General features: G+C 33.6%; 4 protein-coding genes, 2 long non-coding RNA genes and 1 other non-coding gene across 7 annotated transcripts; 2 read left to right on the forward strand and 5 right to left on the reverse strand.

Annotated features, from left to right (window-relative positions):
* The first annotated feature begins 25,238 nt into the window (after positions 1-25,238).
* Positions 25,239-45,378, forward strand: LOC107893152 (caffeic acid 3-O-methyltransferase). The gene is made up of 4 exons (XM_016818077.2): positions 25,239-25,830; positions 42,388-42,698; positions 43,296-43,360; positions 44,764-45,378. Exons 1-4 carry the CDS (start codon positions 25,427-25,429, stop codon positions 45,079-45,081), a joined length of 1,098 nt encoding a protein of 365 aa, XP_016673566.1. The 5' UTR covers positions 25,239-25,426; the 3' UTR covers positions 45,082-45,378.
* A 9,089-nt stretch (positions 45,379-54,467) lies between these two features.
* LOC121212826 (small nucleolar RNA R71) lies at positions 54,468-54,574 on the reverse strand. Its single transcript, XR_005908200.1, has one exon. It is a non-coding gene; the product is annotated as a small nucleolar RNA R71 (small nucleolar RNA).
* An 8,363-nt stretch (positions 54,575-62,937) lies between these two features.
* On the forward strand, positions 62,938-64,051 carry LOC107893154 (uncharacterized). Its single transcript, XR_001682745.2, has 2 exons — positions 62,938-63,270; positions 63,721-64,051. It is a non-coding gene; the product is annotated as an uncharacterized lncRNA (long non-coding RNA).
* A 7,857-nt stretch (positions 64,052-71,908) lies between these two features.
* LOC107894772 (16.6 kDa heat shock protein) lies at positions 71,909-73,356 on the reverse strand. Its single transcript, XM_016819993.1, has 2 exons — positions 73,175-73,356; positions 71,909-72,345 (listed from the first exon to the last, which is right to left on the reverse strand). The coding sequence occupies exons 1-2, from the start codon at positions 73,257-73,259 to the stop codon at positions 71,996-71,998; spliced, it is 435 nt and encodes a 144-aa protein (XP_016675482.1). The 5' UTR covers positions 73,260-73,356; the 3' UTR covers positions 71,909-71,995.
* Positions 73,357-78,032: 4,676 nt separating this feature from the next.
* Positions 78,033-78,603, reverse strand: LOC121212537 (uncharacterized). The gene is made up of 2 exons (XR_005907808.1): positions 78,456-78,603; positions 78,033-78,382 (listed from the first exon to the last, which is right to left on the reverse strand). It is a non-coding gene; the product is annotated as an uncharacterized lncRNA (long non-coding RNA).
* A 379-nt stretch (positions 78,604-78,982) lies between these two features.
* Positions 78,983-80,510, reverse strand: LOC107894420 (pentatricopeptide repeat-containing protein At1g09900). Its single transcript, XM_041084811.1, has 4 exons — positions 80,125-80,510; positions 79,392-79,857; positions 79,187-79,231; positions 78,983-79,135 (listed from the first exon to the last, which is right to left on the reverse strand). Exons 1-4 carry the CDS (start codon positions 80,508-80,510, stop codon positions 78,983-78,985), a joined length of 1,050 nt encoding a protein of 349 aa, XP_040940745.1.
* A 50,619-nt stretch (positions 80,511-131,129) lies between these two features.
* Positions 131,130-132,644, reverse strand: LOC107950995 (annexin D8). The gene is made up of 4 exons (XM_016885860.2): positions 132,043-132,644; positions 131,744-131,962; positions 131,564-131,653; positions 131,130-131,493 (listed from the first exon to the last, which is right to left on the reverse strand). The coding sequence occupies exons 1-4, from the start codon at positions 132,496-132,498 to the stop codon at positions 131,287-131,289; spliced, it is 972 nt and encodes a 323-aa protein (XP_016741349.1). The 5' UTR covers positions 132,499-132,644; the 3' UTR covers positions 131,130-131,286.
* Between the last annotated feature and the right edge of the window lie 11,535 nt (positions 132,645-144,179).

The raw sequence follows: 144,179 nt of genomic DNA on the forward strand, positions 1-144,179 counted from the left end.
ATAGTAAAATAAGGAAATAAAGTGACAAAAAGGGAAATTTTGAGTTATGTCAATATTGAGAAGTATATTATGATATATTAATTCAAGAAATGACCTAATTGTAAAAGTGAGAAAAGTTTTGTTGCACAAGAGTAAATATTCATAATTTGAGGGGTTAAAGTGTAAATATAAAAAAGTTGAAGGACCAATAGTTTAAATAATTTAAGAGTGGAATGATCTAGAAACTAAGGAAAATGGATGAATTAGGACCAAATTGAATAGATGAAGAACTATGAGGGACTAAATTGCAATTTTACCAAATTAAATGATGACTCAAGGATGGAATTTTAAAAGATAATGAAGGGCAAAATGGTCAATTGGAAGAGAGAGAAATCTAGAAAATAATAATGATGCTAGAGATATTTTGATATTTTATAATTATTTAATTAGATAAATATTATTTTATTAATACTTTAATAAGATATTTTATTATTACTTTATTAGTATATAAAGAAAGAAAGATGAGAAATTCTCATCTATATTTTCCCATGCACTAACGTGAGAGAAAGAGAGGAAGAAAGAAAGTTTTGCTTTCTTTACAATTTGGTCCTTTTACCAAAAATTCACCATTTTCACCCAAAAATCAAATGAATTTCCATAGCTACCAAGAGACAAAAATGTTAAGGAGAGCATGGGGAGTTATAATATCAAGTTGGATTCAAGAAATAGAAGCTAGAGGAGAGAGAAAATCAAGTTAAAGATTAGTATCAATAGGACAAGGTAAGTATATCAAGATTTCAATATGTTTTTAAGTTTGTTATTATTGACAAAGCATGGAAATAATGTTATAGTAGAGTTTTCTTACATAAGGTCCTATGTTTTTGATATGTTAGTGAAGAGAAAATAAGAGAAAGTGATGAGAAATGGTGTAGAAAAAGAAAATAAGGGTGGTATAACATGGTAATTAATTGCTTACACAAAAAAAGTTTGGACAGCAGCAGTAGACTAAATTTGAAAAATCACCATATATTGTAGAAATCGAATTAGAAGATGAAAAAAATATGGAATTAAAGCTTATTGAGTATAGTTTCTCATAGAAAAATAGTGTAAGCAATTGATTTGTAAATGTTGAGATATAATGAATTTTGTGAGACAAGGTCAGAATGAATCCGGGTTCCCCTGTTCTGACTTTGAAAAATCATAAAATATTGAAAAAAATAATTAGGGGCTTAAATTTATATTTCTAAAATCCTGAATGAGTCTATTTTTAAGAGAAACAAACAAGAACATCATTTGAATCCTGTATGAGGAGATAATTAATTTTTGGTGAAGAGGGGTCAGCATTATCAGACAGCAGAACAGGGGTAACTTTAAAGAATAAACTGTACTTATTGGCTAAACTAAAAATTCTTAAATTTTTATGGTAATAATATATATGAGTCTAGATTCAGGAAAAATTATCGGATATTAATTTGGAGTTCTATAGATCCAGATATAAATAATTTAGTGACTATGATGCAAATAGACAACTTGAATATTCATAAAAGTAAATAATAAAAATTATGGATAATGTTACTTACAAGTGTGTTATCTACATTAAGGATGTGGAATGGAGAGGAGGAAGAGGAAAAATATGTATGAATATTCATCTAGCATGGCTAATTTGCATATTTTAGGCTCAGGGACTAAATTGAATAAAAGTAAAACTTTATGGGCAATTTTGTAAACATGTCAAAAATGACCAAATTGCATGAAATGGATTATTTTATTATTTAAATTACAAAATTGAATGAAATTATTAATTCAGTTCAAGATCGGGGGAAAATATGTTTTAGGGATTAAAGTGAAAAGTGTTGAAATTATGAAAAATTCTGATATTTTATAGAATTCATGGATTGTTATCAATATATATGAGAATAATAGCTGGAAATAAGGATTAAATTGCAAGAATTTTATTTTCCTGACCCTAAGGATGAAATCGTCATTAATTAAAAGTTTAGGGGCAAAATGGTAATTTTGCCTGTAGCATTAATTAAATGCATTAGAATATGAAATGAATGAAAATGATGATCAAATTTATTTATAAAGATCCGAACGACTCAAATATGAGACTTGATCGTGGAAAAGAAAAGATATCAAATTAATGAAATTATAAACACAAACAAGCAATGAGGTAAGTTCGTGTAACTTGAATTATATTCTTAAATGCTTGAGATTGCATGTTATTTATGTGAATATGATTTGAATGTTCATTGTATGAAAATTTATGAAACATTGATAAATTTGATAAAAGGAGAAGAAATCCCGGTTGAATGAAAGGAAAATTTGATGGATCTCTGAAAAGGAATTGATGGTAAAAAGGATCTAGCCCGGACGGGTGATCCTATCCTGATATAGCCCTCCCGAAGAATATGTGTAAAACGGATTTAGCCCGGACGGGTAATCCGAATTAAGGTCTGAATTTAGCCTGGACTGGTAATTCAGATCCAGACTCATTAGAGTAATTGTCATTGCAGGGGATTTAGCCTGGACTGGTAATCCCGACAATACTCTATGAGTTTATATTACAGGGGATTTAGCCTAGACTGGTAATCCTACTGTAAGGATGAGGTTCTCGGGAGTGTGCTCTCTGATATGAAATGTGTAAGACCATGGTTGAAAGATACCATGGCAACCTGTGTGTAAGACCATGGTTGAAAGATGGTTGAAAGATACCATGGCAACCTGATATGAAATGTGTAAGACCATGGTTGAAAGATACCATGGCAACCTGTGTGTAAGACCATGGTTGAAAGATACCATGGCAACCTAATATGAAATGTGTATGACCATGGTTGAAAGATACCCTGGCAACCTGATATGAGATGTGTAAGACCATGGTTGAAAGATACCATGGCAACGTGACATGAAAAGAATAAGACCATGGTTGAAAGATACCATGGCAACATGACAGAAAATGAGTAAGACCATAGTTGAAAGACACTATGGCATCATGTCAAAGATAAATAAGACCGTGGATGGGAGACGCTATAACATCTGTTGAACAATTGATATTCAGGTAAAATGTATCAGATGACGAATGGTTATATGAAATGGTTGTGTGAAATGTTTATAAGAACTGGTCATATGGAAATATATGTACAAAAGCGTTGTATGAAATAATTATGAAAATGGATAAATGAAGTAAGTATAAGTACATGGAATATAATTTATGTTAAGTTTGATATAAGCTATTACCAGAATAAATATACATAAAATATATGGAAATGATGAAGCATAAAATATTGATATAATGAAATGAATGATATATGCTTGTGAAGAAACGGTAAGAGCATGATATGTTTCATGACATGTACATATATGATTATCTTTGATATGTTGATACAAGGAAATTATGTAATTGAGACTATTATTAAACTCAAGTGCGACATGTCGAGAAAATAGATATACCAATGTTGAATTTATATGAGATATGTGCAAGTATACTAACAATGTTGTTGTTTGATGCTTATACAAGTGCCAAACTGTTGATTGAATGGTAATATATTTATTTTATATGATGCATTGAATCGGTAAGTATTTTAATTTTTTTAAATGATCTGTAAATGGTAGTAATGCTCCGAAACCCTGTTCTGGCAGCGGATACGGGTTAGGGGTGTTACATTTAGTGGTTTCAGAGCTACGGTTTAGTCGGTTCTCGGACTAAATGTAGTATATGTGAAGTCTAAAAACACATGTCATTATAATATGTGATAGTATGATATCTCCCGACTCTGATGAGATTTGTTTTACTTATAAAATTAGATGCTTTCTAACCCAAGATAATTCTGATAATGCTAAAAATGATACTCAGGTATATGAGTACATAGTTGATTAGAATGAATCGGAATTCATAAAGGTATGAATAAATACATGTCGATGATGAATGTTATGTGTATTATTAAAAGTAAATTATATTGCTACACGTAATATTGTGCTGATGACTAAATTACAAAATATATAAAAGTGGTATATGAAGTACATGATAAGGATTATTAGTAAATTATGGATGAATAGTGAATTTTGAAAAATATTACATGTATTAAAGGTAGAGAAGACATAAATAAACGGATTATTGGTACAAGGATTAAATTGTAAAGCCTGTAAAAGCTTTATGCAAAAGGTGTAAAAGTGATATGCGTGCATGAAATAATTTGCCCAAGTAGACAAGATTAGAACTACTAGGAAATTAAGGGACCTCAGCATGCTCTCTGATTATTAGCACATTCAGCACATTCGTACTCTCTATATAGCACTTCAGTGTTCTCTGTTTAATAGTGCATAATAACACACCTCTGTATAAGTCCCGTTTATCCGAAGTGTTCTATCTAGTCTACTGGGCCTCTGCTAAGTAAAAAGTAAACAATTTTCGTTATGAGGAAAAGGATTATCTCTGAGTAAAAATGTTAATTATGATGAAGCAGAACTCGTAAAAGTACAGATAAATGTTTTATAGTACTTGAGAATGATAAATGTTATATGAGTAAATACATGACAATTAAATTATGAGGCTTTACGATCTATACCCCTTTACTAATACAGTTATATGTAATGAAAGTCATGAGATTTATATTGATTAAGTTCAGAAGCGGAAAGTGAAAAGCTCAATGGTTGAACAATTGATAATGCAGTCGGAACTGAGAATAAGTTAATAAGTAAAGATGGGTTCTGAATAGAGATATCAGATTTTTCTTAAACTAGTTGAGATATACAATATCACTATTAAAGAAAGAAGTTATTTATGGGAAAATCGATTTATTTAAATATGGTATTTACAGAATAGTTAACTGAAAATTTCTTCCGAATTAGTTTTTTTTTAGTGAAGTAAATAATGTGAAATTATTGATGACTATACTAGTCAATAGATTGGTGAATAAATTGCAAAAATATTTGAATATAGCCGTTATAACTAGGTATATTATAGTAATTTTTTTTTTGGATTTTATATGGGTATCTTATATATACTGATATTTTCAGAGGCATATGGAACTGTTCATGTTTGGATGCTATAATCAATATATGGAAAGGTTGGATAATGTTACTTACAAGTGTGTTATCTACATTAAGGATGTGGAATGGAGAGGAGGAGGAGGAAAAATATGTATGAATATTCATCTAGCATGGCTAATTTGCATATTTTAGGCTCAGGGACTAAATTGAATAAAAGTAAAACTTTATAGGCAATTTTGTAAACATGTCAGAAATGACCAAATTGCATGAAATGGATTATTTTATTATTTAAATTAAAAAATTGAATGAAATTATTAATTTAGTTCAAGATCGGGGGAAAACATGTTCTAGGGATTAAATTGAAAAGTGTTGAAATTATGAAAAATTCTGATATTTTATAGAATTCATGGATTGTTATCAATATATATGAGAATAATAGCTGGAAATAAGGATTAAATTGCAAGAATTTTATTTTCCTGACCCTAAGGATGAAATCGTCATTAATTAAAAGTTTAGGGGCAAAATGGTAATTTTGCCTAGAGTATTAATTAAATGCATTAGAATATGAAATGAATGAAAATGATGATCAAATTTATTTATAAAGATCCGAACGACTCAAATATGAGACTTGATCGTGGAAAAGAAAAGATATCAAATTAATGAAATTATAAACACAAACAAGCAATGAGGTAAGTTCGTGTAACTTGAATTATATTCTTAAATGCTTGAGATTGCATGTTATTTATGTGAATATGATTTGAATGTTCATTGTATGAAAATTTATGAAACACTGATAAATTTGATAAAAGGAGAAGAAATCCCGATTGAATGAAAGGAAAATTCGATGGATCTCTGAAAAGGAATTGATGGTAACAAGGATCTAGCCCGGACGAGTGATCCTATCCTGATATAGCCCTCTCGAAGAATATGTGTAAAACGGATTTAGCCCAGACGGGTAATCCGAATTAGGGTCTGAATTTAGCCTGGACTGGTAATTCAGGTCCAGACTCATTAGAGTAATTGTCGTTGCAGGGGATTTAGCCTGGACTGGTAATCCCGACAATACTCTATGAGTTTATATTACAGGGGATTTAGCCTGGACTGGTAATCCCACTGTAAGGATGAGGTTTGCGGGAGTGTGCTCTCTGATATGAAATGTGTAAGACCATGGTTGAAAGATACCATGGCAACCTGTGTGTAAGACTATGGTTGAAAGATACCATGGCAACCTGATATGAAATGTGTAAGACCATGGTTGAAAGATACCATGGCAACCTGTGTGTAAGACCATGGTTGAAAGATACCATGGCAACCTAATATGAAATGTATAAGACCATGGTTGAAAGATACCCTGGCAACCTGATATGAGATGTGTAAGACCATGGTTGAAAGATACCATGGCAACGTGACATGAAAAGAATAAGACCATGGTTGAAAGATACCATGGCAACATGACAGAAAATGAGTAAGACCGTAGTTGAAAGACACTATGGCATCACGTCAAAGATAAATAAGACCGTGGATGGGAGACGCTATAACATCTATTGAACAATTTATATTCAGGTAAAATGTATCAGATGACGAATGGTTATATGAAATGGTTGTGTGAAATGTTTACAAGAACTGGTCATATGGAAATATATGTACAAAAGCGTTGTATGAAATAATTATGAAAATGGATAAACGAAATAAGTATAAGTACATGGAATATAATTTATGTTAAGTTTGATATAAGCTATTACCAGAATAAATATACATAAAATATATGGAAATGATGAAGCATAAAATATTGATATAATGAAATGAATGATATATGCTTGTGAAGAAACGGTAAGAGCATGATATGTTTCATGACATGTACATATATGATTATCTTTGATATGTTGATACAAGGAAATTATGTAATTGAGACTATTATTAAACTCAAGTGCGACATGTCGAGAAAATAGATATACCAATGTTGAATTTATATGAGATATGTGCAAGTATACTAACAATGTTGTTGTTTGATACTTATACATGTGCCAAACTGTTGATTGAATGGTAATATATTTATTTTATATGATGCATTGAATCGGTAAGTATTTTAATTTTTTTAAGTGATCTGCAAATGGTAGTAATGCTCCCAAACCCTGTTCTAGCAGCGGATACGGGTTAGGGGTGTTACAATCCCTCTTACGGTACTTCGTATTTTTCCATTCGGTACAGTGGAGGTGAGTTATCCCAAGTTCGGCACTTTTAAGGTAAACAACACCCGTTTAAAACCTTATTTTAAAATTGACAACAGGAATGATGAGTATGAACTCCTCGAACCACCATGATCATTCAACGGAGAGGTAAGTCGAGCTTAGACTATAAATAAGCGCTTCTCAGGAGGCAACCCGAGCACTAACATATTTTGATTTCTTTATTTTTAATTTCTAACACTTCGAATTATTAACTTAGTTTTGGAATTGCAAAGTCTTTCAGCACACACGGCCAGGCACACGGGCGTGCCTAAAGCCGTGGCCAAACAGGGGAACAGACACGGCCGTGCGATACGGCCATGTTGAAGCAGGACATGATTTCCCCAAAACACGGGGTGTGATAAATCCCCATGGCCGTGCGACATGGCCGTGGGTGAACTTGATAGAAACACACGGGCGTAGGATTGAAAACCCATGGGCGTGACAGGGACAAGGCTCGATTCTATTTCTTCGACACGGGCATGCGACACACTCGTGCCCCTAAGCCGTGTACAACAATCCATGGGCGTGCTACCATAACACACGGGCGTGGGATAAGCGAACAAAGCTAGGCACGGGCGTGTGACAGTAGCTGGGCATGACCTAAAATGAAAAAATTCAAAAAACACGGGCTCACCTTCAGAGTACACGGGCGTGGCCATAGGTTGTGTGCACCCTATATAAACAAACCACTGTTCATCTTCTTCCCCCTTTAAAAACCCTAACCAAAATCTACCCTCCCTCAACCCCTAATCCTTATTCCGGCCACCATTCCCAAGATTCTTACTTCCCCCACCCTCAAACCACCCTGAAATTCATTCCCCTTGCATTAATCCCCACTTTCCCCTCTCTATACCCTCTATTTTTCCTCCACATGGCTTCCGCTCCACGTCACACGCCCATGCTCGCCACCAACACGCCTGTACGCCGCCATACAACAGCCTCTGGTTCACTTTCTCAACTTTATTTTTCCAATTAGTATTGCTACATTAGTAATCTACGTGCTTTGCATAGATATTGTTATTACTACAAATATACTTTAGACAAGTTAGGAATTTGCTTTAGAAATTTCTATATTTAAATTGTTTCAGCTACTAAAAACATATACTAATTTTAGGCCTCGTGCTTAACTACTGATATATCCTGGATTCTATCAATGCTCAAATATTTTCAGGTACATTATGTCGTCATCAAGAAGCAAGAAGACCACGGTCCCATCCTCAAAGAAACGTAGGGGACTGGGTTCTTCCTCGGTACGTGCTATAGTCGAAGTTCGGCACCCGTTCCTTGAATTTTTGCAAGCTTCACAGGAGGAGCTATTTCAGATATTACGCATATGACCCATCACCACAGGTCGCTGCATCGACTGGGCTGCCGTAGAGCAAGTCCAGCTTGCTGATGCCATCCATGCCCTCCTGTCCACAGACCTATGGGAAAGGTTCTTCGCTATTACCAAGCCCACTTATTTAGAGCTAACTTTAGAATTATGCTCTACTTTTCATTTATAGGTGGTGATGACGAACAATGACGACCCAAGTACCATTCACTTTCGATTAGGCGGTCTAGTTCGTGCGATGAGTGTCCCAGAGTTTGGAGTTGCTCTGGGACTTTACACCGATGAGTTTATGGAGGAGGAGGACATGAATACATTCCCACGCAATATCCACATCTCCCCCTCCTTGTGTTGGAAGGCTTTGGCACCACTTTCTTCCACCTACGACCCTAGCCGCTCGAAGGCCTCCGCTCTCCCCCCTTCCTTATGATATCTTCACGCCATATTGGTATACACCTTGACCGGGAGGAGAGAGAGCACCGGCGTCATCAACACCCACGACGCCTACTATATATGGTGCATGGCGAATGCCCACGTGCCTGACTTAGCATACTTCATTACTTTCACCATTCGCTATCAGATCGAGCTGCATAGGAAGGGAGTGATCTCCATCGGCCCTACGTGACGCGCCTTGCCAGACACTTCGGCCTCCTCAACACCGTGGCCCAGTCCTCAACGCTTACCCTGATAGGTCAGATGTCCCTACAGGGCATCACAACATGTTACACATGAGGATGATCGAGCGCCAACGTGGGACTGATCCTCCTCAGTACCGTCTCTCGCATGTCATTGGCGAGGAGGATCTTGAGGACATTCCTGATGATGTTCCCCCACAGCATGAGGAGCCTTCCACCGCGCCACCTAGGGAACGACCAGTTCTTGCGGCTGCTTCATTGTCACACTTTTCTGACCGACTCGCTCACTTCGAGCAGTATTGCACTACACAGTTCGAGATGATCCACGAGTGAGATCTACGACATGATAGACAGATGGACGACATGCAGGCCATGATGCAGCAGCTGTGCCAGCACTTCCACATCGCCACTCCAGCACCACCACCTGAGGGCCCCACCGACGAGGATCATTGAATCCTCCTATCTTTATTTTATTTTATTTATTTTATTTTTCTTTTGATTTTTATTTTCATTTCAATTTTATTATTTTATTTTGAAAGAATATCTATATTAGTAAATTTTATTTTTCGTTTTCTAGTATTTTTAACAAATAATTCCACTACGCTCTCTTCCACACCAACTCTTAATAAGCTCTTCATGAGTCTACAGACTTCTAAGCAAAGCTGCTAGGAATATTTTATGGAATGAGAAAACAAAAGGGAAATAATAGCTCACGAGTGTCATGTTCAACGACCCAATTTTTTCATCTAGCCAAGAACAATGGCAGCCACTACTTTCCCCAACCACTCCAGCCTTGGAATAAAGCTCCGCATCCATATAACAGGGATTTTCACCTCCTTTCCTCTAATGATTTTATTTATTCTGAATAATCTAACTTTTTGCATTATTCTCAAATCCCTGAATTTGGTCTAGTGCTTAAGTGATTTTATCATAATCTTGATTGAATAAATTCTGATTGATCTATAATTTTGTTGGTATGTCATGAATTAGACCATGGGAATTATGCATGATTATTTGATTATAGGACATTAGAGAATCGAACATGATAAGTTGATATTTTGAGAACTAAAGTTTTTAGACTATTTTCCTAAATTGAGGTATTACCTTGAAATCTTAAGTATACAGGAATGACATCAAAAACACAAATTTTTGGTGAGATTTTTTAGCCTTTTGAGCATATAGCTTTCTTTCCTGCTCACTTCTTTTGTGGTTTGAGTGTGTCAACATTGAACCGTTATTCTAGAACTTGCTTCGGTTATACATATTGAGATCACACGTATCATTTGATATATTGAGATGATAAAGGCACATAGGATTTAACCCTTTTACTCCATAAAAAGCCTTCCCTACATAATTAAACCCTTAGTGAAACCCCTTGAGCCTACTAACCCTTTTTCATTGATTAACCCTCATCATTAACCCATTAACCCATTATTGTTGAAATCCTCTTATTTAACCCTTTTTATCGAGATTGAATTTAATATTGTTACTGAATCATGAAGTTTGATTTCTATACTGTATTGATTTAACTTGTTCTTAAAAAAAACTCAGTATTATATTGTAATTCTCAGCAAGCTAAAGTTGTCATGAACTCATGTAAAATAGTTCCAGATATTTGTTTTTGGTTCAGTAATTAAGTTTTTGATAGTGAGGTAATATATTGAACTTACCTCGATTCTAACCCTTGTCTCTTCAGCTTGTCTCCATACCTGTAACCTAAACCCTGTTATAACCATGCAAAGACCTTTTGATTAGTATATCATGTCATTTACAAGTTGTGGAGATTTGATTTTCATGCAAGCCTATGGTAATAACTTTTCATGTTAGACAATTGAGTGCTTATTCTTAAACCTTAAACACTTTGAATGATTTGAGTGAATCTTTAGTGAGGATGTCATCTCTTGTATATTTAGGACTAAAGTTAATTACTTAGAGGAAGGAGATTACCTATGATTTTATTATCAAAATATTCGATTTAGATTGTTTGAGGCTTTTAATGCCCCTATAGTTGAATTCTCACTGTATGATTTTCCATGGAATAGTTTGTAACATTATCAGTAATTATTATGTGATTGAGAGGAATGAATTCTAGAAGTAAATGAGAATTTTGCTTGAGGACAAGCAAATGCTTAAGTGTGGGGGTATTTGATAAACGCAAAATTATACATATTTTTACCCAAAATATTTAGCATATTTATGGATGTTTATTACTAAGTTTGTGGATTTTGGTGCTCTTAATCTGGTTATTTCATGTTTTGAACTTAGGAGAGTACTAAGAGTCAAAAGGAGCCAAAAACGAGCAAAAAGAGACAAAACAGACCAAATCGAGAAGATGACACGGCCTAAGCCTTGCCACACGGGCATCTCACACGCCCATGGCCTTCGGGGGTGTCGACCAAGGTTTTCACGATTCACACGGCCTGGCCATTGAGCCCACATGGTCGTGTACAATTCAACGGGTCGAACACGGCTTGGTAATCACGTCACACGGCCGTGGCACATGGGCGTGTCCCTTTTTCAAAGAGTTGTATTTTACACAGAAAAGGGTACTTAGGGAGAAAGAAAGCCAATCCAAAGCCTGTATAAACTCCCTAAGTAAGACCTAGAAAGAGGCTGCTTTTTCCAGAACTTTTCTGGAATACAGAACCATATACCGAGAATTACTTGAAGAAAGTCAGACGATCCATCTCAAAAGCGGAGCTACTCCAAGACTGAAGATCTCTCTCAGAATTCTTCAAGGGTTTTAGAGTTTTCTTCATGTTTTGTTATTTTTATACTTTTGAGATGTACTCTTATTTTATTATGAACTAAAACCCTTAGATATCTAAGGGGGATAGAACCTATGATGGATCTTGTTATTATTATCTGAACTGTATGATAAATACTTGATTTGTTCTTAATTATGTGTTCTTAATGCTTGAGTTAATATTTCGGGTATTAATTCATGATTTGATGTGCTTATGCAGAGGAGGAATAGACCCTGCCTAAGAGTAGATTTGGCATAATTAAGCGGAGTTGATCGAACGCTTAGAAATAGGGTTACGAAATTTTGCCAGATTAGGGTGAAACCTAATATGGGAGTCCATAGAGTGATTTACTGCTTCCCTAGGGGTTTTAATTAAGAAAGAAATTTTGATTAATTCAACTAAGAGTTAGACGTTATTAGTCTCGAAAGGGATAATAACATAGGTTAGGGAGTCTCACGGATCAAGTCAAGTGAATAAATTGTCCGGTTCAGAGTCAGATAACAAGTGAAATCTAGGTGGATTCCTGCTTGGATGTCATCTTTATTAATTGCTTTTCTTCAAGTCTTTTTCCAAATTTCCTCTTCGCTTTAATTAAATTAGTTGATTAGTTTAGATAATTAGTTTAATAGACAAACCCTTTTGTTTCTAGGTTAAATAATAAAAAGATAGTAATTACGATATCTCGGTCTTGCCATTACTATACTATTGTTCGATAGGTGCGCTTGCTTTTTCGTCGTGATAATAGTTAGTCTAGGTTTGATCTTCATTATAAATATGTATTAATTGTTACGAATCACACGATCAATGGTACATTGGTTGGTGTGGGTTCTCTATTCGGCTCATCTATTGGCTCAATTGTTGGTTGGATTACCTTCTTTGGTTCAAGTTTAGCATCATTATTTCGAAGGGCTTCATCATGAAGATCATCAGCTTCCTCCTCGTCCTCCTCTTAAGTTGGGTACTCTAGACTACTTAGTACTTTACCCGAGTGGAGCATGATTGCCTTCAAATGTTCCTTCCCTTCTCTCCGATAATTATTCTTGGTATTAGTTAGGATCTCAGTGCCAATTTTCCTTTTAACATCTCCTATCATGTTCACCAATTGGCTCATTTGGTCTTCAAGTTTAATCAATGTCTTAGTTGTTTGGGTGAACTCAAACTATACCTATTTTACTTTGATCCTTATTGACTTCATCTCTCCCTCGATTTGATCTATTCGTTGACCACATACAGTATGGTCGTTTGGGTTTGTCCTTTCTTGATATTTCTGTAAGTATAGAGGTTGGTAAGTAGTATTTTTAATAGGGTTAGAACTATTACCTCGTCTTTGATTTCTGCCCCATCTCAGGTTTGGGTGATCTCTCCAGCCGAGATTATATGTATTTGAATAGAGATTTCTACCCCTATTCCCTATGTAATTCACGTTCTTAGTTGGGTTATTTAAATATTAGTTAAAAGGTTTATCTCTGCCAAATATTGAAGATGTACTAGATGTGGACTCTATTCGGTTAAGTCTATCAAAAATATGCTGATACTTGTCATACTCCTAGATAGATTTGAGCACAAATGGAATTTTTCCTTAAGTAAACCTTTCGTTCGACCACTAGCAGGAATTCATCGCCATGTTCAGTATAAGATTACACACAACCTCGTATGTTTGGTTCATTGAGGCTCCTCCTGTGGCTCCATCTAGTCCTGATCGCGTATGTGCATTTAACCCATTATAAAACATCTGCAAACATCTTTGGATCAACATCTTAAATCACTTTCAGGCTTCCTGAAAGCTTTCTCCTTCTAGTTGTTTAAATGTGGCAATCTTTCTCTTGAGTTGGACTATCTTACTAATAGGAAAGAACTTGTGTAGAAACTTCTCCACAAGTTCATTCCATGTTCTGATAAATCCTGGTGCCTGTAAGTCTAACCAAGAAAAAGCATTATTGATTAAGGAGAAGGGGAACAACCGAAGATGAATAACATCATTAGTGACCCCATTAAATTTAAATGTATCACAAAGTTGGAGAAATCATTTTAAGTGTTGGTTTGGGTCATCCGTCATGGTTCCTCTAAACTGAAGATTATTCTGGATCATTTGGATCATGGCCAACTTGATCTCGAAATTATTTGTAGTAATAGTTGGCCTTGTAATGCTACCTTGTACCATATCTAGATTTGGTATTGCATATTTTTTTAAAGTTTATTCTTCTCGTTCCATCAGTTTAATGGTAGTTATGGTGGTGGTGGTAGATCTTGTATGTTAGCTTTGTCAAGGTCATCAAACAGTGGGTTTTCTCGTGGTGGGTTGCCTGCAGCAAGTGGGTTATTTTGCATCTGTTGCTGTCGACGATTTCTATGAGTTATTTTTTCTGGATCAATGGGCGATTTTATAGGTGTGCCCCTACTTCAAGTCATACACTGAAAACCATAAAGAAAAATAAAAATGTTAGTAAATGAAAGAAAATAAAAATCGTATCTATACTTTAAATTTTCCTAATTATTCTATTAGACGCAAAAATTAAAATTAATTCAGTAGCATTGCCTCCTAGACAACGGCGCCAACAACTTGACCGTCTCCCGACATACTAACATCAAGAGTATGAATATTGCTACAAAATATATGGAATTGAGGTGATGTCCGCAAGTATACAGGTTAGGTTGGAATATAGATTTTACAACAAAATAGGTTATAGTACAATAAAACATAAAAGGAAAAGAATTGGTTTTTATAAGAAAATAAATAAAATCACATAAAAGAATAAAATTCGAGAGCTAATATGTTGACTCAATCAAATCTAAGAATGGGAGAGTAACTCGTTTCGGTGGTTATAACTAATTCCTATTTCGGGTTCTATTCACCAATTAGTCACTAACCTAGCAAGATCTCTGGATCTTCCACTAAACTAACAAGTCTACAATAACTTATCTCTCGACCTTATCCAGACCGGATTGGAGTTAATCTGTAACGCCCCAATTTTTGGGACTTCTGTTAATTTTGGTGAATTTTGGAATTTTTGTGTTTTGACTATTTGGCGTAGGTTTAATTATGTTAGTGGGCTCTAGAAGGCCCAAGCTTAAGCTAAAACCCGGTAATTTGAGGTGATTTTAATCCATAAGAGGAAAAAGGGGTTCTGGTTAACAGGGGTCTTAAATATTATTTGGGTAAAATAAGACATTAGGAAGCAAGTGGCAAAGTGGCATGTGACGCCACTGGCAAGACTATAAAAGTGGTGTGTGGATGCTAGGGAGAGCTGAGGTTCAAGTCACAATGACAACATATTAAGGGAATTATTATTTTTATGTTCAGAAAAGGTAAGCAGTGGAACTGAAGTGAAAGTCTGTCAGGATAGGATTTAGGAGTTGATAAGGGATAGGATTTAGGAGCAGATAAGGGAGGAAATCTAGGAGCTGATCAAGGAACAAGAGGTGGCCGGCCAAGGGACTTTAGCATGGGAATTTCGGCTAGGGTTAGTGCTAGTATAAATTCGGCATTAGTGGTAAGTGGTGTCGTTTCCTGACCATTCTCTTCTTCTTTTCTTTTTAACTTCTCTCCATCCACTTATTCTTTTCTTCTTCTTTTCCCCATAGCCGAATCCTTTAGCCACCCTACTCTATACCACATTCCTTCCATTATTTTTAAGACTATAGCCGATTGCCTCAAATCCCGAAATCCTGAAAACTTGACTCCTTTTGTACCGATTTTTCCCTAGCCAAATCTCTTATTTTTCTCATCATCTTTGGCCGATTCTCTCAACCTCTAAACCCCAGGTTTCTGTCGACAATACCACAAGTAAAAACCCTCATATTTTATCTTTCTCTACACTTTTGCAAAAAGCCGAAACTCCCACACTATCCTAGGGACATAGCCGAATACTGAGATCACTGAGGGCTCGACTTTTGTTATCGTTTGAGGGCTTAGAACTGCATCAGAATCAAGTAGGAACTAAGGGGGAACGTTGACTGGAAGAATCGGTGGTAAGTCTTTCCAACTTAGTCTATCTTGCATATTTTAAGAAAAGCCGAAATCCCTAAAAGGTTAGGGAGGTTGTCGTTTTTTTGGACTTGTAGCCCTAAGGGGTTGTGATAATAGTATTATTTTGGTAATAGTGTGATTAAGAGGCTGTTGATCAAGGTCTTGGACAAGTGGAGCGAATGGATCTGGATCGAGACACTATTTTCGGCAAAGGTAGGAACACTAAGGCCTAAGGTGTTGTTGGCCGACTATGGTAAGAAGTTAATATGTAGTTCGTTTCGATAGTAAGATTAACGTGGTAGTATTATAATTGTAGGCAGTTCGTACGTGGATCTCGTCAGCGAATTGTCATAAAACAGGTGTGTAACTGACACCCTCTCATAGACTAGATCGGCAAAAGCCGAAAAGCTGAAATGCTAGAAAGTTGGTATTTTGGGAATTTGCGAGTGTGCGAATGCTCGTAAGATAGTTGGGTTTGTATGTTTGGTATTCTGAAGGTAATAAACTGCAATACGTGCGATTTCGTGCATTTTGATAACTTGGGCTTAATGGGCCAAAAATCGGGTTCATGGGCCAATGGGCTCAATTTGGTAAGTATGCGCGGTAAGTACTCTGATAGTACGTAAATGGATAGGATGTGCATGAAAACCCTAAAATTAGCTAAATTACTACAATACCCTTATGTATAAAAAATTACCATGATACCCCTAGGTGTAAATGACCAATATACCCCTAGGGTTAATTTTGTCCGAAAAGCATGTTGACTTAAATCTGTATGATGTATGCCATGAATGAATATTTGTTGCATGGGGACATGGGTTATATTATGGAGGAAGCGTCCTGGTGGCTATGCCACAAATTATCTGATCTGGTGGCTCTGCCACATATATCTGTTCTGGTGGTTCTGCCACGATTATTTGTATCTGGTGACTCTGTCACATTATCTGTTTTGGTAGCCATGCTGCATAATTCTGTGGCGTGTAGCGGTTGGATGGGTCGAGTAGTCTCCCCACATGGTGAAAGGTTGGTAAGGGGGTGTATGTGGTTGGTTATGGGTTGGGTTTTGCATATACATGAAATATCTGATCTGATCAGTTATGGGCCTATGGGCTTAATTATGTATTCTGTTCTGGGCTAAGGCCAATTTATTTTGTTTCTGTGGTTTGAGCTGATATGGGCTATGGTTGGGTTAATTTTACACACTGAGTTTCCCCAAACTCATCCCCTATTTTCATCCATGCAGGTAATCCCCAGCCATAGTGGGCTTGGAGCTGCGAAGGATTCGGAGTGGCCACTCGTTCTGCAATATGGATTTCTTCTGGTTATTTCGACTTCAATTTTCTTTACTTTGATGATTTGGGTTTTGTTATGTAATAAGGCCGCTTATGATTATTTTTTTTTTGGGTTTTGATTTATAACTTATCATGATGATCTTAAATTATATTAACTATCAAAATGGGCTAGATCTAGGGTTCGTTTTCAAAAACCATAAATTAATTTCAAAGTAACACGATCTCGAACAAGGCTTCTACTGTGATAACGTTTTCCCAAAATTAAATATGTTTTAGTTTAAAATGAACATAATTACAAAGGTAACTTAAGGAAATACACGATGTTGGAGTGTGGCAATGACGGTGTGCATGTCTAGGATTGGATCCGAAAGTGCTTGGTACTTAAGCAGTCCGATGGACTCACCTCCTCTTTTCTGGTTTCCTACCTAGTGCACAGCTTCCATTCACTTTAACCCTTAATGAATTAAACCTTTGAACATCAAGTACGATTTTCTGAACTTAGAATGGAAAAATGTTTTTAACGTTTTTGATGTGGCACGTCGGATCCGGTCATAACGTCTAGGCCGAGTTTGGGGTGTTACATAATCTATTACAACAAATTGCGGTAGATCAATTGTCAGGCCTATTCCATAAACAGGGCCCTTGCCCAAATGATTCATTTGGAACTTTGAAATAGGTACCAAATGATTCATTTTTACCATAAACAGGGTCCTTGTCTCAAAGAGCATCTTTCTCAAAGAGCATCTTTCCTCGTCACAACATCGACTGATAGTAAGTGACGCCGCGATGTCGAGTGGCCTGACGTTGTGATGTGACATACTATTTTGGTGATGTCATGACATGGTAAATATGACGTCATGACATCAGCCCTGAACTTTAAAACTTTGCAATTTGGTCCTATTTTGAGTTTGCGTTGACAAAAGGGCTTTCGTCAGCTCAATTCAGACATGAAATTGATTGTGTAACATGTTTTTGGATGTGATTGACACTTAGTTTGCTTATGTAAATGAGTATTTATTGCGTATTTGACCGTAGTTGCTTTGAAAACAAATGTGGCATCTTGTAGCTTGAACCCAATGATTGTGTCGGGTGAGGGGTGTTACCTACTAATATTTGGCACATAATTTAATAAATGAAGCCTAATAAGTCTTAGGCATACTAGATCCTTTTTAGTTTGGGCTAACCTTTTATGATAGTAAATAATAACAAGTAAGTTTCTTATTATATATATTGATGTCCATATTATCTAGCAATCTCCTACTTGGACCACATGTATATACACTATTTACCTCATAATCACATATCATCATATAACTTTATGAGCTCAAAATTTTACTATTATATACGAAAGGTATTCCAAATAACATAATCCATTAATTTTGCAACGGCCTTCTTCAAGATCATCATACACATGTGATTTGATCTCTCGCACATTTTCATCTCCTTCTTTTGATTAGAGGTACTCTCCTCTGTAAGTGCTGGCGGAGAATCAACCCTTAATGCAATGTTGAGATCTACGAGTATAAGAACTATCATAAGATTCTCTTACCTTGACTTGAAGTTTGTGCCATTTAACATGAAAATATAATCAATCCATGTAGTGATGTTTGCAGATATAAAAGTAGCTGAATTAAACAAAAAAACCTCATATAAGACTTCTAATATAAACCAAAATAATAAATTCGAATAAAGGAAAGATAATAGACACTCCATTAACATTTCATCTTTGGAAAAATTATTAACTTGTAAGTGATATCTTGTTGTAGTAATTAAACACTGACAATAAAAACACGTCGAACAATAATTCTTCCTTTAGGTCGATTTATTACTCACATGTAAAATCGAATAATCATGATTTGTTTATTATCATAGTTGTACATATAATTTTTTAACTATTAACCTTCCTTTGGACCGATCAATATTAACACGACTTAAGTTAAATGTACGCAATTTTTAATATTTTAAACAAAATAATTTTAACAATAGAGGTCATCTTGGCAACTTATTTTTTCAACTAAATTATTTTAAAGAGTTAGCATTTGATACACCGGTGATGTACTATACCTCTATAGGACAATTATCAACCCTTAAATTTACTTGTAAAATCTAAAAACTTCATCAATAGTATACTAATTATTATTCTTATTTTAAAAAAATATATATACAAATATACCAAAATTCGAATTTAATATTTCCATAATAGTCATAGATGAAAATTAAAAATTTTGATTGCAATATAATTTACAAAATAACTTAAAATAATAAATTCCGCAACCTAATTTCGATTAGTGAAAGAACACACTAATTTCGATCGGCAAAACACTTATTCCTAAGACACTTTCTTCAATAAAAAAAGAAAAACTTCGAAACTGTGAAAAAAAAAATAAAATAAAATAAAGAACACACAGATTTTTACGTGGAAACCCTTTCGGGACAAAAAACCACGGGTAGAGAAGAAGAAAATTTACTATTTCAAATTCGAATAAATACAAGAGGAATAGACTATGTCTATTTATAGGCTTGTAAAGCCATATTCTAGTAAGACTGAAACACCTTATTCTAATTAATATCAAATAGATGGAATTTAATAAGGTTTAAAAAAGCTCATTCTAAAATAAAATAAAAGAAGTGTAATTCTATATGGATTCTTCTTTTATTTTATTTTACCACTGTATTTTATTTAAATAAGGATTCGGGTCTCTTAATTCTAACAATGTCCACCTTGACACGAGTTCTCAATGAACAAGTTCTTCATCGCGAACTCTCAACGAACAAGTTCTCCACCTCTTCCATAAAACCCCTTAAGGGTTTAACTTCAACAATAAACACCAACCAAGTCTAAGCAATGCTCAAACTTAGTTATAGGAAGTGACTTAGTCATCATATCTACAGAATTTTCATGAGTACTAATTTTGCTCACAACAAAATCACCACGAGCAATAATAACACGAATAAAATGGTACTGAACATCAATGTGTTTTGTACTCTCATGAAACATTTGATCTTTTGTAAGGAAGATTGCACTCTGACTGTCACAAAATACTGTACTGATTTGAAGGTCTTCATTGATTTCACTAAAGAGTCCCTTCAACCAGATAGCTTCTTTACAAGCCTCAGTAATTGCCATGTAAAAAGCTTCAGTGGTAGACAAAGCTACTGTAGTTTGCAAATTGGCTTTCCAACTGATTGCATAGCCTCCGATTGTAAAGACATAACCTGTGAGAGATCTTCTTCTATCAAGGTCTCCAGCAAAATCAGCATCAACATACCTGGCTCCATCTCTAGTTCTTCCAAACTGTAAGCAAACATCAGTAGTACCTCATAAGTATCTTAAAATCCACTGAACTGTTTTCCAGTGTTCTTTACCTGGATTCACCATGTATCTGCTAACCGCACTGACTGCATATGATAAATCTGGACGTGAACAAACCATAGCATACATGAGGGATCCTACTGCATTAGAGTATGGAACATGTGACATGTACTCAATCTCATCATCTGATTGTGGAGATAAAGCCGATGAAAGTCTAAAATGGGTTGCTAAAGGAATACTAACAGGCTTAGCACTCTACATATTGAACCTGCAAAGAACTTTCTCAATGTACCCCTTTTGACTTAGGTACAATTTACTTGCTTTTCTATCTCTGAGAATCTCCATACCAAGTATCTTCTTTGCTGGTCCTAAATCTTTCATCTCAAATTCTTCACTTAGTTGGGCTTTGACCTTTCTTATCTCTCCTTTATCTTTTGCTGCTATCAACATGTCATCAACATAAAGAAGTAGATATACAAAAGAACCATCACTGTTTTTCTTAAAGTAAACACAACTATCAAAACTACTTCTTTTGAAATCATGAGAAGTCATAAAGGAATCAAACCTCTTGTACCACTGTCTTGGTGACTGTTTCAAACCGTAAAGAGACTTTTTCAGCAAGAAAACATAGCCCTCTTTTTCTAAAACTGTAAAACCCACTGGTTGTTGCATGTAAATATCCTCCTCAAGTTCTCCATGCAAAAATGTAACTTTTTACATATAACTGCTCAAGCTCCAAATCATGCATGGCCACAATACCAAGCAAAGCTCGAATCGAACTATGCTTAACAACTGGAGAGAACACATCTGTGAAGTCCACTCTTGAAATTTGACTGTAACCCTTTGCAACAAGCCTTGCTTTATATCTGGGTTCTTCAACTCCTAGAGTCCCTTCTTTCTTTTTAAACACCCATTTGCAACGAACAACCTTTTTACCTTTAGGAAGTTTCACAAGATCCCATGTTCTGTTTTTGTGGAGTATTTCATCTCCTCTTGCATAGTGAACATCCACTTTTCTGAGTCTTCACAGCTAACCGCCTCAGAATAATTAGATGGCTCTTGATTTGTATCTATATCTTCAGCCACATTTAAAGCATAAGCAACTAGATCAGCCTCAGCATACTTCTTTGAAGGTTTAATTTCTCTTCTAGTTCTGTTTTTGGCGATAGAGTATTGTGGTGAAAAAGTAACTCTATTATCAATTTTTGTACTGGCTTGAGGAGTCGAATCTATATTAATCTGATGCTCCACCTGCTTTTTATTTTCTTTATTAGAAGAGTCTTTAAGAGATAAGTTAGGTAGCATAGTAGTTTCATCAAAAATAACATCTCTGCTAATCACAACTTTTCTATTTTCAGGACACCATAGCTTATAACCTTTTACACCAGCTTTATAACCAAGAAAAACACATTTAATAGATCTCAGTTCCAATTTTCCATTATCAACATGAGCATATGCAGGACGCCCAAAGATCTTTAAATCAGAATAATTAGCAAGATTACCAGGTCACACCTCTTGTGGAGTCTTTTTCTCAATGGCAACGGATGGAGATCGGTTGATCAAAAAACATGCAGTAGAGGCTGCTTCTACCCAAAACGACTTTGGTAAGTTGGAATTTGACAACATACATCAAACCTTCTCCATGATCGTTCTGTTCATTCGTTCTGCAACGCTATTTTGCTGTGGAGTATGGCGAACTGTCAAGTGTCTCACAATCCCTTCTGACTTGTACAATCTATTAAACTCATCAAAACAGAACTCTAAGCTATTGTCTGTGCGGAGGTATTTTATTTATTTTCCCATCTGTTTTTCAATCATAATTTTCCAAGACTTAAATGCAAAAAACACATCGATTTTCTGCTTCAAGAAGAACTCCCAAACTTTTCTAGAAAAATCATCAATACAGGTTAGCATATAATTAGCTCCACCTCTCGAAGGCACTCTAGATGGCCCCTATAGATCAAAATGAATATACTCCAACGTTCCCTTCGTGTTATGGATTCCTTTGGTGAATCGAATTCTCTTTTCCTTCCCAAAAACACAGTGCTCACAAAAATTCAGTTTGCAAATTCCTTGTCCATCAAGAAGTCCTATTTTGCTCAATTCTGCTATGCCATTCTCACTCATATGCCTTAGGCGCATATTCCAAAGTTTAGTAATATCATCATCTGACAAGGAAGAGGAAGTGATAGCTGCATCACCAGTAACAATAGAACCCTGCAAAACATATAACTTGGCAATCTTTCTCTGCCCTTTCATCACAACAAGGGAACCTTTGGAAATCTTTAAAACCCTACTTTCAGCTGTGTATCTGTACCCTTTTGAATCAAGAGTACTCAACGAAATTAAATTTCTTTTAAATTTTGGAACATGTCGTACGTTACTAAGTGTTCTGACAACTCCATCAAACATCTTAACTTTAGTTGTTCCAACACTTGCAATCTTACATGAAGCATTATTTCCCATCAAAACAACACCTTCAGACATTATTTCGTAAGTTGTAAACAAATCCCGATTGGGAAGCATGTGGAAGGTGCATCCTGAATCAAGTATCCACTCCTCGCTTACTTTAGAATCATTGACAGAAGTGACTAGAAGTTCACCATCGCTGTAGTCTTCTAGAAAATCAGCTTCACCAGAATTTTCTGGTTGTTTTCCCTTTTGATTCGCAGCCTCCCTTTTAATCTTATTCTGTAGCTTATAGCACTCAGATTTAATGTGCTCTTTCTTCTTGCAGAAGTTGCAAGTTTTACCTCTGTTTGAAGATTTTAATCTACCCTTAGATTTAATGCGAGGGTTCCATTCATGTGTCCTTCCATGATCATCATCAGTATTTCGATCTTGTCTCACACGAACAATGAGACCCTCTCCCTGAGAGTCGGGTTTAACCACAAAATGTTTCATCTTATCATACGAGGTCAAAGAATCATAAACCTCATCAACTGTGAGAGACTTGCAGCTATATAAAATCATGTCTCTAAAGGTTGAATAAGACAGGAGAAACAAACAAAGTACAATCAACCCTAAATCTTCCTTATCATGCTGAACCTCTATGGCTTCCAAGTTTGAGAGAATTTCTTTAAACACTGTTGAGTGTTTGTGTACAGACGCACCTTCCTCCAAACGATAAGCATAAAGACGCTGCTTCATATGCAACTTGCTTGTTAGAGTTTTCGACATACATACTTGTTCTAGCCTCTTCCATAATGCAGCGGCGGTCTTCTCTTTCATCACATCCTGAAAAATTTCATTGGATAAATGCAGATGTAATTGTGTTAATGCCTTTCGATCCTTACGTTTTTTCTCTTCACTTGTAAATGTTGAAGGCATCTTATCTATCCCTAGCAGGGCATCCTCCAGATCCATCTGCGCAAGAACTGCTTGCATCTTAATCTGACACAATGCAAATTTGGTGTTGCGATCCAACAGCGGAATTTCATACTTCAAAGACGCCATTACCATGATCAAGATGAACAACCCGGAAGCTCTGATACCAATTTGTGAAAATAAATAAAATAAAGAATACACAGATTTTTACGTGGAAACCCTTTCGGGAAAAACCACTGGCAGAGGAGAAGAAAATTTACTATGTCGAATTCGAATAAATATAAAAGGAATAGACTATGTCTATTTATAGGCTTGTAAAGCCATATTCTAGTAAGACTGAAACACTTTATTCTAATTAATATCAAATAGATGGAATTTAATAAGGTTTAAAAAATCTTATTCTAAAATAAAATAAAAGAAGTGTAATTCTATATAAATTCTTCTTTTATTTTATTTTACCAATGTATTTTATTTAAATAAAAATTTGGATTACTTAATTCTAACAAAAACTTTCAAAGATTTTGGTCAACATTGGGCGATGAATTGGGATTTTTTTAATCACAAAATGAAAACCATACTTAACCAAAAAAATTTCTTTAATGTCACTCTCTTGCCAAAATCACCATAACTTTTTTTTTTCTCTTAAAATCGTTAGACTGACTTCTTCAACAGACTTTTATTCTTAAAAAACATTATTAATACATAAAAAATTCTAAAAACTGAAATCATTAATAATCAAAACCTAAAACTTAACATGTATTAATTGAAATACCATATCGAAATCTTAAACTTAAGATCAAATAATTTCAAAAAGTAAATTATTAAAAAATTAATTTAGTTCTAATGATTCGACATGATGCAACTTTTATACCCCTTGCTAAAATCGTAAAAAAATTATATAAATTTTAATAAATTAGAATATGTCATGTCAAATTATTAAGAATAAAATTAGACGTGAAAGCATACTTAAATTTATCGATATTTAGAAATCTTGTGTCCTTGACTCTCTCTATTCTAAATATGAGATGTAAAAAAAGTTAAGTATGTATAATTTGAGATCACAACTCTACTATATTTTTTTTTGTATATTAACCTGAATTTTTAATGAGTCAATCATCAAATAGAATCTAATTACTAGAGTATCTACGTATATTTAACTTATAATTTATTTAATAATTGAAGTTAAATAAAATTTAATTATATTAGATAACTTTTAATTTGGATTAACATCATAAATAATAATGTGTAATTATATATATATGTGATGATGATGTTATTCAACATTTTGAGGTCAGTGCAAGCTGTAGCCCTGCGTATTAAATAAGAATTGGTCAAGGAAGAACAAGTTGTTCCACAAGAAAATAAGAATAAAAATTGGATCCGTGAATTAAGAAGATGAAAGATAAGATTTTAATTTCTTCTTTCATTTTAATAAATTATTCCAAATCCCAATCTTGGATTTTTATAATATGGGCTCCATATAATTCAGAAAATAAAAAACGTTTGCCACTGTTATAAATGTCGTTTTAGAACTGCCTATTCATATATTTCTGTGCATTTGATTAAACTTTCTGCAAATTCTTACCCAAACCCAGAATTACAGGAAACTAAACGTCAGGATGATGAGTTCACAACAAAGTACAACAAAGGAAGAGGAAGATTGCTTACGGGCAATTCAATACGCTACTTCAACAGTGCTTCCTTTTGCTTTGAAAGCCGCCGTTGATCTTGATTTATTCGAGATTATAGCGAAATCGGGTTCAGGTTCCATGGTTTCTGCTGCTGAGATTGTCTCCAAACTTCCTGCTAAGAATCCTAATGCTCCCGAAATCATCGATCGTATACTTCGATTTCTGACGGTCCATTCGGTCTTGGATTGCAAGCTTGTTACCGATGAAGACGGAAACACGACGAGATTATATGGTATTGCTTCTATCGGCAGATATTTTGCTAAAAATAAAGATGGAATTTCCGTAGTTCCAATACTGCATTTGACTATGGATAGACATATGATCGAGTGTTGGTTAGTCTTCTTTTCCTTTGACTCTTTATATCATATTTCTGGTCACCTCTTTCGTCCCTTTCAAAAATATTAAACTAACATAATCCTAGTCTATTTTTTGAAAGATAGTTAATCACTGTAATTAATATTTTTTGTTAATTATAAATAAATAATAATATAATAATAAATTTATAAATATTGAAAGGTTAATTTATTAATACTATACTTATAAATATTGCTTGACCAAAATAAAGACATGTAAATGTAAATACTAAAGGCTTGATTTACATATATAGATATTGCTTGACCAAAACAAAGACATGTAAATGTAAATATTGAAGGCTTTACATAAATAATGTTTTAGTAATACTGACAGCTTAATTTCTTAATACTAGAAATGTAGATATTGCTCGACTGGAAAAAAATCATGTAAATATTGAGGTTTGATTTGTTATTGTATCAATTAAAATTATATATAATTGATGAAAAATAATAATAATGGTGACTAATTGTCCTTAATTACTCACTTTCAAAATTTATAAGAATTAAATTACTCTGAATTTTTAAAGTGCCCAATTTTTTTAATACCAAAATTTAGAGGGACTGGAAAAATGTTTTTACCAATAATTTTCTACTGTTAAATATATATTAATAAGAATATTATCTTTATTTAATATGATAAAAATATTGATCAATTCAAAATTACGATTATAGTGATGTATTCAATTGTTAGGTTGTTAGGACATTAATCATAAAAAAGTTTTAGAAGTGTATAATAATTATTTAGTTTTACACAACTGATTTATTCAATTGTTATATTTTTATACTATTTGTCCTATTTTAAAATGTGATTATGAATATCTATACTATTTTAAAATCTCTTATTAAATAAAATAATTGTTAACACATAAAGTTGTTAATTGCTTGAACTATTATATTTGAATGAAAGTGCTTGATGACAATGACCATGCGGGTTGGGACTACAAAATCTGTGTAAAAAATAACAAATAACACGAATGTTTGTTTAGGCCGTTCGGTTTCTCTATGTCTGCGAAGCCTAATTTGGTTAGTCACATTTTATCACTCCCAAGTATAGATATCTCACCTTTGTACCTAAAGACTAGAACATTTACCTCTAAGTTCTCCCATTGAGAATTTAGATTGTAAACTCTAATGGTTTTGCAATTCAATTGCACACTCTCAAAATATCTCCACAATGAACAAAACAAAATGCTCTCAATAAAGCTCCCTACTAAACTTAGATAAGCCTCAAAACATATATAGGTTTCAACTTACTAACATTGAAATTAAATTAATAAAAAGCAAACCCTTAAAAATAGCAATTACATAAGATACTAATAAAAGCATAATCTAATAAAGATATGGTCTTTTAAAATTAGTAGCACGACCTCAATCAATTCTCAACATAACACGAGTTGAATTGATTCACTCAAATCCAATCCAATTTTCAATAGCCACATATTGTTTTCCATAGATGGACCATAACATCTTCAACATTTCAGCATATTCACTAGTCTAAAAATTTTGCTTCATTCAATTGGCAACTCAATTATGGAAAGTAACTTCACTACCTTAGTGGAAGTTTGCACTAGGCACTACCACGTGGTAGTCAGCTTATTTAGCACAACTTATCACATCCATCTTCACAAGGGAAGCTTCAATCCATCTTGATCTACCTTAATATAAGCATTCAAAATATCATAAAGTCAACCTATATCTTCTTAAATAGCATATCTTAGCATGAAAGGTAAGTAGATAACATAAGAATCTTTGAAAAGTAATATTGCTTCATTCAATCTCTTCTCTAGTGATTAACACAAGATTGGCTACACAAAATGCTCAGAAAGAGATAAGCAAATCATCAAGATATTTTGGTCAAACATGCCAACAAATAAGGCAAGTTTCATGTCTAGTGTAGTGATTCATCAAAATGGAAACTTCAATCAGCCACTTTAAAAACTTGCCTCAACAAGAACTAAAATTAACATGTCTAAGGATTGAACTCATGTTTAACAAATTTATGAATTCATTACCACTACACCAATAATAATTCTTGAGTAAACTTTAAAAATATTAGCTTTGAACATAAAATGTTTTCTCTAACCAAATTTTTGTATATAGATAATGTCACCAATTGATTTTTTGTCACAAGCCAACTCGACACTAATTCAATTGATAACAACATCATGATTATCAATTGTAGTGCATTTAAATTTGTAAATATGATGTATTTATGTATTTAAATTTTTTTTTCTCACAATGTAATCTAATCTTTTTTTTATTTTAATATGGTACATATTGTACCATCCCAAGCCTGACCTGATCACCGAATACGAAACATAGGATACCACATTTATTACCGAAGCAACTACAATCACCAACATTCATATCAAAACATATTACGACTAAAAATTAGGCAAAAACACAAATTAAACACAACATTTGATAGTTACTGAGTCTCAAATGAGTTTACAGAATCGTGAAAACCAATCCGAGAACAAATAAAGATCATACTGAAAGGTTTTCAAAATTTGAAGATAAGCATCGATACCCACATTAGGTATCAATACTGTTTTGGCATTTTGTTAATTTTACAAAATTTATCAAGAGTTTTCTAGTATCGATACTTAGAATTTGGTATCGATACTTTAATACAAGTACCGATACTTATTATGGTATCGATATTGATTTAGCAATCTATTTGTTAGAAGAATTCAAGGAAATGGTCAAATATTGATACCTTATCCTCAGGTATCGATACTTCCAAACGAAAGTGGTAAAATCAATTTTCAAAAAACATACCAACTCAAGTCATCTAGCCTATTTCAATATCCATAATCAACAACACAACCATAAGACATTAGTTATGCACTTAATCTATCCACACTTCAAGCATTAACTATTACATCAAATCTTCATGCCAATTCAGTCCATGAAATTTAACACTTTTCAACTAGCTTACAAAACTATTAGCATAGTTTCACCCTTAATCTAATTAATCATCAAACAAACATTATCCTCATAAAATCATGTCAAACCAATCCACTTATTATAGCACATACATAGTTCTCACACAATCACATACACTTTCATTCAAAACTTTGCTAATCATTAATTTAGTTAATCATATCATCACTTATATAACTTATCATCAAGCACTTCCAATTATATATATATATTCACATATACATATTCACAAGAACTTAATCAAGATCAACTAACATGTAAAACACCTATATACATTAATAGAACATACATAAACTATTCAACTTCCATATTCAAGTATTCAAACATAACAAAACTCAAGTAACATTGTTAGGTACATGCCAAATTTAATTAACCACAAAGAGTTCACCGACATGTTGAGTCCGAAATATTTATTAGATGCTAAAGATGATAAATAGAATAAAAAACTTAGTCTAACTTGCAAACGAGAAACAACCAATTATTAAGTAATTAACTTAACAACATATTTATAATCATATTGTTGTGAATAAATTATGAATTATACCAATACATAACATTATATTAAATGTATCCATTATACTGTTTTAACATACTAAATCTTTCAAACTTCGTACCCGTCTACCGGAATAATTTTTGCTTAGTGCTCGTTGCCATGTGTTTGGCACTTAGTGCCTCATCGGTCTAGCCAGAGTATTTGCGCTTAGTGCTCTCTCGATGTATTTGGCACCCAGTGCTTATCGGACTAGTCGAAGTATTTGCACCCATCACTCATCTATGTATTTGGCACCCAATGCCTCATCGAACTAGCTGAAGTATTTGTCTGCACATTTCTGAGTAACAACTTCTGTAGAATTTCAATTCAATTCACATCACATCAACCACCATTATAAACTCAATTCATCTATTTATATTAACTCAATCAAAAATTAGTTCCATACTTTCATGAAAAAAAATACTACTTTCTAATGTATTCAGTTTAGTCCATCTCAAAAATCAACATTTCATACCAATTTAATTCAGTTAATCAATCTCACTTATTTAATATTTAATAATACTAAATAATGAAAATATCCAGTAATTTAGGTGAGTTATAGCGTGGGATTACAAAACATAAACTCTGAGCTATTCGTATTCTAATCGTTTACTAAGTTCTCATGGGCCTATTATCGAATTCATATCAATTCAACCTCTATAGTCATATACACGTTTTTCATATTTCAAATAGTAATTCATATACATTATAATCATGTAATATCAATATATACATATCAATTTCATAATCAATCATATCAATTTCATAATCAATCATAACATCCACTAATTTCCATTCAACTAAACCAATGTACCTCAAAATGGTACCTAAATCATACCAATTCAATTTATACAAATCTAACCTATATCATATAACATTCAACCATTTATAATCCATTCAATTCCATGGTATTTACTTCATAACATTAGTCAGTTGCTCCTTAGACAATATCTATTTCATATATATATATATATATATATATTTCACAACATCAAACATTACCGTATTAAAGGCTACAAGTATAACTTATACTAATACTATCTTACAACAAAACCATTTGATACCACATATCTGTTCATATCTATTATATATTTCATATTTTTCGATTTAATCCTTTTGATGCCAAAAACATTATATAATAATTCAACTATAAATTAAAACAATATAATACAATTATATCATTAATTAATAAAGTAAGTCTCATATGAATTTACTCGGCAAAAATAATAACAAGCAAGACGCCGAGGACTGATCCGCAATTTGTCTTTTTCTCGATTATTCTCTAATTAATTCATTTCCTGATCTATAATAATTCATTTTAATTTTTCAATTCTAAACATCTTATAACAACCTATTATATCCATGTATCAATTTAATTTCATTTTTAAGATATCTCCTAAAATTTTTTATTTTATTCAATTTAGTCCCTAAAACTGAATTGCTATAACTTTCAAATTTGAGCTTCGATTTCGAAACCAATCTCAATTACATCCTTTTACAACCTTCTATTATAAAAAATACAAAAACATAACATCAATTTCAAAATTCATGCACCTTAGTCCCTATGTTAAAAAGTTAGCAATTAAATTTTATAAACTAATCATTTTTCACTTATAAGCTTAAAATCTACCAATTTAATACCAAACACTTCAAATATTCATCAATGATAATTTTTAAAAATTTTAAAAGTTTTAAAAAACAATGCTTGAATTAACTAAATCAAGCTTCTACGATCTTAAAAAAATTAAAAAAATTGAATTAAAATAACTTACCAATCAAAGTAACAAAGTTGGTAAAAGCTTGAAATCCCTTTTTCTTTCTTTGTTTCGTGAAGAAGAAAAGATGAACATGGTGGTCTTATTTTTGTTCTTTTAGTTTAATATATATACCGGTATTAATATTAATTAATTTAATATAATTAAAACAAAGCATGTTTCAATATACTAATATAATAATTTTAAAATAAAAATTAAAATTAGTGGAGTACAACTTACCTCCACCACAGTTTGGCCACATAAAATGGGTCAAATCACTCCTTTGGTCCCTTGATTATTTAAAAATCTATTGTGATAAATTTTTGTAATTTTTATAATTTAGTCATTGTACCTTAATTAACTATCTAAATGACAAAATTAATGGGCCAAACTTTAAATAATTTTTATACTAATCTTGTAAATATTATTATTTAATATTTATAGGCTTGAACATCGGAAATGGAGTCCCGAAACCACCGTTTCCGACAACATTGAAAAACGAACTGTTAAACATATTCCATGTGTTATTATGATCAATTAGTTTTAAACCAAGCGTTTTACTATTTATTGTAAGTTATTCTTAAACACACATTTAATATATATTTTTTGGTAGATAAGGAAGCTAAATACATTTAGCCATAACAAGAATTATATTTGACACCAATACTGTCTTGTAGAATCTCCATCTCACTCATTTTAGGGGGAACATAATAAATTCTCAAACCAAAAGGAACATTTCTTCCTAGTGCTGCCATGGAATCTACAACCATATTCGCTGTGCGTAGAGTAGGGGTGAGCAAAACTCGATTCGACTCGAAAAAATAAAAAAAATTAAAATTTTGAGTTAAACAAATCGAGTTATTCGAGTTAATCGAGTTATTCGAGTCAACTCGATCTTTTTTCAAATTTTGAGTTCGAATCGAGTTGAGTTTTCGAATTCGAATAACTCGAATAATTCGAATAATTCGAATATCAAACTATAATATTTTACATTTTTACCCCAAACTCCCAAACCTTTTTACTTTTCTCTTAAAACTTTTACTCCTTTCCATTTTCCCCTCAAAACTTTTACTCTCCTTCCATCCCAACCCCCCTAATCTATCCAAAATCCATTTCCCACTAAAATTTTACTCTCCTATTTACTTTTTCTCAAAATTTTATTTCCAAAAACCCTCAAAACTTTTTATTTTCCCCCATAATTTTTACTCCCTCCCACTTTCCTCTTAAAATTTTTACTTCCTTTCAATCCCACCTCCCATCTACCCCAAATCCACCCCCCAATTTTTTTAATATTTTTCCCCCAAAATTTTACTCCCCCTATTTACTTTCCCTCAAAACTTTTATCCCCAAAACTTTTTATTTTCCCTCTAAATTTTTACTTCTCACCCTTTACTCTCAAATAAAAAATCAAAATTATCTAAAAAAAATGACTAAACATAAAAAGTAGTAATTTTATTTATATCTACTATTTATATTATTAAATTAAATTTCACATTTTATATTATTTATATTATTGAATTGTTTAGTCATATTGAATATTTATATTAAAATTGAAATTAATTATGCCATTAAATATTCATGTTAAAATTTTATATTGGTATCAATTTCACATTTTATCTTTAAAATAATTTTTATTAAAAAATCATATTTTTACATTTAATATATTTTTTAATTCGAAAATACATAATGACAAGAATCTGAAGATAATTGAAACAACTAAGCAAACAAAGAAGCTAACCCGTATATAAAAGATTAATAAATAAATTATGAAGTGATGAAAGTTAATAAAAATTTTAATTAAGGTGGACAAATTTTATTACGATGGGTGATAGTGGTTACAAGGACCCAAAATTATTTTTTAAAATTTAACTCGAACAAATATATTCGATTCGATTCGATTCGAATTCCATCTCACTCGACTCGATTCAAGAAAATTTCAAATCAAATTAGGACGATAAAATATGATTCGTCAACTCGATTAACTCAAAATTTTTTCATTCAATTCGATTCGATTCGATCGAACGCTCACCCTTAGCGTAGAGTAAACATTACCTTCACATGCCAATCCCTTTCTAACAGTTTTTTGATGATTTGTGCTAGACTCCTTTCTGTCTCCTCTGTCTGACCATTAAGCATATTGACCGCAATCAAACAATCACTTTTCACCAGTAATTGCTTTTCACCTTTTTTCCAAGTTATATCCAATCCGTCCATGATTGCCCATAATTCTTCATCAAGTATAGAACAATCACCTATATTCCGACTATAACCAGTAACCCATTTACCTTGATGATCCCAAAACAAACCCCCAGTAGAGGCTCGACCAGTAGTCAAATGCCTTGAGCCATCAGTATTCAACTTGCGCCAATGGCTAGGTGGTGGCTGCTAACTAGTAAAAGACATTGCCGGATCATTCTGTTTATTTCTTCTACTGTTCGCCAACGTGACTGATTTTGTAAAGGCAATACTTCCAGCAACCTTAATTGAAGCCTCACCAAATTCTCTATTGTAGAGTGAGTTGTTTCGTCGTTTCCATATTCTCCAAGTTATAATCCAAATAAAATATTCCAATAAACACATTAGACAATAGCCTCATTAAAATCTAAAAGATTTGTTATCAACCATTCTTCCAAATTTAATGAAAAGAAAATATCCAACTTGTCTGTTAGTATAAATTTTACCCAGAGATTTTGAGCTACCAAGCAATCTCTCACCGCATGCAAAGGTGTTTCAACCCCACTCCTACATAAATTGTAAAAATGGCTAACAACCATTCCTCTCCTACACCGTTCTAAATTGTATAGGAGTCGGTTGTGTAATAGAAGCCAAAGGAACTACCAAACCCTCTGAGGAACATGTAATTTCCATATTAACTTTCATTTTCGATCTCGTAAGAGCCAATCACCATGTGCGAATTTACTGTATCCACTAGCTACTGTGCATTTGCCATTATCCGTTAACCTCCATGCTATTTGGTCTTCCCCTACATCATCTTTTGGGGGATGAATGCCTATAATATACAAGAAAACTTCCTTTGGGAGATCCCTTTAAAAATGCTCCCAGTTCCATTCCCCTTCTAATGTTACCATTGCATATACTGTGGCATCTTGAAAAACAAGTCTTGCATTAGTACAATAGTTGGATAAAGGTCCCAACTCTTTAATCTAGTGATCAGTCCAAAACCTTACTCTCCTATCATCTCCTACACGCCAAAAAAGGCTACTCTGAAGATCAGCCCACACACTCAAAATAGATTTCCAAGTAAAATTGCAACATCTTCTTTCAATGTTTTGTAGACAATCCTCATCAATTTTATATTTTAACTTGAGTATCCTAACCCACAAGGCATCTTTCTGTAATAGAAAATTGAAACCAAGTTTAAGAAGGAATGCCTTATTTTGATACTGAGTTCGCTTTAGTCTTAACCCCTCTTGGTCTAGTGGTAGACAACATTTTTCCCAACCAACTAGTGTTGTTTTCCGAGAAATATTACTAGATCCCCAAATAAATTGACGAATAAGCTTTTCAACCTCCTTGCAAACACCCAATGGGATAAGAGTCGACTGCATAAAATAATTGGGAATTGATTGCAATATTGATTTTGCTAAGGTAACCCTACCTGCTAATGACAGAAGTTTCCCTTCCCATCTAGAAAGCAGCTTCCTCAGTTTCTTAATGAAAAAAAGCATAAGTACCTTTCGTAACTCGTGAGTGTAATAGAGGAACGCCCAGATACTTGCTGAGATCATTCATTCTTGTCACTCCTAAGTATTCGCTTATCTCATTTCCTACTGAATTATCCACCATGGCTGAGAAATAAATTTGAGACTTCTGATTATTGACTTTATGCCTGAGAAACAACTGAATTTTGTTAGTATTTCCTTGAAAATTCTAGCCTATTCAAGTGCTGCTTTACAAAAGAGCACAAGATCATCCGCAAAAAACAGATGAGATAACCCAGGTCCATCTACAGAAAACTGCATAGATTTCCATTATCCTTCTTCAACTGCTTGTTGAATATAGTGACCTAGTCTCTCATTGCACAAAACAAACAAGTACGGAGATATTGGATCACCTTTCCACACCCCGTGAGTTGGTATGAATTCAGGAGTAACCTCTCCATTCTACAATACCTACATTGAAGATATTGTTACACAATTCGTAATTAAATTACAAATTATTGATAGTAACCCAGCAGTCTTAAGAGTATCCTTCAAGAAATCCCATCGGATTCGGTCATAGGCTTTCTTTAAGTCTATTTTGATTGCCATCCAACCAATCCTATCTTTCAAAGTGCACATCGTATGTATAGCCTCCTGAACAATTATTATGTTGTCCATAATTCAGCGACCCGACACAAAATTGACTTGGTTTGGAGACGTAGCTTCATCATGATTATTTTTAGCCTGTTGACTAAAGTCTTCGTAATGATCTTATATAACACTAAACAGAGGCTGATTAGTCTGAATTGAGAAAAAGCCTCTGGGTTATTCACCTTTGGAAGTAACACTAGCAGGGTAGTATGCAGACTTGGATTCAAAGGTTGACCCGCAAACACATCTTTTACTACACGACACACTGAGGGGCCAACAATATTCTATTGGCTCTGAAAAAAATTTGCATGCAGCCCATCAATTCCCAGTGCCTTCAACGGTGCCATACTATCCAAAAATGCATTTGTTTCCAAATCTGTCACCTCCATACAAAGGTTATGTATTTCACCATCATTTAGCTGAGGAAAGTAATTCGCACACATCAATATCCTGCTAATTGATCCTTCTATAGTATAGAGATTTTTGAAAAAATTAATAGTTTTTTCTTTCAGAACATTATTGTCAAAACTCCACGACCCATTGCTTAATTTCAGAGCCTCAATCCTATTATTTCTCCTCCTATTCAGCATCCGTCTATGGAAATATTTAGTATTCCTATCCTCATTAATTAGCTAATCACAACGTGACTTCTGTTCCACAATAGTTCCTCCAAATCTAGAATCAATTCCATATCCTGCCTTAGACAAAAATCCAACTTCATCAAATTTCTTATTAGTTTATCTTCTAATATACGTTGCACCCTTTTAATCCTAGCCATTACTTTCTTTTTTCTTTTGAAAAGACTACCAAAAGTGTTAAGATTCCATTCCTTTGCTACACCTACAAAATTATTGACAGTCTCCATAATATCCCCATTAAAATTCTAGTTTCCTTTAACCAATTCAGGAAATGTTTTATGAGATAACCAACCATCAAAAAAATGAAACGAACGCAAACCTTTTTTCTTCTCTATCCCATCAAATGTAGTAAGTAAAGGTCAATGGTCTGATTTTAATTTATGGAGATGCCAAATTGCATAATTTGGAAATTCATTAACCCAATCAATATTTCTAATTCCACGATCTAGCCTTTCAAAAGTTGTACCCCTGTTTCAAGTGAATTTGGGGCCAAAGAAACCTAAATCAATCAAATTGTAATTGTAGAAATCAGAGTATTTGATACTAAATAGAACATAAATCAGAGTTTTTATATACAACCTATGACACTACTTTAGGAAACTCTAAGTTAGGAAAGATACTAAATAGGAGATATGATCCCTTAAAATAAGGGATTTTAATAAAAAAAAATATCTACAAAATATTCCTAAAATATTTACAGAATATTCCTACACTCCCCCTCAAGCTGGAGAATATACATTGTATAATCCCAGCTTGAATAGGAATTTATTGAACACAGGCTTTGGCAAAGCCTTGGTAAGAATGTCTGCAATCTGTCCTTCTGAAGGAATGTAAGAAAGAGTGGCTGTCTTTTTGTTGACTTGATCAGCAATAAAATGCCTATCAATTTCAACATGCTTTGTTCGGTCATGTTGAACTGGGTTCTTGGCAATCTGAATGGCAGATTGATTATCACATAAAACTTCAAAGTGATCCTCCTGATTTGTGCCAAGTTCTTTTAGTAATTTAAGTAGCTAAATTCCTTCGCATATCCCCAAAGCTAGTGCTCTAAATTCAGCTTCAGCACTACTTCTTGAAACAACAGATTGTTTCTTACTTCTCCAAGTTGTAAGGTTACCCTAAACAAAAGTGCAGTACCCACTAGTGGATCTTCTTTCAATGAGATCTCCAGCCCAACTAGAGTCTGTAAAAATCTTAACAGTTCTGTCTTGTGTCTTCTTAAACATTAAGCCGTGTCCTGGAGTTTTCTTCAAGTACTTGAGAATTCTATTTGCTGCTGCCATATGCTCTTCAGTAGGATTAGTCATGTGTTGACTTATCACATTTACGGGAAAAGCTATATCTGGCCTTGTCAAGGATAAGTAGATTAGTTTCCCAACTAACCTTTGAAATTTCTCTCTGTCTACTAAGGACTCATCTTCTTTATTGAATCTCAAGTTTGCCTCCATTGGTGTATCAGCCGGCTTACAGCCAAGAAAACCAGTTTCTTTGAGTAAATCAAGTACATACTTTCTCTGGTTGATCACAAGTCCTTCTTTTGATCTTGCCACCTCCATTCCTAGGAAATACCTTAGCTTTCCCAAGTCCTTGGTTTCGAATTCCCTGTTTAACAACTTCTTCAAATTGCTAATCTCTTCCTCATCATCTCTAGTAAGAATGATGTAATCCACATACACAATTAGGATAGCTTTCTTATTTGTAGAAGTTACCTTGATGAAAAGCGTATGATCAGCAAGGGGCTGCTTGTAGCCATTTTGAAGAATGACTTTAGTGAACCTCTCAAACCAAGCTCTGGGTGATTGTTTTAACCCGTATAGAGACTTGTTGAGCTTGCAAACCTTGTTGCTACCTTCAATAGACTTTGAGCCAGGTGGCAATTGCATATAGACTTCTTCCTCAAGCTTGCCATTAAGAAATGCACTTTTTACATCAAGTTGGTGCAATTTCCAATCGCAATTTACAGCCAAACTTAGGAGTACTCGAATAGTGTTAAGCTTTGCCACAGGTGCAAAAGTTTCTATGAAGTCTATCCCATATGTTTGCGTGAAACCTCTGGCCACTAGTCTAGCTTTGTATCGTTGGATACTGCCATTGGAGTTATACTTTACAGCAAAGATCCATTTACAGCCGACAGCCTTTTTTCCTTGAGGAAGGTCTGTAATGGTCCAAGTAGCATTTTTCTCTAGTGCACAAATTTCCTCTTCAACAGCCTTTCTCCATTTTGGATCCTTTAGAGCTTCATCTATGCTTGTGGGAACCTGTTCTTTATCGAAAGTTACTGTAAATGCTTGAAAAGACGACATCAATAAATTATAACCAGTAAATTTTTCAATAGGATGCTTGGTGCACTGTCTAACCCCTTTTCTAATAGCAATAGGAAAGTCATCTAGAGTAGTGGACTTACTGATTTCTTCTTCCATTTCAGCAGCTGGACCCAAATCCAATTCTCGGCAAGAATCAGATTGCAAAACAGTCTCAGGGATATGTCTTCTTTTTCTTGTGTAGACACGAAGCTATTTGGGTGGTAGTGTTTTTTTAAAACTGTCAATTAGAGTAGGTGTATTTTCAGGAAGAATGTTTAAAGTGGGTGTAGGTGAATTAGTCATAGGTACTACAGGAGAATCAATGAGAGCATTCACAGGTGACAGATCTGCAGGTAATGGCGAACAAGATGGCAATTCTTAAGGTTGAGAATGAAGATTAGGAGGAGATACCTGTTGTGGCTGAAAATCACTCCATGTTTCCCCCTGAATTTCAGCCTGAGTGAAATAGGAATCCTGCTCATAAAATGTTATATCCATAGTGGTGAAAAATCGTTTAGAAGGAGGATGATAGCATTTATAACCCTTCTTAAGTGAAGAATACCCAACCAATACACATTTTAAAGACTTAGGATCTAACTTGGACTTATTAGGAGCAATATTTTAGATAAAAACAGTGCAGCTCTATGGTCCGAAACTCCTTAGTTTCCAATACCCATCCTATTGTGCATACCCATCCTTAGTTTCCAAGGTATTGGTATTGGAAACTCTCTACTACAATACCCTTACTGCTCTTTGGCAACAATTAGATTTGTATGCACATTATGATTGGGTAGATCCAAGAGATGCTGCTTTTTATCAACAAATTGTTACTCAACGAAGAGTTTTTCTATTTCTCCAAAGCTTAAATAAGGACCTGGACGAGGTTCGCGGCAGGGTCTTGGCTATTTCTCCTCTTCCCTCCCTTCGAGAGGCTTTCTCTATGGTCAAAAAGGAAGAAAGCCGAAGGTGTGTGATGCTGTCTGATGAACCATATTCCACTTCTGAAAGATCTGCCTTACTGACCCATTAATCATCTCCCTCTTCCAAACGGGGGAGACCTTGGTGTGATCATTGCAAAAAGCCCGGCCACTCTAAGGAGAAGTGTTGGAAGCTTCATGGTAAGCCTCAGGACTGGAAGTCCAAGCACTCTCGAGATAATAAATCAAGCCTTGTCGTTGCCACTTCTGTCACTAGTTTCACTAAAGAACAGATTGCTGAACTTCAAAACCTATTTGGAAAGTTTCAAGGGTCTTGTGAGGGTAATCTGGTCATAAAAGATGCAGAAGGTAACCTTTCTTCTACTGCATTTTCTCCTCCCAGTTGACTCCTAATTGGATCCTCGATTCTGGTGCTACGGATCATATGACTGGTAACAAGGCATTGTTTCACAATTTTTTCCATACCTTTGGTAAAGCTGTCAAAACGGCTGATGGTACCTTGTGCAAAATAGAGGGACATGGCACTATTATTCTCAATGAACAGATTGCACTTAAAAATGTTCTCTTTGTACCAAATCTGGCGTGCAATCTCATCACTGTTAGTAAATTGTCCATAGACTTGCACTGCTCTGATACCATGTAGAAATCAGAGTATTTGATACTAAATAGAACATAAATCAGAGTTTTTATATACAACCTATGACACTACTTTAGGAAACTCTAAGTTAGGAAAGATACTAAATAGGAGATATGATCTCTTAAAATAAGGGATTTTAATAAAAAAAATATCTAAAAAATATTCCTAAAATATTTACAGAATATTCCTACAGTAATCAGACAAAAAAGCTTTGAATCTCCTGCACCACTGTCTCCTCATCAAATTTAGACCTTGATAATCAATTGTGTCCAAAATAGCATTCCAGTCTCCCACTAGCATCCAAGGTTTCCTCATAACCCTCGCTATCTTACTTAAAGCATTCCATAAAATTTCACGTTTCCTCACATCTGGACTCCCATATACAACTGTTCAATAAAATGCTTTGGCCTTTTGAACCATAAAGAGTGACATATGAATTAATTGGAAATGGCTTACCTGGATATCTATTGAAACAAATTCATTCCATAGCACCCAAATACCACCAGCAAAACCTCGTGCCTCCACTCTGCAAGAAAATTTAAAACTTGAATTCAAGATAATTGAATCTGCTCGAACCCCACTTATCCTGGTTTCTAATAGTACAACTACATCCACAGCAAATTCAAAAATATATTCTTTCAGAATACGATTAAATCGAGGGTGTGCGCATCATTGACAATTTAGACTAAGAAATTCAGAAGCATAAACATGTAAATTAGATAGAAAAGAAAATCTAACCTCAAATTTAACATTTAGCCTGGAAGTTCCCCTTGTCGCTTTCCGCTTCCAATAGCTCCATCCCATCTTCTCTTGGCACTTCAATATTCCTTATTGCAGAATCAATCTGCTTAGAGATGTTCTCCACTAGATCCACCACTGGCATCATAGCATCAACCTTCTTCTTGTTTCACAACCCATGATGGTTTTGGTCCCTAAACTTACCCCATTTCACAGTAGAAGGTTTTGGCGGGACAATGGGAAGATGGCCCACCTTTCAAAAACTTCAACCCTGACTTATTTGACATGTTCTCACCCTCGACCACCATAATATTCGGGTCCCATTCTCCTCCACAACAACCACTCCGTGATTCCCCTTTTCTTCTGTAATTTTTTTTTCACCTAATGCCTGAAAAGCCACCATCGTCTCAATTTTGTGAAGACTAGTTTCCTCATGTGACTCTTTAACTTGATCACTTTTTTTGTTGTGGCCCACTAGATCCAAACTTAACCCTATTCAATCCTTTCTTTCTAAGCCTAGATCCTTGCAATGCTTTCCCTTTATTTTTGGACCCACTCAAAGATGACCCACTAGCTTCACCCAAGGAAAAGCCTAACTTGGGCATAATAACATTTATTGTACCTGATGACTTCTTATCCATATTTCCAGTTGTACCATCCCCTGATTCCTCATTCAAATCAACAATCAAGGAAAATCTTGATCCATTATTCATTTTTTGTTGATTAGTCTCCATTTTAGCATTCTTCCTTTTAGGACGCCTTGATTGATGCGAAACAACTATCCAATACCCAAATTCCTCTGTTTTCGCCCTACAATTCAGTTTCGTCATCGTCGGTAATTTGACAACAGTAGCCTCCTGCTGCTGACCCATCGGTGGGTTTTCCTTCCCTAGTTTAGGATACACCTCCTTCTGGTGGCCGTTGTAGCCACAACCAAAACAAACATTTGGTAAGCCTTTGTACTCTATCCTCTGTAATCTCCCTTCCACTTGGATTTTAGAAATTAACGGTTTATTTAGATCAACACTCACCGCCATTCTAGCAAATTGGCCTCGCATTCTTTTTTCAATTTGATTGTCCACCTTGATCACTTGGCCTATCGAGCTTCCCACCACCTCCAAGAGACATTTTCTTAATAAGAACCCGAGAAACCCGGGAGCTGAATCCAAACCACTAAGTGTTTTGGATAACTCACAGAAGTATTGAAGGACGATGACCATGGTTGTACTGTTAAAGACTACCCATAGATCATCCAAGGACCATCAATCAACACTTTGTCATAATCCTCCTTTGCTTGAAATTTAAAGAAGTAGTAATCATTCTCTAAGTCCATAAGTTGAAATGAGTGATTTGACTTCCACATACTATTAAGCTTGGAAACCAAATTGTTGAATCCGATTTTCTGCCCAAGAAGTTTTATAATCACCGTTTTGGCCATGATATCTTGTTGTGCTTGCTATTTAAATTCTCCTTTAACTATTTTCAACATCACTTTCTATATCTTTGAATATATATATGGAATTTGTTACTTGTCTTTAATAGCTTCACTTTAAATTTATTTTAAATTAACTTGGCTTTTGATAAATATTTAATTTAAAGACGATTAAGCCATTAATCTTATGAATTTACGCGAGGCATTCTATCAAGATTTAAAAATTACAAATTAGAAACAAATGTTTAATCACCGTATTTTTCATTATCTTTTGGGTTTATTAAATCATGTAAAATTTTGTGTAGGAACTTCTTGAAAGAAGCAACATTGGAAGGTGGGTTGTCATTTGTGAGGGGATTTGGAGTGGACATTTTCGAGGTGGCTGCAAAAGATAGAAATTTAGCCAATACTTTCAACCACTCAATGTCCAGCCACACTGCCATAGTCATGAATAAAGCCCTACAAATCTACAAGGGTTTTGAAGGCTTAACCCAAGTGGTTGATGTGGGAGGAGGATGGGGCACAAATCTTAAGCTCATTATTTCAAAGTACCCTCGAATTAAGGGCATTAACTTTGATTTGCCCTTTGTTGTTAAAGATGCACCCAATATTCCAGGTAACCCTACAATTGATTCAATTTTATTCATGATTTTTCCTTGAAATTTAAACTAGGAAGAATAGTGGGAATACTCCATCTTTTATTTTATCGAAAAAAAAAGAATGAAATTGAGTTTTGTAATAAATTGTAAAATGTTTCGGCTTGAATCAAAATTCAGTGTTCAAAATTTGATTGAAGCTTAATGAGTTTAACTTTTCAAAATTTCGATAAATTTTATATAAAAGAAAATAAATTACTTTTACCGAAACTTATTTACATAATAGAAAATAAACTTGATGTCCAAAATAGAACTTCTAATTCAAATATTTGTGTTTGAATTCAAGTTTTATTTCGAATTAAATGTTTGTAATCAAAAATAAAAACTTCAATAAGACTCATGAATCCTGACAAGTCAAATAATAGAGTGTATAAATTCAACTTGTTCAACTTCAAACTCAATAATAATAAAGTTGAATTCATTTTTTTTAACCAAACTTAAGTAATTTATAAACATAAATGTTTCGTTTATATATTAGACAAAACCATGAATAAATTTTTGTTTAAAGTTTCCTCGATGAACTTTGATAACTTTTAACGGTATTTTGTTGATATTAGGTGTGGAGCATGTAGGAGGAGATATGTTCAACAAAGTTCCTAATGCAGAAGTTATTTTTATGAAGGTTAGCGATTAAGATCAAGTCTTTTATTTTCCATAACAATTTCATTTGTTTGTTAAATTTTCTAATTTTATAGAGGCATAATTGTTATACATCTATTACAACATTTGAGATTCACATCATATTTGAATTTTAAAAAATTAAATTAAAAAAATATAATATATTAATAAAATATTAATTAATGAGATTTAACTAATGTATTTAATAAAATTTATAGAAGTAATTTCATTTATTAAAAATTATTTTATTTAATAAAATCTCGTCAATTACAGTAGACATATTTCTCTCTCTCTATATATAATTGTATTTTATTCCTACTTCAATAAAATTGATGATTAACAAAATAATAATAATAATAATAAAATTGATATTTAAAAACTATACTATATTCCGAAAAATCAGTTAAATCAATTTAGTTAATCCGAATCTATTTTTCACCAGTTATTCAAACTAATACTTTCGTTTTCTATTTGTAAAAGTTCGATTTCTTTATTAAAAATTAATGTTGCTAATTTTCTTATTACTTATCTCTAGTGGTTTGTTTGTTAAACTATGAAATTATAAATAGAAGTGTTTGATTGTAATAGTCATTATGGCTTAGTATTATAAAAACTGTGCAAACGAAATAATGAACGTTAAAAGTTTGTTTATGCAGTTTGATTTTCTTACATCTGCAAAGCTTAATTCAGTGAGCAATTTCACTATCTTTAATCACAAATACAACAAGTGTTTCATACTCTATCAATCCCCAAGTATAGGGATATCACCTTTGTAGCTAAAGGCTAGAATACTCAGCTCCAAATTCTTCCCTGAGAACTTGAGTAGTAAACATTCAACAATGCTTACAATAACAGTTTGCACTCTCTCACAAAAATAGTTCATTAATGAACAAATCAGAGTGCACTCAATAAATTCTTATACAAAACCTAAACAAATGTCAAAGTATATATCAATTTCAGCTTGCTAACATAAAATCTAAGTGAATATAAAGCAACTCTTTGAAAATAACTATTACGTCATTAACAATCAAAGCACAACCAATCGAAGATATGCTTTTCAAAATCAGTAACACAATCTTGATCAAATCTCCACGTTCTAATGACTTAATTGATTCACCTGAATCCTATCCAATCTTTAAAAGCCAAGTATTGGTTTCCATAGATAGATTATAATATCTTCAATATAACAATACATTAATAGGTTCAAATATTTTTTCATTAAATTGTCAAACCAAATAAAACAAGTAATAAACCACTTCAGTAGTAATCTGTAATTGACACTGTCGAGTACCACTCAACTCAAATCTTCACATCTTACCTCAACATTTTGTTTAAAATACTGTATCTTGTTTCAATGAATTGACCCAGATTATTTAAACTAATAAATATATATTGTGGTTGGTTTAGTGGATACTTCACGATTGGGGAGACAAAGAATGCTTGAAATTGCTAAGAAATTGTTATGAAGCAATATCAGAGTGTGGAAAAGTGATAGTAGTGGAATCAGTATTGCCAGAACTGCCCACGCCTAATATTGTCACAGCCACAACACTCACTTATGATGTGGGAATGCTTCATTTGCTCCCTGGTGGAAAGGAACGAACATTCAAAGAGTTTGAGACATTGTTTGTTCAAGCTGGTTTCGCTGCTTTCAAACCTATTTGTCGTGTTTACAATTATTGGGTCATTGAATTGTTGAAAAATGTGAACAATTCACCACAATAGTTATTATCATTTCATCTCCCAATAACAGAGGTGAGCACCGTATTTCATCCCAGAATCGAAGTTGAAAAAGAAGAAGAGAGATGAAGATACGAAAAAGAAAGAAGGTATGAGGCCAGTCAAGAAGAAGATAGAGCAAGATTCCAATAAATTCAATTACAAAATCAAGTGCATCAACCGTAGGTACTTTGTGTTATTATTTTGGTTAATATTGGTATATTTGGATTGTTTACAAAGTATTTGTAATGAATACATTTCTAAATTTAAATATTATATATTTGAGTTTTATTTTATTATAAATTTCTATTATTATTGACTGTAAAATATTAAAAATCATTTTGAAAATGCAAAAATAAGGAAAAGAAAATATATCATGCGTATTTATTGGTGTTTTTAATAAAGAAGCGTTCATAAATATTAACATTTTTCGGCGTTCAAAGTCACTGCGATATTTAGTTGATAAAACCCCGCTAAAGTACATGTGTAACTGAATGCAATAAATTCCACCACTTATTATCTTTCTTCTTTTGGCAGCATTTCTTTGATGCAAACACTGCGAATTTTTTACCATGGATTTTCCCACAGCGATTTTGTGCCCACTGCTACATTGTTAGTGGTGTTCATATAACATCGTTATACATGGGGAAAAAAGCATCATGAAGTATTGGTTCTGTTGAACACATTTACCTACACTCTATGTGATTTTTAAAATTAGTTTATTTAATTATAATTAAGTGATTATAATATATTGTATAATTAATTAAATTCATAGCTATCAAACTTATATAATTGTAAAAAGTTAATATTTTTTATAAATTAAATATTATAAAATTTAATAAATTATTTTATTAAAATTCAAATTAAAATTCAAATTTTGCATTCAATTGAGTAGTTGAACTTTCAAAATATATTAAAAAAGCCTTCAAAATTTTCAAAAAAAAAAGAAATTAAGCCGTTGCTTTTTAATTTTTTGCACTCAATTGGATACTTGTCTATCCATATTCAGATGCAGCATTGGAACTACGGAAATTCCATCTTCATTTTGAACAAAGTATTTGCCGATTGAAGCAATACCATATAATCTCGTCGTGTTTCCGTCTTCATCGGTAGCAACCTTGCAATCCAAGACCGAATGGGCCGTCAGAAATCGAAGTATACGGTCGATGATTTCGGAAGCATTAGGGTTCTTAGCTGGAAGTCTGGAGACAATCTCAGCAGCAGAAACCATGGAACCTGGACCCGATTTCGCTATAAGCTCGAATAAATCAAGATCAACGGCGGCTTTCAAAGCAAAAGGGAGCACTGTTGAAGTAGCCTATTGAATTGCCCGTAAACAATCTTCCTCTTCCTTTGTTGTACTTTGTTGTGAACTCATCATCCTGACTTTTAGTTTCCTGTAATTCTGGGTTTGGATAAGAATTTGCAGAAAGTTTAATCAAATGCACAGAAATTTATGAATAGGCAGTTGAAATGCATGCAGTTCTGAAACGACATTTATAGAAGTGGTAAACGTTTTTTTTCCGAATTATATGGAGCCCACAAGGCTAGGATTTGGATTAATTTATTAAAATGATACAAGAAAATCTTTCATCTTATTAATTTTCACGGATCCAATTTTTATTACTTATCATTTAATGTTAACCTAAATTAAAAGTTATATGTATATTTAATGATTTGACATGATGAATTTTAATTTATTAAAATTTATTTCAAAATTTTATGATTCCAACAAAAATATAAAAACAGTATGTATCATTATTAATTTTCTATTTATTTATTTATTGAAATTATTAGATTAAGATTTCAATTTACAATGTGGTATATCAATTAATAGATGTTATTTATTACGAAGTTTTAGATTTTGATTATTAATGAATTCAATTTTTATAAATTTTTTATGTATTAATGATGTTTTTCAAGAATAAAATTTGCTCGAAGAAATCAGTAAAACGATTTCAAGTTTATTCACCCAAGACCTACAGCCTCACACCCACGGGTTCTCCCACAGTTATCATAGTTAATCCTCATTAAGAGACTTACCTACAACTTCAGACTTTTCTACATGTTTTTCCTTCTCCTTACATTTTGGAAGATCTTTAAGCTACCTCGTTTACGCTTGTTCTTCTGTGCTAGTCATAGCTCAATCTCCATTACCTTGTCCTAGCAACTTCCAAGCTCGTCCTTTGGTTGGTGCCATAGCTAAGCTATGGTCATACTAAGTATGGACCCATGTTTAATTTCCTAACGGACTATCCAGTGTTTTATGTCTTAATGGACTCTATTGGTTGCCATAGACGAGCCATGGTCTTACACCTTATAATCCCCATGTTTATTGTCCCAACGAACTCTATTAGTTTCCATAGTCGAGCTATGGTCTTACACCTTATACCTTTTTTGAGGTGTCACACTGGAGGACCTTACTGTCGTTGTAGTATCAGGCCATATAGCTACTGATTGTCGTTGCGGTGTTACTCTATGGAACCTAATAATCGTCGCCACAGTATCACTCTAGTAAGTTAGATGATATCATTTTGTTTCATATTTAACGTTGATGCTTGAATATCATAGTGTCCGCTCCGCAAGGCTCAGATCTTAGCACTTCACAGTTTTCACCCAGCAAAACTGAATTGTGAAATCTAATGGAAATTCCATTTTCCCTATCCATCCGCCCATTCTTCCATATCTTTATTTCTATCTTTGATGCTCAAATACTGTAGTGTCCCCTTTTCAAGGATCGGAGTTTCGCACATCACAATTTGCACCCATAATTTTTGTAATGCCCCAAAGTATAGAAGGTTAGATGAAATGAGTAACCAAGAAATAAGCCTTAGGCTTGATGGTTAAGTAGCTAGTACACTTTTTTGTGATCCTATGTTCAAACCTCGTCTCTCTCATTTCTTTTCTTTTTAATTTTAGCAACCTAGGATTAAAACCACACTATAATAAATATTACATGAAGCAGAAAACAAACAAGTGTGGCCAACGGCCTAATTGGTTAAGCATTCTCCTTTCCCCATTGGATTCCCAAGTTCAAGTCATGCCAACCTCACCCCTATTTCCCTTCTATTTTCGCTAAAAAGGTAAAATACCCTACAACCCCTTAAAAGTTTAAAAATATAGCTATTTAGTCCTCTTTCCTAATTACGTTACAATTTTGATTTATTTCTTTCATTCCAATTACAATTTCTCCCTCTATTCTCTATATATCTTCATATTTTCTTTTCTCCCCCCTTTTTTCATAATATTTCACATTATTTTGTTGTTAAAAATTATTTCTTTGCTTACCCCGAATCAAAATCAATCTCCATTAAAATGTTTTCTTACTGGTTGTCAAACTCGTCGTTTATAACCTTTGTACCTTTATCAAAAATTCGATAAGTTTAACCCTTTCAATTAGTAGAACTCGTATATTTTGAAATAGCATCAATCCACATTAATACTTCAATTCGATTTCAATTTTTTTCAATTCTTTCCAAAATCTTCTATTAATCTTGATTAATTCTTGAAAAAAAAACATTAACCTGTGTATAAATATCGTTTAAAGAACCCACTTTAGGTACCCTGATAAGATTTAAATGGGAGGGACGTCACTCGCTCTTCTAGTGAAATGTGGGTGCTCTTTTACAAGCAAATTGGGGTAAAACTATGCCTAAGATAGGGCCACATGGGCATATGGACCACATAGACATGTCCCCCTAAAACCCTAGGATAGTTTGCTTCTCACACTACCAAGACCCCTTCATACAATTTGCCACATAGGCCTGTGGATCACACAACTCACCACACAGTCATGTGCCTTAGAAACCTTAGTGTGGTTCGTGAACTATACGACCTGGCCACACGGTCTTGTCTCTTATAAAGCTTAATTTTCCAATTTCCACACAGCCACAATTTGTTACACAACTTGGCCATACGACCATATAACCCCTCCACATAGCTTAAGGTATTGCACACGGCCTAGCCACACGGTCGTGTGCCCCTATTTTTCAAATTATATACTTTTGACCCAAAAAGTTATGTTTTGTTCAGTTTAGTCCCTAATTAATTCTCAAATCGTTTTAATGTTTATTTTTGTTCAATTAAGTCTCTAATAGCATGTTTTATGTTAGAATCCATAATTGATTGAATTATTATGGTATTTATATACATAGTTACATGAATTGTGAACAATTTATATATGACTATTGTATCTATACTTGTGATCGTACATACAATATGCCTTATGTTACTATTAATCCAAACACACGAAAAGTATTACTTTTACTACAGAATTGATTTGTCTTTGACATATGAATTACTACGAAATCAAGCTATTATGAGCATACTAGTGCTATTGTAGAGTTGTGTCAAAAGCATAACAAATGTTATTGTATTGATCTATTTGAACATGTCATATTGCATTTCATAGGTGGGACAATATGTATGGAGGAAGTATTGGTAGTTTATCTGCATTATTTTGTTGTGTATTGATTTGTTCGAACATTTCATATTGCTATTGTATTGATAGATCCAATTTGCGATGTTTTTGTTGTGAACCCTCAGCCAAAGGTAGATTCCATCTGCAACGTTTTTGTTGTGCATACACAATCCAACGACAACTATTATTTGCAAACATCTTGTGCGTCCATAGCTAGTGGCAGTTTTTACCTGTATTATTTTTTTGTATAACCACATTCATAGGTAGATTCCATCTACAATGTTTTTGCTATGCGTCTACAAGCGTTGACAGTTTATCAGCAAACTATTGATGGTTAAAACCATAACCCGATGTGTAGGTGATTGGAGTTTTAGGGAACTTCCATTGTAGTATGTAGCGGTGGGGTAAGATCTTTTCTGTTAAACTGAAATAGTATGACATTCATAAAGCATGTGCATACAAACTGGATTTTCTATGATGACATATTTATACTTATGTATAAATTGTTAAGTGAACTAAAATATTGACATTCTGAAATTGTTATGAATTCTAAGATACTATTGATGGTTAATCTGAAAAATCGATACTCTGATTTGCTAATTATCACATGTTATTATTTATTATGACTTATTGACTATTTGCACTGGTTTTGCTTGTAATGTTACTCACATTGAGCTTTATAGCTCATTCCCTTTTAATTTCTATCTTTTCAGATAACCAACCAGGTTAAGATTCGAACACGACACTCAAAGGGGCTCGGCTCAAATATGTTTTCTTATATAAACATTTTAGATTTATTATTTGATAATTTATTATTCAGAGATTGTATGGATTTATTTTTGAACTATGGCATGAGACTTATTTTTAAACTGAAACAGTTAACTTAATTTAACATATGGTTTTTAATTAATTAAGCATGAAATATAGGTTTTATTAAAACTAAGTTAAAAATTACTTTCCACTGTTAGTTTGTAAATAAATAGTGAGTAATAAATAAACTAAGTTTTCTTAAAGAAATTATTGTTACTTATAGAAGTTAAACTAAAACTTTTTTTTTAATAACTCGCCAGCTTTTCTGAGAATAGACTAAATTTTCTTTTAACACTAATAAATGTTTTAAGTTGACTATTTTTTTAACTTTAATCATACTAAGCCATCTTGGTGGCTGATGTAATCTCCTAAATTCGAGTTTAATGTCTAGATTGGGTTGGGGAGGTTACAATTTAGGATGACGGTAAACGGAAATTCTATTTCCCAAATCCAAATCCTAACTTCATCTAACCCATCAATAATTTTCCCTTCATACTCCACCGTTATAAATATGCATTTCATGCATTTCACACACACACAACGACACTATATACCCACACACGGTACGCAAAATATTTAAACATTGAGACATGGCCACTAGACAAATAACATTCGTTCTTACAACATTCACATGCTTCTATTAGTCTATGTACTCGTAGCATACCCTTTCAACACTTTTCATTTACATTCAAGTTTCGAAACACAATATGTTATAGACAAGAAGGTATTTCGATCTAGAACCACAGCACTATAGATCACCCAAAAAGTAGAGTACATAAACTCACCTTACTTATTTTATCCTCGACAGCTTAGTTTGTCCAAATGCCAGAGCCTCTTTTGTCCTAATAACTAAGCATGTCAACCATTTATCGGTTAAACTAAAGGCGTTCAACCCTTAACAACCCAAAATTCATAATGATACAGAAGCTTTTAAGAGTTTTTACTCTACTTCTTTCTTTAATCCACAAGTAAATAGAGGGAAGGAAGCTTATTAGTTCCTCAATTTCTCTACTACCAGACTTTAATTCATACGATGGTTATGACATGTAGAGCTTCCTTCAGCTACACCCTCTTTTTCTTCAGAGCGTCTGAAGAAGATGATGCTTTAGAAAGAGAAAAATTGGTTAACAGAACTGAGAAGAATTTTGTTTCCACACACACACATATGTATTCCATTGACATTGTCTCTACAAACCAAAACAACCACTCAATCCTAATCATTTTGTATCCCACTATGAGACTAGTCAATTCCATTGTAACTAAACCAAGATTGATATCCTACCATCCCCAATCAACCACTTAAGTTTCTAAATATCTAATTAGAGTAAAAAATTTCTATTTCTATACAATCAGCTCCCCAGCTCTTCTTTGAGTTCAGGTTCTTAAGAGAATTGGGTATGACAAGATGGATGCCAATATTGTGTTTTCAATAGCAACATTGATGAGATAAATTATATTGTACAACCAAAAAAAATTGTCTAATGATGCAAAGTGAATGGTTTGAAAATTAAAGAAATCCATTTATGGGTTTAAGCAAGCCTCTCATCAATTGTACTACAATATTTACCAAGTGATTATCTCATTCGATTTCAAGATGGTTTTGGATAATGATTGTATTTACCACAAGCTCAGTAGGAGTAGGCATAGTCTCAATCAATACCCCAAGAATGATTTTGAGATTACAAAAATACATAAAATTCCTTATTTTCAGTAATGAGAAGTCTAATGTAAGTTCAAGTTTGTACATGTTTAGCTATTGCGTACATTGTTAGAATGGTGTGCAAATATTTGAGCAATTTGGGTGTGGATAATTGCAAAGCAATTAAACGATTCATACAACAATTTCAGAAAACAAATATTACATTCTCTCATATCAGAGTTTGATAAGTTGGAGATCATCAGGTATACAGAGTCCATTTTGTATTGAATATGGATGCAAAAATTTAACATTTTAAATTGTGACAATAAATGATAGCCCTTTATTCCAATAACAACAGGAGCACATCAAAGTCAAAGCACATATGCTTTAAATTCAATGTTCTTAAAGTAAGAGCTCAGAGTGGTCAAGTGCTTATAAAGCATATTGGGACTAACTCCATGATTGTGGATCCATGATAAGTCGTAATTTATACATATTTTTGTCCCATGCTTAGCATATTTATGGATGAATTATCATTAGATTTGTAGTATTCGATGCTCCTAATCCTTTAATTTCATGTTTTATACTTAGGTGAGAATAGGAGAGTAAAAAGAGCGAGAAATGGGCCAAAACGGAGAAAATGGGTTAACATGAGAAATCAACACGGCCTAGACTTCCTTACACGGATAGACCACAAGCCTGTGCCTTTTTAGCAGACCCTAACACGACCTAAGCCACCTCACACGGGTGTGTAGCACGGCCGTGTCCCTGTCGAGCCCAAGTCTAGTTCTATTCGGAAAAAGCCACTTTTGAGGGTTTGGAAGCATTCTAAAGCCTATATAAACACCCTAGAAGGGCACCTAAAAGACACACAGAGTAGGAGGCAAGGAATTACTTGAAGAAAGCCTATTGATCCATCTTGGATGCCGGATTCTCCTTTAAGACTGAAGATCTCCCTTCAATATCCTTCAGGGGTTTTTGGGTTTTCTTTATGTTTTGTTATCATTATTCTTCTGAGATGTTTTCTTTTACATATATGAACTAAATCCCCTAAATACTTAAGGGGAGTGAAACCTAAGAGGGATCTTGTTATTATTTTTTGAATTATATGATAAATACTTGATTTGTTCTTAATTATGTGTTCTTAATTCTTGCTTTAATATTCCAGGATATTGATTCAAGTACTGATGTGCTTATTTAGAGGAGCAAAAGTCCCTCTCTAAGAGTAGATCTAGCATAATTAAGCGGAATTGATTGCACCCCTAGACATAGGGCAACATAAATCTGTCGGATTAGGGTCAAACCTAATAAGGGAATCCATAGATCGAGTTAATGCAACACTAGGGGTTTTAATTAGAAAGAGATTTCAATTAATCAACCTAGGGTTAGACGTTGTTAGTCTCGAGAGAGATAATAATATAAATTAGGGATTTCTACGGATCAAGTCAAGTGAATAAATAGTCTAATTCAGAGTCAAATAACAAGTGAAGTCTAGGTGGATTTTCCCTTGGGTATTGTCCAAATCAATCGGTTTTCCCAAAAGTATTTCCCCAATTTACTTCATGTGCATTTTTAGTTCAGTTAATTAGTTTAGATAAAGTAAATCCCCTTATTTTTAGGCTAGATAATAAAAAGAAGGGTAATACTAGTACTTTTAGTTCCTGTGGGTTCGACATTCCAGCCTTGCTATAAGCTATACTACTGTTCGATAGCTGCGCTTGCCTTTATCGTGATAATAGTTAGTTTCCAAGTACGATCAATCATAAATATAAAATTTATCACACACATCAAGTTTTTGGAGGCATTGCCAGGGAACTAAGATATAAGGAACGCTTAATTTTTATTACTTTAGCCATTTATTTTATTGCAAGTTAAATTTTATTTTAATTTTGTTATATTACTAAATTTCTTTTATTTGCTTCTAGCAGGTTTTTATAATTTATAATTAGAAGAAATCCGTCAGGACCTCTACTTTTTTATAGTGAGATCGAAAGCACAGCTCACAGAAACCGAAGAGAAATAAGGCGAAGCCTACGATACATAGAGTAAGGGCAAGAGGACTATAGTCAAACTACAATCGAGGGGATGGCTGAAAATCAGAATAATCAGCTACCTCCTGTGGTTGCCGCAGATCCAATAAATCAGAATCCTGCTCCTCGTACTATGTATGATTATGCTAAACCTAATTTAACAGGAACTGAATTGAGTATAGTTAGACCTGTTGTTGCTGCAAATAATTTTGAACTAAAACCTAACACAATTCAAATGATACAATAGTTTGTTCAGTTTGATGGTTTGCTGGACGAGGATCCAAATACTCATTTGGTAAATTTTTTTGGAGTTTTGCGACACTTTTAAGATCAATGGTGTTCTGACGATGCCATACGCCTTCGGTTGTTTCTATTCTCATTGAGGAACAAAGCTAAACAATGGTTGAACTTGTTACCACGAGGGTCAATCATAACTTAGGAACAAATTACCAAAAAAATTTTACTAAAATATTTTCCGCCTACTAAAATGACTAAATTGAGGAATGATATCTCTTCTTTTGTGCAGATGGATCTAGAAACTCTTTATGATGCATGGGAGAGATACAAGGACCTATTAATAAGGTGCCCTCACCATGGGTTACCTTTATGGTTGTAGGTTTAGACGTTTTACAGCGGTGTGAACCCCTCAACAAGGCAACTTATCGGCGCAGCCACCGATGGAACATTTAACAACAAAACACCTGAAGAGGCTTACGAATTTATTGAAGAGATGTCATTGAATAACTATCAGTGACAAGTCATGAGAACAAAGCCGACAAAAGCAGCCGGTGTTTTCAACCTCGACGCGGTTACTATGCTATCTAACCAGGTAGAACTTTTAAATAAAAAGATTGACGGTTTGTACGGTTCTACTCAGGTACATCCAGTGATGTAGTGCAATTCAAATGGAGGAGGAGTACACACAGAATATCAATCCTTCAACCCTAGCACCAAGTAAGAACAAGTTCAATATATAGGTAATAATAATTCTAGACCTCAAAAGAACCCATACAGTAACACTTATAATGCAGGTTGGAGGAACCATCCCAACTTCTTATGGGATGGCCAGGGAAATCAAAGGCCACAACCCCCCCAGGTTTTTAAAACCTTACCAGCAAGAAAAGAAGCCGATTAAAGAGATGCTAATGAAATTTATCTCGGTGTCAGAAACTCGTTTTCAAAATACTAAGCCAGCACTTAAGAATCAACAAGCGTCGATCCAAGGGCTCAAAACTCAGATAGGCCAGCTTGCTAAACTGATTTCTGAACGACCACAAGGTAGCTTGCCGAGTAACACTGAATCCAACCCAAGGGAACAATTGAATGTGATTACCGTTCGAGATGAAGAAGGGTTAGTTGAACCTGAACCAGAACCGAGGCAAGGAATTGTGGTAAGTAAAGGTAAAGGTGAGGTGGTCTATAGTAAGTGAAAATCGATAAGTAAATAGTACAAACCTAGTGTGTCCCAGAACGACAAGGAAAGACTACACGGACAAACAATTTGGTAAATTCCTTAAATTATTAAAGAAATTACATATTAACTTACCCTTTATTGAAGCTCTTTTGCAGATGCCAAACGCAGTTAAATTTTTAAAGGAGCTTTTAGCAAATAAATGGAAGTTGGATGGGGTGTGGCATGTGGAGTTGAATGCAGTTTGCTCAGCCATTCTGCAGAATAAACTGACCAAAAAATTGAAAGATCCAGGGAGTTTTATGATTCCTTGTTTAATTGGTAATTTAGATGTTAATAATGCATTGACTGATTTAGGGGTGAGCATTAACGTCATACCCTATAAAATGTTTAAACAACTAGGTCTTGGGAAACCCAAACAAACTAGGATGAGCATTCAATTAGTAGATAAACCATTAGATTTCCTAGGGGTATCATTGAAGACGTACTTTTCAAAATCGATAAATTTATATTCCCAATTGATTTTATTGTTCTAGACATGGAAGAGGATAGTGACGTACCTTTGATTTTAGGACGACCTTTTTTAGCAACTGCTAGAACCATTATTGATGTTGGTACAGGTGAACTCACACTTCGTGTGGGTGATGAAACAATCACTCTTCAAGCTCGTAATTTGAGTAACACATCGAATATTGAGGGTGGTTGTATAAATCATGCTACTAATACTAATCATGTGGTGCAACCTTCTTTACAGGAAACATGTTCAAAGAGCATACATGAGCCATGCTCAAGTAACAACAAAAGGACCCATCTATGAAGAACGAAGACATCAAATCAATGAACTAGATGAATGGCAGATACAAAAACTGATAACACACGATAAACCAAAACCACGCCATGACGGACTTAATGTTTTATCAGATCAACTTAAGGTTGGAGACAAAGTACTACTAGATGCAGCAGAACCTCAGCTTCTTAAAAGTGGTGCAATTTTCTATCGAATGGCCCACAATTCTTGCATGATACTCATATTGAGGATTAGCATCGTACCATTTAGGGAACGGAGGCTGCAATGGCTTTAAATAAAAAGGTGCCTCCACATGTACATCGAACAAATTTTGATATAATTCTTTATATGTCATAGGAATTGGTGTAAATTGAATCTTCTCATTATTCTGCCTGGTTCCTGACTCTTGCTGTGATGAACCCTGATCGGCAGCTGTCGCCTTTGGTTGACTTATGGTAATAGACTTTGAATATCCCACGTTCGCATTGTTCACCTCATTCTCCTTCTTCCGTGGCACAGACTTTTTAGCACTTTCTCTTACGTCTATCCTTCCATTTCTTATGGCATTTTCAATCATTTCTCCTGTCATGACCACATCCGCAAAGCTTCTCGTGGCACTTCCTAGCATATGGGTTATAAACGGGGCCTTTAAAGTGTTAATGAAGAGTATCGTAGTTTCTTTCTCTAAGAGCGGTGGCTGAACTTAAATGGCCATTTCCCTCTACCTCTGCGCATACTGCTTAAAACTTTCATTTGGTTTCTTCTCCATATTCTGCAGAGTAATTCTATCGGAAGTTATATCTATATATGGCTGTATTGCTTCATAAACGCCTGTGCTAAATCTCTCCATGAACTAATTCTGTTTCGACTCAATTGATTGTACCATTTAGCAGCTACCCTACCAAGCTGTCTTGGAAGCAATGAATCAACAATTGATCATTATGAACATACCCTGTCATCCTTCTGCAAAACATAGTGATATGAGCCTCAGGACAACTCGTTCCATTGTATTTCTCAAATTCTGGCATCCTGAACTTGTATGGTAGTACTAAGTCCAAGTCCAAACTTAGATCTTTTGCATCAATTCCCAGGTGTCTATCAACACCTTCCATTCCTCTAACCTTTTCCTCCAGCCATTTACACCATTCCTTTAACTGCTTTTGTGACTCTGTCTTTGCTCTTTTCTCTTTCGCGACCTCATCCAAATCAGGGACCATTGGATTATTTGAGTTGTTACCAAGATTATAACCTGAACCAGCTTGAAAATTCATTGGTACTGAAACCTCGACCTGAAACTGCTGAGGCCTGATCGTAACAGATGGCTTCTGCAAATTAATCTTAGGTTGTGCCTGTACATGTATAGGAGTGAAGCCAGGCGGATATTGAAGGTCTTCATTATTTTCTCCCATATTATCCATAGGACCTTTTCCCTTATCCACTCTTCCCATCAGCAATTGGGACAATTGACTTATCATTTCTCTTTAGGACTCTATCATTTGTTCTTTCATCTCTTGCTGAATCTTAACCAACTGTTCTTGCATCTGTAACTGCATTTGCTCTTGCATATCTTTTTGCATTTGCTCTAACTTTTCCAGTCTTTTGTCCATTGACTTAGTCTTTTTCCTTGTACCGTAAGGATGCGTATTTGGTGTGTTTTTGTTAGTTTCCAGATTACTGAAATAATTTTTAATTAATTAGAATCTTATTATAATATTTAATGCATATGATGTAATGTAATGCAAATGCATGAATGCAAAGGAGGCATCAATTCTGATTCAATTCCTTTTAGAAAACTTTACTAGAAAATAAAATTATTTACATAAAACTGAGTTACAAATACGACTTCGCCCTAACACTCAGGGCCTTAATCTTCCTAAGCAATGAAGCTAGTTCTTGCCCCCTATCTGACTCCAGCTCATACTTCACACTTAATACGTCTGCTTGTACTGCTAAAGACTGCAAGTAGTCAGCTACTTCTCGGATTTGTGTTACGGCTTCTCCCATGATATAATCCCTGTTTCTTACTTGGTCTTGAGAGTGATGAAGTTGATTCTTCCATTATTCCCCATTTTCCTCCAAGAACCCAATCCTCATTTCACAACTTTGTAATGCTGCCTCTAACTCTTCTATTTTCCCTTTCATTTCCTCGATCTTACTTAAGCTTGCTTTCAACTCAGTCACAGAATTGTGATTCCAGTATAAACACAGAGATCTCTCAAGTTCCACTACTCTGGTTCTTAATTCATCTTTTTCATTCTTACTCTCTAACAGACTTCTTTCCAAGGCTTCATTCCGAGCTTGAGCCTCCTGGTACCTCTTTTCCCATTGATCTTTCTTATCCCTTTCTTCTAGAACCTCTTGGCGCCATTGTTCCAAAGTCTTTCTTAGCCCAGCAGTCCTCATTGATAAGCGCAACTTCTTATAATCTGTTTTCAAGCTTTCCAAATCTTCCTCAATTTCACCCTTCCTTTTCTGTAGCTTTTCTGCCTCTGACCTTTGAATCTCCACTTCTAACTTCAAGTGCATCTTTTCTTCTTCCAACTGCTCGATCTTCCTCCCAAACTCAGAACTCTTCTTCTCAAAATCTTACTTTATAATTTCCAACTCCGACAGGGCAATTTGTAACTGTTTTTCCATTGGTCGAGCGCTTTCCAAACTTGGTCTAGGAATATTATCATTGACCCTTTTTCTAAACCATCCATTGTATTTAGGTGTTACCATGGAACCAACAGTCAGCCTTTTCATCCAGTGTATTTGCCTCCAAGCATCAGACAATTCCTCAACCTTCTTCCTATAGTGGTCTCCTTTATATGGGAGTTCACACTGAGCCAACCCATGCGTCGTAGGTATGAACTACATACCTCGATTTATATTGCCTTAGTGCAAGTAAAGGAGTATATCCAGTAGCTCCCCAAATTCCCAACAATGGCACCCAATTATAACTCCCACATCGATACAAGATTTCGTCAGGAACTATCCAAAAAGCTCTCCACTCTACATCATCCTCCTTGAGATTTTGGAGAATTTCCATCCATTTTTCTTCTGAAATATCATTTCTCCTTTGCATCGCCATCTCTTCTTTTAATGGGGAGTAACCTTCGGAGAAAACCCTGTATGATACCTTATTCACTTTCCAAAAATGCCCGTGAAACCATACCATCAACAACTGTGCACATCCAATAAATCGACCTTCTCCTGTCCTCCGGCACATGCTCAAAGATCTAAACGTTTCGGCCAGTATTGCAGGTACAGGTGTGACTCCCTTCCCGAGACGATCAAACAAATCAGTGACTGCCTCATCAACATGTCTTAAAGCCTTAGGAAAAATCACAAATCCATAGATGCTTAAAGCAAAGATATCAGCTCTTTTCTTTTCATCCGGGTGCGTCAAAATCAAATCTCTCAAATTTTCCCTGGGAATACACTTACTATCCCTCTTCTGTTGAATTCGAACAGTGACTCAAGATGCACTCATCCCCGAAATATTCACCAGTCTCTTCGCAAATGTTTGACCATTAGTAACCTTAGCATAAATTTTTCTGACTTGAGCTTTTGGACTCCTCAACAAAGTAATGTATTCTTCCAAAGTAGGAAGCAAATCTACTTCCCCAAAAGTGAAACAATTATAAGCAGAATTCCAAAATTGAACTATACCCTAGAGCAAATGCTTATCCACCTTAACATCGAGCAAGTACGGTATATCACCATAACTTTGGTAGAACAACTGTTTAGTGCCCTCATCCCAACGAGTCCATAAATCCTTTAACTCCTGCAGCTCATTCAGTGTTACATTGATACGAGTAAAGTTCTGTAACTCTGAAGTATGTCCTTCTGTCAGGCTATCCCCTTTCTCTGTTTGTAACTTCTCTGACCATGCACGAACGACCGCATTATCCTAAAATTTACTAAGAAATTCATTCTCCATGTGAAACTTTCTAACCAAGTAATCGAATACGAACCAACACCTCCTTTAGTATGCAATGTCATGTAAAACACAACCAAAACAAAACACAAGTTAGTATCAAATACGAGTAATAAAATACAAGTATAGCAACAAAGATAATTATAACACACATATGGGTAATGAATAAGGTTTGACGCAGCTCTACCTAAGGATAGCTCTTAAGGTTCACTATAGGAAGCTCGGCTCTAGAGTAAAGGTACCCAAACCAGCAGATTCCTCAATCCTCACCCATTATAGGCTCATATGGATCGAGTTCGGTTCAGGGGAATACATTTCCCTATGACCATGCGGAGATAAAAATCTCACAAATTCATAGGTACAGATGTATCCTGGAAGCAATCCACTAGCCCATACGGAGGTGAAAACTGCACAAAAGCGTAGTTTCTTATTCCCACTTAACAGGTATAACCACGGCGGTCATGCAATGCAATGCCATATTTATTAGACAAGACGCGAACCACAACAATCACACAAGCAAATGCAAGTAAAAGAATCATAATTTTCAAAACAAATTTTCAATTCTGTGATACAAGGACAGAAAACAATCAATTTTATGGCCTGACTCTCTTTGTTCAATCCCCAGCGGAGTCGCCAAGTTGTCGAAACCCTTTTTTTTTCAAAACAATGGGAATCGACTTTGAAAACAAAAATGTGGAGTCGCCACCAATCTCTTGATTTAGGTGTGATTGGGCCACCTACTAAAACGCTTTATTCAATGAAAATAATTTTGGTTCATATAAAATCAAATAAAATGGGTTCGGGAGTTGGTTACGCTTGAGGAGGGGTTAGCACCCTCATTACGCCCAAAAATTGGTACCAAATTGATTTGATGCTGTCCTTATACCAAAAGGTTTTCAAAGAAAAGATTTTCCAAAATATGATTCTTTTTAAAATGTTTAAATAGCTCAAATTAGCGGTCAAAATTCTCTCGTTTCAAAGATATGCAGTATCATACCCAGTACGATTGGATACAATCCTTTATACCTTTAAAAATACGATTGATTTTTGACTTTTGAAAACTCGTATACTAAAATTATAAAAAGGTTATCTAAATATTTAGTTCACCGAAAAAATCATACCCAGCACAATTGAGCACGATTTTTCGAATTCCTAAATATTAGATATTGCCTTATTTTAGAATTTTTGGACAATAAAGAAAATTGGAAATTTGTTCAAAACATGTTTATTCGTTTTAAAATGGAATGCTTAATGACTTGTATCAAAACATTTGTATGAAAAAGGGTTAATGAGCATGAAATAATAGGTTACAACAAGTCACAATTAACAAAATCCACAATTATGTACAATTATTCTAAGTAAAATGACTAAATTCTTAATCACGGATGACGAACAATCAATACAAAAATGATATACAACAATAATTAACATGACATACTATAAAACAATTCACCGAATACGTATAACATGGAATTAGAAATCAATATATAGTACAAGATATTTTCAAAATAATGCTGAATTAATTAACACATAAAATAAGTTGACAAATTGGTATGAGAGCTAGAGATATATAATTATTTAACGTAAATATTGTAGAATAAAACATTTGAATCAAATAATATGTAAAATATTTCAAACAAATTTTTTTTTTAAAAAACTGATAATTTGCATGGTTGCTTAAATAACATATAAAAGAAAAAAGAAAAAAGACATGATAAGATATAGTGTACATAACAAAGAAAATTATATTTACAAAATACATAAATTTAGTGATGTATATTTATAAAACTATACTTATAAAGAGAAATTTAAAACAAAATATACCGTAATTTTACATATAACAACTTAATTTGGATTGATGAAAATAATTCATGTATAAGGATAATAAAATATGATGGTGTATACAATAAATAAATGGTACGATTTAAAATATAGTTCTAAAAAAACACATTATACACATGAATAATTTTTAAAAAATATATACATAAAAGAAATATTAATTTGAAATCAATAATGTAGACTATAATAAAATAATTTAATATGGGTTATATACATATATTTTAGAAATAATTAAATGTTAGAATGTCATGAAATAAAAATATGAATTATAAAATTAACTTAATTTTATCATATACTATGCATTTAATAAAAGTAATTATATACATACCATTTTACTTAAAAATATTTAAAAGAAATGCTAAATAACATACTAGGATAACATAATGTGGAGACACATTTGAAAATAACAATTTTTTAAATACAAAGATGGAGTTCCAAAACAGTATCATATGTACATAGAAACATTTAAGTGTGTCATAAATCAAGAAGTGTTTTAAATAATCTATGTATCAACATATATGTAAATATTTGACAACACTTTATAATAAGGTATTTAAACAATGTAATGTAAAAAGAATTTTAAACATTCCAAAATAATAGTTATTATAAAAAAAAATTAATAAGAACAATTAATATACCATTATATATAAAATATTTAAAGAAATAGGATACATACGGTGAAAATATAAAAAGAATCTCAAAATAATCATACAAATGCAACCAAACAAAATTATTAACATGGATTAATGCATAAACATATTAAATATATTTTAAATTAACCGATTGTACAGCTATAAGACCAAATTAACACTGTAATAAAATAGGGAGGATAATTTACAAATAAAGTAATCATAACATGGGCCAATGCTCAAAGAACGTAAATGTATGGGGACTGAATTTGTAAATATCTCGCGCCCACAATGCTGCAAGGAACCGCGGATCAAAGTGAAACAACGCACAAATTAGCAGGCCAGATTTTAAAACATAAGGTAGGCAAATCGGGCGCAAATTGAAGGCTGTGCGCAAGGGGAAGGATTCGTCGCACAAATTCCCCATTCATACAAAACATGCGCATACCCGGCCTGCCAAACGGGTTTACGCGCGGGCCTTCACTATTGCAAACGACACATTTTGTAAAAGGTTACTTAAAACCTTTCTTTCCCCATTTCCTTTTTCAAACGCAGCCCCACTGTTTGGCCGAAAATCACAACCTTAAAATTAGATTTCTAGGGTTTTTTTGTTAGCAGCCGAACCACCATCGTTTTGGTGATCAATCAACATGCAAACAGTACCCATCCTCCCTGTTGAAGGCGCTCGACCATGCTTAGAGAAAATTAGTAAGTATTTTCTTCCTCCCGTTTTTATTTTTTTTAAAAAAAAAACTTCAAATCTCACATTATTTTCTTTAAAAACGAAAATAGGTTCATAAAGCAAAGAATCATCACTACTTGTTTCCTCGCCTTTACCTCAGTATTTCTGAAGTATTCGGGCTTTCATTGGGATCAACTCACATACTAAAAAAAATTTGAATCAAATGAAAAAATAAACTAAAAAAATTCATAAGAGAGGACAAAAGAAAACTTGAAATCACCTTTGCTAATCTTAAATTGCTTTTTCTCTATTCTCTGTGCGTGTGTACAGAAACAGTGTACGTAAAAATTTGTGGATTACATCACTTGCTTTTATAGCCAGATTTTCAAAATAAATAAAATCTTAAAAATCCTATTTTCCTGCTGTCATTTGCTGTGAAATCTGTTATTGGCTCCTTCTGGTGCATTCTTTTTCAGGCTCAGTTGTACGGAGAAGATGACCCGGTGACATGGACGCCACACACTGGGATCTCGCGTGGGAAACCGTCCCTCTGGTGCCCTTCCAGTGTATTCCAGGAGCTGCTACTAAAATTCTCTTTCTTTTGGGCTCTTTCGGGTTTGGGCTAGATTTAGGATATGAGTTTATTAGAATTGGGTTTTAGGACTTATTGTGTCATGGGTTATTTTGGTAATTGGGTTGGGTCTATATTAAAGGATTTTGGGTTTAAGTTATTTTGGCCCAAATATTTGTAACTGGACATAGGACTTCTGAATTTGAATTCTTTATTTATGGGTGTTTTTTATTCAATTTATTTGTTTGGCCTATTTTAATATTTTAAAAGGGCCTGGGCAAGATTGGTTGATTACATAGTGAAATTCTATTATGGTTATATATATTCAAAGTAAAGGTTAAAAAAGAAATAGGTTTATACCAAATTGATAAGATTTTTTATTTTCAATTCAATTGATTGAATTGATGGATTTATTAAAACAAATTTGAAAAAAATTAAAAAAATAGTTTTAATTTTAAATTAATATGCATTAATTAATTAAAAATACAGTTGACTTGATATTATGAAGTTTAATATAATATTAAAAGATTAAATGTTCAAATCTCGTCAATTACAATAGGCATATCTCTCTATATATATAATTGTATTTTTTTTCTAGTTCAATGAGATTGATGATTAACCAAAAGCAAATAAAATAAAATTAATTTTTATATATTATCCTGTAGACTGAGCAATGAGTAACACGAATATACTTAATCAGAATCTATTTTTCACCAGTGATTCAAATTAATACTTTCATTTTCTATTTGTTAAAGTTTGATTTCTTTATTAGAAAACTAATGTTGTTATTGGAAGTTACTTGTTTGCTGAAATATAAATTTATAAATAAATGTGCTTGATTGTAGTCTCATTATGGTTTATCACTTTGAAAATTGTACAAATAAAGTAAAGAATACCAAAGGTTTATTTGTGTAATTCGATTTTTTTATGTTAGTTCAATTAGTAATTTCATTATTTTTAATTATAAATACAACAATCTTTCAAATTCTATTACTCCCTAAGCATAGAGATCTCACTTTTGTACTTAAAGATTAGAACACTCACCACTCACTTCCAAATCATCTCCTCAAAACTTGAGCAATAAACACTCAAAAATGTTTACAATAATAGTTTGCACTATCTTACAAAAACAATTTCTTAATGAACATATTAGAATGAACTCAATATGCTCTCATACAAAACTTAGACAAGTCTCAAAGTATATATCAATTTCAACTTGCTAACATAGAGTTTAAGTGATTAAAAAGTAACTCCTTTGAAAATGGTTATAATATCATTAACAATCAAAGCACAATCAATCAAAGATATGCTTTTCAAAATCAACACAATCTCAATCAAATCTTCACATTTCAAGGAATTAAGAGACTCGCCCGAATTTTATCCAATCTTCAAAGCCAAAGATTGGTTTCCATAGATGGATCATAATATCTTCAATATAATATTTAAAGATTTTCTTCATTAAATTGTTAAACTAAATAAAATAAGAAATAAATTGTTTTAGTTACAACTTGCCGTGGGCACTACCGAGTACCACACAACTCCAATCTTCACGATTCAACGAATTAACTCAGATCGATTTCATTTAATCATTATTTAAACCAATAAATATGTATTGTGGTTGGTTTAGTGCATACTTCACGATTGAAGAGACGAAGAATGCTAGAAATTGCTAAGAAATTTTTATGAAGCAATATCAGAGTGTGGAAAAGTGATAGTATTGGAATCAATATTGCCAGAACTGCCCACGCCTGACATTGTCACACTACTGCAAAACAGGTTTTTAGTGGCGTTTTTAGCGGCGTTTGAATTGAAAACGCCACTAAAAATCGAATAGATCTAGCATTAGTGGGGTTTTTAACAAAGCGCCGCTAAAGATCGAGCATTAGCGGCGTTTTTAACAAAGCGCCGCTAAAGATCAAGCATTAGCGGTGCTTTGTTAAACACCGCTAAAGATCTGAGCATTAGCGGCGTTTTTAGGAAAGCGCCGCTAAAGATCTGAGCATTAGCGGCGTTTTTAAGAAAGCGCTACTAAAGATCGAGCATTAGCGGCGCTTTTTTAAAAACGCCGCTAAAAGATTAAGCAGAACCGTTTTACTTCAGTGGCATAGCGGCGCTTTGTGGAAAACACCGCAATAGCTTGAGTTTTAACTTGGTCTATGTTTTATGATTTAAGCTTTAGTGGCGTTTTGGGTTATAAACGCTGCAATTATGTCAAAATTTTAAAATTTTAATATATATTTTTTATCAAAATAGAACAAATAACTTATAAGTACGTTATGATGTATTTGAAATTTTTTATATTTTAATCAAAATACAACAAATATTTTTAAAATTTTATTATATTTTTAACGAAATCATTAATCATTTTATAATTATAACATTATGCTAGAGAAAATAATGATATGAATTTTATCATCATCTATTTTAAACTAATATTAGATATAAAAGTATTTTGGTAATTATATTAGAAGGGAAAATTTTACGATTATATCAATCTCGACTAGACCCAAATAATATATATTAAAATTAAACCGCTTAAAACTCAATTAAAAAAAAACTAAAACAGTACATTATTTGCCCATTTTATGGTTTAGGGTTAAAGGTTTAAGATTTACTATTTAAAGGTTTAGGGTTTATGGGTTTAGGGATTATGTTTACGGCTTATGGTTTAAGGGTTGGGGTTTAAAGGTTATGGGCTAGTGATTAAGGGTTTATGGGTTATGGGTTAATGGTTTAGGGGTTAATGCTTAGGGGTTTTTATTTTGTGGTTTAAGGTTTAGGGGATATATTTTAGGGTACTTTAGTAGGGGATATAGTTTAATTGTTTAAGGTTTAGAGTATTGATTAATTAGTGTTATTATTTTGTGGTTTAAGGATCAAGGGATATAGTTTAGGGGTATGATTAATTCATACATTTTGTGGTTAAGGCTTAAAGGTTATTATTTTATGGTTTATGGTTAGGGGATATAGTTTAGGGTTTAATGGATATATATACTTTAGGGTTTAAGGTTATAGGGATATAGTTTAATGGTTTAAGGTTTACAGTTTTGATTAATTAGTGTTATTATTTTGTGGTTTAAGGATCAAGGGATATAGTTTAGGGTTATGATTAATTCATACATTTTGTGGTTAAGGCTTAGGGGTTATTGTTTTGTGGTTTATGGTTAGGGGATATAGTTTAGGGTTTAGAGGATATACTTTAGGGTTTAAGGTTATAGAGATATAGTTTAATGGTTTAAGGTTTAGAGTTTTGATTAATTAGTGTTAATAATATTAAGTATTTTGATTAATTAAAAATATTATAAAATATAAAGACAAAATGATATTAAAATTTACCGGCGTTTTATTGAAAAACGCCACAAATATCCATGGAAGCAAAACGTTGTCGTTTTATACTTTGTTATTACTGGCGCTTTCAGCAAAAACGCCACAAACAGCATGAAATACCGGCGCTTTTCAAAAACGCCACAAAGTTATATCAATTGAAACGTCGTCGTTTTCATTTTTTTAGTGGCGAACTCTATAAAACGCCAGAAATATCTGTCAATAGACAGCAGACGACGTCGTTTAGTATTTTGTTATTAGTGGCGCTTTATCACAAACGCTGCAAAAAGTTGTCATTACTGGTGTTTTTGAAGGAAACGCCACAAATATCTTTTAGGGGATTGGTGGGAAACGTCATCGTTTTTTGTTATTTTTATTAGTGGCATTTTCTGAAAATGCCGCAAACTCTAAATTCTTTTTAACTAAAACATCGTCGTTTCTGTGTGGCCCGAAATTGCTTTACTCTCTGCCAAAATCAATTTCCCCGATTTTCCCCAAATTTCCCCCAACTTCTTCTCCCCCAAATTTTTTACCCTAGTTTCCCAACATCGCATTGCATCCAGCGACAGAGAAGAAGCAAACGAACACGTTGACTTTCTCCCCTCTCCCTCTCCCTCTTCCTCTCCCTCTCCCTCTTTCTGTCTTAGGGTTTTTCTTTCTTACCAATGTGCTTTTCTTTCTTGGATTTAGCTTTTTCCATGGATTCCCAATGACACCCAAATTTTACAAGGTATGTTTTAACGTCTTCCTGCTTTCTGGGTCTTTCTGCTTTTCTTGTTTTAATCTTCCTTTCTCTCCTTGTTTTATTTTGCTCTCCTTCTGTTTGTTGAAATTCCCCAATTAATTCCATTTCTTGCTTATTCTTTTTTCTTAAGAAATGTGGGATTGTTTGTTAGTAAGATTTTTTGGGTTTTTGTTTTTCTCGTTCATTTACGAAAAGAAAACGAATTTTAACTAAAACTTAGCTCTTTGATTATTTGATCCCCGTTTCATATGATGAGATCCGAAGTGATCTTTTCTTCTTGTATTTGGACTAGGCTTGAAAATGTTTGTTTTGTTCTTGAATTTGTTAGTACTGGGTGGATTAGTTCATTCATGTAGTAGATATTTGATACAATGGTTAACATAATTGAATCAATGCACTTCACAAGATGTTGATTAAAATTTTAAACCCCATTTTAATGGTAAAATATCAAGGTGTCATGGAGTTGCAAATGCTGGTCCTCATCCATTGTTCAAAGTTCATAAAGTTAGAAACGTCTAATGAAAATTTCTTGGCCAATTAGTTCCATTGGCTAAATGGTTTGACCCATATTATCAGATCTGTTTGTTTTTAGCCTATTGTTTGTAATGTCTGTTAATGAGTTTCTTCTTATAAACTTCTTTTGATTCTTAGGCTCAGATGTGAACGACTAAAACATTTGCTTCCCCCATTTTCTTTTTCCTTTTATATGATTTTTTTAACACTTAACTTAGGTTGGAAACTTCTCTTATCACATTACTTGTTAAGGCTAGAGGCCAAAGTTTACTTCTTGCTAATATCAACAATCTTTTACAACAAGATTTTGATGTGCTGCAACAATCTGTTGACCAATATTTTCATGATTAGCTTTTGCAAACACTGCAGCTTGTAAACTTTTACTTGTGTCTAAATATGGATGTCATTTCTATCCCTTTTTCTATATCTAGGAAAACTGACATGAAGTTTATTTTGACTGAATTATAAATATATGTAATGTAAAAACATTTGCAACAACTGCTGCATATTTTTGGGCTGAGAAGTTTATTTTGACTGAATTATATCGCAAAACTGACATGAAGTTTTACTAAGGAAATGTCTTTGTCTTTCAATTCTCCATCACTTGATCTTGAACATTGACTGGACTAGTCACATTATGCCTTATATCAATTTTCAATTTAGATGGTTGTAGTTTGAAGATGATCTATTTTGGTACAAATCAGTTGGATTTTGCTGACATTTAATTTTTAAACTTTTTCAGGGTCATTCTTCTGTATCTGTTTTTGAGACGCAAGTTTTTTACTTAATTACTTTTACATTTATGTTCTCTGTATTGAATCTAATTTGATAAATCAATGCATTCCAGGGAGCAATTGGAAAAATGATCAGCCATTCAGATTGATAATTTTTGTATCAGTTTGTTAGCATCCTTATCAAGTATCAAATGCCTATCTGTTACTTCTTGTACACTGCAGGTTGGTTATATAATTCCTTCTTATTTGGGTTATTCTGTCAAGATTTACTTAGAAACTGTTCTATTTTACAATATTAACTAATGTACTAAACTTCATGATACCGAGTACCTGTTACCAAATTAATATATCATAGTATTTGAATTAATTTTGTACAAAAATATTTTTTTGACTGCTTTTAACCAAAACCTAATTTTTTCTTCCCTATTTTTGTACTATGACGATTGTTAATAAATTTAATTATTACTATAATAATTATATGAAGTAATATATATGAAGTAAAATTATATTGTATACTAAATATGGTACATATACTTTAATTCCTTGTGTTTTGACTCTTAGGATATAGTTCCATGTGTCTGTACTAGTGAATTAATGTTGTATGTATTTCAGTTACTGCTTCCTACTCCTCCTGCAACTATTGTTTCAACTGAAGCTGCCATTTAATCTTCGAATTAATATTTGGTACTGATATAGATAAAGTTTTTATATTTGCTTAAACTGAAATATATTTGGTGCTACTCTTATAATCTTACATGTGTCTGTATTAGTGAATTAATGTTGTATGTATTTCAGTTACTGCTTCCTGCTCCTCCTGCAACTATTGGTTCAACTGAAGCTGTCATTTAATCTTCGAATTAATATTTGGTACTGATATAGATAAAGTTTTTATATTTGCTTAAACTGAAATATATTTGGTGCTACTCTTATAATCTTACATCTGTTCTAGGTACTATCGAGCACCTGAATTAATATTTGGTGCAACTAAATACACCACAGCCATTGACATCTGTTCTAGGTACAGGTTTCGTTGCTAAATTTTTTTTCCTTATTTCTATGCATTTTCACTTTAAATTACTTAACAAATATTACTTTTTTGACTCCAGCCTCTGTTTGCTGGTGAGAGTGGAGTAGACCAGGTTGTTGAAATTATTAAGGTATGTTTTATTTCAAAATTCTAATCAACAATAGTTTTATCATGATGATTTTGGAAAAATTAATATTTTGGGGTTGCGATTTTGTAAAGATTTAATTGCTGGTTCTGTTTGGAGCAGAACTATTTTGTTTCCAAATTAATTTTAAATTTTTGGCTTTTGAAAGTATTTTTAAATTAGTTACACTATAATAAGTTTTTAATTTGATATGTTTTCTTTTTTAATTGAATTCGAATAAGTATGAATAAGTTTTAATATTTGGTTCAACTTAATTATTATTTGATTCAACTTAAGTATGAATAAGTATGAGTTAATTTTATTACCATGTAGCTTGCTTGTCCATTAAAATTACAACATTAGCTGACCTTCTCTCCAACCTTATTTTAAATATTTTAAAGATTCAAAGTATATAGGATGGAAACCTGACGGGTTGCCTTATATTGAGCTGCAAGATATAATGGATCCTCCTTAGGTGTAACAACGCCACGTATGATGAATCTTAAAAAATTCAAAAAGACTTGAAAAAAGTTCTATCGCTATTGAGTATTTATATAAAAATTAAACTACGATTTTTTTGATATTATTATATTCAAATTACTATTTTGTTATATTAATAATGTTTGATTTTAATATTTAATATTTTTAAATGTCTTTAAAAGTTATAACTAATTTTTATCAAAATAGTATTAATTATTATTTGAAGTATGAATAAGTATGAATAAGTTTTTATATTTGGTTCAACTTAATTATTATTTGATTCAACTTATGTATGAATAAGTATGAATTAATTTTATTACCATATATGTAGCTTGCTTGTCCGTTATAATTACAACAATAGCTGACATTCTCTCTAACCTTATTTTAAATATTTTAAAGATTCAAAGTATATAGGCTGAAAACCTGACGGGTTGCCTTATATCGAGCTGTAAGATATAATGGATCCTCCCTAGGTGTAATAGCGCCACGTATGATGAATCTTAAAAAATTCAAAAAGACTTGAGAAAAGTTCTATCGCTATTGAATATTTATATAACTTTAATTTATTTCCAATTTACTTATAAAAATTAAACTACGATTCTTTTTTGATATTATTATATTCAAATTACTATTTTTTTATATTAATAATGTTTGATTTTAATATTTAATATTATACTTCAGGGATTTACCGATTTAAAATTTAAAACATAATTTAATAGACATATAAAGTAATTTAAAGACATATTATAATCTGTTTTATTATATTGAAATTAAATTGTATATTTTTATGGTAAAAAAATATAATTTTATTGTTTTAATAATTTATATTTTTATAATTTTTAAAAGAATAAATTATTTTTTTATTATTTTTAGAGAGTTAAAAGATAATTTTATCATTATTAATTTAAAATTTTATAAATTATAAAACAACTAAAATAAAAAAAAATATCTTAGGGTGGCTATATTCAACGTTGATGGCTTTTGTTTTTTTTTTTTTTTTTTGAACAAAACGAATAATTCGATTCTTTGATAGATCTTTTTACAAGCCATGAAAACAAATGTTAAAACTTTCTTTTACCTAAATATAAATATAAATGCATATATATATATATATTTCCAATATCAAAGATCATAATCAATATGCGTTACATAAATATACCACGTCCTGGATTGCATGGGAAAATATTGCTTAACAATCTTTACTTGTAGAAATTACACAGTAAATTAAATTACTTAGCTCCCAAGATGAGAACATTGGCAATATTTGGTTACATAAACTCCGACAGCAACTGCCGACGAAACTGCTACAATGATTTCCATGGCCAACCTTTTATTCCAATTCATTGTTGAAGCTTTAACATCCACACCTGCAGCTGCCGCTGTGCTTCGCATTGGCATTATCACGTAAAGAATGCCATTGAAGAACTTTGCTTGTATTTGGTTTGCTTCTATTTCGTTTGAAACATTAAATTCTCTCCGGAATCGGTTTCTTTTTTTTCCGTCAGAGTCCGATTCACGTTCTCCACTGATCACTAGGTTCCCAGAACTGCTCAGTTGAACTCGCAATTGCTGCCTTTTGAATCCTGCAATTTCCAATCTCTTCTTTAAAATCTGTTTATTATCTAAATGTGTCTTTTCCATATTCTTCTTTAATTTTGATAGCAGTATAGATGGAATATTGAAATCTTTTGCATCTATTTTTAATATAAAAATATAAAATTAGACAATTTAATACATTGGTGGGAAAGAATTCTAACTTCACAAATGGAATTAAGATCTTATTACTTCTCATTTATTTATTTATTTATAAATTAGGATACTTATCAAAATCTCAATTTCCCCTATATAGTTAAAAATTTTCACCACTTATATATTATATTGAAATAAAAATAAAAACAAATTCAAATATCAAATATTCATTTACACCCATCATAATACACTTTAAATAGTAAATTTAACATTGAATAGGAAATAACCATATTCCGATATTTGATTTGTTATTATTCATTCTCTATGCCATAGAAATCATTTATAACTTAATATCGATTAAATCAGTTATGATCTCAATTAAATTGATTAGCTATCAATTATTAAAGTTCATAATTGATCTACTTAGTGAAGCAGGTGTGGATTAATTAGTTATAATCTCAATTATATCAGATTGCTATTGATTATTAAAATTTAATACATATAAATTTTTATTTAATTTAAATATATTTATACTATAATACATAAAAATAGTGGTTAATTAACTTAAACAATCGAATTGACTTACGTTAAGGTAGTTCAAAAGTTGATCAGACGATTCAATTAATATTGAAGGTTATCGATTAAGGTAATTATATTTAAAAAAACATAAACAAATGAGACAGGCAAATGGTTGATTTAAATATATATATACACACACTTTACCTGGAAGATGTATCTCAAGGGTGTCACTATTTGGCTCTCTTTTCCATTTGCAGAAAGGCTCAAAATCTTCATAAGTGAATTCCATGAGAGGCTGCAACCCTTTTTTTTTCTTTTTTTCTTTTAAATTCTCTTTTAGGCTTATTTAGATGGTAATAAGGTTGAAATTAATACTGTATTTATAGTTTTTCTGCTACATTTAATGAGCTAAGAATTCTTTGAGAAAGCTGATATAGGGTTTTCCTGTAACCTTTCCAACAATAATTCCTTAATTGCTTTTGGAAGATTTGGGTTTCCTTTTGTTTTCAATCAGGGTTTTCCATTTTATTCTATAGATGGAAATTATTTATTTTCTATTCTTTACTTTTCTTAACCCTTTAGGATCAAATATTCTTTTTCATTTAATATAAAGGCTATAGCTTAGATCTTGAGGTTACCATTCCACACACAAATTTATTGGATATTATATTTAAGAGTAGTTGAATGAATTAATTGAGTTTAGTTTCGATTCAACAACTTTAAAAACAAAATAAATTTAGAGATACGTGTGAAATCGAATTCATCGAAACAAAATTATCAATTCGATTCAGCTTCTAATTTTTATTTCTCAATCATATTTTTTTTCTCAATCTATTTGATTGATTTGGAATGTTTTGAAAAATGTTATTTAGGTTTAAGTGTGTTTAGATATAAAAAAAAGTATATATAAATCTTGATTCGATTTTTAATTTGATACATGACTTTGATTTGGTGCAATTTTATATTTGGAACTTTGATTGTTGTTCAAATGTACATGTGAAACTTTAATTTTGATTTAATTGTACACATTTAAAGGAATAAATATATCAATATATTTTTAGACTAGATATAAATAATTATTTGTATTGCAATATGTATACTTAAAATGGTATTATATTGATAATTGTGTTAGTAATTTAAAAAAATGAATTAAATTAGTATTTCATGTATAAAATTGCATAAAATCAAAGTTCATATATAACATTACACATTGAACCAAAATTCATGTGTAGTTTTGAGATTTATCCCAAAAATATATAATTTTACTTACTTTGATTAAATGAGGAGTTATTGGTTTAGTTCCAGTTAAAACAAAATGTTGCTACCTAAAGTTGTTCATTGAAAAACACAACAGTTAATGGAAGTGCTTGACTGCAGTAGTCATTACGGCATGGCATTGCGATAAATTGTGCAACAAAAACATAAAGAACACCAATGTTTATTTGTGCACTTCAATTTCCTATGTCTACAGAGCCTAGTTGAGTGAGTAATTCTACTATCTTTAATTCATACAGGAGAATCATTTTATCACTTCCCAATAAGTATAGAGATCTTACTTTTATACTTAAAAAAAAAAACATTTACCTCTAAATCGTACTTGGAATTTAGGCATAAACACTAAAGATTTACAATTTAGTTTGCACTCTTACACAAAACAGGTCCTCAATGAACAAATTCAAGTATTTTCAATATTCTCTCTCCTAATAAACCTGGAGAAACCTCGTAACATATATCATTTTTGACTTGCTAACATAGAAACTAAATGAATACAAAACAACTTCTTGGAACTAACAATTATACTACAATTAATAACAACATAATCTAATGAAGATATGGCCTTACAAAATTAGCATCACAATCCCAACCAATTCTCCTCAAAACAAGAGTTGTCTTGATTCATTCAAATCAATCCAATCTTCAACAATCATGGACTAGTTCCCATAGATGGACCATCGTATCTTCAAAATATCAGCACAATAACTAATTCTAAAGATGATAAGTAAATCCATATTGCGGTCATTGAAAGCACCAAAAATATCCTATCCCTATAAAATAATAAAAATAATAGTATAAGGAAAGTAGGGTCAAATCCTTAGGGATAGGATTTGCACAATTGCTTGTTTCTCGAAATCCTGGACAGAATTTTGCCCAAGAAAACCTGCGTACCTGGAAAACAATAAAAAAAAAACAGAATTAAAAGTTTTGATTTATTTGGAAGTGTGAAAATTAAAATTAAAATAGTAGAGATAAATAAGTGTAACACCACAAACTCGACCTAGACGTTTTGGCCAAATCCGAAGGTGTCATATAAAATGGGTTGGAAAACCATTGTCATTAAGTTCAAATCTTTCCAGTTTATTAGCCTTTATAGATCTTATTAATGTCAAACTCTCTTTTATTTGGTCATTTAGAGATAAAACGTGTTTCTTAGCAGAAGCTTTTAAAATCGTTAAGTTTAGGAAAACCATTCGATATTTTTAAAAAACATGTTTTTAGATAAAAACCGTCATAGTGAAAAGTAAGTCGAATCCAAACCCAAAAACCTAACCACAGAGTTTTAAACAGTCCAGAGAGTCCTAGAAAATACAACTCTCAAATCTAAATGCCAAGCTTAAATAAAAACTATAAACAAAATAAAATAAACAGTTATGGCGAGTGGTCACCGTCGAGTCCTTCGCTGCCTGATCCGCCTAAATCTGTGGTTTACCTCTACAGAGTAACTAAAAAGGGGTGAGTTTACGTAAACTCTCTGTGTAACCTAACAGAATTAAGCATGTACACATACAGAATATTACAAATCAAATAGATTCATATTTGGCCCAGGGCCTGTATCAGATACTGATACAGATTCGGGCCTGAGCCCATTTTAGATACATATATGCAAATCAAATAACATAATCCTACCCCCATCCTCTATACACCATCTCTGACCATCCTTACACGCCATGTGGGGTTCAAAACACCTACTCAGCCCTACACACCATGTTGTTTTGATGCGACACATATTAGATATAATACGGCTGTACTGCCAAATATTAGGCATAATCTGGCTTCTCTTCCTCCAATATACATCATCCCACCCCAATCACAGTAACAGAACATGCTTATAAAAGTAACGAGTAAATCATGCTTAACATGCTTTCATAAATAGATAACAGATAAATAAACATAGGCATGCTCATAACAGAACCTCAATATAACAACACACATAGTTTTAGGGTTTAGTAAGCCTTTACCGACCCTACGGTAGGCCCACAGTCGATTAGGAAAACCCGCGCGACCCTATGAAAAATTTTAATACAATGGGCCCACATGCCCGTGTGGGCCCACACACCCAATTCGGTCTAGCCCGTGTGGATCACATGGCCTAGCCCAGTTATCAAATGCCCGTGTGGCATGCCTATGTGGCCACACGCCCAATTCGATCTAACCTGTGTGATCCACACGGCCACATCCATCCATCACACAGCCGTTTCATCGCATACGGTGTAACACCCCTAACCCGTATCCGTCGTCGGAATAGGGTTACGAGGCATTACCAAATAACACATATCATTCACATAGATTCATACATTTATAATCAAAAACCATTCATCTCAATCATATTATCCCATCTAAGGTTCTACGAAACCTTAAAACATGCTTAGAAGTGGTTCAGGACTAAACCGATAACATTCATAAACTTTAGGAAATTTAGAAAAATCTTCAAACATTAAAGGATCACACTCTCGTCTGAACAGGCCGTGTGCCTCACACGACTACCAAACATGCTCATGTCACAAGCTGTGTGAAAACAGGGCATACATACTGACTTGCACCACACGGCCGAGGACACGCTCGTGTGCTAGGCCTTGTGAAATCTAAGGGGGTTATTGACTTAGGTCACACAGCCGACCACACGCCCATGTGCCAGCCAGTTAGGTCACACAGCTGACCACACGCCCATGTGCCAGCCAGTATGCCACACACGGCTAGTAGACACGCCCGTGTGTCTAGGCCGTGTCAAAATTGTAGGGTATTCTGACTTTAATTCGAAGGGTACCCCAAGGGACACACGGCCTTGTAACATGACCGTGTGTCGCACACAGTTGAGATACACACCCGTGTCTCTGCCCGTGTGGACAAAAATAGGTCATTTGTAAAGCCAATTTACGACTCTTTCCAGAAACACACATAACAACCTGATTGATACCATTTCAATACAATTATAAACAGCCAAAACATACCAATTAATACACATACCATGCTATTTATCCACAATCATCTCAACTACTCAATTCCATATTCAAACATACCAAACCATTTTCTAAAATCCATCATAACTTACATAAGGCTCCATTTGTTTACCAGTAAAATATTTTCCGAAAAATGATTTCTGGAAAATGATTTACTTTTCTGGAAATGATTTACTTTTCTGGTGTTTGGATGAATCTATGTAAAATATTTTCTATTGTTTGGCAGATTTCCTGAAAATAATTTCCGGAAAAGCTGTTTTAAATTAAAAAAATATGTATTTAAGAATTTATTATTTTTCATTGTTTAATTGAGTTTATTATATATATTAATAAATTTATATTTAATATCAAACATGTACAAGTTGCCAAATTCTTATATTACTCTAAAAAAGTTGGACAAAAAAATTTTAAACAATTATATAGGAACCATTGCCATGTTTTGGGATTTAACTTGGACAGAACAAAAATTCAAGCCTTAAAACAAAAATAATTACTTAGTTCAAACTCGAATGTAAGAACAATTGCCTAACTTAGTGGATCAATAATAAATTCAAGCCCCAATGTAGTATCAGTTACCAAATTCAAGTCCCAAAAAATAATACACCATCAAATTTATTAGAAAATTTGTGAAATAAAGCCTGCAATTTCTTTTACTAAAACGTCCTAATTGCCTTTGAGAAACAAAAACCCTGGACAATAAAGTTCAAACATTGCAAACTAGCTACTCGGTTTTGGACAATAAATTTCTTTTACCTCATTTGCATAATTAAAAATTAAACTTCATTCTACTTGGTTTTGTTTGATAAAGCCAGCCCAACATGGAGTTTGTTAAAGTGTTTTGGAGAATTATGCAAAAAATAATAATGCATTGTTAGTAGTTCTACAGGCAAAATAGCTGCCAAAGAGTCTTGCTAACTATCTTCCAACTCAGCTACAAGTACAGTACCTAGTCAACAAGCTAAGAAGATATTTTATTCTAAAAACGGTACAAATATTTGATTGATCAGTACACAGAGAAAGGTAGTCACAACGTTAAAAGTTGCATCGTGTCAACAAGAAAGTGAAATCAAGGTCTTACTAATGGTATGGTTACTATAACAAACTCTGTGGAATTGGAATCCCGGAAAAAGTCTCGCACTTTGGTCATCCTCTCCCTCAGTTGCTGTAATTTGTCAGGCTACATACTCCAAAAGATAAAGGTTAGGACTTAAATACATACCAAAACCTTCCAATGAGACATTTGTGCTTACCACATCCTGCTGTTCTGCTACTTTCCCAAGAACAGATTTGAAGGCTGAAGCTGCTAAAGCTAACTTCTGCTTGAACTGAGTTTCACAAAATAGATCAGAAGCTGATTATATCTACTAGGTTTTGAGCAAAGTGAACAGATAAGTTGATCTGATCGGTGGGATCCATACAGTAATGAGTCGAGAGTAACAGTACTGAAGCTTCCAATTCAAGCATAAGTGTTATTTTATTATACCTTCATAATAAATCGATGCTCCCGAAAGCAAGGACTTTCCCCCTTCCACTACACACAAGAACAAGAGAACACATGTGAGGTTGATTCTCAATATTAATGATTTACGTGTCTTTTCTCTAGTGAAAAAACATCAACACATAGATTCAATAAAAAGTATCTTCATTTGGCCATTGACTAAGAACTTTTCATACCTGATTCAGGCTTGAATCTTCATAAATGTTCTTAGAAAAGACCAAGTGAGCCATAATTTGCTTCGAGCAATCATATGAAAAGAAACTTCAAAAACTAAATAAATCAGCCAGCTATTGTCTTTTGATCTGTTTCTTTCTGAAAGTCATTACTTATCACCCAATCTAGAACTTTAGCGACTTTAGGAAATCTCTTCATCGAACCATTTGAAACTACTTGGCTAAGGATCCCTAGAGTTACCTCATTAGGTTGAAAGCCCTGCACTACCATTTGAACCATTTGAAAATATTAAGCTTCATGTCTTCATACCTCATAGGATACAAGATCCTTTGGATTATTGCAGAGTTTCCTAGCCTGCATGCAGTAGACAAAATTGCATTGAAAGTAACCGCATCAGGCCCATTCACATCCCACTCAAAATGGTACAAAAGCTCCACGGCCTCATTAATATTTTTTATTTACAAAAACCACTCAAGATAGTATTACACGACACATTGTTTGGCTTAAAGCCAACTTTTATCTTGCGCTTCAACTGAGACAATGCTTCTCTTGATTTATTCTCTTGACATAAACATTGGAAGTAAATATTATAGACAGCAACATCCGCAGTTCCATTGGAAAATATATCAAGCAATAGTTCACATGCATCCCCTACTTTTCCTATTTTGAGCAGGCCTCCATACAAAGCAGCATATGAATATGAATTCGGAGAAAGACCTTTTTGATCCATCACCTGAATTAACTCAGAAATGTTATCTAATATATCTCTATGGTAAAGCTCACGAAGAATGACATTATAAGTAAGCAGATCAGGGTTACAACCCTCCCTTTCCATCTTACTGACAAAGTCCATAGCCTCCTCAAACTTCCCATTATCAAAAAGAAACTTAACAATTATCGTGTACGTAATCACATTAGGCTTACAACCATTACTTTGCACGAAATCCAGCCATTGAAAAACATTATCTTGCAGGCCTTCTCTACAGAACCCATAAATCAAAGCAGTATAGGAACACACATTGTGAACAAACCCTTTCTTCTTCATCAAATAAAACAATTGCAAAGCAGTATAACTTCGACCGGTCTTGCATAAAGCCCATAGAATAGGATTGTAACAATATACACTATAAACATAACTCTTTCTCAAAAGAATAGAGAACACAAAACATGCATCAGAAACCATCCCAGCATCACAAAGTATTAAAATAAATTTATTCAAAGTTGGTTCTGTTAGGTGATAATCATACCTCAACATGAGCTCAAAAACAAGAAGACCATCAAGTAAATTCCCTACTTTGACAGCCAATTTAAAAGTTTTTGATAAAGAAGTAAAGGATGGCACAAAATGAATTCTATACATCTCTTCAACAATAAAAATTGCATGTTTCAGATCACCAAAAAGTAACATTCCATTAAGAAGGGTATTAAAAGTGGATGCAACTAGTGGAAAACCAAATCTCTTCATCCCGGTATACATTTCAACCAACTCTTGCCAACACGCGTTCTTAGACTTCAAGTAAAAGTACATCAAAGCATTACAATCACACACAGTTGGTTTCCCATCAATGTTTTTCATCAAATTTAGAGTAGAGAAAGCATTGCTAAAGTCACCTGAGATAGCATAACTCTGCATCCTCCGTTGTAATTTAGGATATTCGAAAACATGGGTATCGATTTCTTTAAAGTAATCTACTGTATTTAGAGCACATGAAGTAGAAAAACGAGCTAGAACACGAAACTTTCTGCAAACTCTACATGAATATTTGTAGGTACCCTTTCGCAGCGGAAACAAAGAAGAAAGAAGAAAGGGGAATAGACGAGAAGAGAAGAAATGGTCATTTTTAATGGGGGAACTGAAACAGAAGAAAATTTGTGTTCTTCTAATTTTCCTAAAAATGTCTTACCGAATTAGAAACGGTAAGATATTTTCCAAAATTAAGGGTTCTTTTTCCCATGTTTTGTAATTGTTTTTTCCTTGGGAAAATACTTTCAACCAAACAAACAAGGGAAAAGCCTGAAAACCTTTTCCGACAAATATTTTCCTTCCAAACAAACGGACCCTAAGTTCCAAATACATTAACTCATTATCTTATCATTTATTCTATATCACATAACACATTATAATATCATCTCAAAAATCAAACCGCATTATGCCAACTATCAAGCCATATCTCTTCATCTATAAATCATACCAAGCTAACCAACACATTAGGCATTATATACATCATATATATATCACTTGCCATAATATAATTCAAGCCAACTCCAAAAGGTCATATTCCAACATTTACAAGCCAAATCTCATGGCTATAATCACAACTCAAAACATACCAAAATGACCTTAGCCTATACATGCCATATACTAAATATACAAAGCTTCAAAAGTACCAACGAGATGATCGATAGTGTGATGACGTTTCCTGACAATCCCTGAGTTTGAGCTAACTTTAATAATCTATTGAACATGGAAAGAACACACAAAGTAAGCTCTAAAAGCTTAGTAAGCCATACACAAATAAATCATCTCATGAATCACTATCATTTCCATCCATTAAGCAAGATATGAACAAGCATCTAAATACACATTCAAGTTCACAAACCTTTCTCATAGTACACATATTCAATAACATAATTGAATTCATCATTTACTTCACTTCTCAATACTCGTATGAATCTTGTACGTACCTGAGTCGTTTAACTCATTCACTTATTCTTTCTCGAATTAACTTTGCTCGTTGAACCGTTCGGAATGATTAAGAATACTCGAAAATCACATAAGCTCATATAATGTTATATCCCAGATATCATCTTACATGTTATCACATAACGATGCCACTGTCCCAGACAGGGTCTTACACGAAATCGATTAACGATGTCAATGTCCTAGACATGGTCTTACACATAATCTCAATACAATACCAATGTCCCAGACATGGTTTTACATGTAATCACATCTCGATAACCTAATGTCATGACATTCGTATCCTATACTATTCCTAGGATTCATACGGGACTTTCAGATGTCGTAACTTCGTCGATTCAATCTCATACTTGCTTGTTCGACATTCATAGCAATTAAATGATAATAAAACATATGTAATTCAATTTAAAGATATTTATTTGCATATGAACTTACCTCGTAGTCGGAATAGACAAATTGGATCGATTACTCAATAACTTTCGATTTCCTTGATCTAAATTTGATTTCCTTCTTTTAGGATCTATATAAATTAAAAATTAACTCTTTTATTCCTTAATTCATTCAATTTCATCCAAAGCACACAATTTGGGGTATTTTACACATTAACCCCTATAAGTTTACATTTTTTACAATTTAGTCCTTATTTCACAAAATCACAAATTACACAATTTCTTTTTAATTTCATGCTAGCTGAATTTCATATAGCTTCATATCAGCCAATATTTTCATTTATTTCACACATTTAACCACAAATTTTACACTTTTCACAAATTAGTCCCTTTTATGCAATTTCACTAAAAATCACTTTATAAAACATGATAATCTATCAACAAATACTTATTTTCCATCATCAAACATTCAAGATCTCAAGCATTAATCAATGGCACTTCACAAAATCATCAAAAAATTCAAAAATTGAGGCATGGGCTAGCTAAAACACAAAGCAACGATCATAAAAACATAGAAATCATCAAAAATCAAGCTCAAAACATACCTCAATCAAGCTTAACCATGGCCGAACCTTAAATGAGCTTTAACCTTTCTTTATTTTCCTTATTGTCGGTTATGGATGATAAAAGATGATAAAAATTTTGATTTTGTTTTATTAATATTAACTTAATAACAAATTTACCATTTTATCCCTTAATTAAAACATTTTAAAACACATAATTCAAGGCCATTTAAGTCCATCTCCACTATCAATGGTCTATTTACAACATAAGGAACTTTCATTTAATAAGCCATAACAATTAGGCACTTTTAACTTATACCATGCAACTTTTGCATTTTACGCGATTAAATCCTTTTTCTCAAATTAAGCTATTAAACTATAAAATTAGCTCACGAAATTTTCACACATATAAATTCATATGCTGTAAACACCAAAAATAATATTAAAATAATTTTATAACCTCAGATTTTTGGTTCCAAAACCACTGTTTCGATTTAGCTAAAACCAGGCTGTTACACACCTGGTTCATTTTCACAGCTAACGCAATCCTGAGACCTCCAAAATCGCTATCGAATAGAACCTCAAATACTTAAATCATTGCAAGAACCCTAACCAAATCTTGCCCTTCGCTGAACAAACATAGCCCAACGATACACAAAAAAATGATACGGAAAAGAAGTGGAGAAGGGGAAGACAAAATTTTGACAGTGAAGAGAAGAGAAAGAATGTCAGTTTTTTTTCCTGGAAACATTTTTGAAAAAGGAATAAAATCAAATTATCGTCAAATCCCCTAATTCACTCCACTACCTCACTACTGATAACTTCCTCAAAATTCTTGTTTGACCAAAACTCTCTCGGTCAAATGACCAAAAATAAACTCCCATGTTCGCGTAGGGATTCGAACACAGAACCTCCACACAACACATAGACTCCTTTACCACTTGAACCAGCCGGCTCATTCTGATATGGTTTTACAAATAATTTAATATAAGCTCATTGAATAGAGATAGGGCTTTATTCTAATAATAACAAAATTTGCTAAAGGTAGGGATTGAACCCAAGACCTCTCAGACACTCCTAGAACACTTAACCACTGAAGCAAATACACACTTGTGTCAAAATTTTACAGAAGTAGACATAAGAAATTTGGCGCGTTACAACTATACCCCCTAAAAGAAATTTCATCCTCGAAATTTACTTGATCAGAACAGATGAGGATATTGCTGACACATCGAGTCCTTAGGTTCCCACGTGGCCTCCTCAGTGCTATAATTCTGCCACAACACCTTCACTAATGGAATAATCTTTTTTCGCAGAACCTTAACATCGTGATCCAGAATCTGAACTGACTCCTTCTTAAAAGTCATGTTCGGCCTAACCTCAATCTTCTCCACTGAGACAACATGGGATGGATTAGAACGGTACCGTCTCAACACCGAGACATGAAACACATCATGAATACGGTCCAACTCCGGAGGTAACTCCCACTGATAAGCGACTAGTTCCACATGTTTCAAAATTTGATACGGCCCAATGAATCTAGGTCTCAACTTACCCTTAAGACCAAACCTTAGAACTTTATTCTATGGAGAAACCTTAAGAAAGACCCAATCCCCCACAGAGTACTCAATCTCTCACCTATTTAAATCCGCATAAGACTTCTGCCTATCAGAAGCCGCCTTCAGACAATCCCAAATCAGTCAAACCTTATCCTCAATCTCAAAAACCAACTTAGGACCTAAAACTCGATGTTCACCTAACTCAATCCAACATAAAAGAGTATGACACTTATGATCATACAGAGCCTCGTAAGGTGCCATCTGAATACTAGCTTAGAAACTATTATTGTAGGCGAACTCAACTAGCGGCAGACAATCCTCCCAACTACCTCAGAAATTAATCACGCAACTCTGAAACATATCCTCCAGTATCTAAATCACCCTCTCAGATTGACCATCGGTCTGAGGATGGAACACAGTATTGAAGTCCAACCTTGAACCCAGAGCCTCGTGTAATTTCTTCTAGAACCGAGAAGTAAAGCGAGGATATCTATCAGAAATGATCGAAACAAGAACCCTATGCAGTCTTACTATCTTAGAGATGTACAACTTCACTAGCTTTTGCATAGAGAAATCAGTTTGAACCAGAATGAAGTGTGCAGATTTGGTCAATCGATCCACGATGACCCAGACAAAAACCTTCTTAGTTGGTGTTAAAGGTAACCTACTAATGAAGTCCATCGTCATTCACTCCCACTTCTAAAGGGGAACCTTAACCGACTGCAACAAACCTGAAGGCAACTAATGCTTAGCCTTAACCTACTAACTGTAACAGCCCAATTTTAGTTAACTCGGAACAGTGGTTTTGGAACCACAAATAAGAGGTTGTAAAATTATTTTAATATTATTTTTTGTGTTTACAGCATGTGAATACGTATTTGTGAATATTTTGCGAGCTAGTTTTATCGTTTAATAGATCAATTTAAGAAAAATGACTAAATCACTTAAAATGCAAAAGTTGCATTCTAAATGATAAAGGTGCTTATTTGTTATGGCTTATAAAATGAAAGGTCCTTATGATGATGTTAGACCACTAATAGTGGAATTTGACATAAATTGGCTTGTATTAGGTGATTTTAAATGGTTTTAATTAAGGTTAAAATGGTAAATTGGTTAATAAGATTAATATTAATAAAACAAAACAAAAACAAGCCTTATTATCATCTTCCAAAATGGATTATTGAAGAAGAAAAAGCCATTTTTGGTGTTTTAGGGTTCAGCTGGGAGAAAGCTTAATTGAGGTATGATTCGAGCCCTATTTTTGATGATTTTTATATTTTTGTCATCGTTGTTTAGTAATCTAGCTAGCCCGTACCCTAATTTCTAAAATTTTTGATAAATTTATGAGTCACCATTGATGAATGCTTGAGATTTTTAATGATTGTTGATGAATTATGAAAGCTTGATGATAGATATTAAAGTTTTGTTAAGTGATTTTTGACAAAAATGTCAAATACGGATTAAATTGAGAAAAGTGTAAATTGAGGGGTTAAATTGTAAAATAAAAAAAGTTTTGGGCTGCTAGGGACTTACATAAAATTCAGCTAAGCACTGGTTTTGTTAAGTTTTGAGTAATTTGGTGTATTTGTGAAATAAGACTAAATTGTAGAAAATATGAAATTATAGGAGTTAATGTGTAAAATGCCCCAAATTGTGTGCTTTGGATGAGATTGAATGAATTGAGGAATAAAAGAATTAATTTTGAATTTATATAGATCCTGAAAGAAAGAACTTGGACTTAGATCGAAGCAAGAACAAAGTACTCAATTAATCGGTTAGTTTCGTTGTTTCTACGACCGAGGTAAGTTCATCGGAGTTAATTTCACTATAAATGAATGTTATATGCTTTGATATTGCATAAAATGTGTTTATGAGATTGCGGATAATGTTTGAATTGTGAATACGACTATACGGAAGTCTTCGAAGATGAAATCGACAAGCGAAACTTCTCGGTTAAACCTTAAGTACAGTTGTGATGATAATGTAATGTCATTAAGCTAATGCATTGGCTTCGAACCATGATATCGGGACTTCGAGTGCGAATAATACCTTGATTTTGCTACGGGCCATGATATAGGTATTTTGAAAGGAGCTGCCTTGATTTGGCTACGGGCCATGGTATAGGTACTTCGGGATAAGTTTAGTACGAGGTGATAAATGAATGTCGTGGTTGAGAAAGAGTTTAGTACAAGGTGATACGAGTACATGCGGAACCTATTCAAGTATTACATTGAGAAAGTTCTATGAAATGGTATTTAATCATGTTTGAGACATGAATAAGGTTTGTGTTAGTGTAATGTTGATTTGGTAATGTGCAAATAGTTGAGCTATATATTATTTGATGAATTGAGTTATTTACTTGCGAACTTACTAAGCTATGAAGCTTACTGTGTGTTAATTGTCTATGTTTTATAGATAATCAAAGCTAGCTCAGACTCGGAGATCATCGGGAAACGTCATCACACTATCGATCATTTTGTTGGTACTTTTGAAGCTTTGTATATATGGTATATGGCATGTATAGGATAAAGTCTTTTTGGTATGTTTTAAGTCATGATATAACCATGAGATTTGGCTTGCTTTTGTTGAAAATGTTAGTATGTATTTGGCCATTTATGTTGACTTAAATCATGTGATGTATATAATGCCTTATATGTTGACTTGTTTTGGTATGTTTTCCATAGTTGTGGATATAGTTAAATGGATGTTGATTTGGTTAGTTATCAATGTTTGAGGAATGGTAAATTGTGATAGTTTTGATATAATGATTTGGTATGTTTTGTATATGGAATTGAGTATGGAAATGGTGGTGTGTAGATGGCATGTTATGTGTACAAATTGGCTGGTATTTTGTTGCTTACATCGGTGTTGAAATGGTACCATTTAGGTTGATTTGTGAGCATGAGAAGGGTGGCAAATTGGCTTTGTAAATGGCCTATTTTTGTCCACATGGGCGTGTGTCTCAGCCATGTGCGACACACAGTCATGTTATACGGCCGTGTGTCCCTTAGGGTACCCTTCGAGTTAAAGTCTGTATATCTACAGTTTTGACATGGCCTAGACACACGGGCGTGTCTACTGGCTGTGTGAGGCACATGGGCTGGCGCATGGGCGTGTGGCTGGCCGTGTGACCTAAGTCAGTAACCTCCCTTAGATTTCACACGGCCTGGCATACGGGCGTGTCCTTGGTCGTGTGGTACAAGTCAGTATGTATGCCCTGTTTTCACACGGCTTGTGACACGAGCGTGTCTGGTGGCCGTGTGAGGCATACGGCCTGTTCACACGGACGTGTGACCTATGATTTCATGAAATTTTTCTAAGTGTTTGAAAAATTTTATATGTGATCGATTTAGTCCCGAACCATTTCTAAGCATGTTCTAAGGTCTGTGGAGCCTTAATAGGGACAATGTGAATGTTTGAGGATGGTTTATGTTAATGAATGCATAAATGTATGTTAATGTGGTGTATATTATCCGGTAATGCCTCGTACCCTATTCCAGCGATGGATACAGGTTGGGGGTGTTACACTGACAAGTCAAACAACGAGCAACGAAATCGGTAACTTCACGCTTCAAACCCAGCCACCAGTACAACTCACAAAAGTCGCGATACATCTTAGTACCACAGGGATGCATAGCATAAGAGCTACTATGCGCCTCCCTTAGAATAAATTGCCTCAAATCATAATAGTTTAGCACACAGATCCACCCTCAGAAACATAACACACCATCACTATTTATCCCAAAATTAGAAGCAGTACCACTCTCAACTTGTCAGAACCGCAAGCTCAAAGACTCATCCCTTAACTATTTGTCCCAAATCTGATCAATCCAAGTCGGCTTAACCTGCAACTCGGCTAACAAACTCCCATCGTCGGACAGACTAAAATGAGCAAACATCGCCCTCAGATCAGTCTTCGCTCTTTGACTTAAAGCATCGGCTACCACATTAGCTTTACAAGGATGATACTTAATGGTGAAGTCATAGTCCTTAAACAGCTCAATCTAACGACGCTACATAAGATTTAACTCCTTCTGAGTCAAGAGATACTTGAGACTCTTGTAATCAGTATAGATGGTACACCTCTCACCATACAGATAGTGTCTCTAAATTTTTAATGTAAAGACTACTGCAGCCAACTCGAGATCATGCGTCGAATAATTTACCTCATGCATCTTAAGCTAACGAGGTGCATAGGCCACAACTTTCCCCTCTTGCATTAGCACACATCCCAAACCAACATGTGATGCATCACTAAATACCACAAACTCCTTGCCGGATTCAGGCTGTATCAAAATAGGAGCCTGAGTCAGAACAATTTTGAGCTTCTCAAAGCTCGACTGTTGTGCATCAATCCAAACAAATGAAACTCCTTTACGCAGAAGCTTAGACAATGGCGCAACATTAAGGAGAACCCCTCAACGAAACACCGATAGTATCCCGCTAGACCCAAAAAACTGCGGATTTTAGATACATTCTTAGCCTGTTTCCAATACAACACAACCTCAATCTTCTTAAGATCGACTTGAATCCCTTCAGTAGAAACTACGTGCCCCAGAAAAGTCACCTCACATAGCTAAAACTCACACTTGTTGAATTTAGCGTAAAACTGTTTTTCTTGCAAAGTCTGAAGTACCACCCTAAGATGTTCATCATGATCATCTTCAATCTTAAAATATACCAATATATCATAAATGAAAACCATAACGAACTGATCAAGATACAGCTAAAATACTCGGTTCATCAAATCCATAAATACGGCAGGAGCATTGGTTAAACCAAAAGGCATTACTAGGAACTCGTAGTGTCCATAATGAGTCCTAAATGCAGTCTTATGCATATCCACCTCCTTAATCCTTACCCTGAATAAAGATCGATATTAGAGAACATAAAAGCCCCTCAAAACTGATCAAATAAGTCATCGATCCTCAGAAGTAGATACCTATTCTTAATAGTCAGCTTGTTTAACTATCGATAATCTATTCACATCCTCATGGTCTAATCCTTCTTCTTAATAAACAGTACTAGTGCTCTCCAAGGAGACACACCAGGACGGATGAAGCCATGGTCTAAAAGTTCTTGTAGTCGAGCCTTAAGCTCAGTAAGCTCTTTCAGTGCCATACAATAGGAAACGATGGACACCAGAGCTATACTCGGAAGAAGCTCAATCCCAAATTCCACTTCCTGATTCGGTGGTAATCCCGATAACTCCTCAATAAAGACATCTGGAATGTCCTTTACTATTCTGATATTCCAAACAGAAGAGTCCCCAGAATTTGAAACACTTACATAGGCCAAGTTCGCCTCACACCCTTTCTGGACCAGTTTCTCAGCCACAAGCACGGAGATCACGTTAGACAAATAATTCTGATGCTCGCCGATTACAACCACTTCTCTATCATCCTTAGTCCTCAAAACGACCCTCTTGGCCGTGCAGTCTAAACTAACTCGGTGCTTAACCAACTAGTCCATACACAAAATCAGATCAAACTCCCCAAATAAAAGTTCTATCAGATTCGCTAGAAAGACAGTTCCTTGCACCACAAAGGGTACATCTCTATAGAGTTTACTAACCCGAACAGACTGCCCCAACAAACTCAATACAGTGACTTCACTTGTAGTGCTCTCCATAGAAATCCCCAAAGTCTCAAATACATTACTAACTATGTATAAATGAGTAGACCCAATGTCTATCAAAACCATTATAGGACATTAAATATAAAGAACATACTGATGATGACGTTAGGAGCATCTCTCTCCTCTCTACGACCTACAGCATAAACCAAAGCAGGCTGCCTCGCCTCGGTCCGACCAGCACCTCTGCCCGGTGCTCTCTGTCCACGACCCAAACCATCACCACCCATAGCCTGTCCACGGCCCCTAGGTGGCTACTGAACAACCCTCTGAGGCTGAAAAGACTCGGAGCCTACGTCTGACTTACCCGCTGTGGACACTCCCTAATATGATGCTCAAGGGACCTACACCTCAAGCACGTCCTAGTCCTCCTCTAGCACTCACCCATATGGCTTCTACCACAATCGCCATAATACTATAACCCAGTAAGAGTACCAGAAGCAACAGGGGCCCCCACTCTAACTGGCCCATCAGATCTGGTCTTTTTTCTTAGGCCTCGAAACAAAACTAGAGGGCTCCAAATCCCTCTAATTCTTACCTCTCTCCTTGTCTCTATTCTGGCGCTCAGCACGTTTAACATCTTCGGCGATCTTCGTCTTCTCCACTAGAACAAAAAACTCACGCTCCCTCTGAGGAGCAATCAAAACCCTCAAATTATCTCTCAGCTTGTCCTCAAACTAAATACACATTTCATATTCCGGTGCCACCATACTTTAAGCATAACGGCTCAGCTTTAGAAATTTAGCATCATACTCGGCCAAAGATCGGCCACCTTGCGTGAGATTCAGAAAATCACGACTACGAGCATCAACGTAGCTGGCTCCCAAGTTAAACGGTCAGGCTGAGTGCCCTCCTTAACTGTCAACCACCACTGATATGCTTCGTCGCGAAGAAAAGAGATTGCACCCTTTAATTTCTGCTCAGTGGTACAGTCCAGATTATCCATAATCCTCTCGGTGGCCTCCAACTAGTACTCAGCCACATTAGGGGTGACTCTGAAATGTAGTCTTCAAGAACTCCCAAGTCAAACGGTCAGGCTGAGTGCCCTCATTAACTGTCAACCACCACTGATATGCTTCGTCGCGAAGAAAAGAGATTAAACCCTTTAATTTCTACTCAGCAGTACAGTCCAGACTATCCATAATCCTCTCGGAGGCCTCCAATAGTACTCAGCCACATTAGAGGTGACTCATGTGACACCCTTAAACAACTCTGCTCTATTAGACCGGAGTAGCTAAGTTACCGACCTTCGGCCCCTAGATCCAGAATTGGGTCCAGCGACCCGCTCCAATATCCTTAGCATGGCTTAGGACAGTGCGTCCTCCCCAGCCGAACAACTCTGAGACCCCATTTCAGTAGCAGGTGACACCAGTTTCTCACTAGTGTCCAGATTCGACATGCTGCCCAGAGATGAAGACTCAGCTTGAGCCCCCCTACGGCCTTTACCTCTGCTTCGAGTACCATGTCCTTGGATACCTCTCACGCTCATTGTCTAATTCAGGTTTATCTATATTAAGAGCTTTATGCATCAGTTCAATATTTATTAACATATATTTTATGCAAAAGTTATCAAAAGTTCAAGAGCTGTTTTTAGAACTTTCAGTTTTCTAGTTTTCAGAAGTTTTAGTTTTCTAACTATCTCAATATAGTCTCAATAAGTACTATCTACGATGTTTTAGAATAGTTTACCTAAGTACAAAAATACTTATAGGATCAGCGTCGGAAATTAGGTGTACCACATACTTACTTTAGAATATTTAAAATCTTTTGAAATCTAATTCTTTAAAACCAAATTTTGAAACCCAAAATTCACAGTCGAGTTTTAAAACCTGGCTCTGATACCACTAAATGTAACACCCCAAACCCCGGCCTAGACAGTATGGCTGAATCCGGAGGTGTCACACGAAATGAGTTGGAAAACTATTGTTGTTAAGTTACAATTTGTCCAGTTCATTAGCCTTTATCACTCTTATTAATTTCAAAGCTCTCTTTCATTTGGTCATTTAGAGATAAAACGTGTTTTTTAGTGGAAGCTTATAAAATAGTTAAGTTTAGGAAAATCGTTCTATATTTTTAGAAAAAATGTTTTTAGATAAAAACCGTCATAGTGAAAAGTAAGTCAAATGCAAACCCAAAAACCCAACCAAACAGGTTTAAACAATCCAAAAAGTCTCAGAAAAATACAACTCTCAAATCTCAACGCTAAGCTTAAATAAAACTATAAACAAAATAAAATAAACGACTATGGCGAGTGGTCACCGTCGAGTCCTCGGCTGCCCGATCCACCTAACTCTGTGGATTACCTATACAGACCAACAAAAAAGGGGTGAGTTTACGTAAACTCAATGTGTAACCCAACATAATTAAGCATGTACACATACAAAACATCACAAATCAAATAGATTCATATTTTGGCATGGGCTCAAATCAGAAACTAATACAGATTCGGGCCTGAGCCCATTTCAGATACAGATATGCAAATCAGATAACAGAATCCTACCCCATCCTTTACACACCATCTCTGACCATCCTTACACGCCATGTGGGCTTTAAAACACCCACCCAACCGTACACACCACGCTGTACCAATGCGGCACATATCAAATATAATGCAGCTGCCCTGTCAGATATTAGGCATAATCTGCCTTTCAGAACACTTCCTCCAATATACATCATCCCACCCCAATCACAATAACAGAACATTCTTATAGAAATAACGAGTAAATCATGCTTACCATGTTTTCATAAACAGATAACAGATAAACAAACATAGGCATGCTCAAAACAGTACCTCAGTATAACAGCACACATAGTTTTAGGGTTTAGTAAACCTTTACCGACCCCACGATAGCCCACAGTCTATTAAGACGACTCGTACGACCCTACAGAAAATTTCAGTACAATGTGTGGGCCCACACGCCCAATTCAGTCTAGTCCATGTGGATCACACGACCCAATCTAGTTATCACACACCCGTGTGGGCCCATAAGCCCAATTCGGTCTAGTCTATGCGGCCTACATGGCCACACTCCAGCCATCACACGGCCGTGTCTTGCGCACGACCTGGCCTTTATTGATCACACAGTCGTGTCATTGCACACGGCTTACCAGACTGCCCACTACACGGCCGTGTGGTGTCGATAGTGGGGTTTTTCAGCTTTCACCGAACCTTATTTTTCTGTGTTTTGGGTACACACCTGGTTCGTTTTTACAACTGAAATAATCTCGAGACCTCCAAAACCGCTATCGAATAGAACCCCAAACACTTAAATCGTTGTAGGAACCCCATCCAAATCATGCCCTTAGTCGAACGAACATAGCCCAACGTTGCATAAAAATAATGATACAGATTCAGAAAAGAAATTGAAAAGAAAAGAAGCGAAGAAGGGGGAGACAAAATTTTGGCAATGAGGAGAAGGGAAAGAACGTCAGTTTTTTTTCTAGAAACAATTTTGAAAAAGGAATAAAATTGAATTATCCCAAAATCCCCTAATTCACTCCACTATCCCACTACTGATAACTTCCTCAAAATTCTTATTTGACCGAAACTGTCTCGGTCAAATGACCAAAAATAAACTCCCATACTCGCGCAGGGATTCGAACACAAAACCTCCACACAACACACAGACTCCTTTACCACTCAAACCAATAGGCTTACTCTAATATGGTTTTACAAACAATTTAATATATGCCTACTGAACAGAGATAGGGCTTTATTCCAAAAATAGAAAAGATTAGTGAAATTTGTGTCACTCCATCCCCTATTTATAGTACTAGAAAACCTAGTCTATTCCTAATTAAATTCTAAAAGATAAATACAAATAAATAAAGATAAATAAGGATAAATAAAGATAAAAGCTAAAATTAAATCTAAATAGTAATCCTTAATAATTATCCTAATATAATTGGAATTAAAATAGAGTCTTGTGCTATAAAATCTCTTCTTTTACATTTTTGCTCCCAAAATCTTCCACACTTTGCATTTTCAGCACCACTTCTCTCCTACTTCGCATACTGACCCAATTTAACTTTAAATTCACGCTTTTTACCCTTAAATTTCCTTTTGTCTTCAATTTATGTCATTCTAGAGTAATATCACTCCACTATCTCAATGATGGGCTACAATAAACACTGTCGAATGCCACTTAACTCATCGCCACAAACCTTCCCTTAACAAAGTTCACAAACCAATGGAATAAACAAATTGAATATACTCGCATGTTAAAGTATACATTATTTAAGTGAACAATTCGAACCAATTGAATTGAATTTGATTGGTTTCAGCTAGTTTATTCAATAAATTGATGTTTTACTCGTTCTTTCACTCGATCAAATTCAACTTTTTTTTTATAATCACAAGTGTCTTTATTCATTTTATACTATGAATTTAACTATGTTTGAACTAGTGTGATATTCAAATAAAACCCTTCCAATAATGCTGACTTCAAAATTAAAAACTTGGTCCAAGACTAAATTACTATAACAGAGTGTTAGGTATTATTTACATTATTCAATTTTTTTATAATCACAGATGTCTTTATTCATTTAACACTCCGAGTTTAATCTTGTTCGAACTAGAGTAATATTCAAATAAAACCCTTCCAATAATTCCAATTTCATAATTAAGATTTTGTCAAAGACTAAATTACTATAGCTGAGTTTTGGGTATTATTTACATTTTAAAATATTTATATATTTTTATTTGGTATAAAATAAAGAGAGATGGAGAGAATAAAGAGCAAAGAAAATATGAAAACAATCGAGAATGTACTTTATTGATCAAAATGGATGATTATAATGCTTCATCAGAGTCTTTATTTATAGGCATAAGAAGTATAAAAGAAGTAGAGATCTAATTCTAATAATTATTATAATTTAAAGTACATTAAAAATTTATCTTGATCATGATAGACATCCACTTAATAAGATATTCATAACACTCCCCTTAGATGTCTATTGGTATATAATGTGCCTCGTTAAAACCTTATTAGGAAAAACCCTGTGGGATAAAATCCTAATGAAGGAAAAAGAGTACACAATCTATAATACACAAAATATGCTGCCTCATTAAAAACCTTACCAGGAAAACCCAATAGGACAAAACTTTGATTAAGGGAAAAAGACTGCAACGTGTATTTACTCCCCCTCATGAAACATCACATATTTTCTCATATTCTACATATTCAATCTTGAATACTAGTTTTTCAAATGACTATTTAAATGTATTTGATAAGCATTTATATTACCATTCTTTTAAAAGTCATTAGTGAGGGAAAATATTGGGGAAACATATTTTGATCTCTTTAGGAGTTTCAACGATAATCATAGCAAACTTTAATCATGATTCTTCTATAAAAATACAAATAGATGTTTTGGATCATTTTATAATCCTCTTTCAACTACTATTGACTAAGTCAAATTTACCATATATGTTCAATTATTTCAATTCATATAAATGAATAATTTCCTGAGAATTTCAATATGCTTCTAGCATTCCAAATTCTTCAAGGATTTTAATATAAACTTTACTATATAGTGGTTCATAAAAGATTGTAACAATAACCATTAGACGCAAATTAAATCTTTTATAAATTGTCAATTTAATAATATATCTAAAGGTTATTTCATCCACCACAAAAGAATATTATATCTTTTCATAATCAATACCATGACTTAGCAAAAAACTTCATATTTTTATTCTGCTTTCGCAAAACTACTTCAATTGCATCATCACTAGCTTTATAACTTTAGATATTTGGACTATTGGTCTAAAAACTCCACGAATTTAATTGTACCTGAGTTGATTCTTTCCATTTTAATCAATTTATTCCATATCTATATTTCTCAATAGATTTATTCAAGATACTCCTTTTATCTCATTATTTCAATAATAATATTACATGCAAAATCATTGTCGACCACTTTTATTATTCGGTTTCACATTTTCTCGAATTGACATAACTTATCGAGATCTCTTATTTTCATTATTTTAATCTTCAGTTTTAGGTACTTGAATCTCTTCTGGAGTTTTACTTATTAGTTATGCCTTGGGTCACTTCTAGAGCACCCGCCTTGTAACGCCCCTAACCCGAATCGTCACCGGATTAGAGTTACGGAGCATTATTGGAGTTACCAATTTATTTATCAGATATTTCATTTCATCTAACGTTCATATTTGGAACTAATTAAAATCAAACATATTGTCCTTTAACGTACTTATTTTTCTCGATATGTTTTACTTGAATTTATTACTCATCTCAATTTACTTAATTTCCTTGTATCAACGTATCAGAGATAATCACATATTTACATGTCATGATAAATATCATTCTCTTGCCATTTCTCCATAAACATAAATCAAGTGATTCATTAGATCGATATTTCATGCATTTAAAAATACAATTCAAGTTACACCAACTTACCTCGTTGCTTGTTCATGTTTATAATTTCATTAATCCGATATCTTTTCTTTTCCATGTTCAAGTCTCGTACTCGAGTCATCCGGATCTTTATAAATAAATTTGATCGTCATTTTTATTTATTTCATGTTCTAATACATTCAATTAATGCTCTAAAAAAATTACTATTTTACCCCTAAACTTTTAATTAATGACGATTTCATCCTTAGGCTAAAAAAATAAAATTCTTGCAATTTAATCCTTATTTCCAGCATTTATTCTCATACAAATTGATAACTACTCATGAATTCTATAAAATATCAGAATTTTCCATATTTTCAACACTTTTCAATTTAATCCTTAAAACATGCTTTTCCCCAATCTTGAGCTAAATTAATAATTTCATTCAATTATGTAATTTTAAATAATAAAATAATTCATTTCATACAAATTGGTCATTTCTAACATTTTTACAAAATTACCCATAAAGTTTTACTTTTATTCAATTTAGTCCCTAAGCCTAAAATATACAAATTACCCATGCTAGCTGAATATTCATACATATTTTCCTCCTCCTCCTCTCTATTCCACATCCTTAATTTATATAACATGCTACAAGTAACATTATCAATAATTTCACTATTTACTTATATTTATATTCAAAATTGTCCATTTGCGTCATAGTCACTAAATTATTTATATCTTGCGATAAAGAACTAGAAATTAAGATCAGATAATTTTATATGAAACTAGACTTACATGTATTCTTACCATAAAATTTTCAGAATTTTTAGTTTAGCCAATAAGTACATTTTATTCTTTGAAGTCACCCTTATTCTGCTATCTGACAGTTCCGACCCTTCTTTACTAAAAATTAATTATCTCATTGTACAGGATTCAGATGATGTTATCATTTGTTTCTATTAAAAATAGACTCATTCAGTATTTTAAACATATAACTTTAAGAACCTAATTATTTTTCTCCAATTTTTTATAATTTTCCAAATTCAGAATAGGGGAACCCGAAATCATTCTGACCTTGTCTCACAAAATTTATTATATTTCATGATTCACAATTCCATTGCCTACAACGTTTCTTCTATAAGAAACTAGACTCAATAATATTTAATTCCAAATTTTTTCATACTATAATTCAATTTTCACAATTTATGGTCATTTTTCAAAATTAGCCTACTGCTACTGTCCAAAACTGTTTTAGTACAAGATGTTTATTTACCATGTTTATAACACCCTTATTTTCTTTCTCTACACTATTTCTCATTACTTTCTCTTATTTTCTCTTCACTAACATATCACGAACATACGACCATATATAAGAAAACTTACATTAACATCAATTCCATGCTTTTTCAATAATATTAATCTTAAAAATATTTTGAAATCTTAATGTTCTTACCTTGTTCCATTGATTTCAATCTTTAACTTGATTTTCTCTCTCCTCCAGCTTCTATTTCTTGAATCTAACTTGATATTCTAGCTCCCCATAGTTTTCTTGTCATATTTTTCTCTTGATGGCTATGAAAATTCTTTTGATTTCTAGGTGAAAATGGTAAATTATTGGTAGAAGGACTAAATTGTAAGAAAAGGAAAAACTTTCTTTCTTCTTCTTCTTCTCACGTTGTTGCATGAGAAGGTGATCCCCCTCCTCTTTCTTTCCTTACACACACATATATACATATATTAAATGAAATAATAAAAGAATAATAAAATATCATTTAAAAATCAATTTAAAGTATTAATAAACTAATATTTATTTATTTAATTTATTTAAAATATCTCCAACATCATCATTGTCTCTAGATTTCTCTCTCTTCCAATTGACCATTTTGTCCTTTGTGATCTTTTAAAATTTCATTCTTAAGTCATCACTTAATTTGGTAAAATTACAATTTAGTCCTTCATAATTCTTCACCTATTCAATTTGGTCCTAATTCATCAATTTTCCTTGGTTTCTAGATCATTCCACCCTTAAAATATTTGCACTATTAGTCCTTCAATTTTTCATATTTACACTTTAATCCCTCAAATTTTGAGTATTTACTATTGGGCCACAAAACTTTTCTCACTTTTACAATTTAGTCCTTTCTTGAATCAGTATGTCATAATATACTTCCCAATGACATAACTCAATTTTTCCTCTTCTTGTCACTTTGTTTCCTTAGTTTACTATATTAAGGATAATATCTTACTGTAGAAATTTTCAGGGTGTTACATTTCTCTCCCCCTTACTCGAAATTTCGTCCTCGAAATTTCCTTATTTTCTTTTGATCATAAACTTCATTATTTCCATAATTCTATTGCTCCTTTGTACACATATTTATCTAGTTTACCATTTATATCCATTCCCTATCTTTTCATTTCACAATTTATTTTTAATTCAATATTACGAACATACCTTATAACGAAAATTGCTTACCTTTTTATAAGAGGCCCAAAAGACTAAACAGAACACTTAGGATATACGGAACATATATAAAAGTGTATTATTATGCACTATTAATCAGAGAGCACTTGGTGAGTACCAACGTGCTATTATCAAATAATGCGCTAGAGTCTCTTAATGGTAAATCACTAATATCTTAGTAGATCTAATCTCATATCCTTGGGCAAGTTACATTATGCACGCATATCACTTTTACACTTTTAGCATAATGCTTTTACATACTTTACAATTTAATTATTGTGCTAATAACCTGTATATTTATATCTTCTCTTTCTTTAATACATGTAATATATTTCAAAATTCACTAATAATCTTTATCATGTACTTCATTTATCACTTTCTAATTCCAATTTCACTTTCAATTCATTCACAACTCAATTTAATTTCCATTCAATTCAACAATAACACTACCAACCTCATACTTCTCTTACCATATACATAATTTAAATTTAACATTTAATAATAAATAATAATTTGAATTATATTAATACAACCGTACGCTGAGTATGTCTATACTCAGTGGTATTTTCATAATTCAAATTATAAAAACTATAATAAATAATAGACATCAAACATGTAACAATATAAGTCATATGTGTTAATTTATGCTTTAATTTCATATCTCAACAATAGTCTTTCATCAAATGGCATTATATATCATCTATATTATCTTTAATCAATTCATGAACCTTTGTTTCAAGCTTTCAATCTCATATCTCAATTTCAATTCACATTTCAATTCTTAATTCCACTTTTTCTTTTTCTTTTTTTTACACTTTCAATAGTTCAATTGATCAAATTCATTCGATTTTCTCATTTTATTTATTCAACTGATTTCAATATCAATAATTCAATATTTTAGCAAATTCATGAACCTTAAGTTCAAGCTCCAAATCTCACATTTCAATTCAATTGAGAATTCAACTCATAATTTTTTTCTCATATTTTTTTTAATAGTATGATCAACCAAATTTATTTAATTTTCTCATTTCAGTTATTCACCCTATTAACAAACCCGAACTTTGACGGATACACGGATCCCAACCCAAACACACCAGTAATATACAACCAAAACACACCAGAATAATCATGTAATCCTCCCAAACACACCAGAATCACATAGTCCTCCTATCCGTATCCATTGCTGGAATAGAGTACAAGGCATTACTAGGATTTACATATCATTTAACAAAAAATTCAACTAAATACTTACCGTTTCTTCATAAGTATATATCATTCATTTCATTATATCAATATTTCATGCACCATCGTTTCCATATATTTTATGTATATTTATTCCGGCAATAGTTTATATCAAACTTAACATAAATTATATTCCTTGGACTTATACTTATTTCATTTATCTATCTTCATAATTATTTCATGCAACTATTTTGTACATATATTTCCATATGACCAATTCCTGTAAACATTTCGCACAACCATTTTGTATAACCAATTCATATAACCATTTGTTGTAACACCCCCAAGCCCTCACCGGAATAGGGCTATAAGGCATTACCGGACTTATACACTAACATTTATACAAAACCGAGTCATAAACTTTACATTTCAGATCAATTCTTATCAGATTTCATCTTAAAGTCCTTAATATGGGCCTACGGGGCCCTATATATGTTTTAGAAGTGATTTGAAACTAAATCGGGAACTTTGGAAAACTTTCCTTGAAGATAGGGGCACACACCCGTGTGGCCTGGAACATGCCCGTGTGGCCAGCCCATGTGCAGATTCTGACTTTTACACACAGCCTGGGCACACGCCCATGTGATTTGGCCATGTGAAAACATAATTTTTGACCATTTTAAAGTTATTTACACATACTAAACACACCCTATTCATGCCCAAAACATTTACTTCTGTATCTTAATCAAATATCATTCTTTTTATCCTTTTTTTTGTACCTAAATACAATTATACACTAACAGAATCCAACCAAACAATTATCTCAAACCAAAACATGTATATTTCATTTTCCAATCACAAAACATCACATTCAACATAGTTTGCATACTTAATTATTCCTATAATTACATTACTAAATCAAATCCTATACATGCCATATAAACCAAAAAGTTGTTTAACAAAATCTACCGAAGTAAATCTGGATAGTGTGACCCTTGATGTAGATCCGATCCTCCAATATATATAAGTCACTCTACAAAACAAATCACATACACAAGTAAGCTTATAGAAGCTTAGTAAGCTCATAGGCATAATAACACAAATCTTACCAGACACTGTACACAATTATATATGTATTAGTTAAACTATTTCATCCTGCAATTCACAACTTCATTAATAAACTCATTGAATAATTTTCATGATGCAATTCACGAACTTAATTCTTTTGGCCCCATTTCTTATTTATTTCCATTGTCAAATTAGGGAACAATAATGGAATTGAGTGTTTCATTATCACACTGCCATAGTAAACTATGGACTTTCACATTGTCACACATCACACACAGAAACCATAGCCCTGCCATGGTCTTACACGGATCACATATCATACCGATGCCATATACTAGATATGGTCTTATACAGAATCACATTATCACATCACACCGATGCCATAGCCCAGCTATGGTCTTATACGGGAACACAAATCACATGGTACCGATGCCATAGCCTGGCTATGGTCTTATACGGAATCATATATCACATCTTTTCCATCAATTCATTATAATCATAAAATGAAAGCACTCAAATTATTATTCCAACTAATTTGTTATTTTAGTTACACAATATTCATTAGTTAATACAATTTGATAATATTCATCTACAATAAAATACCTTAACAATCATAAGATTTTCATATCAAACATTGAACTTTGTCATATGAACTTACCTGGGCTAATTTGCAAAAGTCATAGAAATTCAAAGACTATTCTTGAATTTTCTCCTTTCCACGATTCACTTTGTTTTCTTGATCTATAATTATAAAATCATTCCTTCATTAGCATCTATTTCAATTCCATTCTATTTCACAATTTATGCCCTTTAATTTTCAAAATTACACAATTTCCCCAAACTTTACAATTTTTTACAATTTAGTCCTTGATCAATTCATTCATCAATTAAACTAATTCTTTTCAACTATCATTTTATCTAAACACTACAAACTACTTCACAGCGTTTGACATTCCAAGATTCAACACAAAACCCCAATTTCAACAACTTTCACAATTAGGTCCTAAAATAAATTTCTATGCAAATCTCTTCATAAAATCATCATATAATGAAATTAAAACATTTATTCCACGATAAATCATCATAAACTTTCAGCACTTACTCATGGTAACTTTCTAAAATATTCATAAAAACAAAAACTATTAAATTAGCTATTATAACCTAGTTGTAAAAGTCTCAAAATCACGAAAATCACAATAAATAATCAAGAATTGAGCTTACATGTAATAGAAATATGAGAGACCAACTTAAAAGAACCCTTCAATGGTGTTTTTGCTGGAGAAGATGAAGAAAATTGAAGAAAACTCTAGATTTTTACCTAACATATTTTACAATTTAATATTTACCCAATTCCAATTTTGCCCCTTGTTCACACCTGATTTTTATTTTCCACACACACCTGCCGTCCATCCCAATAATAGGTGTTTAATTGTCTATTTAGTCCTCCTTTAATTATTACTAGAGCTATTTAATCACATTTCACAATTTTGCACTTAATTCAATTTAGTCCTTTTTACCCGATTGACTACCGAAACCTTAAAATTTCATGACGAAACTTTAATTCTAACTTATTAACACTCTATAAATATTTTTAAAAATATTTATGGCTCGATTTATGAATTTGAGGTCTCGATACCTCATTTTTATCTCATTTAATCTACAAATTTCTTTTAATTCATAATTTCACTAATTAAAAATTATTCCTAAAACCATACTTAGCATTTACTTACTAATATCTAAACTCACATGTCAGATTTAGTGATCTCGAATCACTGTTCCAATATCACTGAAATTTGGGCAGTTACAACTCTCCCCCTTAGGAAATTTCGTCCTCGAAATTTCGTACCTGAAAACAATTACGGATATTGTAATCTCATTGATTCCTCTATTTCCCAGGTTGCCTCCTCCAATCCATGTCGATGCCATAACACTTTTACTAACGGTACTCGTTTATTCCGTAACTCTTTAACTTCTTGAGCTAGAATTTTCACTGGTTCCTCCAAATAAGTCATATCTGATTGTAGCTCTATCTCAGTATGAGGAATCACATGCGAAGGGTCTGATCTATACCGTCTCAACATAGATACATGAAATACATTAAGAATTTTCTCAAGTTCTAGAGGCAAGGCTAATCTATAAGCTACTGGACCAATCTTTTCAATGATTTCATACGGCCCGATAAATCGTGGACTAAGTTTTCCCTTTCTACCAAACCGTAGAATTTTCTTCCACGGAGAAACTTTCAAGAACACACGATCACCCACATTGAACTCTATATCTCTTCTTTTCAAATCCGCATAGGACTTCTGACAATTGGAAGCAGCTTTCAAACTTTCTCGAATAATCCAAACTTTTTTCTTCAATTTCTCGAATTAAATCCACTCCTACAAATTTCGATTCACTTAATTCTGACCAATACAATGAAGTTTTACATTTTCTTCCATACAAAGCTTCAAACGGTGCCATTTTGATACTAGCTTGATAACTATTATTATAAGCAAATTCAGCTAAAGGTAAATACCTTTCCCAGTTACCACTGAACTCGAGTATACAACACCTCAACATATCTTCCAAAATTTGAATCACTCGTTCTGATTGCCCGTCAGTTTGAGGATGAAAAGCTGTACTAAATTTTAATTTGGTACCTAAAGCTTCCGGTAGTTTACTCCAAAATCTCGAAGTAAACCTCGGATCTCGATCTGAAATGATTGATGTCGGCACCCTATGTAATCTCACAATTTCTGACACATATAATTCCGCTAATTTTCAAGCGAAAAATCTATTCTGACTGGAATAAAATGCGCCGACTTAGTTAATATGTCTACTATCACCCAAATCGAATCTTTCTTCTTCGGAGTCACTGGCAACCCAGATACAAAATCCATCGTCACATGTTCCTACTTCCATTCTAGAATCATTACAGGTTGTAACAAACCCGTGAGTACTTGATGTTCGGCTTTTACCTGCTGATAGATCAAACACTTTGCCACAAATTCACAAATTTTCCGTTTCATACTAGGCCACCAATACATTTTCTTCAAATCACAATATATCTTTGTACTACCTGGATGAATCGAGTACATACTATTATGAGCTTCTGATAAGATATCATTTTTTAATTCTAGATTATTCAGAACACAAATTCTATTATGGTAGTATAACATACCACCATTATCAATAGAGTACTCTAAGTTCATGTTGTCTTGAACCATTTGTCATTTCAGCACCAACTTCGGATTTTCATCTTGCAACTCCCGAATTCATTGAAAGAATACTAGTTTTACGTTTAATTTGGCTAACACAGAACCATCTTCATTAACAGACATATGAGCATTTAACGCCCGAAGAGCAAATAATGACGATTTTCGACTAAGTGCATCTGCAACTACATTTGCCTTACCCGGATGATAATCAATCACAAGATCGTAATCTTTCAATAGCTCTAACCATCGCCTCTGTCTCAAGTTCAGCTCTTTCTGTGACATTAAATATTTGAAACTTTTATGGTCTGTATACACATAACATTTCTCCCCATATAGGTAGAGTCTCTAAATTTTTAGAGTAAATACTACAGCAGCTAGCTCAAGATCATGTGTAGGGTAGTTTCTCTCATGTGGTTTCAACTGTCGAGAAGCATATGCTACAACTTTTCCTGACTGTATCAGTACACAACCTAAACCATTCAGAGAAGCATCACTATATACTACATACGGCACACCTGATTCAGGCTGAGTCAACACTAGGGCCTCTATCAACCTTTTCTTTAACTGATCAAAACTTCGTTGGCATTCTTCCGACCATACAAATTCAACATTCTTCTGTAATAACCGGATCATCGGCAAAGCAATCATTGAAAAATCCTTCACAAATCGACGGTAGTAACCAGCTAACCCAAGAAAACATCGCACTTCCGTAATATTCTTTGGAGTTTTCCAGTTAATCACCGCTGACACCTTACTCGGGTCTACTCGTATACCATCAGCAGACACAATGTGACCCAAGAATCCCACTCCATGAAGCCAAAATTCACATTTGCTGAATTTTGCATATAACTGTTTTTCCCTTAAAATTTGTAGTACAATTCTCAAGTGTTGAGCATGCTCAGATTCTATCCTTGAATAGATCAGTATATCGTCAATAAACACAACCACAAATCTATCCAAGTAAGACTGAAAAATTTGATTCATTAAATCCATAAAAGCAGCAGGAGCATTTGTCAAACCGAATGGCATGACTAAAAATTCATAGTGACCATACCGAGTTCTAAATGATGTTTTCAGTACATTACATTCCTTTACCTTTAACTGATAATACCCAGATCTGAGATCTATTTTCGAAAACACCGCAGCATCCTTAAGCTGATCGAATAAATCATCAATACGAAGCAAAGGATATTTATTTTTAATCGTTACCTTATTCAACTGTCTGTAATCTATACACAACCTCAATGAACCGTCTTTCTTTTTCACAAATAAGATAGGTGCACCCCATGGCTACATACTCGGTCTGATAAACCCTTTGTCCAACAACTCTTGCAACTGTGTCTTCAATTCTTTTAATTCAGCTAGAGCCTTTCTATATTGTGCCATTGATATAGGAGCTGTTCCCGGAAGCACATCTATCACAAACTCAACCTCTCTATCGGGTGGTAAACATGGTAATTCCTCAGGAAATACATTCCTGAATTCATTCACAACAGATAATTGTTCTAAATTTGATTCAGAACTCCGAGCATCAAGAATATAGGCTAAATAAACCTCATTTCCTTGACGCAACAATTTTTGAGCAGACATAGATGAAATTATTCTAACCGTATCATCCAAATTTCCAGACTCAACCAAAATAGTATCTCCCATCTGACATTTCAAACTAATTCATTTTTCTTGACAATTCACTACCGCATCATGTTTCATTAACCAGTCCATTCCCAAGATAATGTCAAATTCCTGAAAGGGTAGCAGCATCAAATCAGCGGGGAAATCACAGCCCTTAACTTTTAGTGGACAGTTATGCATATTAAATTAACTACCACACTTTGACCTAACGGATTTGTAACTTGTACATCATAATCAGTAGGCTCAACAAATAGATTCTTTTCAGATGCTAACATAGTACAAATATATGAATGAGTAGACCTAGGGTCTATTAAAGTATACACAGGAACATCATAAAGATAGAAAGTACTAGCAATTACATCTGGAGTTGTTACTTCTTCTCTTGCTCGAATGGCATAAGTACGAGCAGGGGTCCTGACTTCTAATCGACTAGCAGTATCCTTCATACCAAAACGAGTAGCCCCAGTAGCACTGCTCTGACCAGAGCGTCTTCCTTTTTGAGGAGGAGTTTTCTGTTTCTCCTTCTGTTTCACTTCTTCTACTAGTAATTGGGGACAATCACGAATAAAGTTATCTATGGCTCCACATTTATAACAAGCCCCGAACTTACTTCTATATTTACCGGGGTGACTTCTTCCACAATGTTGGCACTTAGGCCTTTGGGTATTTTGTACACTACCCATGCTAACAGCATCTGTCAGATGCCCTATAATCAGATTGTCTTGGTCTACTCTTTCCCGATCTTTTCGGTGCTGAAGTGGCTCGACTAAATTCCTCTTTAGTTTTCTTCATTGGTAAAGCAGAAAATGACTTAGATGCACTTCTTTTAAAAGATTCTTTACTTCTTTTATCTCGTTGCATCTTTCTATTATATACTTATTCAAGTTTCTGAGCACGATCTGATCAAACAACAAATTCCCGTATCTCAGTGCCCCCTATCATCATTCTAATCTCATCATTAAGCCTTTTTTCGAATCTGATACACATTTCTTCCTCAGTGGGTACGATATCTCGAGCATATTTACTCAGATAAACAAATTCTCTTTCATATTCAGCCACTGACTTGTTTCCTTATCGCAAGTCAAGAAATTCTCTTTTCTTCTTATCCAGATATCTTCTACCGACGTATTTATTCTTAAATTCATTTTGGAAAAATTCCCAAGTGATCTTCTCAGCCGGTACTACAGCTTCTATTGTTCCCCACCAGTTATAAGCTTCTTCTTTCAGTAATGACACAGCACATACTAAGTAATCATCTGGTGAGCACGCCATTTGCTTAAACACCCTCATTATACTTTGTAGCCAACACTCAACTTTGACGGGGTCATCATCTATTCTTCCCCGAAATTCTTCGGCCCCATGTTTTTTAAGCTTTTCAAATGGAAAATGTTTACCAGATCCAGTTGTCGAAGAAGGTGGAGGAGCAACCGGGGGTAGTACCGATGTTGAAATAGGGGGAGGAGGTTGCTGAGTCTGATTTCTTTCTCGCACATTCTCATTATACCACTGATTCATTAATCCATAAATCATATTTTTGAGTTCTTGTTCTCGCATTAATGAAATTGGAGCTTCACTACTTGTTCCTTGTTCAGAGGTTTGTACTTTGCTATTAACTTCTTCTTGTTCAGTTTGTTCTGGTCTATTTGACATCTTTTCAAATCGAAGATAATCTATAATAAAAACAAGGATTAGGTCGAATCATACACATCACACTATCACAGATTTATATGCCATGTAATTCTAGACACTTTTCACATCATACACATTCCAAGAATCAGCTAAACTGAAGCTCTGATACCAATAAATGTAATACCCCCTAACCCCAAGCCGTCACCGGAATAGGGCTGCGAGGCATTACTGGACTTATACACTAACATTTATACAAAATCGAGTCATAAACTTTATATTTCAGATCAATTCTTATCAAATTTCATCTTAAAGTCCTTAATATGGGCCTACGGGGCCCTATATATGTTTTAGAAGTGATTTGAAACTAAATCGGGAACTTTGGAAAATTTTCCTTGAAGATAGGGGCACACGCCCGTATGGCCTGGAACATGCCTGTGTGGCCTGGAACATGCCCGTGTGGCCAGCCTATGTGCAGATTCTGACTTTTCCACACGGCCTGGGCACACTTCCATGTGATTTGGCCATGTGAAAACATAATTTTTGACCATTTTAAAGTTATTTACATATACTAAACACACCATATTCATGCCCAAAACATTTACTTCTGTATCTTAATCAAATATCATTCTTTTTATCCCTTTTTTTGTACACACTAATAGAATCCAACCAAACAATTATCTCAAACCAAAAACATGTATATGTCATTTTCTAATCACAAAACATCAAATTCAACATAGTTTGCATACTTAATTATTCCTATAATTACATTACTAAATCAAATCCTATACATGCCATATAAACCAAAAAGTTGTTTAACAAAATCTACCGGAGTAAATCTGGATAGTGTGACCCTTGATGTAGATCCGATCCTCCGTATGTATATAAGTCAATCTACAAAACAAATCACATACACAAGTAAGCTTATAGAAGCTTAGTAAGCTCATAGGCATAATAACACAAATCTTACCGAACACTGTACACAATTATATATGTATTAGTTAAACTATTTCATCCTGCAATTCACAACTTCATTAATAAACTCATTAAATAATTTTCATGATGCAATTCACGAACCTAATTCTTTTGGCCCCATTTCTTATTTATTTCCATTGTCAAATTAGGGAACAATAATGGAATTGAGTGCTTCATTATCACATTTCCATAGTAAACTATGGACTTTCACATTGTCACACATCACACACCGAAGCCATAGCCCTGCTATGGTCTTACACGGATCACATATCATACCGATGCCATAGCCCAGCTATGGTCTTATACGGGAACACGAATCACATGGTACCGATGCCATAGCCCAGCTATGGTCTTACGCGGAATCATATATCACATCTTTTCCATCAATTCATTATAATCATAAATTGGAAGCACTCAAATCATTGTTCCAACTAATTTGTTCTTTTAGTTACACATTATTCATTAGTTAATACAATTTGATAATATTCATCTACAATAAAATACTTTAACAATCATAAGATTTTCATATCAAACATTGAACTTTGCCATATGAACTTACCTGGGCTAATTTGCAAAAGTCGTAAAAATTGAGGGACTATTCTTGAATTTTCTCCTTTCCACGATTCACTTTGTTTTCTTGCTATAATTATAAAATCATTCCTTCATTAGCATCTATTTCAATTCCATTCTATTTCACAATTTATGCCCTTAAATTTTCAAAATTACACAATTTCCCCAAACTTTTCAATTTTTTACAATTTAGTCCTTGATCAATTCATTCATCAATTAAACTAATTATTTTCAAATATCATTTTATCTAAACACTACAAACTACTTTACAGCCTTTGACATTCCAAGCTTCAACACAAAACCCCAATTTCAACAACTTTCACAATTAGGTCCTAAAATAAATTTCTATGCAAATCTCTTCATAAAATCATCATATAATGAAATTAAAACCTTAATTCCACGATAAATCATCATAAACGTTCAGAAATTACTCATGGTAACTTTCTAAAATATTCATAAAAACAAAAACTATTAAATTAGATATTAGGACCTAGTTGTAAAAGTCTCAAAATCACAAAAATCACAATAAATAATCAAGAATTGAGCTTACATGTAATAGAAATATGAGAGACCGGCTTAAAAGAACCCTTCAATGGTGTTTTTGCTGGAGAAGATGAAGAAAATTGAAGAAAACTCTAGATTTTTACCTAATATATCATATTTTACAATTTAATATTTACCCAATTGCAATTTTGCCCTTTGTTCACACTTGATTTTTATTTTTCCACACACATCTGCCGTCCAGCCCAATAATAGGTGTTTAATTGCCTATTTAGTTCTCCTTTAATTTTTACTAGAGCTATTTAATCACATTTCACAATTTTACACTTAATTCAATTTAGTCATTTTTACCCGATTGACTACCGAAACCTTAAAATTTCATGACGAAACTTTAATTCTAACTTATTAACACTCCATAAATATTTCTAAAAATATTTATGGCTCGGTTTATGAATTTGAAGTCTCGATACCTCATTTTTATCTCATTTAATCTACAAATTTCTTTTAATTCATAATTTCACTAATTAAAAATTATTCCTAAAACCACACTTAGCATTTACTTACTAATATCTAAACTCACATGTCAGATTTAGTGATCTCGAATCACTGTTCTGATATCACTAAAATTTGGGCCGTTACATTTGTCGTCTGGTATATATTACCTGAATATTAGTTGTTCAACATATGTCTTGGCATCTCTCATCCACGATCTTATTTATCTTCAACATGTTGCCATAGCGTCTTTCTACTATGGTCTTATTCATTTCCCCGTCATGTTGCCATGGTATCTTTAAACCATGGTCTTATTCATTTCATGTCACATTGCCATGGTATCTTTCAACCATGGTCTTATTCATTTCATGTCACGTTGCCATGGTATCTTTCAACCATGGTCTTATTCCTTTCATGTCATGTTGCCATGGTATATTTAAACCATGGTCTTATTCATTTCATGTCACGTTGCCATGATATCTTTCAACCATGGTCTTATACATTTCATATCATGTTGCCATGGTATCTTTCAATCATGGTCTTACACATTTGAATCGCGATGCCATAGCGTCTTTCAGCTATAGCCTTACTCGTCTGAATCGTGATGCCATAGCTTCTTTCAGCTATGGTCTTACTCATTTCTGGTATGATGCCATAGTCCAACTATGGTCTTACACGTGTATTGCCATGGCCTAGCCATGGTCTTACACTCGTGGTGTAATATCCCAGATATGGTCTTATCATCAGGATGCCATAGGCTAGCTATGGTCTTACACATATATTGTCATGGCCTAGCCATGGTCTTATCTGTCAATTCATCACTGATCACTGAATGGTCATACTCAATTCATCGTTCTACTCCATTTGAACTTTTGATCCGATTTCCATAATTTAACAATATTCATAATTCAGTAGCAAACATATGAAATAATGCATTATATTAGTCATAATTTAGCAAATAATCATGAAAGTTCGATCATATAAACTTACCTGGCTAAATTGCAGAAATACCAAAATTTAAGGGCATTTTAGAAATTTTTTATTTTTCTCTATATTCCACTCGATATTTATCTAAATTGATAATTTCATTCAATTTATTAATTTAAATAATAAAACAATTCATTTCAAATTTCACTTTCCAACAACATACTATCAAATATATATCTCAATTTCATTCAATTCAATATTGATACTTACCTTAAAATTTTTACTTACTATACACATAAATTTAAATATGACATTTATTCATACCTTTATGAGTTCGGACTCATCATAATCATCTTTTACTCATATACTTGAGTATCGCTTTCAACATTATCTGAATTAGCTCGGTTGGGAAACATCTCTATCTTTAAGTAAAATAAATCTCATCAGAGTCAGAAGATATCACACTATCACAGGTTATGTAATGTATTTCTAGGCTTCACATTTCACATGTGCTACATTTGGTCCTAGAACCGACTAAACCTTAGCTCTGATACCACTAAATGTAACGCCCTAACTCGAATTCGTCACCGGAATAGAATTACGGAGCATTACCGGAGTTACCAATTTATTTATCAGATATTTCATTTCATCTAACGTTCATATTTGGAACTAATTAAAATCAAACATATTGTCCTTTAACGTACTTATTTTTCTCGATATATTTTACTTGAATTTATTACTCGTCTGAATTTACTTAATTTCTTTGTATCAACGTATTAGAGATAATCATATATTTACATGTCATGATAAATATCATTCTCTTGCCATTTCTCCATAAACATAAATCAGGTGATTCATTATATCGATATTTCATGCATTTAAAAATACAATTCAAGTTACACTAACTTACCTCATTGCTTGTTCATGTCTATAATTTCATTAATCTGATATCTTTTCTTTTCTACGTTCAAGTCTCGTATTCGAGTCATCCGGATCTTTCTAATACATTCAATTAATGCTTTAAACAAAATTACCATTTTACCCCTAAACTTTTAATTAATGATGATTTCATTCTTAGGCTAAAAAAATAAAATTCTAGCAATTTAATCCTTATTTCCAGTAGTTATTCTCATACAAATTGATAACTCATGAATTCTATCAAATAGCAGAATTTTTCATATTTTCAACACTTTTCAATTTAATCCTTAAAACATGTTTTTCCTCGATCTTCAGCTAAACTAATAATTTCATTCAATTTGGTAATTTTAAATAATAAAATAATCCATTTCATGCAAATTGGTCGTTTCTAACATTTTTACAAAATTACCCATAAAGTTTTACTTTTATTCAATTTAGTCCCTGAGCCTAAAACATACAAATTACCCATGCTAACTGAATATTCATACATATTTTCCTCCTCCTCCTCCTCTCTATCCTCATCCTTAATTTATATAACATGCTACAAGTAACATTATCAATAATTTCACTATTTACTTATATGTATATTCAAAACTGTCCATTTGCATCATAATCACTAAATTATTTATATCTTGAGCTACAGAACTAGAAATTAAGATCAAATAATTTTCCATGAAACTAGACTTACATGTTTTCTTACCATAAAATTTTCAGAATTTTTGGTTTAGCCAATAAGTACAGTTTATTCTTTGAAGTCACCCTCATTCTACTGTCCTACTGTTCCGACCCTTCTTTACTAAAAATTAATTATCTCATTGTACAGGATTCGGATAATGTTATCATTTATTTTTATTAAAAACAGACTCATTCAGGATTTTAAACATATAACTTTAAGAACCTAATTATTTTTCTCCAATTTTTTTATGATTTTACAAAGTCAGAATAGGGGAACCCGAAATCAATCTGACCTTGTCTCACAAAATTTATTATATCTCATGATTCACAATTCCATTGCCTACACTGTTTCTTCTATAAGAAACTAGACTTAGTAAGATTTAATTCCATATTTTTTCATACTCTAATTAGATTTTCACAATTTATGGTCATTTTTCAAAGTTAGCCTACTGCTGCTGTCCAAAACTGTTTTAGTACAAGATGTTTATTTACCATGTTTATAATACCCTTATTTTCTTTCTCTACACTATTTCTCATTACTTTCTCTTATTTTCTCTTCGTTGACATATCAAGAACATAATACCATATATAATAAAACTCTACATTAACATCAATTCCATGCTTTTTCAAAAATAATAATCTTAAAAATATATTGATATCTTAATGTTCTTACCTTGTTCCATTGATTTCAATCTTTAACTTGATTTTCTCTCTCCTCCAGCTTCTATTTCTTGAATCTAACTTGATATTCTAACTCCCCATAGTATTCTGGTCATCTTTCTCTCTTGATGGCTATGGAAATTCTTTTGATTTCTAGGTGAAAATGGTAAATTTTTTGTGGAATAACCAAATTGTAAGAAAAGGAAAAACTTTCTTTCTTCTTCATCTTCTCACATTAGTTGCATGAGAAGGTGATCCCCCACCTCTTTCTTTCCTTAATATATATGTTAAATAAAATAATAATAAAATAATAAAATATCATTTAAAAATCAATTTAAAGTATTAATAAATTAATATTTATTTAATTTATCTAAAATATCTCCAACATCATCATTGTCTCTAAATTTCTCTCTCTTCCAATTGACCATTTTTCCCTTGTGATCTTTTAAAATTCCATTCTTGAGTCATCACTTAATTTGGTAAAATTGCAATTTAGTCCTTCATAATTCTTCACCTATTCAATTTGGTCCTAATTCATCAATTTTCCTTGGTTTCTAGATCATTCCACCCTTAAAATATTTTCACTATTTGTAGCACCCCAAACCCGGCCCAGAAGTTATGGCCGGATCCGGCATGCCACATTAAAAACGTAAAAAAAAAATTCCATTCTAAGTCCAGAAAATCGTACTTGATGTTCAAAAGATTAATTCATTAAAGGTTAAAGTGAATGGAAGCTGTGCACCAGGTAGGAAACCGGAAAAGAGGTGGTGAGTCCATCGGGCTGCTTAAGTACCAAGCTCCCTTCGGATCCAATCCTAGACATGCATACCGCTATTACCACACCTTAACGTCATGGATATTTCTAGGAAACTGATTTGATTAAGTCATTTTTAGGAAAAGTGATTAATTTTGGAAAATACTTTCATTGCGGAAGCTTTGCTTGTTGTCGTGTTATTTTGAAATCAATTGTTGTTTTTGAAAACGCGCCCTAAAGCTATCCAATTTCAACAGTTAAAATAAGTATTACCTATCTTAGTAATACATATTAAAACCATCAAAAATAATTAAGCGGCCTTATTACATTTAAAAACCCAAAACTTCAAACGTAAATAAAAGGATGTCCAGTTCACCAGAAGAAAATCAAACTTTCAGAACGGGTGGCCACTCCGAATTCCCTCACAGCTCCAAGCCCACTATGGTTGGGGATTTCCTGCGTTGATGAAAATAAAAGGGGTGAGTTTGGGGAAACTCAGTGTGTAAGGAAAACCCATTCAAAGCCCAAGTCAGCTCAAGCTGATTGGGCCTAAGCCCATTCAGGTAACAGTGGTACTAGGCCAGAGCCCTTTTCAGATTACAATAAACTGGGCCTTAGCCCCTTATTCAGATAACAGTATGGCCCATAGGCCCATTTCAAAATACATGCAACATCAGTAAACATATGCAAGCCCATTTGGGTAACAGTGGTACTGGGCCAGAGCCCTTTTCAGATTACAATAAACTGGGCCTTAGCCCCTTATTCAGATAACAACATGGCCCATAGGCCCATTTCAAAATACATGCAACATCAGTAAACATATGCAAGCCCATTTGGGGAGACTACTCAACCCACCAACCACTACACTCTACCCGTACCAGCCATACACTCCATGTGGGGAATAGCTCAACCCACCCAGCCCAACACTCCACAGTTGCAGCCTTGCTGCTCAGTTAACAGTAAATTGAGGCAAAGCCTCCAGTACGTGGACAAGCCACTTTCAGTACTTCCTCCGTCAATATCCCAGTCCCATGCATCAGATAATAACAACATGGCATGCAGTACATAACAACAGTCAAACATGCATTTAGGTCAATTTAACCCTAGGGGTATTTCGGTAATTTATCTCTTAGGGGTAAAACTGTAAATTTTCCACTTTTAAAGGTATTTCAGTAATTTATCTATTTTAGGGTTTTTCATGCATATTCCTACTTTTCACGTACTAACAGAATCATGTACCGAGGGTTCTTACCGAATTGGGCCCGTTGGCCCATCATTCCAATTTTGGCCCATTAAGCCCAAAAATATCGAGGGCACAGAAATCATGCACTTTACAGTCCAAACATTGCAGCTTACTAAAAACATTAATCGATTTACCTCACGAGCATTCGCACAATAGCAAATCTACAAAATACCGGCTTTCGGCATTTCAGATTTTCGACTTTTGTCAATCTAGACTAAGAAAGAGGGTGTTAGTTACACACCTGTTTGCGACGATATGCTGACGAGATCCACACACGAACCGCCTACAATTGGATTACTAACACGTTAATCTAACTATTCAAATACAAACTACGTATTAACCCCTTACAATATTCGGCCAACCACACCTACAGATCATAGTAAGCTTATAAGAAATCAATAAGCAACTCATTGACAAATTTTTGTCAATGTTTACCACATAATCATAATTTCACTGCAAGCAGTCTTCCTGAGCAACAGTCACTAAATCATTTATAACTGGAGCTACAAAACTCCAAATCAAGTGCCATTAATTTTCCCTGAAAATAGACTCATATATCTTCTATCCATAAAAGTTTCAGAATTTGTGGTTTAGCCAATCAATACCAGATTTTTCTAATGTTTCACTTTTTGACTAATCTGACTACTCTTCATTACGAATCAAATTTCTCATTGTACAGAATTCAAAATATGTTCTCGTTTATTTCATTATAAACTAGACCCAATAAGCTTTAATTACATAATTTATTCAGCTTCTAATTCATCTCCTACAATTTATGGTGATTTTCCAAAGTTACATTACTGTTGCTGTCTCAAGCAGATTTATTACCAAATCACTCTTTCATACACCTATCTTGCATGCTTGTTATTTAAACATGTATATCACCAATCAATCATCACATATCTATGATTTTACTTAAGTATAATCTCCATTTCATCATTTTAAAGCACAACATGTTAGCTGATTTTTCCCTTTAACATCTAAGGCACATACATGCTCATTTGTTTGGCTCAACTTCACCTATCTTCCATTTTTTTCATCAAAAGAACATGAAACAACAACCATTTCCTTCATTTTAATTCATGACTAAATGCTCACAACACAACTAAAAACCAAAATATGCTTCAAGAGTTAAGGTAGAATCAAGAAGAACTCATGAACCTCAAAATAGAAGCAAGGTACCAAGAACTTACCTTCAATTTTCCTCCTCCTAATGACCGAATACTCAAGAGCTTTCTCCTCTCCTTTCTCTTCTCTAACTTTCAGCTATGATGAACAAAGATGGACAAAACTTTATTCTTTTCACCCCTTTTTCTTTTAATAAAACTTCATATTTCATCCATTTAATTCTTTTATACAAAAGACATGAAATTCTTATCATGAAACATTTACCTAACCCATTATCATGAAACATTTACCTAACCCATTATCATGGAAAATTTACCTAACCTATTATCATGGAACATTTACCTAACCTATTATCAATTTGTATCAATTTGTACCATAAATTATGGATATCAAGTGCACATTTTGTCTACAACAACATGATGGCTGGCCACTTCATGTAAAATGGGAGGTTTGTCATGCAAACCCTCCTATTTTGCACTCCTATTTATTTGGCCACTTCAATTTAGCCTATAGCATTTTCAAACATTTTCACATAGGTCCTATTTCATAATTTCACCCCCATTTTCTTATGGAACTAAAATTAACTAAAATTACCGGGTTCTATCTTAAGCTTGGGCCTTCTAGAGGCCCACTAACATAATTAAGCCTATGCCAACATTCACAGAATTCCCTAAAATTGGGGCGTTACAACTCTACCCTCCTTAAAGAAATTTTTACCTCGAAATTTACCTAATCCAAACAGATGAGGGTATTGCTGTTGCATCGTCTCTTCTGGCTCCCAAACTCAAAAGTTTCCCCTTCCTTAACTTGTTAAAAACGAGCGACCAAAGACTCATCGTTCAACTGTTTTTCCTTAATCTGATCCAACCAGGTTGGCCTCACTTGCAACTCAGCCAAAAGACTTCCATCATCATACAGACTCAGACGAGCAAACATTGCTCTCAGATCAGATACAGCTCTACGACTTAGAGCATCGGCTACCACATTAGCCTTGCTTGGGTGATACTCGATCGAACAGTCATAATCCTTAAGCAACTCAATCCATCTCCTTTGCCTAAGGTTCAGCTCCTTCTAAGTCAACAAATATTTAAGACTCTTATGGTCAGTGTATATAATACACCTTTCTCCGTACAAGTAATGTCTCCAAATCTTAAGTGCGAATATCTCTGCTGCCAACTCCAAATCATGAGTCGGATAGTTCCCCTCATGAGGCTTAAGCTATCGTGATGCATATGCAACCACCTTACCCTGTTGCATTAATACCCAGCCCAAACTCATGTGTGATGCGTCACTGTACACAGTAAAATCCTTCCCAGACTCCGGCTGAATTAACATAAGTGCTTCAGTCAGAACTTTCTTCAACTTCTCAAAAGCTTCCTGCTGTTTCTTAGTCTATACAAACGGTACTCCTTTCCTTATGTGTTTTGTTAGAGGTGCTGCCATCACAGAAAAACCTTCCATAAACCTTCTGTAGTATCCTGCCAGTCCTAGAAAACTCCGTATTTCTGACACTGACCTAGGCGGCTTCCACTCCAAAATTGCTTCAATTTTCCGAGGGTCCACCTTAATCCCTTCGGCAGAGACCACATGTCCTAAGAAGGTTACCTCCCTCAACCAAAATGCACACTTGCTGAACTTCGCAAAGAGTTCCTTCTCCCTTAACACTCGCAGTACTATACGAAGATGCTCATCATGTTTTGCTTCAGTTTCAGAATATACCAGGATATCATCAATAAAGACGACTACGAACTGATCTAAAAATGGTTGGAACACACGATTCATCAGATCCATAAACGCTGCAGGAGCGTTCGTCAGTCCAAATGGCATAACCAGAAACTAGTAATGACCATACCGAGTCCTGAATGCTGTCTTATGGATATCTGCCTCCTTGACCCTTAACTGATGATATCCAGATCGAAGGTCGATCTTGGAAAATACAGAAGCTCCTCTAAGCTAGTCGAACAGATCATCAATCCTTGGCAGTGGATACTTATTCTTAATCGTCAGTTTGTTCAACTGGCGATAATCAATGCACATCCGCATTGTACCATCCTTCTTTTTCACGAATAGCACTGGTGCTCCCCATGGAGACACGCTTTGCCTAATGAAGCCCCTATCCAACAACTCTTAAATTTGAGCCTTTAACTCCACTAACTCCTTCGGTGCCATCCTATACGGTACGATGGACACAGGCGCCATTCCAGGCAACAAGTCTATTCCAAACTCAACTTCTCGATTCGGAGGCAATCCTGAAAGCTCCTCCGGAAAAACATCTTGGAACTCCTTTACGGTCCTAACCTTATCCACTGTCAGTCCCTCCTCTTCCGACTAACTTACAAATACCAATTAGGCCTCACAACCTTTTCGAATCCACTTTTCGGCTCTTAATGCCAACACCACATTGGACAAATAATCCCTTCTCTCACCTATCACCATAACCTCATCATCCTTTGTAGTTCTTAACACCATTCGTTTAGCAGCACAATCCAGAGTCGCCTTATGCTTAACAAGCCAATCCATTCCCAGAATGAGGTCAAACTCTCCGAACGGTAACTCCATCAGATCTCCAGGAAAAACCTTGCCTTGAGTTTCTAAGGGTACATTCCTATACAGTTTGTCTACCTTAACCAAGTGACCCAAGGGACTTAGTACAGATACCCCACTCACAATCTCCTCAGAGCAGTCCAAGTCGTCCATAATCCGTTCTGTGGCCTCCAACCAATATTCCGCCACATTCGGGGCTATACCAGACACGCCCTTAAAGATCTCCGTTCCGTTTGTCCCGAAGTCATTCAGAAATAGATCCCTGAATTTCGTGGCCTGAACTTGCTCCAGTAACCCTTTCCAGAACACGAAGCATTGTCTGTGACAGGGCATCATCCTCGGCGGCCCTATCATACAGCCCATTCTCATCCGTCGGTGGTGGTCGTGCTACTCCAGTGGGTATGTGTTCAGAAGACGAAGATCCAGCTTGAGTACTACCTCGGCCTCGACCACAGCCTCTTCCCCGAGTAGCTCTCGTACTCATATCGATTTATCTTGATTACGAATTTTTATGCATCAATTCAATATTCCAGTGTTTATTACAGATGTTTTATGAATCAGACAGTAATTCAAAGTTTGTTTTCGCAGAATCGAAGTCTAGCTATAGTTTCAGTCTCTTATCAGATTTTCATATGGTTTCAGAATCATCCTATCTAGAGTATCCTAGTAGGGTTTCAGTACAGATAGATAATTCAGAAAATATTCAAAAGAGTTCAGAGTAATACTTACAGGCTTGGTGCAGGGGATTCAGTGTACCACCTCATCAGTTTTCAGATAAACTCAAAAGATTTAGACTTTTTGAAATCCATTTTCCAAACATTTGTGTTAAAAAAAACAAGTTCGGAGATTATCTCCTTTAAAGAGAAAATTTATTTTCAAAAGTCAGGTTTTTTCCAAAAATACCTTTTTTTTGGCATAAAGTATTGAAAACCCTTTTTGGACCCGATCCACAGCCGAGTTGTTGCAACAGGGCTCTGATACCACTAAATGTAGCACCCCAAACCCGGCCCAGAAGTTATGGCCGGATCCGGCATGCCACATCAAAAACGTAAAAAAAATTCCATTCTAAGTCCAAAAAATCGTACTTGATGTTCAAAAGATTAATTCATTAAAGGTTAAAGTGAATGGAAGCTGTGCACCAGGTAGGAAACCGGAAAAAAGTTGGTGAGTCCATCGGGCTGCTTAAGTACCAAGCTCCCTTCGGATCCAATCCTAGACATGCATATCGCCATTGCCACACCTTAACGTCATGGATATTTCTAGGAAACCAATTTGATTAAGTCATTTTTAGGAAAAGTGATTAATTTTGGAAAATACTTTCATTACGGAAGCTTTGCTTGTTGTCGTGTTATTTTGAAATCAATTGTTGTTTTTGAAAACGCGCCCTAAAGCTATCCAATTTCAACAGTTAAAATAAGTATTACCTATCTTAGTAATACATATTAAAACCATCAGAAATAATTAAGCAGCCTTATTACATTTAAAAACCCAATACTTCAAACGTAAATAAAAGGATGTCCAGTTCACCAGAAGAAAATCAAACTTTCAGAACGGGTGGCCACTCCGAATTCCCTCACAGCTCCAAGCCCACTATGGTTGGGGATTTCCTGCGTTGATGAAAATAAAAGGGGTGAGTTTGGGAAAACTCAGTGTGTAAGAAAAACCCATTCAAAGCCTAAGTCAGCTCAAGCCCATTGGGCCTAAGCCCATTCAGGTAACAGTGGTACTAGGCCAGAGCCCTTTTCAGATTACAATAAACTGGGTCTTAGCCCCTTATTCAGATAACAGTATGGCCCATAGGCCCATTTCAAAATACATGCAACATCAGTAAACATATGCAAGCCCATTTGGGTAACAGTGGTACTGGGCCAGAGCCCTTTTCAGATTACAATAAACTGGGCCTTAGCCCCTTATTCAGATAACAATATGGCCCATAGGCCCATTTCAAAATACATGCAACATCAGTAAACATATGCAAGCCCATTTGGGGAGACTACTCAACCCACCAACCACTACACTCCACCCGTACCAGCCATACACTCCATGTGGGGAATAGCTCAACCCACCCAGCCCAACACTCCACAGTTGCAGCCTTGCTGCTCAGTTAACAGTAAATTGAGGCAAAGCCTCCAGTACGTGGACAAGCCACTTTCAGTACTTCCTCCGTCAATATCCCAGTCCCATGCATCATATAATAACAACATGGCATGCAGTAAATAACAACAGTCAAACATGCATTTAGGTCAATTTAACCCTAGGGGTATTTCGGTAATTTAACTATTAGGGGTAAAACTGTAAATTTTCCACTTTTAAAGGTATTTCAGTAATTTATCTATTTTAGGGTTTTTCATGCATATTCCTACTTTTCACGTACTAACAGAATCACGTACCGAGGGTTCTTACCGAATTGGGCCCGTTGGCCCATCATTCCAATTTTGGCCCATTAAGCCCAAAAATATCGAGGGCACAGAAATCATGCACTTTACAGTCCAAACATTGCAGCTTACCAAAAACATTAATCGATTTACCTCACGAGCATTCGCACACTAGCAAATCTACAAAATACCGGCTTTCGGCATTTCAGATTTTCGACTTTTGCCGATCTAGACTAAGAAAGAGGGTGTTAGTTACACACCTGTTTGCGACGATATGCTGACGAGATCCACACACGAACCGCCTACAATTGGATTACTAACACGTTAATCTAACTATTCAAATACAAACTACGTATTAACCCCTTACAATATTCGGCCAACCACACCTACAGATCATAGTAAGCTTATAAGAAATCAATAAGCAACTCATTGACAAATTTTTGTCAATGTTTACCACATAATCATAATTTCACTGCAAGCTGTCTTCCTGAGCAACAGTCACTAAATCATTTATAACTGGAGCTACGAAACTCCAAATCAAGTGCCGTTAATTTTCCCTGAAAATAGACTCATATATCTTCTATCCATAAAATTTTCAGAATTTTTGGTTTAGCCAATAAATACCAGATTTTTCTCAAAGTTTCCCATGTTTCACTGTTTGACTAATCTGACCACTCTTCATTACGAATAAAATTTCTCATTGTACAGAATTCAAAATATGTTCTCGTTTATTTCATTAGAAACTAGACTCAATAAGATTTAATTACATAATTTATTCAGCTTCTAATTTATCTCCTACAATTTATGGTGATTTTCCAAAGTCACATTACTGCTGCTGTCTCAAGGAGATTTATTACCAAATCACTCTTTCATACACCTATCTTGCATGCTTGTTATTTAAACATGTATATCACCAATCAATCATCACATATCTATGATTTTACTTAAGTATAATCTCCATTTCATCATTTTAAAGCACAACATGTTAGCTGATTTTTCCCTTTAACATCTAAGGAACATGCATGCTCATTTGTTTGGCTCAACTTAACCTATCTTCCATTTTTTTCATCAAAAGAACATGAAACAACAACCATTTCCTTCATTTTAATTCATGACTAAATGCTCACAACACAACTAAAAACCAAAATATGCTTCAAGAGTTAAGGTAGAATCAAGAAGAACTCATGAACCTCAAAATAGAAGCAATGTACCAAGAACTTACCTTCAATTTTCCTCCTCCTAATGACTGAATACTCAAGAGCTTTCTCCTCTCCTTTCTCTTCTCTAACTTTCAGCTATGATGAACAAAGATGGACAAAACTTTATTCTTTTCACCCCTTTTTCTTTTAATAAAACTTCATATTTCATCCATTTAATTCTTTAACACAAAAGACATGAAATTCTTATCATGAAACATTTACCTAACCCATTATCATGAAACATTTACCTAACCCATTATCATGGAACATTTACCTAACCTATTATCATGGAATATTTACCTAACCTATTATCAATTTGTATCAATTTGTACCATAAATTATGGATATCAAGTGCACATTTTGTCTACAACAACATGATGGCTGGCCACTTCATGTAAAATGGGAGGTTTGTCATGCAAATCCTCCTATTTTGCACTCCTATTTATTTGGCCACTCCAATTTAGCCTATAGCATTTTCAAACATTTTCACATAGGTCCTATTTCATAATTTCACTCCCTTTTTCTTATGGAACAAAAATTAACTAAAATTACCGGGTTCTATCTTAAGCTTGGGCCTTCTAGAGGCCCACTAATATAATTAAACCTATGCCAACATTCACAGGATTCCCAAAAATTAGGGCGTTACACTATTAGTACTTCAACTTTTCATATTTACACTTTAATCCCTCAAATTTTGAGTATTTACTCTTGGGCCACAAAACTTTTCTCACTTTTACAATTTAGTCCTTTCTTGAATCAGTATGTCATAATCTACTTCCCAGTGGCATAACTCAATTTTTCCTCTTCTTTTCACTTTATTTCCTTATTTTACTATATTAAGGATAATATCTTACTATAGAAATTTTCAAGGTGTTACACGCCTCCACTATATGACCATCTAAAAGAATTTTCATCCTTAGAACCGATCAAACTATTATTTATTCTACCGGATTGTCCCACTGCGACTTTTGGTTAAAATTAAAATATTAACTTGGTTATTCTCATTAATTTTGTAAATACATCTGATAGTTAACTTGTAATGAGTTATCATTGTTGAACTTCTAGTTCAAATTACTCTCCCCTGACTTATTATAAGTTATTATTTCTCTCCCCCTAATGTCGGGAAAACTATCGAATCAAAATTATAATCACAAATAATGTCATAATTGAATCTCCATTGCATTCAAAACATCTAATAATACAAAGAAACTTGTAATTAATATATATTCTCAACTTTCTTTGAGGATTCACTCATCTTTGTGCGTTATGGTGGAGTAATTGGAACATATACGCACATACAAAAATTCAAAGATGAGAAATATTTTACTTTTGATCAAAAACCAATTGTAATGGAGAGTATTTATAACTTATTGGCTTGATGCGTACAACACGTAAATCAGCATAAGCTCATGTTGAAATAGAAATTTTAGTTCTCATAAGTAATGGTTTAGACATTAATCAGAGGTGTTTAATACATAATTTCTCTAAACCATTATGCGCAAACTTTTACAAAAGTTTTTCAAACTCAACCAATAAAAGACTGAGACATAAACTCATCAATATTAGCAAGATGAATTGTATTAATTACATGATCTGAAATTAATTATTTAAACAAGAAATCTTGCAAATGACAGGTTACAAATTGATAACACATATGTGATTATTTTGTAGATGCATCTGCCAAAATTAGATAATGTTAAAACCATCACATGGTGGATGAATGGGTCCATATTCATTTCAGAAGTGCAAGACATTAAATCTCAACTTTAACTAGTGAGTTTCTAAGAATCAATTTTCATTGAGAACAGAAAAAAAATGAGAATTTTTTTTTAAATTAAAGAATCTTCTGATTCTTTAATGAATGTCTATATAAATTCTCAATTAATTTTGACATCATATATGATTTAAAATGGTCTAACTAGCCGCGCTAAATAGTAAATATATTTGTATTAGTAAACTTCTGGTTTACTTCAACATGTTTTTCAATTGTACTAATAATGTAAATATAAATTTTGACAATTGATAATTTTATTGTCATTCTTTTTTATTTTGTATCCACATATAAATACTATTTTGACATTTACTATTAGAAATGTCTAAATTAATGTGAAGTCTATAATGCCACTAAGTCAATAAGTAAATATAATTTTCAAACAATTATATGTAATATTTACTTTAGGGAATATGCCAAAATCTTCAAATATCTAAAAAAAAATTCGCAATTTCAAGAGCATCCAACCATAACGAGCTTTACATAAAATTATCATATTTTATTGCTCATAAATAAATCTTTCACAGTCAAATATTTTGCTTCCAACCCCTTAATGGAGATGATGACAAAAGAAGATCACAAAGGTTATAAAATAAATATAAATTATTAACTCAATCCTCTCTTTTTCATCCTTTTAAAATAGATATTTATAGCAATAGTGATTCATATGAAATATAATAATTTCCTCATTCATAATCTCAATATAAGATCCAATATAAATAACCAATAGATTAACCCATCACAATATATTAATATATTAGCTCTTCTAGAACTTTTGACTAATTTTATACTACCAAATATTAGAGTAATATTTGTTTGTTTTAATACCAAATAAGTTAAATACTTTCTATCTATAATGATAGAATTTGTTATTACATTCTCATATCATTCCTCAAAGAATATTAACAGAAACAAAATATTTAAGCATATGGCACATATGTGGCCAATAATCTTTCATATCACATTGATAACATAAGGTATTTTTACCCTTTGAAGAGTTATCTTGAGAACTTTTATTGTTCTCTTATTTATTACTATGTTCCCACTTTTGGTGGTCCATAATTATATATTTTATTTTCTTTATGGTTACATTGTAACACCCCAAACTCGGCCTGGAAGTTTGGCTTGAACTTGGCATGTCACATTGAAGGGTTTTTCGAAAACCATGTTTCCATTAAAAACCCTTCTTAATAATTAAAAACTTATACCCTTTTTAAACCTTGTTAGAAAACCTCAGCTGAATAACATTCTTAACCACTTTGTAAAAATCTTGGTAGTTGCGGAAACTTACTTTAAAAACAATTGCGATTACGTGATGTTTTGAACAACAGTAGTTGCTTTAGAAAATCGTGTTCTAATACTAGCAATTATAAGAACAATAAATAAAATTCCAAATTTGAAATCCAGAAAATTACAACGGCTTTACTACAACCCACATAAAATAATTTAAAGGTAATAATCAAAACTGTAACATAAACAGTGTGTGTGGCTTCCTCCGAGCCTCTCGTAGCCCCGATCCATCTAAGGCTGGAAATTACCTAAAAGGTTAATAAACGGGGTGAGTTTACGAAAACTCAATGTGAAATCCCCTACTATAAAAAGGAACAGTCAGTCATCTAAACGAATTAAAAGTTTGGCCCCAGCCTTACTTACAATTTCAGTACCAATCGGGCCTTAGCCCATTACAATAGACAGTACCAGATAGACCTTAGCCCATTACAGAATAAGAAACATTATCAGAATTGGAACCAAAATGAGAATCAGAATCAGAATTAGTATTAGTAACAGAATCAGAATCAGAATCAGTATTAGTAACAGAATCAGAATCAGAATCAGAATTACGTGACAGAATTAGAATCAGAATCAGTAACAGAATCAGAATCAGAATCAGAATCAGAATTACGTGACAGAATCAGAATGTGAATGTGAATGCAATCCCAACCCAATCCAGCCGTATACACCCCCGTACCAACCTTACACCATGTGGGGAGACAACTCGACCCACCCATCCGCTACACACCACAGAATTTGCAGCATGGCTGCCAGAACAGATATCGTGACAGAGTCACCAGATACAGATATTGTGGCAGAGCCACCAGAATCAGATAATGTGGCAAACCCACCTAACAGAATACGTGGCACAAAGCCATAGATAACTGTAATAACTTCGGCACATAGCCATCAGTGACGGTAATATAACTGGCGCACAGCCTTCGGTAAATATGATCGACACAGAGTCGTCAACAAATATGTTAGGCACATAGCTACAGGTAAATACGTTTGGCACGAAGCCATAGTCAAGATGGCACAAAGCCATAATTAGGTTGGCACAGAGCCATTAATAACGGGTCTATAATCGGCACGAAGCCCACAACAACGGCACACAGCCTTCGGTAGCGTGATCGGCACTTAGCCATCGATTGGTCAACAGATATTGTGACAGAGTCACCAAATACAGATATTGTGGCAGAGCCACCAGAACAGATATTTGTGGCATAGCCACCAGAACGCTTCCTCCGTACAAAATCCCAACCCATGCAACATGTCATGTATGCAGAATGTCATGCCCATATTTGAATCAAACAATCACAGTCAAGTCATTCATATCACCAACATATATTCACAATCAAATCCGTCAAACACACAGTCCAAGTCAGTCACTTGCCCACAAGGGCAAAACAGTCATTTAACACCCTAGGGGCAAAATGGTAATTTTACCCTACAAGGGTATCTCGGTAATTCTACCCTACAGGGGTATTTCGGTATTTCTACCCTACAAGGGTATTTTGATAATTCTACCCTACAGGGGTATTTTGGTAATTCTATCCTATAAGGGTATTTCAGTAATTCTACCCTATAGGGGTATTTCAGAAATTCTACCCTACAGGGGTATTTCAGTAATTTCACAATCAAGGGTAAAACGGTAATTCTGTAAATCGAGGGTAAAACGATAATTTTGTAAACTGAAGGTAAACCAGTAATTCTGTAAATCAAGGGTAAAACGGTAATTTTACAAATCGAGGGTAAAACGGTAATTCTGTAAATCAAGGGTAAAATAGTAATTCTGTAAACTGAGGGTAAAACGGTAATTCTGTAAATCGAGGGTAAAACAGTAATTCTATAAACTGAGGGTAAAACAATACTTCTGTAAATCAAGGGTAAAACGGTAATTTTACAAATCGAGGGTAAAACGGTAATTCTATAAATCGAGGGTAAAACAGTAATTCTGTAAACTGAGGGTAAAACGGTAATTTTGTAAATCGAGGGTAAAATGGTAATTCTATAAACTGAGGGTAAAACGGTAATTCTGTAAATCGAGGGAAAATGGTAATTTTAAAAATCGAGGGTAAAACGGTAATTCTGTAAATCGAGGGTAAAATGGTAATTCTGTAAATCGGGAGTACTTTGGTAATTTTACAAGTCGAGGGCATTTCAGTAATTGGTAAACTAAAGTATTCTAAACATGGATAACATTACGAATGGGCCTAAAGCCTATTCTCGGCCCAAATGGGCCCACACGCTCGTGTGGCCCTTTTAGCCCAAACCTAGCCACAGATATGCGATTCACCTAGCCTAGTCTAATATTTACTACACAATCAAACAACTTATCCAATTGGGCCCGTAGGCCCATTGGGCCCACATGGCCCCTTTCGGCCCATCGCGGCCCGAAGTAGCCATCCAACAACAAGAGTAGTGATAAATACACACCTGATTGGAGACTGGAGTTAATCCACGCTCCGAGCACTCTTAGCCGACGCCCAGCCCAAACGAGCACGTCATAAAGCGAAAGGGATCAACCAAGAAAGGTACCTTTACTCTCCTCATGGTTCTCTCTATTTAAAGCCAGCTTCCCATCCACTCTTATGTTAGCTTCCCGATGTGGGATCCCTCCAACATCAGAGTTTAAATTCAACACCAACTCTTGCCGCCCCCTGTTAGCAAAATAAATGCTCTTTGCTTGCCATGGGATTCGAACTCATGCTTCCCCTCAAATGCTCCACACGCCACTTGCCACTAAGCCATAAGGTTTTTTGTGTCACAATTTCTCCAACAATATTCTTAAAGCCTACCTACTACACCCAGGGTTTGATTCACCTTAAACCAAATTTTTTGCTAGAGTCCAGGTTTAAACCCAGGACTTCTCCAACACTTCTCAACACACTTAACCACTAAAACAAGCCTTCATTAACGAAATTTGCATGCACAACAGAATATTATAAGCTGCCTTCAACCTCTCCCATGCTCAAGGCCCAAAACTTCTAGGCCCAAATTCAGGGTGTTACATACATTCACTTCAGGGAATGCAATAGATTTACTAGGATGAACTTATAAACGTCCCAATAGATTCTTTATTACATAATCACCATCACAAACATGTGTGGATTTTAAATTAAAATCTATCTATCCATGCTGTCATGATTAGTCTCCAATTATAATAAACATGATATAATAAATAAAATATAATAAAATATACCTGAAAATCTTTAACATCATCGTCATCACCTTGACATAATCCATTCTGAGATTGAATCTTTCAACATCCTGAAGATGAAATTGTAAATGTAAAAGTTTAAGGTGAAAAGTAATTTGATTTGTGGGACAACTTCGAAAGATTTTGAAAAAAAATAGAGAATCATCGTGCTGATAACGTGTTATAAAATAAAGAGAGATGGAGAGAATAAAGAACAAAGAAAATATGAAAGGAATAGAGAATGTACTTTATTAATCAAAAGGGATGATTACAATGCTTCATCAGAGTCTCTATTTATAGGCATAAGAAGTATATAAGAGTTAGAGATCATAAGAAGTATAAAAGAAGTAGAGATATAATTCTAATAACTATTAGAATTTAAAGTATATTAAAATTTTATCTTGATCATGATGGACATCCACTTAATAAGATATTCATAATAGTATTATATTTATATTATTTTTTCAATATGTTAAAAATAATCAGTAAAAATAGAAAATACAGTAAAAGTATTGGAGCAATACCTAAATTAATTCATTTTCCTTCCAATTTTGTTGTTTAGTTTTTGACATATTTTATCTTCTTGAGCATTTTAGTTTAATAATTGTTGATACATGAAGAAGTAGGTGGTCGAGATGAGTGGATTCACCTATTTAAGACAAGTTAGAGAGTCGTTAGATAGGATGAATGAAGTAAAAGACAAGAAGGAAAAGGAATTTTTGGAGTGAGATAGTCGAAGAGGATATATATGTTCCTTGCCTTTGACTCAAGGACTTAAGCCTTTGACTCAAGTTGGATTACTATTAGTCCATTAGGAGCGAGTGATCAAGTGGTATGGTGCAATAGGCCTAGGTAGAACGACGCTATGATATGTCTCGGGCCACCTCGGATGGGACATGGTAGTTGGGCTTTGATATGTCGAGGGGATCTAACAAAGAGTTCCTTTAGGGAGTTTGCATGTACTGTTTGTGGACCCAATCGCTGAAGCCATCCTGATGAGGTGTAACAATAAAAAATTTGACCATCTTTTGGATGGGTAATAAGATTGACTTTGGTGAAATTTACAACAATATTGGTAGTGAGATTGGTTACAATAACGGTGAAATTAAAATCAATAGTAAGATATGTGTTTTGATTCAAATGTAGCTCTATGAGTAAGATGAGAATAAAAAAATGACAGTTAAACACATTAAATTATGTATGCAAAATAAATACTTAAAAATCATATCTCATATAAAATAATAAAATATATTAAATTTTATTAATTAAATTTGAATTTATTTTTCATTATTCATATATCTATCTATTTATGATTTTTTTTGAAAATATTTATTTATGATTAATTCATATAAACTTCGTAATACGAAAATTTATATATTTATTAAATTACTTTAAAACTCAAAATTATATATTTATATAATAACAATAATAAATTAAAAAACCTTAGCTTATATTTGGAAAAAAAAACCTCGCACTAAATAAAACCCATTTATAAATTATAATGGAAAGGTAAAAAGACATAAAGTCAAATGAATCTGACGTTTGGTCAACTGGAGCTTTGCTAACAATAATAAATTAAAAAACCTTAGCTTATATTTGGAAAAAAAAAACCTCGCACTAAATAAAACCCATTTATAAATTATAATGGAAAGGTAAAAAGACATAAAGTCAAATGAATCTGACGTTTGGTCAACTGGAGCTTTGCCCTCTTGCGAAAATAAGGGGTGCAGGTGCAGCATCATGATGTTTTCATTGTTTACCAAAAAACCTTTTCATACCAATAAAAAAGAAAAGATAAAAATCTACTTCTTATATTCCATGTCACCTCCAAAACCACCCTAACAGAAACTCACATGCTATGTCAGTCCCATTCTTTTTCCTTATAATATTTCTAATCCGTTTCTATTTTTTATTTTCAAAATAATTATTATTATACTAAAAATTTCATAAATATGGATGGATTAAATTAATTAATTCTAAAATTTAGTTTTAAAATCTAAATTAAGCTTTCAAATTTAGTCTTTCAAAGCTCATCATACATTAATATTTGATTATTATTAAAATTATATAAATAAAAACTGAAAAATACTTTGTTAATATAAAATATAACATTATGGCTTAAGAGGGACAAATTATATAAAATACAATTTGGCTAAGGAGGCGAATGCTATACAATATAGACACTAAATTTAAAATACATAATAATTTATATATAAAATTTAAAAATTTGAAAATTGCAAGTGGCCATCCCGAGTGAAATGATAATTGTTGTGTGTTTAAGGACAAAATGGAAAGAAAATGAATATGTTGGGCCATTCAATTGATAAAAGATAAAATCTAAGCAATTAGCCACTAAAAGTTTTACTTTTGAAGGAACCTTCTCATGCTAATGGTGCTTTGGGTCTGAAAAGTATGGTACAAATTTCACTCTACAGCCATAATTACTATAAAATATCGGAGTTACTTTAAGCCATTTGGATTAGAAGTAGAAAATGGAACTACATGTTTTTCCACACATTTCATTACTTTTAGCTTTCACTTTTTCAACTTTACGTGCAGTAAAGTTCAGCATAAAGATGCATAGAAAAAGGTTTTAAAGTAGATGTCTGACAAACATGCTTTAGCTTTTTTTCTCACTTTTAATGGTTAGGAATTGCTTTTTAAACAAATGGCTGGAACTGCTTTTAGTTTCACTAATTCAAACTCATTAATTACATGACACCAAAGGCTACAACCCTGTGTAGAATCTACTAATTATTCTTACTCCATAAAGTGTCAGCTACGAGTTCGTATTCGATACAAGTATGTGTACATTTTTCCGTAGGACTAAACTGTTTTATTAGCTAAAGCAAGAAGGAAGTCTCTGTAATCCCCAGAGGGAATGCTGTCACATATGGTTTCTCTCAATTCAACTCCATATTTTGCCTTGAAAACCCTTTGGATTTCATCCATTTCCGTCTCCGATCTGCTCACCATCACTCGTGTTATGGCTCCTCTATCTGCTGTAATTCCTTTAATGCTTGCAAACAAAATCTGCAACCAGTCGAGCAGGAATTAGTATGTTACTCGGGTTGATTCGCATTCTCAAATGTTTTTACATTACCTTTACATAATAGTTTGATGGGTTGCAAATACATTTAACAACCATCCTTAATGCATCTTCCAACTCCCCAGAATTGACATCAGTGATTGACTGAAAGGAATCGATAAGTTTTGTTCACTATAGAAAACAGATTTAAGAAGATTGCAATTGGCAAGCAGGCAAAAAAAGGAATAAATTTACCTTGGTGTAATCATGTCCATAGATGTGTTTATAGCAAGAAAATGTCAGCTTAAGATGTGGAATGCTTCTTTTAGTGAAAATCTCAAGCACAGTACCTTCATCAATTGCGCCTGGACTTCCTTCCCCTGTCTCATAAAGCCTCCTCGCATCACATTTCGCTGTATGTTGGTTGATATCTGCCTGGTGTGCCTTGTGTGATGTGGATAATGCAACCAGAATCTATTAAAAACAACAAAGATGATGTCCTATTATCGTATGCATATTCTGATATGTGTTGAACACGAAAAGAGAAAACTTACCTTCTGGTAAGGATGGGGAGGCTCGATATTGATGATATCCTGATCCAGCTGCGTTTTATATTTCGATAGATAGGCTTGTTTAATGAGCGCAATATGACTTGATTTTCGTCCCACAAAGATTTCCACCAGAGACTGATAATTAGAATCATTATCTTGCAGAAGAGCTTCACGAGCAACAATGGCGTCACGTTCATGAGGATGAAGCATCCAAAGGGACAAAGCTGCGCAAGTTTTGGGGGAAACACCAGGCTGATTTCGAAGGCTAGATTTTTGCAGCAGAGTTATCAAATCTTCCCCATACATGTCCTTGTAAGTCTCTCTGATTCCCCTGCATTCGAGCTGAGTCCGAGTGACCAAAGCTCGAATCAAGTGGTTCCATCTTCCCCGTGATTCGTGAATTTCCTTGCATTCGTTCTCGAAACTATGGCTTGAAGATGCTAGGATTTTGGTAGCCATGAAAGTGGTGCTTCTCAAATGCAGGTTTTCTCAGCTGCATAGACTTATAAAAAGGTAGAAGATACAAGACTTATGGTACAAGCAAGGGATCTTTTGATTCTTTACTTTTCTGGAGGATGATATATTTGAATTTATATAATTATTTTTTTACACTTTTTTTTCATAATTATAGATTTTGTTATTTGTTTTATCATTGGATCATAATCCTATTAAGGTCGAGGGTGGTAGTCAAATTTAAATAAATTTGATAACTTTTTTTTAAATAAAACTTTTTGTTATATTGTTACCACAATTTGGACTTAGATAGTCCCTCGCCTATTATGGATTCGGTTGGGCCATCACTCCTATAAATACTTCAATATATCATTTAGTACGGGAACTCCTCTCAACTCAAAGTCTTAAATACACTAAACATTCATCCTAAATCCCTTTACATTTCCAACTCTCAATCTTAGAATGGGTGAATCAGCCTTCCTCGACACCACCACATCTCCTCTTTCTCCACTTTCGTTGATACCGTGTATCAACACTTTTAAAAGGTAGAAATAATAATAGAATATAATACATTGAAAAAGTAAAATGAATTCGAATAATGAATATATGAATATATGAAGTTAAATACTTGCATTCTTCTAAAAAAAATTTGGATTTTTAAAAGTAGGCATGTGTAACATCCCGCCCAGTCTAGTCCTAGTGTTCGAGTACTGTTTGTCAGAGTACGATGTTTAAGAGTAAGCTCTAAGTGAGTAAGATATCAGTTGTGACTAAGTAGGTAAGTCTATGAATGTTCCTTTGGACGAAGTCTATGGTTGGCAAGCTTGCTGGTTTGGCGAACTCCCTTATAGAGTATATGTCACCCCAATTATTAGACGAATATGTTAAGTCCATAGTTTGAAATAACCATTTACTATATTATTACTTTATCATTCTGATCAAACGATTTAGTAGGAAAAATGAGAATTATTTAGAATAGAACTAAGTTACTACACTCAATAAGACTCATATTTATTATGAGAGAGAAAGTGCTTAGTCACAGGAATCAAGGGGGGTTTAGTGGGATGATCAGACTTATCCACTAAACGTAGCTTCCGTTTATAGTTGTATAAAGTTAGTATTGGCTTCTTGAGCAAGTTTTACGTCTTCCTTTGCATCCATACATAAAAATGGTCGTGTAGCCTCTTGTAGGGCAAGTCAAACCAGATTGACAAACCATGACAAAGGAAAATGAATGAACGAATGATATGGCTCTGAATATGTATTAGGGTTTGTGGCTAACACGAAGAAGGTGGTATGTATGATTGCATGGGCGTAGTATACACACTAAAGGAATAATGTATGGTGTATAGTCTTTTTGTATTTGGTATCTACCAACTAGCGCGAATTGTATGACTGTGTCTATTACAATGTTTTCCTCCAGAACTTACTAAATTCTTTGAACTTACTTAGTTACCTTTCCATCTCAAGCTTGCTAATGAACTAAAGGAATTTTGAAGATTACACCAGAGGATAATCGTCACCATGAGACTTCTAATATTTTGTATTATGCATGACATGAGGGTGGTGTCAAAATGTCCATAATCGAAGAACGAATTTTGTATTTAAATTTGTGCTCATGGAACTATGATTTCAAATGAAATTTCAGTAAAGTATTTATGGTTTTCGAAGCGTATTATCTTATTTATCTTTGAATGAAAAATAGTTTATATTTCATACTAACTTAAACAGTAGTTTAAACTGCTTTATGCTAGATACGATTTTAAAGATAATGGTTTAAGGCAGTGACGTGCCATCCCTGGATTCTCCTTATGGGTCAAGTTTGGAGTGTTACAACATGAACTCGAATAATGAATATACAAGGTTAAATACTTGTATTCCTTCTCAAATAAAATTTGGACGTTTAAAAGTAGGCACGAACTCGGATAATGAATATACAAGGTTAAATATTTGCATTCCTTCTAAAATAAAATGGAATAATATATGGTACAATTATTAATGGAGTTTTTAGCAAGATAGTCAATATCGTATCGGTGAGTGTACAGTTTTTTATTGACACTGGTACATATTGATACTAGAATATTTTGGTGTACTGTTTCGAATCGATTGATATTTTTATCTACTTTTGAAATATTATATATAAAATATATTAATAAATCTTAATTAAATTAAATACTTATTAGTTAATATTATAAAAATCATCGTAAATTAAGTTAATTTGGCCAAAATATATATTGCTAATCAATCCCAATTTTTTTTCAATTTCTTTTCAACATTCACGTTAATTTTTTAAAAACAAATAGAGTTGTATTCATTAATAGAATTAATTGTGGTTATTTCTAGAAAATTAAACGTCTCTTTTACCTATGCTTAATAAAAAGGGTGAAATTACTGTTTGGGGCTTAAATTTGGTAATTTTTCTCACGTTGGAGTTTAAACTTTTTTTGTCCAAGTTAGATTCTAAACTTGGTAATTGTTCCCACATTGAGACCTGGACACATAAGTCTGTATGTAGATAACATGTTAATTTTCAGTTCCAATATAAAAGTCATTAATAACACCAAGAATTTCATATCTACTATATTCGAAATGACTGATTTGGGAGAGGTAGATGTAATCTTAGGAGTTAAGATTACAAAATCAAAAAAGAGATTTTCACTAAACCAATCTCACTATATAGAGAAATTGTTAAAAAGGTTTAATAGTTTTGATGTAATCCCTGTAAGAACTCATTATGATTATAGCATACAACTGTTAAAGAATAGAGGAAATAGTGTTTCTCAATTAGAGTATGCTAAGATTATTGGAAGTCTTATGTTCTTGATGAACTACACTCGACCGGACATTGCTTATGCGATTAGTAGATTACGTAGATATACCCATAATCCAAGCAATAAGCATTGGAATGCACTAAAACATTTTCTTAAATAACTTAAAGGTACCATAACTTCGGAGTTAGAATTTTTCGAGGACCCTACAGTCCTTGAAGGCTATTGTAATGCAAACTAGGTAATTAATAATGATGAGGTAAGCTCTACAAGTGGTTATGTCTTTACTTTGGGTGGAGTAGCCATTTCGTGGAAGTCTGCTAAACAGACTTGTATTGCTCGCTCTACAATAGAATCAGAATTTATAGCTCTTGACTTAGTCGAGCAAAAGGCTAAATGGCTTAGGAATCTACTTGCAGAGATTCCTTTATGGGAAAAACAGTACCTCCTGTAACTTTATTATGTGACTCGCAAGTCGCAATTTGTGTTGTTAAGAGTCAAGCTTACAATGCTTAGAAAAGATATTCGAATAAGACATTAATCTATGAGATATTTAATAAAGAATGGAGTACTCGTTTTGAAGTACGTAAGGTTTGAAAGGAACCTAACTGATCCACAAACTAAAGGGTTAAGTAAGAAAATGGTTCTTGATTCGTCAAGGGGATGGGTCTTAAACCTAGTGGTTGAGGAATCCATGGTGGATACCCAACTTAGTTTTTAAGTTCAATGTGGTAAAATGGAACCATGGAAAGACTCATAGTGTACATTTTACCTATCCCTATGGCGATGTACATGTGTAAGGATGAGTTTTTACTCTTAATGAATTCATAGCCTAAAATTTGGGTGGTCCTACTGAAACGGACTTAATGAATTCACCGACGTGAGAGGTTGAGTTTATTACTCTTAATGAGTTCATATCCTAGAGTTTGGGTGGTCTTATTGAGATGGACTTGATGAATTTACCGAACTTAAATTTAAGAGGATGAGCTTAATGAAAGCTCTTAATGGTTTCATAGTCTTGATTCAGGTGGTCTATATTGAGATAGACTTGATGAAATCACCTACGTAAGTGTGAAGGACTAGCCACCTTCTATGAAAAACATTCTGGGCAGTTTTTCTAGAGCACTTACCAGCATCCTGAGGTACATTGGCTAAAACTTGTTGAGTTATCGCGGAACATCAATTGGATCGGAGATTAATTGTATGTCAAGAGTTAACTCCTATCTTAACAAGTTCAAGATTCGTTCACTTGTTAAAGGGAAGAATCACTTATTTCACTATGTACAAGTTCAAATCCACAAGATACTAGTGCTTAAGCAACTAATTTCACTGTTTCTCTTTTCACGTTTTAACTAAAAAACTTTACTTTTTCTCGTGTTCACAAAATCTCCAAATTGCTTTGCGTTAATGGGGGATTGTTGGTGATGCAAAGGGTTGTTGTTAGTGGGTATATCCCACATTGGTTAAATACAAGCTATCAAGAGAGTTTTTATATAGCTTTACTTCTTGCTCTCATTGAGTAATTGGGCCCTAGGCCTATTACACACACACGCCATCATCACTCGCCCGTTCTTGTCCCTGTCCGTGTTAACACATGTATATCTTTTTGGATAAAAGTTTTATTATTTTTCTAGAAAATAATATCTTTAAACAACTTTTTTTTTCTAGTTTTACTATTCCAAAAAATCTAGAACTGATATATTTTTTTGTTGTTAAGCGCAAAAATAGTGGGACAGTTTCAAAACTGTTCCTGCATTTTTTACTCTTTTACTCCTACCTATTTACCATTTTGCCCTTCAGTTTCTAGTATAAATAAAGGATTGTTTTCCTTATTTTTCACGCAGAACAAAAAAACACAACGCTCTTTGAAAAACACTTTTCTTCTCTTCTTTTCTTTCCGATTTCCTTATAAATTCTGTTGGTTTGCCCCTAAATCACTTTAGAGAAATATTTTGTCTAGGAGTTTGAGTTTTAAGTGGGACCGACTGTGACTCCTCCAAACTTTCTTAGGAATTGATCCTACTGTGATTTCCCTAAGAAAAGCAACACCAATCAAGTTCCATCTTCTTTATTCAGGTGTATGAATATCAAAGCACTGTGTTAACCTTGGGGGACGATGTCCACTACACGGTTACACCGATCAAGGCGATTTCATTTTTAAGACGGTGGGTTTACCACAGCGCAGTAAATTTCTGATTTCTTAATTCATTATTATTTATTTTCCAGTCAATGCTAACATATTTGTTTTGTAGTAGCTTATTATCAGTGTTGGTGGAGCATTTTGGTAAAGGCCATCATGGTGACGGGTGAAGCCTGATAATCCAAGGAAAAGGAGATTTCGTCGAAACAAAACATCCCGATTGGTAAGACGAAACATGCCGAAATACAATGATACAAACCAAAATCACTGGAATTTACTTGGAAAAAAAACTTAGACTTTGTGGTTCCGTTTTATGGCTGAAATGGGATGAATAGGCTACTACACTCGACATCAGTATCATAGACTCCAGAAGCAAGTATAAAATATGATTGTAGTAAAATATTAAAAATATATATACAAGAAAATTTTTTAAAGCTGTTTGTGGAATAAAAAATACATATTATCAATGTACCAAATAAAATATGAATATAACACTTCCTCAAACGTTAAATAAAAGAATAAATAAATTTTAGCACGCTTGAATTCAAGTCTTTTTATATGGGTAAAAATACCAATATTAATTAAACTAAAACTCAATCGATATGATAATTATTTTATGGTTTTGATTATGATAATGATATTTTCACTTGAAGCACTATATAATTAAACGTTCTTGTTGACACCTTCATTTAAGCCTTATTAACGTAGTTCTCATCCCTAATTTGTAATTTGGCTTAGTATAAAAAAAATAATCAAAATATAGTGGTTTATCTAGGAAGTGCAGAAAGGAAAAAGATAAAAAACATCTTTTTATATATATATATATCCTATGCTTATTTTGTGAGAGAAAAAAATCTCCCTTTTTATAAAAATTATATTAAATAATTAATTAATTATAAAATTGGGATGTTTGCTGCAATATATTTGGGTGTCACTTGACACATTTGCAATATCGGTAAATTATTTTAGGGTTTAAATTAATAGGAAAATGAAAAAAAATTATGATGCCGCTTGATATATTAGCGGCATTGATAGATTTAAAAAAATTTGATAGAAAAAAAGCTAAAAAAAGTGGGGGAAGTTGGTTTGTGATTCCAAGCAACAACTTTTTGCTTACATTTAATGTCTTAATAGTTTTTTCATGCATTTAATGTCTTAATGTCTTTTTCTTATATTTAATATATTTTTCTTGCATTTAATTCCTAAAACAATAGTTTTTTTTATTTAATCAAGAGATGCCACATTGATGACACCAATTAAAAATTTATTTATTTTTGCTTTTTCAACTTTTTTTCTGTTAGATTTTAAAAAAAATTATTGATGACGTTAATGTGTGAGGCAACATGCAAAGTTACTCTAACAAACATTCTATTTTCATAATTAATTTGTGACCCATCCTATTTTTATAATTAATTATTTTTTAATATTATTTTTATAAAAAAAGAAAAAGAAAAAGAAAAAGAAGTGATGTTTGACAGGTTGTACTTTATTGATTGCCATGTGAAAGTTTTGTTTGGTAGCAATGAATTGATGGATTTCCATGTAGATTGTGACTATGAAAATCATCACTTTCAACAACTTTTTCCAATGATCATTTAAATTGTAATTGTAGATGTATTTCTTATAAGATTTATTTTTATTGTAATAGTAGATATAATAGATATTATCATATTCACCACAACCATTATAGTTGTGATTTCTTTTGTGTAATTTAATGTAACTATAAATACTAACTTATTGTGACCGCTATTTAAATTTTCAACTTCAATTCTATAATTCTTACTTTTCATTAACTGAATACAAATAGCATATATCATGGGAATAATAGGATACAAATGGAAGCTATTTGGATGAATGCAACTATTTTCAGTATAACTTTAAGTTGTACCAAACTTTTCATTTTTCTTAATCTTAACTTTTTCTAAAGGCTTTTTCTAAACTCAATAATGACATTTATATATTTTTATGAAATATTTGACTCATTTGGTAAATTTCAATCAAATTAAAGATGTTTAGGCATAAACTTGATTTGGGTTTTCTTACATGAATATGACTACTACATTGTTAATACAATGAGAGATAGATTGTCCTTGGCTTGTAGGTGCGCTATGTGCCCTTCACTTTCTATGACGTTAATCTTGGATCCATGGAGCCATTAGCTAGCAAGACGAAGGAAGAATTGGGTTTTGACATCTATAATCCGGAGGGTAATGAATGGAAGTGCTTTAAGGTTGAGATATCATACTAGGTTAGCGCTCTACTGAGCTAAGAAAATCAAATGGAAGACTTTTTGGAGAATGAGGCTGTTGAACCTCTCGTTTCTAGCCTCGTCAATGTTACCAATCCTCCTACTATTGAGCCTTCCCTTTTAGATGTAGAGGCCCGAAATGCTTAGTAGCTTTGTAAAAATTTTAAATACTATCAATCAAACTTTCGTTCTTTTTATAGTCATTGCAAATTGTTCAAGTGCTACGGCGGGTTGTAGAGTATATTAACGTGTTGCTTAATCAAGATAAGTTAATAACCGCAGCAAACCATCTATGGTATGAGTAATGGCGTACAACATTTGAAGTAAGGTTATCTTATTTAATAGACCATATTGTTGAAAGTTGGCCAACCATCCAGTAGTGGCGTGCAAGCCAAAAGTGCAATCCAAAGTGACAGACAGTGTAAAGAGTGAGTCAAAGTGGCAGACAAGCCAAAGAGTAAGCCAAAGTGGCATGCAAGCCAAAAGTATAAGCCAATGTGGCGGAAAGCCCGAGTGTAAGACAGAATGATGGACAGTCTAACTACCAACTACCCGTAGCTTTTGTTACTAGCTAACAAGTTGTCAACTTGTTTTGAAAAGTTGTTAGATTATTTTATTTATCTTTAATCTAATAGGTTAATGTAAACGATGCTGAAAAGATAGAAATCAGTCAATGAGTGATCCAATGTGCTTAGACATGCCAACTTGTCAAGTTGTAGTTGGTAAAAATTTCCTATTTAAGTGTATACTTTATATGTAAAAAAATGTATTGCAATGGAAAAGTAGCAAGTCAGTGTTGATTGCTAAATTTTGATCTGTCCATCTTTGAGGGCCTTTGATTTATTAAGAAAGAAATAACAACATTTATTTCCTTGTTGTTTTGTAAAAATGTCTTCAGTTAGTTTTACACCTCCTTCACCACCAACCTTTAATGGTGAAAACTACCGTATTTGATAGTCAAAATAAAAACCTACCTACAAGCTTATGACTTATAGGAGTTTGTGAATGTGGATGTAGAGCCACCACCGTTGAGAGCCAATCCAACAATAGCATAGATCAGGCAGTATAGTGATGATCGTGCTAAGAAATTCAAGGCAATGCCATATCTACAAAATGGTGTTTCTGATGTAATTTTCACCAGAATTATAGCCTGTGAGACTCCAAAGTAAGCTTGGGATAAGTTGAAGGAAGAGTTTCAAGGTATAGACAAGACAAGGCAACAACAAATTATCAACTTGAGGAGTGATTTTGAGAACCTAAAGATGAATGAGTCAAAAACTGTTAAACAATATTCTGACAAAATCATGGCCGTTGTAAATAACATAATTAAGATTGCTTGAAGATCACTTTCTTGATAACAAGGTAATCAAGAAGGTGATCACTACACTTCCTGAGAGGTATGAATAAAAAATATCCTCACTTACTCGAGAGACCTATCTACGATCTCTCTATTAGAGTTGATAAATGCCCTGTGTGCTCAAGAACAGAGGAAAGCTGCAAAGTAGGAGGAGCATGTTGAAGGAGCTTTTCAAGCAAAAAATAAAGAAGGCTCGAGCTCTTCAAATAACAGAGAAAAAAAACCTAGTCAAACAAGACAGAGAAGAGTTGGAGAGATGGTAGCAAGGAGAAAAATCTACCATGCTCTCACTGCAAAAAGAGCACTCATTTGGAGAGGTATTACTCGCTCAGATTAGCCATTTGATGCAGAAGTTGTAAGCAATTTGGCCAAATAGAGAGAGTATGCAAGGATAAGGGCCAACAACAACAGCAGCAGAACCATATTCAAGCTCAGGTTGTTGATGAAAGACAAGCAATGGAAAAGTAGCAAGTCAGTTTTAATAACTAAACTTTGATCTGTCCATCTTTTCTTTCTTAGCCAAAAAAAAATACCAACACATACGATAGCAATGTAAAATATAAAAGGTGCAAGGTATCTGTTGTCAATGTAAAATGTAAAATGTAAAAGGTGTAGATTACTCATTGGTTGTATATAAAAGGTGCAACCGTGGGTGATGTCAACTCGAATTTACACAATAGAATGCCGAAGGTGCAACCATTGATTCTTACAGCCCAAATTTACGTAATAGAATGTCAAAGGTGCAACTTTGAATAAATAAATAAAAAGAATGTCAAAGGTGCAACTATTGGCAATGTTAGCCTGAATTTACGTAAAAAGTTATATGTTGATTACACAACTGTTACAATATCAACTCGGATTTACATGGAGAGTATTAGATTGATCGCACAACCATTGGTTCTTACAATTCAAAATTACGTGGAGAGTATTAGACTGATCGCACAACCATTGGTTCTGACAACCCAAATTTATATGATACGATGCAAAAGGTACAACTGCTAGCAATGTCAATCTAAATTTACACAAAGAAATATATGTTGATCGCATAACCGTTGGCAAATATCAACTTAAAATGTACATGTTACAATGCTTGTAATTCCATGTACATGTGAAGATAGCAAAGTTCAGCGTTTGGAATAAAAATTCATAACAATCGGGGTAAAAACAGATTGAATAACAACAATAGTTTATAATGGTAACTTTAACCTTTATAGCAGCTTTTTTATCTATACCAATAATAGTCATGAATTATAAAATACATTCATTACTAAATTTAATATATCTAATAAGGTTTTAAACAAACAAGGAAAGTTTATTTTGTTGGATGTGTTCTTTACTTACATTTGGCAGATCAAATGAATGACACATGTGTAAGTTAATATTTAAAAAAAACATTAATTATGAGGATCTTGAGAGACAACCACGAAGATTGGATCATCGGATTTTTCTGACAGTTGAGGAAATGCTCAATACTTGATACTGAATTATGAGATATATTGGATGACTTATCATTGATGCAAGAAGAATAATGAATTGAATTGTTGATACAAATAGACTGCTTGGAGGCTATTAAAGTAATCAAAATTGCAAAATTAATTCCTTCAAGGTCAATAATAATCAGATGCATAGACCATCATTTGAAGAATATATATAAAAAATAAGGGAACTTGTATACATCCCTAGAGAGGAAAAGGCTGAAGTAGATCGAATAGCTAAAAAAGCCTTTATTAAAGAAGAAGGGTTGTATGTGTTTATAGACAATCTCTTTAGTATAATTTAACAAGTTGTATTTTCTTCTTTTCTATCACCCAAAAGAAAAAACTAACTATAGTAATAAAATAAAAAATTATTTAAATTTATATATTTCAAAAATGAAAGGCTAAATTTTGAGCTGAGAATCAATAATACATTGATATTTTATCAACAACTACACATTTTTATCAATGATAAAACTCAAACATTCCAATAAGAATTACAAGCTTTACTATATTCAATAAGTTTATCTATTTTAAAATTATCTATCTGCATGCATCTTGACTAAAAAATCAAACCTTTAAATTGATTTTCTATCAAACTTACTTTTTAAAAAGAAATGTGATTTTTTTTATTTTATTGAAAAATAAAAGTGGAGTTTTAGAAAAATTTACAATCCGAAAAAAAAGATTGTTTTTTTTAAATAACTCTTCAGTTTTTTAATAAAAGCGGAAGGAATGAAAATCCAGTTTAATTTTTTTTTTAAAAGACTTAGAGAAATCTGGAATTTTTCACCAGAATTTGGAAAATGATGAAGCTATGGGTGAGAATCTGAAGATTCCGACCACCGAATTCCTTGAATTGAGAGAGAAGTGATAGATGAAAAGTTTTTTTGTAAAAAGGGAAAAAGAATAAATGAAGCAATTACAAAGTTTTATTTCTAAACTAAAAATATATTATATGTTTAATTTTTTTTTAAAATTCACTTATAACATATATCGTAAAAACTATAAGGTAATCATTCTTTTATATTGATTTTGATACTTCCTTTTTTTTTCAACTCATTTATATATATATATATAAATATAAATGTTTATTCATGTTTAAACTTAAATTCTCAATTATATATTATATGATTCTAATTACTTGTTACATTTTCCATCAAAATTTTAAATGTTTTAAATATATAGATACACACTTTCCATTAATAATTATTCTTCTAATCACAAATAAATTTTAAAAGATGAGCCTAGAGGTGTTCATGAGTCGTGTTAGGCTGGACTTAAGGATAATATTAATATATTTTTTGTTTGTCCAAACTTGGCTTGACTTAAAATATTGTCGAAACCATTTTTTTAAAAAAAAAAGGGAATCGACTTTGTTTGAAAGTAGAAATTAAAACGGGAGTCGCCACCGATCTTTATTAGGTGTGATCGGATCACCTTTGTTTTAATAAAACATTTTAGTTCACTAAAACGACATTTTTGGTCTACGAAACTTGAGAGAATGAGTTCGGGAGTCGGTTACGTGCAAGGAAGGATTAGCGCCCTCGACACGCCCAAAAATTGATACCGAATTGATTAGTTAGTGTCTTAATGTCGAAAATGAAAAAAATCAGGAATGGATTTGAAATATGATCTTTTCTATTAATATTGATTTTAAAATTCTTGAATTAGCTTAAAACAATTTGTTTAAAGATTT

The sequence above is a fragment of the Gossypium hirsutum genome, chromosome A13 (genome assembly GCF_007990345.1).
Source record: "Gossypium hirsutum isolate 1008001.06 chromosome A13, Gossypium_hirsutum_v2.1, whole genome shotgun sequence".
In the NCBI taxonomy this organism is placed as follows: domain Eukaryota; kingdom Viridiplantae; phylum Streptophyta; class Magnoliopsida; order Malvales; family Malvaceae; genus Gossypium; species Gossypium hirsutum.

Coding starts and splice junctions, on each gene's coding strand:
- LOC107894420 (XM_041084811.1), bottom strand. CDS start 80,510: ATGCAGAGTTATGCTATCTCAGGTGACTTTAGCAATGCTTTCTCTACT. Junction 79,232..79,391: donor AGTTGAAGCGCAAGATAAAA/GTTGGCTTTAAG, acceptor TACTGCATGCAG/GCTAGGAAACTCTGCAATAA. Junction 79,136..79,186: donor AGGATCTTGTATCCTATGAG/GTATGAAGACAT, acceptor ATGGTAGTGCAG/GGCTTTCAACCTAATGAGGT.
- LOC107894772 (XM_016819993.1), bottom strand. CDS start 73,259: ATGGAATTCACTTATGAAGATTTTGAGCCTTTCTGCAAATGGAAAAGA. Junction 72,346..73,174: donor CCTTGAGATACATCTTCCAG/GTAAAGTGTGTG, acceptor TGGAAATTGCAG/GATTCAAAAGGCAGCAATTG.
- LOC107893152 (XM_016818077.2), top strand. CDS start 25,427: ATGATGAGTTCACAACAAAGTACAACAAAGGAAGAGGAAGATTGCTTA. Junction 25,831..42,387: donor AGACATATGATCGAGTGTTG/GTTAGTCTTCTT, acceptor AATTTTGTGTAG/GAACTTCTTGAAAGAAGCAA. Junction 42,699..43,295: donor AGATGCACCCAATATTCCAG/GTAACCCTACAA, acceptor TGTTGATATTAG/GTGTGGAGCATGTAGGAGGA.
- LOC107950995 (XM_016885860.2), bottom strand. CDS start 132,498: ATGGCTACCAAAATCCTAGCATCTTCAAGCCATAGTTTCGAGAACGAA. Junction 131,963..132,042: donor CTCCCCATCCTTACCAGAAG/GTAAGTTTTCTC, acceptor TGTTTTTAATAG/ATTCTGGTTGCATTATCCAC. Junction 131,494..131,563: donor CATCAAACTATTATGTAAAG/GTAATGTAAAAA, acceptor GACTGGTTGCAG/ATTTTGTTTGCAAGCATTAA.